Source organism: Notamacropus eugenii, chromosome 5 (genome assembly GCF_028372415.1).
Source record: "Notamacropus eugenii isolate mMacEug1 chromosome 5, mMacEug1.pri_v2, whole genome shotgun sequence".
Classification (NCBI taxonomy): Eukaryota; Metazoa; Chordata; class Mammalia; order Diprotodontia; family Macropodidae; genus Notamacropus; species Notamacropus eugenii.
The window spans coordinates 452380145-452524323 of NC_092876.1; the positions used below are offsets into that span (position 1 = coordinate 452380145).

Below are 144179 nucleotides of genomic sequence, written 5' to 3' on the forward strand. Positions count from 1 at the left end.
AGGTAAGGTGGTAATAATATAATTACTCCTCTAGCTGAAAGCCCCCCAAATCACAGCTCTACATCACGCAGAAATTGCAAAGATAGGAGGTCTCCCCCTGACTGTGGGAGCACCCAGGGCTCCCGTCACCAAGAGATAATTTATCTTGGTAGATAACCAGGAAGGGAACAGAAGGGAACTGGTAAGAATACACGGGACTCGCCCCTTCATTCCTGTCCCTCAAATGGAACCCTATGTCTTCCAAGTCTAACAGTGCCTTGGTCCATCCAACTTCCTGCCAGTATGGGAAAAAATGGAGCTGACAACTGAAGGACCTTAAAGGGCTAGGGGCTCTTCCCAAAGAAAGAATGTCCTAAGAAAATCTGATCCTTAGGGAATAGGCATGTCTGGCACGTAAATGACCAGGCAAAATCCTGGCATGAAGGTTACCTGTGTCTTTCTGAGTTTCTAAGATGAAAACAAATGATTCAGGGTCATCAATCTGCACAAGTATCAAAAGCTGGCTGCAGAATACAACACTGTCTCTGGGCACCCACACTTACTGGCATCAATAGTATGACACAAGTAAGGAGGCAAAAAGCTAGTGAAAATCTCAGCTAGTCTTACCAGGCTGGCAACATTTTGGTGGGACACGGGATGTTCTGAATCAATTTTTGTGTATACCTTAACAGCAAAAATAAAGTCTTATCTCTGCCCACCCGCCCACCAAAAACCAGAAAAATAGAAGGAAATTCTATCCCTCAATGCCACATAAATATGAATAAACCGTCACAGAAAACGACCACAAGGTAACTAAATAAGCTTTTAAAAATAAAAAAAAAAAGGATATAAAAGACTTCTGTTTAGGGCCTTTAATAAACAAGGCTTTTGTCTCTGCTAAACACATTCAGTTCCCACAACATACTTTTAAAGATTAAAAGTACCTTAAGCATCACAACTGACAGAATGAGCCAGGACTACCTGGTGGATCTATCAACCTGTAATCTAGCTGTGGAAATTAATATGCATGTTACTGAAGAAAAATGAAGGTCTTGTAGGCAAAACTTAATGCCTAACGTTTGTAACACATTCAGGGTCTTTAAATGTTCAAATATCATCTCCGGTTTACACCTCGACCTACTTCTCCACAGCACCTTATCCCTAAAGTCATGGTGCCAGCCGAAATCTAACGCTGATGGCATGAGCTGCTTGTCACTTTTCTGGACTTAGGTGTTATCCTTTCCTTTATAAGAAATGGCACGATCCAACCACTTCCAGTCTTACAAACTCTTATGTCATCAATAATTATTCAGTGTAAGAAGACAAAGGAGCAAAGAGCGACAGACAGAGGAAGTATGAGCTCAGGCAGCACGATGACATCCAAGAAAATAAGGATCCATGTGAAGAAATAAAACACAAAGAAACAACTGACAAAGAGGCACACATCCTCGTGAAATTGTTTGTGAGACTTGGATTTATCACAGGGCCACAATGGAGGACCAGCAGGGCCCGCAGGGCCCGAGGTCAGGTTTCCCACCCTGGTACAGGATCTTAAGTCCAGTTACAGAGCCCAAGTAATTTCCATCTCAAAAACTGTCAGTGACAAATTCCTCATTTGTCCCTGAAAAGGAAATAAAGGGCATCAAAATAAAATGACAGGAATGATATTATATTCTAAACTGTGAAATACAATGAAGGGCAGGATTTCAAAGCATCTCTCCCAGGGCACCAACTTCTCCAAAGCTTCCAGAAAGAATGACACTCTTTTGCAACTGTTAGGTGCCTCAGAGGAGCCTGCCGCCTGCCTCAGAAGAATCCAAATGCACACAGCACTGGTTTAGTTAGGTTCCCATTCCCCAGCAGGCTAAATTTCCTTTTATAAAGCTGCCCATGGGCATTACTTCACCAACAGTCTCTGAAACCACCAAAAGGCTCAGTGAAAATCCAAGGACAACTTGTGGAATACCTTTAATCAACAGAATGGCAGTGTACAAATTAAATAGAAAATCAATTGCATGTACGGGTGAGATTCCTTTCTAACATGAAAGTCCTAGCACCTGACAAGGTGACAGAGAACACAGAGGGAGGGAAGTATCTGAGTCACTTGGGGAGCAGGTAGTTGTAGAATGAGAGAGGAAAGATCAAGGCTTTGGGAAAAGAATCCCCCACTGATGAGGCCCCAGCAGACGACTTCACTGCTCAGTATCTCTGGGTCCTAGTCAGCAGTCTGAGAAAAGCCTGGAATCCAGTTGCAAACACAAAACACCACAGCACTCTGGGCTTAGGGCAAAAGTGGAAGCTCTTGTGGGTAGGGAGTATAGGCAGTGGATTCTAGAGTCATGAGAGTGGAGGGCAGAAAGCCAGGGGAGCTATATAAGGCATCGTGCTCCCCTGTGCCAGGCTCTCCTCAACCTTCTCACCCCCAGAACAACTAACCACACCAAGGTGTTGTGAAAAGCGCTCAGGCTATTTAGTGGAAGAGCTGGAGCAGCTAGAGGGCAGGGTCCATGGAAAGGCTCCAGCTAGTTCAGTGAAAATACATGTTCAAGCCCTGGAACAGCTCGGGTGCCCCCCCCAGATGTGGTGGTAAGGAGCGCTCTCTGGCCAACTTGCAGAAGACACAGTCTTCAGAGAACAGCACAAACGCAGCCACTTCTTTAGAAAGTTCGATTTGTCTTGATTTTGTCACTGCGAAAAAAGGAAAAATGATTGACGGTTGCGTGCAGACAACAATCTCTACTGAAACGGTTTGATCAAAAACTGTTTTCTTTGTTTTAGGCATCATCTACTACTATCAGAGAGGAAGAACTACAAGTTCTCTATTTTTTAACTTGCTCCCATTCTTATTTCTAAAACTTACATGAGATATGAACACACAAAACCTGGGTGAAATCGACATAATTATTTTACAATTACAATTTAAGATAAAATTTTAGGTTTAATCTAATATACAGCTTTAAAACAGTCATCTGGTAAATGGAAAAATTATATCTAACAGAAATGGTTCATTTTAGAGATGGCTAACAGGATTACAGTTTCAGAAATGTTAGCTAAAGCTCTTCTGAACCTTGTCACTTAAAATGTTAAATCACAACAAAGCACTTTCTATTCATGAAAAATGTGATTTTGTTAGGTTACTTTTGTGTGAATAAAGCTATCTAGATGCCCCACTACGCACTGTCACTGTCTGAGACTTTGCTTCATTACCAACTGGAAGGAAACTAATGAGAACTGACTAGGCTGGGTCTAGGAAGGAAAAATCAAAACCTGATCATTTTGAGTTGAATGACGGCGTGGCGCATTTTAACATACGACTCTACTTGAGGAGCAGAACTTCCTTTTTGGAAATTCAAAGATTTCGGTACTGTGCAGAAATATACTGAACGGATTTGGGTCCAAATTCTTTACTACTTCTGGCAAATATATAAAGCTAAGACTATCCAGAAAAGAAAAGCCATTCTGAGAACTCAAGATGTGTAAAATGGTATATTTCTTCTTTCTTGTATTCCTTTGTGATCAAGTAGCTCACCTTTACTATTCTGTGGGGTCAACTCCTACGTAGGAGTTAGGTCTAAGTAGAAATCGGACAGCATAAATTGTCTTTTCATCTTCAAATTTATTATTTTTCCCCACACAAAAATCTGTTTTCTCTCCTTCCCACCTTTCCTCCTCACCGAGAAAAGAAAAAGAAAGCCCTTGGAGCAAATACACAGAGTCAAGCATACAATATTTTCTCCTTGGCGAGGCCCTAGAACAGGTTTTATTTATCCTGTATCTATCACGTCTCTGTCACAGAGAAAGGAAGCATAAATTTTAACTATCCTATGGGACTTTGGCGGTGGTATTTTCTGTTCATGAAACAATTTTAAAATCTACTATACTAGTAAAAAATGGAAAGTGAAGAAGTGTCTTACATGACAATGGCTTACTCGCAATCTTAAATAATTCCAGTCTACAGAGACAGGAACCAGATCTGGGATTTTACTTGTATAAGGAACCTTCAGATGAGAAACCTCCCTTTCCCAACACAGGCCAGCACCTTCTTTGCAATATAGTCTCAGTGACTCTAGGCACTTTAGGCAAGGAAAAGTGGGTGACGTGCTCAGGGTCAGACAGCCAGTATATGCCAGAAATGGGACTTGAACCAAGCTCTTCCTGACTCTGAAACTACCTACAGCCAGGGGTGGTGAATCTGCAGCCTTGAGGCCACATGTGGCCCTTAAAGTCCTAGGACCAGGTCCAAACTTCACAGCACAAACTGTTCACTCAAAGGGCTGCCCTTGAGGACCCAGAAGGCCACAGGTCCCCCATATCTCAGATTGTGCTCCCTCTCAACGTCATAAATCTATATGCAAAGACCTGATAGTTCAGAGGTGTTTTATCTGTATACCTGAAAAGGAAACGTCTCCTTTTTTGGTCACACAATTGTTACTTTTTCCCATTTGTGGGGGGTGGGAGGAATTATATTCTAAGCTTCTGTGCACTCCCAACGATAGTCTAGTCTCAATAGTTTCAATAACCCCGCTGCAAACCTGCTTAGACTGAGAAGGACAAATTTTACATGTGCTATCACACAGTTTATGGAGAGACAGACAGAGGGACTTACAGTTTGGCCTTGTATTTTGAAGCATCCCTGGGTTCGCTGCTCGGGTTGCTCCAGTCATCGGCTTCCGGGGTTGTCTTGTAATGCCTCCATGCTGACCTGTTAAACACTGGAAGCCTCTCAAATGATTCACTTGAAAGAGCCTGCAGGGAGAAAAGAAGGTCTGTGAAAATCCATAGTTATATGGGTAACAATTAAAATGATATTTCAGCAATTCCTTACAGTCAGAACAGCCACACCAAAATACCTTGTGGTGAAATATTAGGAAGTGCTCTTTTTCTCTCCTACACATCAAAAAAACTCATACTCAGCACCACAGCTAGGACCTCCAACAAACAGGAGAGGGTTATGCACAAAGGAACCTTCAGACAACTGTTCTCACTTAATCGTGCTTACAGAGAAGCCTCCTGAACACGGCGACACGAGCCAAGAGACAGACCGTTCATTCGACTGATGAACGCTCAGCCAAACTGCGTCATACTGCTCAAGAGGAAACAAACTGACGTACGCCAATCGTACAAGCACATGTCTATAGTGCTAACTACACGGTGTCGAGGAGAGTCAGGCCCTTACAGCTTTCGGGGTGTACTTATATTTAAAAAAAACAAAAAAAAAAAGAAAACACCAACCTACGTATGAAACAGCTTAAGAAAAAAAGGTCACTCTCTAGAGAACTGCTTTTTTAAACATTAATTTTGGAAAAGTATTTTAAAAAGCAAGTACAATAATACCATGAATATTTGTTTTATCTCCAAGAGCTTGAAATCCAGATGCACATCAATCGATAAACACGATTAAGCACTTACTACATGTCATATGTTGGGAATAGAAAAGGCAAAAGCCGTCCCTTCTCTCAAGGCGTTTAGGACAACATGTCCATACAGGGCTATGTAAGACGCACTACAGAGCAGACACCGGGTAACCGTGGTGGAAAGGCAGGAGCAGGTAGGCGATCCTGCCTCCAGCAGGAGACGGGCTTTGGGATGAGCCTTGAAGGAAGCCATGCCTTTTAAGGGGTAGAGGTGAGGAGGGAGAGCATTCATGTAAGCTCACAGAGAAAGGAGATGAAATACTGAGGAACCTCAAGGAGGCCAACACGGGTGGACCAGAAAGAACGGGAAGAAGTCACGTGGAAGAAGACTGGAAGCATATGAAGGGCCCAGTGGTAGAGCTTCAAACACAAAACCTTTTCACTTGCTCTTGCAGCTACAGAGAGCCACTGGGATGGGTGGAGCGGATGTAACTTGAAGCAGGAAGATTATGTAATTATGTCAGGGAAAATAAGTTTTCGTACAAAACGGAAATATGCGTGAGTGACAATGAGGAATACTGCCACGATACTCCTGATAACTAAGGAAGGAAGGAGGGGATAAGCACTTATTAAGCACGTTCTGCGTACCAGGCGAACTACCTTTACAAGTATCTCATCTGATCCTCACAAAAGCCCCGTGAAGCAGGCGCTACTATGAGTCTCATCTTGCAGCTGAGGAAGGTGAGGCAGACGATGGCTAAGTAGCCTGCCCAGCGCTCTGTCCACTACGTCACTAGAACCTGCACAGCTTGTGATAAACCGTAAAAGCAGGCTAGAACGTTAAAGCATTTTAAAAACCATTTAAATGAAATACCTTCAGATAAATCACAGCGTCGGTACCCACGCCTTCCATTGAATAGAGCTTCAGGTCTCCTTGAAAGTACCGGGCATAAAGGCGCGAAATGGGCAGTCCGTAGCCAAAGCCAGCCTGCAGAGAGACAGGCCAGCACGGTGAGAGAGGGGCAGGCATGGTCCCAGAGAAGAGAAAAGAGGTACGTTTAACAATGCACTTCATAATAAAACCAAGCATCCTTTTAACAGACACATTAAACACTACAAATGTTCATTTGCCAAAAACTTTTCTGCATGTTCAGCTTCCATAATGTATTTCAGAAACATCTATAATACTGACGTCACAAAAGGTCCCCAGGAATGGCTAGTTCCGACTAACCAATAAGGTCTGACAGTGCTAAGAAGATAAAATCATACCTTTCAAGGCTTTCCCGGCACATTTCCTTGTCCTTTTATGCTTTGGAAACTACAGTTAAATTAAGAGTAAAAGCTTAGCCACTCACTAGTAACAAGGCCTCAGTAATAGATAAAGAACAATTCCCAGAACTATGATGTACTGGGGCTCTGAGAGTGCTCCAATATCCTCTTTTCTTTGTTCTGGGGTCTTCATAAAAGTTTACCGCCTAGAATTTTTATTCATAGCTGTCTCTTCACTTGATACAAATAAGGAAATTCCACTGACCTCAAAAAGTTCTGGGTTAGGAACCTGCAGCCCTTTGACTGAATCCAAACTTTACAGAAGAAATCTCCTTAATAAAAGGATTTGTTCTATAAAACTCGGACTCAATCTAAAGGCCGCACCCAAGGACCTAGAAGGCCACATGTGGCCTTGAGGCGGTAGGTCCCTCACCCCTGTGGCTAGAGTATAAACTGATAGCCAACACCTGTCAGTCAATATATATTAGGTGCCAACTCTATGCCAGGCCTCTGTGCCAGGTTAAACAAAAAAAGGAGAAAAGAGTATCAATGAAACATTTAAAAATACACACAGGAGAAAAGAAGTTCAGAAGGGCACGAAGACAGTACAGCGAGAGTAAATTTAGTATGTTAAAAACCACGTTGTGTTAATATATTTAGTGTTAAGAACAACTCTATTTTCCTGGCCTTCTTTGAATATAAAATTGTTTGCGTTTATTGATTTCAGATCCTTAATACATTTACAAAATGACCATGCTCACCAAAGCGCCATAACTCAGATGCCAATTTTGCCGCACATGTAATTTAGACACAATTTCCTTAATTCAAGAACTTCTAATGTAGAGCAGGGACATCAATACAGCTTCAATTTAAAAGATGCATCATGCTTTTTTTAATGGGAGGGTATAAAACAAATTCCTTCTCAGCTGCCCCTGGTAGCTATCCAGAGGTTCTCATGCTGGCAATACACAATGCCAGGAAAAGGGAGGGACAGGGGCTCGAAGACACCCACACAGATACCACGGCCCAAATGTGAGAATCCAAGCTCTCCCTTCAGATGCATCTATAAAGCCCACATGCAGTGCCCACGCTTGCACTGGAGTCATGATGTTACAGATGACTCCGGATTAAAAATAAAATCTCTCCATTTTTACTTCTGTCTTATTCCCAGCTTTCTGACTCTCTGAAACCTCCTTAACACCACGATTTTACATCTCTTTAATTATGGGACCCAGGCTACCGGCTGCCAAACAACAAAGGGACCAGATATTCCTTTATTTCATGACTTTCCTCCAGACGTTATCTGCTGTTAAGAGTCACTGATGCCCCCGACAGTATAAAGCCAAAAGAACACATCCACCTTGGTTCTGATATAACAGTGAAGGGAGGAAACGCTCACAATAGCCATGATGAAGACGCACGCATGCTTGTAAGGAACGTATGTGTCACAAACGCAAAGTGGACATGGAAAGCTCCACATGTTGAAAGAAAAACTTTAAGGGTCTAAGCATGGCAATCTTAAGGACACAAGGGGCCTTGAAGTTTCATGGACTTCAGCTCATTACGCCTAAATCAACCCAGAGAGATGAGAATGGATTTACTAGGAATCCTGTGAAAGGAGTTTAATCCTGAACTAACGACACATTCCAATGCCTACCTCCTCTCCAGGTTTCCCAACACTAGAAAATTTTCACAGGAATCGCCGATTATAAAAAAATCTTTTCTTTCCAGACACTGCGCTAAGCACTAGAGGCGGAAAGAAGAAAAAACCTAATTCTGTTCTCAAGGGGAACACATTTTATTAGAGAAAGAATGCATGCATACAAAAGTATATACAGAACAGATACAAATAAATATGCCAGTTCAAGAGGGTGGAGCACGTTCAAAACATGGAAGTGGGGGACGGCATGCCAGCCAAGAACACCAAGGCTGGTTCAGCTGGACTGCAGACTACGAAGGAGCGTGATGCATCAAGTGGGGCCAGGCAGGAGAGGGATCTGAAAAGCCAACAGCGACTCTGTTTTATAAAACTCCACAGGAAAGACTGAGGCCATGTGCTGACAGTTCTTTCTTCATCTCATCTAACTCAGACGCCTTCCTCTATGATCTTTACCCACGTCGTGCCAAGGCAAACCTCCTGACACACAAGCCCCTTCTGTCCCATGTTCTCCAGCAGACTGCCCCTTCTGTCTTCTCCACTCTAGACCTTAATGTTCCCCCATCTCCTGGCCGCCTCTCACAATCCTACAAACATGTCCCTGGTCTCCCCAATCCCTAACACACTCTCACCTGATCCAACAACCCCCCGCCCCCCCGGCTAGTCATCACACCATAAATCCTCCCTTTCCAAGTCCTCTGGATGCCAAGCGCCTCTACTCATTCAATTCTAAACCTTCTGCAGTATCATTTCTGCCTCCATAATCAGCTGAAGCTGTGGTCTCTAAAATTCTCAATAACCTTTTCATGGCCACATTGAATGGCTTTCTCAGCACCCATCCTTCCTGACCCTCTTCCTGGGCACTTCACTCCGCTCTCTCTGGGTGCTTTCCGACCTCATTGCTCCTTCTCAGTCTCCTCTGCAGGATCTTCACCTAGGCATGCTCACTGCCTCCCACCCCACCCCACAGGAAGGTGGTGGCCTGTTTTCTCACCCCTATATAATATCTGGCTTGGAGGATGGCATTAGTTATCATCTCTAAGCGGAGGAGAGGATTCCCAGACCTAATTCCAACTTCTCTCCTGAGCTCTGGCCTCACATCACCAGTTGCCTCTTGGACATCTTGGGCTTGTCCTGCAAATATCTCAACCCCAGCAAGTTTTCTCTGAACTCTCCCCCATTCTCCTTGACTTCTCTATTGCTACCATCATGGCTCCCAACCTTAGTGTCATCCTTCATCACTCTCTACTTGTGCCCACCCCACACACCCAATTTGGTGTCAAAGTCCTCTCACTTCTACCTTCAAAATATCTCTCTTGTGTCCACTTCTGTCCACTGACCGTACTGTTTCAAGCCCTCACCATTTCATGCCTGGACTACTACAATACTTAAAGAAGATTTCAAAGTTTTTTAAGTGAAAACAAAAAGGAAAGGTTTTTTTGTTGCTGTTGGGTGTTTTTATTTTTAAAAAGAAAGAATTAAGTCAATGATTTACATTAAGATTTTTGTTTAGTTAAGAATGTGGAATCTTACCAAAGGTGCTGCTCTTGTTGGCTCGAGGCTGGGTCTGGGAGCAGTTGAATACATATAGTTAAACAGACGATCTATTTTTCGCAGTGGAACACCACCACCTTGGTCACTTATCTACAACACATAAAAATTAGAATCTTCTCAAAAGTGGCATATGACAAATATTACATTAACTACAGAAAACAGTTACCAGAAATATTCTAAAGTTATACATAGACTTTGAGTAATATAAATCCTAGTAAAATGCTAACTTTATGAACATTGTGAAATTTCTACCTTAAAGTTAATGTGATTTCTTGTTATGAAGCTTAAAATAACTTAAAAGAGAAAACTGGACTGAAGTCTGGCAGAATTTGGGTTTAGACCAACATTTCACACCACACATCAAGATTAAACTCCAAATGGATAAACCACAAATAAAATAGATAGATAAATCAGAGGAGCAAGGAAGAAATTACCTTCCAGCTTTATGGACAGGGGAAAGGAATGCTTCATATGTAATGAGGAAAATGCAAACTGAAGCCACTCTGAAGTTCTACCTCATACCCACTTGTTGGCAGAGTTTAAATGGTAGGGGGCTGTGGGAGAACAGATACACTGAGAAAATGCCAGTCAAGCTATGAACTGGTGCAGCCATTCTGAAAAGTCATTTGGAAACAGAAGCTACTAAGTGGTATGTGCCTTGTAACCCAGGGACATCACCATTCATACTTCAAAGAGAACAAGGAACAAGGAAGGAGTCCTATACGTACAAAGACCTGTGTATTTTCTCTCTATGTTGTGGCAAAAAAGAAACCTCTAGAAACCAAGGGGGTGCCCATCTGAGGAAATGGTGGGACACAAATGTAACGGAACGTACGATGCTGTAAGAAATGAGGAAGGACACAGTTCCAGAAAAGCCTGGGAAACCTGGCATGAACAACACAGAGAGACGCAAACACATGGACATAACGTGTGTCATCATAACAACACTGAGCACGCAGATACTCCTGGAAGACTTAACTCTGACCGTACAATAACTGGACCATGACTAGAGAATCAGCGGTCTCCCAACACTATCTCCCAACAGTGACAAACATCACACGCCTCTTGTCAAGGATCTGATTTGTTCCTTGGGACAAGAGGTCGTGCGCACTAAGATGGGGCCAAAAGGAGAATTTTGTTTCTTGCATGACTTCGTATCAAATACAAGGGTTTTCTTTTCTCTTGGGGAGGCTTGAAGAGGGGAGGGAAAGATGGGAGATAAAAACGAATGCTAATTAATTAATAAAGAATAAAATTTAATTTTTAAAATTCCAAATGACAAGAAAGTAAAAACATCAATAAATACCTTGATGGATAAGTCTTCTTTGCCCAACGTCACTAGAGTCTTAATAGAGGGGTAGCCTTCTTTTTTGTCTTCATAAAGTTCTACTGTCGCTCTCATTGAGTTCTAAAGTTTAAGAGAAAAGAGAAAAGCTTTTGGTGTTTCCCCCATAAATCTACCTTATATAACTACCTTTCCTCTCTTGGTTAATATAATCTGCACATATTACTTCTTAGGTGAGTATCTGATGAGGAGTTCTCCACAAAGACAGACAGGCAGAGCAGGTAAAGAACCCGTCAGTTGGGGCTTCGCCAGGCAGACTTCTATCGCCGTCACACTGAGTGTGTAACGCTGAACTTTGCTTCAATTCCCACAACTCTAACATGGAGGTAGTAACGGTGCCCCACTCTCCAGGACTGTATTTGTGAAGTGCTCAGCACACATCTGGCCACATACAGGCGCATTCCCCTTCCTTCCCCCTCCCACTTGGACACTCAGTATCCTAGGCAACTTGCTAACAGCTTTGTGGAACAACTGCTGATCTGCTAAGCTCCTTCGGTAAAGACGACTCCAGGCTCGGTGCTCTCTCTACTGTGGGCAGTGACACCCAGCTGCCCCTTAGGACAGTCATCTACTGAAAGATAAAAGGGGCTGTAGTTTTACTGTTGGAAGTAGTACCCAAAGTGATGAAATCAAGTATTCCTTAGGTACTGAAATATATCCCTATGATCCATGGAAGAAGAAATGGCTTGGGGTCAGAAGCCCTGACTCTGCACTTACTACCTTTGTAACTTTGAATAAGTCACTTCACTTTTCTGAAACAACTTCTATAAAATGAAGTGGTTGTATCAAACCAAACTAGATTGTATCTAAGGATCCCTGGGGACCACACTGACTCAGAAAATGACACACACAGTATCTACGTTTTATTATGTTTTTACTTGTTTTGTTAAATATTTCCCAATGACATTTTAATCCGGTTTCAGCCACACTTGGCAGTGTCATGGTTCTGTGTTTGACATCTCTGACTAAAGGACACATAAGATTCCTTCTGAGTCTCTGTATATGATTCCGAGATCTAAGTATTTTCTTTCTGATACTTCTTAAAATCTTTACTCTTTAGAACAGGTCTTTCCAGAGGCTCTGGAGGACTGTGGTCTTACCCCATGGAGGCTGTGGAGTGACTCCCAAAGTTGTGTGGTCAACCAATGGAAGGACAGGAAGACAGGTCACCTCCCACACTGAGACACAGACTAGAACCTTTCAACAACACTGTCACACTTATCTTGAACTTTCCAAACTCCCTTGCACTCTGTCTAACTCCTCTTCTGTGCAAGCTCCCAACTTCTCTCCTTCTGAGCCTAGGGAAGAGACCTCAGGGCTTTGAGGTACCCACAACTGCATCTGTACAAATACCAGGTGGAAATTCTGCCTCCACACCCCATTTCCTGGCTATGGCAGGTGTCCTTGGAAGGTGGGCTCTGTGCCTCATGAGAAGCACCTCTCTCTTTTCATTATGGGTGGAACAGGGTCATGAAAGGACAAGGAGACATGGAAAGACTGTAGTCTACACTGCAAAAAAAAATCATTTCATTATCTTTCTTCCCCAAACCACTGCTCTTCCACAACTATCCAGTTATCACAATCTTCTATCAACTTTGACTCCTCACTTTCCCTCACCTCACATATCCACTCAGTTCCTAAATCTTTTTTTCCTACCTCCACATCTCTCAAATCCATCCCTTTTCTGCTCACAGAGTCATCATCCAAATTCAGGCTTTCCTCATCTTTTACCTAGACTACAGTTAATGGCCTTTCAGTTGGTCTCCTTCAAGTCTCTCCCCTCTCCCATCTCTCTTTCACATGGCTGCTAAAGTAATTTTCCTAAAACAAGGGTATGACCATGTCCTCCATTCCTACACTCCTTCCTACTGGCTCCCTATTGACTCTTGTCAATATTATTTTATATCTATATCATACCTTTATCTTCTAATTTCAGTGCAAGCTGTATAATGTATATAATTTCTAATAACTAAATATTCAGATACTGGGGTACAAACGCAAAAAAAATTTTTTTTTACTGACAGAGGAGGATGAGATCAAATAGGCAGAGGGATTTGTCTACATGGATTGAAATGTTTGTGTGAACTGAACCTGCTAAAGCTGATACTTTCACATAAAATCACATTTATCATTGTATATAGAATACCTTTCCTCTAGAGAGCCTGACAGGGAAGAAAAGATTCGTGTTTTCCATAAAAAATAATTATATTGCTATGAAAAAGTAAAAGAAACATCAGATAAAAAAGCAAACCTAAGAAAGCCATGACTGCAGGAGAAAGTTCATAACTCAACGCCTACGTCTCTACCTTAAAAAGTTGTATCAGCTAACACCAAGATTTTTTGTAAGCAAATCAGCACAAGTGTGATCTCTCAGGTGCATGATTAAAGTTTTATAAATGTAAACAGACAAGACTGTGAAAATGTAGATCAGAATGCCTCTGCGATCCCAAGGACGACATTTTTAACTGTAACTTTACGCACTTACTACTAGAAGTGAGACCAAAAGAGATGGGTCACAACCCAGCCAACAGCAGCAGCGCCTTCATCAAGTACTCAAGAGTCTTTTCTTTCCCCTCCATCTCCTACCATTTTCTCCATGCCTCAGCTGTGTGAAAATCAATTTGATTGACTTAGGTACGTAGGAAGCTGAGAGTACATCATGGGAATATAAGGTATTCACAAATATATTTGTCATCTGTGCATCGTCCACTCAAGACTGTTCCAGGAACTCGTATGTCCAAAGCACCCACCATTTCACATGATTAACAACGTCCAATATGAACATAACTTAAAATTTGCTAGTGAAATTGTTTCCAGATCAGTGTGTACCAATATTCACAAAAAAATGCTATACATCGCAACTTTGAACTGTGCCATGTGAAATACGCGGCAAACCCACAAGGCATCAAAACAGGACTTTTTAAATGGCTCCTTTTCCTTATGCTAATCTAATGACTGTGTTACAGACCAATCAGAGTAATTTAAAATGAAGACATTTCAATATCCGCAGGTATCACTCACCTTGAACAATTCAAACAGCATGTGAAACAGATGTGAGGGCACGTAAACCACCTGGATAGGCTTGTCCGGAGCTTTGGCTGAAAACAAACCAGAACACAACCTTCACTGAAGGACAAAAGTGGGAAAAGATGCAGGAACCTTGGTGCTGCACGTGTGATGCATGCTGAAGAGGTGAAGAGAAAGCCTAACAGTCAAAAAGATTCCCTACTGAACGATCATGTGATCCTGGCAAAATCACTTCCTCCGACAGCGTCCTAAGTTTCGACCATTTCTGATGACCTCCAGACTGGTTTTTCTGGTCTCTCCTCACTGGTCTGTACTACTCTTGCTAAAGTGACTTTCCTTAAGGGCGGATCTGACCCTGTCACTCCTCTATCACCTCGAGGATAAAATACCAAGTCCTCTGTTTAGTTTTTAAAGACCTTTCTAGCCTGGCCCCAACCTATCTTTCCAGCCTCAGGGGACATCACTACAGCTCCCATACTCCACAATCCTGCCTAACATCGGCTTCACATGCAACCCTGCTTTGCCCATCTGAGTGTCTTGGCCCTGGCTATCCCAAGGCTGGGTTATCGCATATTAGAGAATCCTTCTTTTCCTTCAAGATAGAGTTCAAGTACCATCATTAAGCCTTTCCTGATCCTCTCAACCTTCTTTAGGTTGTATTTTAACTAACTTCTATTTCTTCTTTTTACTCTGGATAAACTTACACGCACTTCTTCTCTCCACTGTTAGAATGTGATCTCTTTAAGAGTAAGGACTGTTTCGTTCTTGTACTTTTATCTCCAGCACAATGCTTGGCAAAAGTGAATGTTTACTAAATGCTTACTGATTTATTTAAATCTGTATATGCAGAGGGATTTCTATAATGGAAGTTCCAAGCATCAATGAAATCCCAAGTATGGATTCTTGTTCCTATCCCCATATAAGAAACAAAAAAAGGTTGAAGCCACATAACCGAGGATTTGTATCAGAACTTCAGAGTTCTACACTCCCACTAATAGGGAGTCACCTAATAGGGACTCTATGAGAAAACTAACCACAGATTACAGCAATACAAACCCCCCCACCCAGACTACAGCCAACTCAACCCAACAAACATAATTAATGATGATTAGCTGGGTCTGGCATTTTAGAAATTCAAAATCACGGAGAATTCAAACTCTACTACACTACTGGCATACGATTATGGATAACCTACCTTGGGTCTCAGTTCTTGAAATCGCTGAAACACGCACAGGTAGATTACCAAGATACAAAAGGGACTGCTCAGGTGGGAACAAATGAGGCCCCTCACAACTACACAGAAAATCTTCCTTTGACTGACCAGAACACAATGATCTAAGATCCCACCGTCGTTCAAGATATTTTACTCTCCAGTCAGTCCACAAAAAAATGCAAATTTTTTCTGAGGCTACACTCTTTATTTTCTCTGAGCCTGTTTCCTTTCTTATAAAGAAGAGGCAATGATCCCTTTTTACAGGTAATAATATAAAATTACTGCTTCCATTCTGTTGAAAGAAAAAAAATGAAAAATGATTCCTTAATTAGCACTAAAAAGGGCCTACCTAGGAACTTGCTTCTCCATAAATTTTTATGCTCGAGAACCCAAGGCTGCCGGGGTGAAAACCGTCTTCTGCCTTTTCCTCGCCCCCAACCCCTCTCACTCCTCAGGCCCGCTCTGCTGTACCCAGTGGTGTGCTGGTAAGTGTTGAACAGGGAGACATATTTTTAAGTTTAATGCGTATGTATTATGAACATTATCTTCATCACTTTCTTCAGTCCAGACAATAAACACAATCTAAATCTAGCTCTGATATAGCCTGTGTAGATGCTCAGACTGAGAAAAGTGAAAATCCTGAGAGACAGAGTTTGTGGATAATTAATAATCAATTTGTTAATTAGGCTATGATAGGCAGTGATTTCTCTCAGTAGCCAAAATGCCTTCAGTCCTTTGTTACCTATCACAATAGCCTTCTACCTGCTTGCCCTGCTTCCAGGCTCGGTCTTCTCCAGCCCATTCTCCACACAGCTGCACAACTGACATTCCTGAAGGGTCTGAATAGGAACACTTTTCTGTTTTAGGAGCTTCAGAGATTGCCTACACTTCTACGAAATGTAACTTGAAATGCTGATTCAAAATCTTGTTCCTGGGTATCTTTTTATATTTATTTCACATTATTTCTACTCAGTCACTCTCCATTCGGCCAAAGTAACCTACTTGTCATTCCCTAGACACAACCTTCCATGCTCTGACTGAGCCTTCCTACTGGTTATTGCTCCTCATGCCTAGAAATGGTCCCCCTTGTCAACACCACCTTTTGGACTTCCAGCTCAGCTCAGCGCCACCTTCTACCTGAGGCTCTCCTTAATACCCCCTCTGCTGTCAGTGCTCTCACCAATGAAATTATCTGGCCTATACTGACATCGAGTTATCCACATGTATCTTATGCCCCAGAAGAATTCTAAGTTCCTTAAGGCCAAAGCCTGTTTAACGGACAAAACTTTGTCTATCCAGCGCCTAGCACGTCTTCTACGCAGCAGTTGCTGAATAAATTTTTGTTGAATGATCTTGAATTGGTAAGAGATAAGGAAGCCCTAACAAGGAACTGTTAGGAGAAACTGAGAAGATCAAGCCTCAAAGCAAATAAGCATTTGAGGAGGAACTGAATAAAGAAATCTCGGAGAAACGGAAGGGTAGAAGCCTTTACGTAACACCTGTCCTGTGCCACGCACTGCACCAAGTACTTTTTTACCAATATGATCTCAGTTGATCCTCATGACAACTCTGTAAAGCAGGTGCAATTACTCTCATTTTACAACAGAGTCACACACCTTGCAAGAGTCTGAGGCTGGGTCTGAATTCAGGTCTTCCTGACTCGAGGCCCAGTGCCCTATCCACTGTGCCACCAGCTACCTCCGAAGAGGCATACAACAAAAGATAACACTCCACAAGCTGGAATGCCCTGGCAGGTAGATTTTACTGACACGTCAACAGCTGCCTTTTGGAAGAAAAGCAAATGAACACAGTGATGGGCAGGTACGATTCCAAGAAAACAGAGGTAAAGACCAAGACGCAGCAGGAGCGTAGATGGAGAACTGGCCCCACAGCCAGAAAGATTCAAGTTCCCCGTCTGACATGCTGGTGCGTCACTCAACGTCCAGTGCGCAGACAACTCCCTAACACTCTAAGTGTCAAAGAAGGTGCCTACCTGGATGATGAAAAATGCTATCCCCTTCCAGAGAAAGAACGGCTGGCATCTCAGGGCAGAGTGAAGCTTACTTTTAAAAACTTTTTCTTGTTTGATTTGGGGGGGGGGTGTGTGTGTGTGTGTCTGTTTTCCTTCACAACATGACTAATTTGGAAATATGTTTTACATGACTGCATGTATATAACATATCAAGCTGTTTGCTACCTCAGGAAGTGAGGAAAGGAAGAGGGGAGATAATTTGGAATTCAAAAATTTTTTAAATGTCAAAAATCATCTTAACATGTAATTGGGGGAAAATAAAATATTAATAAATATTAAAATATAAAATCTATGCCATACAGATAAAAGAAGGTGTCTACCTACAGTGACAGAGGGAATTTCTTCATCTGTAAGTTCCTTATACCAATTAAATCATGGGTTTTGAGGCCCAATCTCTTTTGCTAGAAGTCCACCATCTTAAAACAGACAATTCTCAAGTTTCTGTTACAATTATAATCTCAACATTCTCAACACTGATTAAAAACTAAAAAAACACATATGCAGTGTCTACGAGGCACAAGACACAGTGCTAGGCACTGGGGGTGCAAAGGCAAGTAATGAAACAAGTCCTACTCACAAGGAGCTTGCAGAGACAAAAGTAACAGCCCCCTAAAGGACCTTATGTTGTACTGTGGGGATGCAGCATCCAAGTAGACTAGAAAATCCAAGATAACTTGAGGAGGGAGAGAACACGACCTGGTGAGATCAGAAAATTCTCCTTCTAGGAGGGGCCACCTGAGGTGAGTGGGCGGTAAGAGCGTTAATCAATAAATCAACAAGGATGTATTAACTGCCTCTGCACCAAGCACCATTCTGATCAATCAATGTTCACTGGATGCATAAGGTGTACAAAGCACCAAACTAGGTGCTAGAGGGAGATACAAAGACGAGTCCTGAGGGCACATACAGCATGCCTGCAGGGGAGGGTCTATGGGGAGGGAGGGGGCAATAGCTGTAATGAGAGGACAGATGGTGAAGGAAATGAGTGACAGGATACAGGACTTGGACTTTATCCAGAATGTAGCAGCAGCCCATTGAAGATCCCTGAGCAAAGGAAATTTTAAATTTTAAATAATTCAATTGTAACCAAAATAGCATGTTTTTTCTACGTATAAGGCACAACGTTAATGGGATGCAACAGGTACACAGATAAGGAAACACAATGGCAAGTTAAGAGGTAGAAAGCACTACCAGCTGGGAGGTCAGTAAAGGCCTCGTTTTCCAGATGGTCCTGGGAGTGGTATCTTGAAGGGAGCAGGAATTCTTTAAAAAAAAAAGATTAATGCTTTCTACTTTTATATCCTGAGCATTTCTGGACATTCTCATCTTGTATACTGAAATGAACCCTCAGGATATGGATTCTAAGAGGTAACGTGAAAAGGAAATGCAGCGCAGAAATGGGAGATCATTTGCACAAAGGCAAGGAGGCAGGAAATGGCAAAGCTAGGAGGGGCCTGAGTAGAAGAGAAAGTGCAGTAACTATAACTGAGGAGCCAGACTGTGGAGGGCCATCTATTTCAAGCTGACAATTTTTTACTTTGCCTGAACTGCTGAAGATTTCCCAGTAGGCGAGTAACTGGCCAAAGCTATGTTTTAGGAAAATCAATCTGACAGCTGCTGGAAGATGACTGAAGAGACAGCCACTCTACGTGGAGAGGCCAATCACTAAGTGACTGAAACAGGACTGGCGAGGGGTGACGTGGGCCTGAGCAAGGGCTCAGAAGGGGACCCAGGTGATGTGGCGATGACTGGATAAGAGGAGTATGGGAGGAGAATCGAAGGTGATTCTGATACTGCCTCTCCTACTGATGACACCAGGTAATCCAAAGCAACAGAACCTCAACAGAAACAGAAGTCTGAAGAAGGAAAAGGACTGAGTTTTATTTTAGAGAGAGTGAATGAGGTGCCATGTGACAGGCATCGCAAACTCAACTGAAGGCGTGAAGACATCCAGCACACAGCTATAACGTTTGTATATAGAGGACTGTAAGACACTGAGATAGAGAAGAAAGCAGAGTCATTTCTGAATCAGCAAATCAGAGCCAATACTAAACTGGAAGGAATAAAAACAAGAAGACATTGAGACCGCTGACAAACTGCTGATAATGAAAAAATGGGAGGCAAAGGCATAGAGATCCACAAAGACAACCACCATTGCTCTGGAAACATGTTTAACCAGTATAAATCAGCCGCCACAAAGAAGCCATCAAACGAGCCCAGGAACTTTGTTAGATGACAAATAAACTGGTCTCCTTGCCAAGCAGCCAGAAATAAGAAGAGTTTGGAAAAGTGGTCTTTAAGCTTTGTTGGTAGTGCAGCCTATCAGCAAAAATATGTGAGCATGAATCGAATGTTTATATTGATATAATTTTCACAAAAACAAAAGCATGATATAAGACAAAACAATATATGATCCTAGTGTTTACTAAGAAGGGGAGTGATATACAATCAGATCTGTGCTCTAGAAAAATGCCTCTGGCGGCTGTGTGGTGAGTGGACTAGAAGGGGGAGAGGATTTAAGGACGGAGATCAATAAAAAGGCTACTGCCATAGTGTGGGTGAGAGATGACAGGGGCCTGAACCTGAGGGACGGTTGTGTGGATAAAGAGAAGGGCAGGATGGAAAAGAGGAGGGAGAAGCAAGAAGGCTGGACGACTGAGTAGGATATACTCCATCACAAACAAAGAACTTTGCAGGAGGAGCATCAATAAATGTATGGTCAGAAAAAAGACCGGGCTGATTATGGAGAAGAGATAACAGATAACCAACCAAGGGGTTCCAATAGATCACATACATTGTCAGTGTTGCACAAAATGGGTTATGATAATGTGTATCACTGATGAGAAAACATACACTGGTGAGATGGTAAGTTCAGTAAAGTGTTGAAGTAAAGGGAGGTCTCCTCTACTATCTATCACTATGGCTGCAGGTGACAGTTAACTTCTTAGACTATGTAAGTGGAGCACAAACTCTGAAAAGTCCTCTTCTAAGCTAGAAAGGATCTAAGTACCAGCCTAGCAAAAGACAGTACGTTGTCCAAGGGTCAACCATGCTGGGTGGAGACACTGAACACCTGAAGAGTGGCTACCAGGTAATGAATGTTTTCAGCCACAATAACTCATGAGCTATTCACTAAGGTATGGAACATCTTATTGTGCATTAGTAGAATGTGTACCCATACTAATAAAATCATAAATCCTTAAAATATTTATCTAACAGAGAAGTGTGCACATTTGCAGTGACAAAAAGAAAGGGAGAAATTCAGGATGTTGGAGAGTGAGGACATGAGGGGGACATGGCATATGTTTCACTAACACAGAATCTCAGAATTGAAAAAGACTTCAGAGGACACTTAATCTAATCCATACCTGAACCAAAATGCCCTCTGCAACATACCTGACAAACGTCCAACCTTTCTGAAAATCCTAATCTAGCAAGAAGGAACACATTACCTCTCAAGGCAGCCCACTGTACTTTTGGACAGCTCTAATTTTTAGGAAGTTTTTCCTTACATCCAACATAAAGATCTACCTCTCTGCCACTTCTACTTGTGGTGCCTATTTCTGCATTCTGAGACAAAACACAGCAAGTTTAATTTCTCTTTCATGTTAGGGCCCTTTAAATATTTAAAGAGAGTTAATGTGTTCTCCCTTGATCCTTACCATATCTTCCTTTCTCTAATCCAAATACTTCTGGTTCCTTCAAACCTTATATGGCATGATCTGGAGACCCAGCACCCTCCCAGTGGCCTCTGTAAGAAGCAGCCCAACTTCTAAGTGTCTTTTCTAAAACATGGCACCTAGAATCTAGCATAAAACTCCAGGTGTGACCTGATGAACCAGGGTTCACACGAACATTATGTCTTCCAGTGTAGACTAACATGATGCTGGCTGTTCTGGTTACTACATCACACCATAGAACGACCTTGGGTTTATAACCCACTAACCCCCATCCCAACCTCTCTGTTCAACTTTAAGAAAAACTAGTGTCTGAGCACGATTTCTCTATTTTATATTTTTTGAACTAAAGCATAGTATTTTAAATTATCCCTACTAAATTTCATTTTAGCCCCAAATTCTGTATTGTGGAAATCTTAACTGAGCCATCTAGCATGCCAGCTCTTCTTTCCAATTTAGTGTCTTCTAAAAATTGACTAAGCGTGCTATCTACGTCTTCAAGTCACTGATAAAAAACGTTTAACGTTAAGAGGACCAAGCCCAGATCCTTGGGTGCCTCTACTGAAGATCTCTAAGTACAAACAGACATTAATGGCTATTCTATAGGTCCTGTTACAATTTACCTAATTATATATACTACGTTCTAGCCCCTCTGCTTCTTGCCCACAAGAACAATATTGACTGTCACAACCTTTGCTAAAACCCAGATAAAGAAAACCTGCAGAATTCCTTTCTGACACTAATTTTATTGCATTATAGGTATAAATCCATTTAGAATGGAAGCATTTAGAGAGAGCTCTAAATGCAACTCTACTGAACACTACAATTTTTAGGAGATATCCAACACCAATTTCCCATTTCCTTTTATACAGAGAAAACTTACTTGTCACATGTGAGGAATATTTTTTAAAGCTATTCCCAAAGTAATATATGTCTATACTACATGAGGCAGTAGCAAACTAATACTATCTTATGGTAAATTTATTTATTAGAAAAGAGGGCTCCAAAAATTACCAACGAGGTACTACCAAAAATAGCGTGGTTGTTGTTTTTTAAATCCTATCACACCGGTGCCCAATTTGCCCAGTATGACAGTCTTGGCCAGTAATGAAGGTGCTGACACAGCTGGCTGGCACCTTGGAATCAATAAGAACAGACTTGCTGCTGTGGATTTCAGAGGAAGTAACTCTGCCATTCACTCAAAACAGAAATTTGTTACTGCCTGCGAATTTAGGTTCTATTAGTTCGACAAATGTCAATCTGGACAGTGCAGTCAAAGCCTGCCCGACCAGCAGGAGAGGCCACGGCGGGACTGCACTCAGAGGTTCCTAATCAGGGCACACAAACCAAGTCCACTTAACTGGAGGAGCAAGTTTGTGCAGAACAGCCAGGCACTCTTCCTAGAGTATTTATCCCATTCCCAACAACACACTCAGAGAACCAGGAAATGCATTCACACTGTCACTTCTCTCATATTAGGCTGGGCTGTCTGACTGCTCTCCAGCAGGGGATTAGCTGTTCCTTTTACAGTAATGCAGAGAGCTCTGGTGAGGACCCAGCCTCTCCAGGAGAGGGAATCTATTACACTGCAGAAAGGTAGTGTAGCACAGTGGGTAAAGAGTCAGACCCAAGTCAGGAAGACTTGGCTTCCATTCCCATTTCTGACACACTAAGCCGTGTTACCTGAGCAAATACTAAACCTCAGCGCTCCAAGCAACAATTTAAAAATGAAACGTGGCAGAGCACTTATGCTCTGTATTTATGAAGATTTCCTTTACCAGAAATTCTCTACGAAAATGAAGTCACAGTTCTAACTGAAAAAAATCTAATATGCGCTAGAGAAAATGCTGCTCCTCTAAACTAATTAATTGTTCTTGTAGGTTAGACGTGACCCCTAAAAGTCTGTAGCGACCTCCCAATGTTGTTCAACATTTTAGTTGAATAGGATGAAAAACTACTGTGGGTTTAAAGGTGCTTTAGCCAGGAGGACCCGAAAACATTAGGCTCAAATCCAATTAAGGTTTGCTATTTCTAATGCTAAAGGATGCTTCAATTAAATGAAGTTTTAATAAGTGCATTGTCATTCATTTATCCATCCAAACCATCCCACATATAAGTGACTTCTATTTACAGAACACTGCATTACACCTACGGGTTAAAAAAACCAAAAAGATTAAGTAAGATAGCCCCCAAGTTCACACACAGGTTTAGCAGAAATAATGAGCAAGTCACTTCACCTCTGCGGGCCTCAACTAACTCATCCGGAAGTGAGGAAGCTGGACTAGTGTTCTCAAAGGTCCCTTTCAGCTAGAAATTGTCTTAATTGTATGCACTAGATGCCATGAGGAATGCAAACCCCCAAATCCATAAGAGGGAAGTTTTTAGAACTAAGTTACAGGGATGGAACTGACAAAGTGTTATAAGAATATGATGAACGTGAAAATGTAGAAAGCGTGAGAGCTGCATGAACTCAGAAAAGGCAAATATAAAGGTGGGCCCAATGAATCAGGTCAGGACAATGTCATCGGGGAGGTGGGACCTAAGCTCAGACTTGAAGAAGGTGAACAGGAGGAAGGAAAATGATATGAGTAAAGATGTGGCATAAATAAAGACGTGAGGTTCCTAGAACAGCCAGAGCAGGCAGCCACATGAGCTCTGCTTGCGTCCTTAGGATCTGATAGAATATCTGTTACACTGCAGAACTTAACGAAGTCTTGTGGAATGAATGAATGAATGAATGAAATATGTCAGATTTTTGAGAGCCCTGAAAGCCAGGCAGAAGAATTCATCCTTGAGGTGGTAGGGAAATGGGAGCTCTTTAACATTTTTGGACTGGAGAGGGACATGACAAAAGATTTTTTCATAAAGATGAGTTGTTTTTTTTCACAGACATGGCAAACATGAGGATTTGTTATGCCCAATTATTCATATTTGTTACAAAGGTCTTGCCTTTCTCTGTCATTCTTTTTTAGAGGCAGGTGGGTGGAAGAGCAGGGTTAGTGATAGAAACAAAAGAGAGAAAAAAGGATTATTGAAATATTTTTAATAAGTAGAAAAGAAAGAAAACCACAGGGGAATGCACAAAGTAGGGCAGCTTGGAAAGTTAATGATCAATTTATTATACACTCGGAAAGAAAATCAAGTGGTATGTGCTGCAAGTTTACAGTGTCATGCATACACATCCTTTTGGGGGGTTCCACTTTCATACAGAGATGTTTATTTTATTAGGTGTTTAGCTTCAGGATTTAAAAATAAGTTATTAAAAGAAACTGGTCTGGCAGCAGGGTGCAGGATGGGTCGGAAGGGAGACACCAGAGGGGAGCGGGAGAGGATGATGATGATGACAACGATGATAAACGCCAACAGCAACCACGGCGCCTCGCTGCTTTTCCTCAAACAAGACATACCACCTCCTGACAGGGCATCTTCGCTGGCTGCCCTCCATGCCTCCTGGTTTCCCTGGCTACTCTCAAGTCCCCACCAAAATCTAACAAGGAACGTTTCTAGATTCCCCTCCATTCTAGTGCTTTCCCTCTGCTGAATATCTCCGACTTGTTCTCCATGTAGTTTGTACATAGTTGTTTCAATGGTGTCTTCCCCACAGACTCTGAGCCCCTTGTGAGAATACGAACTGTCTTTTGCCTTTCTTCGTACCCCCAGAACTTAACCCAGTGCTTGGCACACAGCAGGGGCTTAATAAATGTTTACTGACTGACATCTAATAGTCTAAACTGATTTTGCCACCACTGATTTTACACATGTATTTTCACTTAATCCTTACAACAGCACTGTTGGTATATACCAACTAATACTTAAGTATTGGTGTCTGTTACAAAAATAAGGAAACAGAGGCCCAGGAAGGTTCGAGGGTCTGACCCGAGGTCACACACGTAGCCATTCACACAGTAAATGTTAGCTCATGTCAACAGCAATTAAATCATCTTCTACACGTAAGAACAAAATGAATTTTTATTTTTACCGTTGAATTCTTCAATTTCCAGTTCTGGGGCTACCATGTAATACTGTTCACAAAGCATCTTGGCTGTTTCGTACGCATCTGCAAGAGAAAGGTTTTTTTTTAAAAAGTTGTATTGTTTTCTGGAATAACAGACAAAAATGCATAAATATTTTAAGGACGTAATTTTTATGAACTTTTCCTTATACTTTGAAACAAAAAGGGCAAAAAAGGGACCTTTTACCATAGATATGTTTAAGAATGACCCTACATCCTTCATTCAACACACATGAATCTCTGCAGGGACTAGAGCTCTCTGCTGGGTGGAGAGAACTACAAGTATAAGAAACGATCTCGTCTCTCACGGAATTTAAAGTTCAGTCAGAAAGTCGAAACATTCACACAAACAAATTAACCAAAGTTAGTGTGTGATACACGAATAGTTTATAAGTCCTGTAAGATTTCAGAAGTAAAAGCTAACTTGTAGCTACAGGGATCAAAGTTTTCATGGAAACTTCTCAGCCTGGTAAAGTCAATGAAGCCCATCTCCTAATCATGTTTTAAAATGCATAAAATGAAATACACAGGATTGCAGAGAAAACCCATTATACTGAGACTTCTCAACTGAAGTTCAAATATACCATGTTAAGAACCTCTAGGACAGACTAGGTCTGGAAATAGGACTCTCTGCATCGTCTTCAGGAAGTCAACTAATCTCTACAAGCTCAGGTTAAAATTCAAGGATTTTCATTTTTTTTATCAGACTTTAGATTCTTGCCAGAAGTTTACCTTTCCCATTTGGTGAAGAACATGTGACACACACAGTATTACAATCAACTGGGGGAAGAGACATAGGCATTAGCACTTGCTATATACCAGGCAGGATGCGAAGTGCTTTACAAATAACATCCCCTTTGATTTTTACAACAACCCTGGGACGCAGACAGTAGTATTATCCTCATTTTACAGCTGGGGAAACTGAGGCAAGCAATGGTTAATGACTTGCCCAGGGTCACAGAGCTGGTAAGTACCTGAGGTATCAGTTCTTCCTGACTCCAGGTAGTCCTCTATCCACTGTGCCACCTAACTGTTCTTTATACAAAACAAAATGTCAACTTAAAAAGCCATTTGCAAATAATTTGCCTCACGGATGTCAAAATTGTGTAAGATTCTAAGACAGACTTGTCTACAAAGACTATTCTGACAATCTGTTGCAAGCTAATATGGGAAGTCTGAAACAGGGAGATGCAAGTTTGCCAGTGACACGGAAGAAAGCCATCACCAAGTCAAAACCAAAGACGAATTCTACAGATGGTGATCGGCTCCAAAATTCACCGTGTTGAGTTCTAAAATGCTACAAAGCCCCCTCAGTGAACTTTACAACATTCCAGAAGACAGCAGGTTAACCAGTCACATTGGTGAAAACAAGTATATGAAAACCTCCAGTGCCCAGACTGTGCCATGGAGCTGGAGGGACGGTTCAGTGAGTGAGACCACAGATACATGCATCTTGAGTATTGCAGATGGACAACGGGCTGGTTCCAAACTGAATGGTGGCCAGGGATGCATAGGAAACATTAGAGAGCTTCCAACGATCCAGAAATGGGCACTGCTACAAAAGCTTCTCTCTTCCCAAGAGACGCCACCTGGCTGTGACTCACAGAATATAACAGCCAGAAAAATTCAAATTACAAACAACTGAAAGGGCAAGAGAAAGCTCCCCTGCAGGTGGAAGCATGCCGGGGACTTCCAATAAGAATTAAAAAGGTGTCACTGAGTACATGTATGACAAGAAGGCCTAGACAGTGAGACCGAGAAAACCAGCAGGCAGCCTGAAGGAGACCTTCAAGACGCTGGGGACACACAAAGAGAACAAGGGGAAAGGCCCCTAGCCTCGTTTCTCTGCAGAAGGAGGAGGCCTAGGAGTGTGAAATACTACACACACTGTTGGACTTTTTTGATATGTGGATTAATTTTGCTGCATTTTCCCCCTTTTTATTCTTCGTCATAAGACGCGGCTCTCCGGAGGAGTTGGGGATGAATACGACAGGAAATATAGGTGATATAAAAACAAAGGAGATAAATAATTTTAAAATCATACACAAACAAGATAACGTAAAATATTTTGTATAAAATATACAAACAAAGATATAGACAATTTAAAACAAAACAAGGAAAGCTGCCAAAATGCTGGAGAGCTTTTCTGTGGAAGTTTTATGGTACAACAGGAGTCACATAATATGTGAATGAATGGACTGCTTTCAATCTGATTCAACAAAGGGAGATTGTGAAACAATCCAAGCATCCAAGTAAAGTGTGTGTGTACCTTACGGCTCCTAAGCTAGGTTGAGATGTCTTCAAGGATCTATCTTATATTTCTTGTCTCATCCTTGACAGTAATTAATACGCATAAAGAAAATAGGGAAGGCACAAGGGAAAGAATGAGACAGTATTCATTGCAGCATTACAGAGAATATCTGGAGCTTATGTTGAACATTCAGTCAAGGTAAACTTCTGTTTCGCTTTGAACTGCCACTGGAGTCAAGAAGACTCAGGATCAAGCTGTGCCCTGATACCAACTGGCAGATGACTTAGCCTCTTAGGGCCTCCTCCATCATTTACAGGTAACCTGCCAGCTGGTACCAGCAGAATGCATTTCCACACAGGTACTTCCTTACATCAGCCAAGTCATAGGTCTAGTCCAAAGTGGCAGGTGAAATCCAAGAACTGTATAAGTTACAAATTCTGTGGGGAAGAGAACAGAGAACTCTAAGGGATCTGTTCCCCATCACACAGCCCTGGTCTCCTATCTCACTTCAGTCACGGACGCAGGAAAGGACAAAGATCCCAGTGGTTTTGCAGTTAGATCTCTATCTGCAGAGGAATTGGGGTAATATGCTTCGATTCCCCCAATATTAGGCACTCTTTTCAGGTGACAGAAAATTGAGTCTAGTTGCCAAGATTTAGAAACTTGACTTTTGGGCCAAATTTGTATGACATCTCATTATAACTCCTACCTACTCTGTGATGTGCTCTGTGTTCTGCTGGTAACCGCATCAGACATGACCAAGCATTGCATGGAGACTCCCAACATTATTCTGCCAAGGGTTAGGAAATAGGGACACATGAAACAAATTAAGAGGGTAGTAAGAGGGAACCATAATCCACCCCAGGCAACCCTCTGAAAACTTCCTAAAGCTTTATCTAACTGTTACCTGCTAGAGTTTTCACACTCTGCCCCATTACACTCAAAAAAGATGAGACATTTTGACAACTGCAAACCATCTCTGACTGCAGCAAGAGCATACTTGTTCGTATAGATTAAATTGTTCCTGTTCCCTTGCCCAGGGGTGCATGGAGCCTCTGAAACTCATCCCCAGTATGTGACTCGGCTTTGTTACCACGGATCCGCATCCAATTCTAAGGAGGAGGTCTGTGTTTTCCTCCTCTTGCAGTATCAGCAGCAGGGGCAGTTGCCATAGGCTTCAACACCAGTGAAGCTTAAACTGTGTCTAAGGTACTACAAGTATAGTTATAGATTTCTCTTGGGCTTTATACAAGCCAGATCTGGCTGGGGCTGGGAGATGGGGGGGTGAAGACGTGCAGCCTAAAGCTGGTACACTACAGTATGTATTAGTTTAATTTAAAACTCTAAAAGGACTCTAAAAAAACCTTAGAATTATGCTAAATGCCCAATTTTTAAATCTATTATAGTGTACTGGAAGCATGTAAAAGTCTGAAAAGCAAAACCACAAATTCAAGATTCACCTGCTTGTTGTATCACCAAGCTATGCCGCATCTCCATCTAGTGACAGACTTTAAGCACAGAGTAGGAGACAGCCTTCAAAACCACATCCTCCAAACTCACAATTTTTAGTGCTAACATCGAAACTTCTTTTTGGCAGTTGAAAAGGGGGCAGGAATATTTTATGTCTTTTTGTTTATTTATTTTTAGTTTTCAGCATTCATTTCCACAAACTTTTGAGTTCCAAATTTTCTCCCCATCTCTCCCCTCCCACCACCCCATAATGCCTTGCATTCTGATTACCCCTTCCCTCAATGTGCCCTCCCTTCTATCACACCTCTCCCTTCCCTTATCCCCATCTTCTCTCTTGTCCTGTAGGGCAAGGTAGATCTCTATACCCCATTACCTGTATTTCTTATTTCCCAGTTGTATGCAAGAACAATTCTCAACACTCATTCCTAAGACTTTGAGTTCCAACTTCTCTCCCTTCCTCCCTCCCCACCCATCCCCACTGACAAGGCAAGCAATTCAATATAGGCTGTATATGTGTAGTTTTGCAGATGACTTCCGTAACAGTCATGTTGTGTAAGACTAACTATATTTCCCTCCATTCTATCCTGCCCATTTTTCTATTCTCTCTTTTGACCTTGTCCCTCCCCAAGACAGTTTACCTCTAATTGTTCCCTCCTCCCCTTGCCCTCCCTTCTATCATCCGCCCACCCCCCTTCTCCCCTACTTTCCTTTAGTGTAAGATAGTTTTTCATACCAAATTGAGTGTGCATGTTATTCCCTCCTTGAGTCAAATGTGAAGAGAGTGAGCTTCACTTTTTCCCTCTCACTTCCCCCCTTTCTCCCTCCATTGGGAAAGCTTTTTCTTGCCTTTTTTATGAGAGATAATTTGCCCCATTCCTTTTCTCCCTTTCTCCTCCAATATATTCCTCTTTCACCCCTTAATTTTATCTTTTTTAGATATGATTCTTTGTTATTCAATTCACCCTGTGCTGTCTCTCTCTATATATACGTGTGTGTGTGTGTGTGTGTAATCCCTCCAACTACTCAAGTACTGAGAAAAGTCTCCAGAGTTACAAATACTATCTTTCCATGTAGGAATGTAAACAGCTCAACTTTAGTAAGTCCCTTATGACTTCTCTTTCCTATTTACCTTTTCATGCATCTCTTGATTCTTCAGTTTGAAAGCCATATTTTCTATCCAGCTCTGGTCTTTTCATCAAGAATGCTTGAAAGTCCTCTATTTCATTGAATGACCATTTTTTCCTCTGAAGTATTATACTCAGTTTTGCTGGGTAGGTGATTCTTGGTTTTAATCCTAGCTCCTTTGACTTCTGGAATATCCTATTCCACGCCCTTCAATCCCTTAATGTAGAAGCTGCTAGATCTTGTGTTATCCTGATTGTATTTCCACAATACTTGAGTTGTTTCTTTCTGGCTGCTTGCAATATTTTCTCCTTGACCTGGAAACTCTGGAATTATGCTACAATATTCTTAGGAGTTTTTCTTTTTGGCTCTTTTGGGAAGTGATCAGTGGATTCTTTCAATATGTATTTTGCCCTCTGATTCTGGAATATCAGCAGGGGAGTTTTCCTTGATAATTTCATGAAAGATGGTGTCTAGGCTCTTTTTGTGATCATGGATTTCAGGTAGTCCCATAATTTTTAAATTGTCTCTCCTGGATCTATTTTCCAGGTCAGTTGTTTTTCCAATGAGATATTTCACAGAGTCTTCTGTTTTTTCATTCTTTTGGTTTTGTTTTGTGATTTCTTGGTTTCTCATAAAGTCATTGGCCTCCATCTGCTCCATTCTAATTTTTAAAGAACTATTTTGTTCAGTGAGCTTTTGAACCTCCTTTTCCATGTGGCTAACTCTGCTTTTTAAAGCCTTCTTCTCCTCACTGGCTCTTTGGGCTTCATTTGCCAGTTGAGCTAGCCTCTTTTTAAAGGTGTTATTTTCTTCAGCATTTTTTGAGTCTCCTTTAGCAAGCTGCTGACTCTCTTTTCATGATTTTCTTGGATCGCTCTCATTTCTCTTCCCAATTTTTTCCTCTACTTCTCTTACTTAGTTTTCAAAATCCTTTTTGAGCTCTTCTATGGCCTGAGCCCATGGAATATTTATTTTGGAGGTTTTGGATGCAGAAGTCTTGACTTCCTCTGATGCATTATTCTTCCTCATCTGAAAGGATGGAAGAAAATACCTGTTCACCAAGGAAGTAACCTTCTATAGTCATATTTTTTTTTTCCCTTTTTGGGCATTTTCCCAGTCAGGTACTTGACTTTTGAGTCCTTTGTCAAGAGAAGGGTATACTCTGGGGACCTGTAAATTCTCAGTTCTTCCAAGGTGGCACAATCAAGGGCTCCTCTCCTGGCCTGTGCACTGGTCTGGGAGCAACCAAAAACTTTTCTGCCCAGGATCTGTGAGTAGAATTCCCTCTCCACAATCACCTCCAGCTCCACCACAACAGCACTCCTCCTCACCCCAGGGCCGCACCTCAGGGCTGAGATTCATATCAGCAGCTCAATTCCCCCAGGGGCTTTAGGCAGAGGGCTCCAAAAATGGGTGGTCCAGATCATGTTCCCTTCTCCTGGGTGAAGGAGCTTTCTCACTGACCTTTGAAGCTGTCTTTGGTGTTTGTGGGTTAAGCAATCTGGGAACTGCTGCTGCCGGTGGCTCCCTGAAGCCTGTTTCGGGACTTGTCCCTGCCGTGCTGTGCAGCCCATGCTGGGCTGTGCTCCCCTCCGCGCGATAGACCTTTCCTGTTGGCCTTCCAGCCGTCCTGGGCTGGAAATCTCTTTCACTACGTCGTTTTGTGGCTTCTGCTGCTCTAGAATTTGTTCAGTCATTTTTTACAGGGATTTTATGGGCTACGTGGGGGAGCTTCTACAGGTTTGTCTTTCTATTCCGCCATCTTGGCTCCATCCCCAGAAACATTTTTTTTTACAAGCAATGTACATTTTAAAAAATTAGTAACAACTGCCACGATTAATGATACAGCTAATATCATTAAAAAGTAGGATCCTATCCTTCAGAAGACCTCGTATACTGTGAGATATATAAAGACAGCGCTCTAGGGAACAACCAAAAACTATTTTCATAGCAATGACAGTGAAATCTTCACCAGTACACTCACAAAATCAAAGAATTTGGAAGATCATCTTTGCACTCCCCTCGAGCACATAGTACAATATTTTCACACAGAATTAATCAATGATTTGGAAAACTGTATCATGCGTAAGAGAAAACTGAATCACAACTGAAGCTCTTTTCAATGACTTGTGTAGGCTAAGGAGTATCAAATGAAGTTTTAAAAAATCTGAAAAATAATTATTATAATATATTGTAAGTCTTCTTTATGAAATAACATTCCCACTTATACACTTACAGGTTTGTTTATAGATCATTAAATGAATAACTTAATAGGGAAACAGAGATACACAGATAAAACAAACACCAGCCACTGCTGCCAACAAAAACACAACAAGGGCTCCCAGATACCTACAGGACAAAATACCAACACCTTAGCCTGCCTTTTAAGGCCCTCCACCATCTGGTTCCTTTCTGCCTCCCTTAGCAGTCTTATGTCATGCCATGTGACTCCAGCAAGACTATGTTTCAATTAAACTAGTCTAGACATTTTATCTCCCATGTCCACACCCCACCTTCCTCATCTTCGCCTCTTAGAATCCTTGTCTTCCTTTGAGATGAGGTGGAGAAAGAGATACAGCACTGGGCCTGGAGGGAGGAAGAACTGAACTCCAATCTGATCTCAGACTTACTAGCTGCGTGACCTTGGGTAAGTCACTTAACCTCTGCCTCCCAGAGCTGCTGTGAGAACCAAACGAGTTAATAACAGCCAAGTATTTAATGCGCTGCCTGGAACAAAGTAAGTTGTAGAAATGTTAGCTATTATCACCGTAATTATGACCAAACTCAAGTGCCATCCTCTCCCATTCGCATCACTCCAGTTGAGTTTTCTCCTTTCTACTCTTGGAAAAAAAGGACTGTCTTCGTATTACGTGTGCCAAAAACTGTGCTTTGTACACAGCAGGTACTTCATGTGTACTAACCGGACAGAACTGAAATGCCTTGAATGAAGTTAAATCAGAAGTTCCCCATCTGTAAGCCATGGACCTCTGGGACCTTGAAGGTATCTTTGTGAGAACATAAAACTTTAATTTTCATACTCACAGAGTTGGAAGATCTGATGCACAGATCCCCTCTGATACCTCTTTCCAAGACATAAATTCCCACTATAGTATCTGGCAAGTCATCTACTGCCAATATTCCGCCTGAAGACCTCCAATGAGAAGGAGCCCATTATGCCCTGAGATAACTCTAATTTTTAAAATGCTCTAATAATTAAATGTTATTTTTTCTGATCAGATGAAAATCTGTCTTGCCAGACCATTAGATCTCCTGCAAATCTTTTCTTCTCTAGACTACATATCTCCAACTCCTTCAACTGATGCTTCTTACATGACAATGCTTCAAGTTCCCTTTCCATTCCAGGCAGCCTCTTCTGGATATCTTCTAGCTTGTTGAAGGTGCCTTCTAAAATGAGGTAACCCCCTGCCTCGGGTGGTCTGAACCAGAACAAAGTGCTGGTTCTGGACTTTCGATCCCATGATATTCTCATGACCAAATCTAAAGTCTTCTTCACCGTCCTCATCCTTCTTGACTTCTCTGAAGCACTTGATACAACTGGATCATGATCTCCTCTGGGATATTTTCTCCCTGTTTTGGTGACTTCACTCTCTCCAAGTTCTCTTCCTAACCATCTGTTCACTTGTCATAAGTGTCTTTTGCTAGACATCCACGCTACACTAACTGTGGGTATACCTAAGGTTCTATCTTGAACCTGGTTTTCTTTTCTCCCAATGCTCTCTCACTGGGTTAGCTCCCATTAGTTCAATTATCATCTCTGTGCAGATGATTCTCATGTCCATATATCTGGTCCTAGTATCTCTTTTGAGATTCGGTATCACATTACTTGCTGACTACTGCGCATTTCAAAATGAATATCCCACAGGCACCTCAAACTCAGTATTTCTAGTATTCGTATCTTTGTATGTCAAACTCTCTCATGTTCCATACTTGTCTATTACTGCAGAAGGCACAACCAGCCTTCTAGTCACCCAGGTTTAAGACTGCAATAATATCCTCACTTTCAAGAAAACTGCTTGTCCTATGAATTCCTAAATCTTTTCCTCCTCTTCACTCACTAATTGTAATTACTTAATCTCCTTACCTCAAGTTTTCTCAGCTACCCAAATGATAGTCCTAAACTGCCTGACCTGTTCCTCAGTCACTCCATTTAAAGATCCACAAAATTTGGCCCCTCTTCCTATCTTTCAAGTTAAAAATGAGTGCCCTTCCATCTATTCTATGGTCCCACCATTCTGGTTTACTTGCTATTACACACACAACACCCCCTCTTTCCCATCTCCATACCTTCTCCACTGGCCAACATTCAGGCCTAGAAGGCACTTTTGCACCTCTCTGCATCTTGGAATACTTGGCTTCCTTCAAGACTCCTTCTCAAATACCACCTTCTGCGTACAATCCTTTCCTGTGTTCACTGTGTAGAATATTTACACACAGATACTATCCCTCGACTAGAATTCCATGTTCTTAGGAAGAGACTGTTTGCCTTTGTCTCTGTGTTTAGCATGGTGTTTGGCACAAGGCAGTCACTGAGTAATTGCTTCCTGATGACTAGAGATAAGAATCAAGAGAAGCCCATTACATTTGGCAATAAAGAGATTACTGATTGGCTGTTGTCAGTTTGGCCTTCGAATAACACGGCCAACACATCAGGGTTGCTCTCTCTGCAGCAGTCTGAATGGCTGGTAGTTCAGCTCAAGAAAGGAAAAAAAAAAAAAAAAAAAGAAAGGGCCTCAGTGTCCAGTACCTGATCCTGCCAGGTTGGTCTTCGGAATCTACATAAGACAACTCAAATGGAAGTGATTCTGTTTCCTAGAATGGTGCTGGCATGCTATTAAGGTTTCACAGTATATGACAATGAGGTCAGCACAATAAACCTTCAGTTTGGTAGGCAGCCCAATACCTCTTCTCTCCCAGTTGGAGCCTCCCAAAGACTGTTCTAGTTCTGGCAACGTGTGCCTCAACTTCATCTTCTACATGGACATCAGTGGAAAGTATACTGCCAAGGTAAGTTAACTTATCCACAGGATTCTGTATTTCTCCATTTGCTGTAATCGATGGTTCCACGTAAGGATGATGTGGAGAATCAATCCATATTCTACTGCATCTCAGCATCAGAGGCTGCACTGAGTGCACAATCATCTGCGAACAAAAAGCTGGGCACCAACTGTCCCTCCATGTTAGTCTTGGCTTGTAGCCTTTTCACGTGAAATAATTTACCGTTAGTGTGGTGGCTGACCTTGATGCCATTTCTGTCACCATTAAAAGGAATCTGACATCATCCTGAAAACATCATGCCAAAAAGCATGGGAACAAGCACATAGCCCTGCTTGACTCCACTGATGACTGGCAGAGATCAAGAGCATTGTCCATCATCCAAAACCTGTGCAAGCATGCCATCAAGGAACTAATGTACAATATGAATGAACTTCCCTGAGCTACTACATTTTGCTGTGACCTTCCATAAGCCCTCATGACTGACAGAATCAAAGGCCTTGGTCAGAGTGACAAACACCATGTACAGACCTGTTTTGTTCTTGGCATTTCTCCTGGAGTTGTCAGGCAGCAAACACCTTACTGACTGTTCTTCAGCCCTTTCTGAAGCCAAACTGGCTCTTGGGTAGATGGTCATCTTCCAGGTGAAAGACCAGCCTATTAAGAAACTTGCCAGCAATGACTAAGAGAGAGACCCCTACTGTGACTGTCACAGGACAACCTATTTCCATTTTCAAGATATTAGTGATGACTTTGAAAAAGGCCATTTCAGTTGAGTAATAAGGTTGGAAGACAGAATGTGTCAATGAATTTTTGCCTTCCACTGTTTTCTCCTCTTTCACCCCACCTCACATGAAGAGATGGTTCTTCTCCCTTGCCAAAGGAAGCCTCTCTACGTGTACAAGTTACCCAATCCCATATCATATTTTCCAGAAGACTGACCACTTCAGGGGTGAGGAACCTGCAGCCTTGAGGCCACATATGGCCTTCTAGGTCCCTGGGTGCAGCCTTTTGAATGAATCCAAGTTTTACAGAAAGTATCCTTTTATCAAGGAGATTTGTTCTGTGAAGTCTGGATTCAGTCAAAGGGGCACGCTTGAGGACCTAGAGGGCCACATGTGGCCTTGAGGCCGCAGGTTCCCCACCCCTTGTCCACTAACATCCCTACTCTCCTATAAATCTTCCATTTCTTCCTGTCTATTATCCTCTTCCCCATTATTGTCTACAAACAAATCTATGATTCCACCAGACTCAAAAACCCCTCACTTGATCTATCCATCTCTCCTAGCTACATTCCTATATCTCATCTCGCTTTTGTAGCTAAACTCCTTTAGAAGGCCATCTACAATTGATACCTTCATTTCCCTTTCCTCTCACTCTCTTCTGACCTTATCATTCAAGAGTAACTTCTCTGGATTTCTTTCTTTCTTTTTTTTTTTTTTTAACTTTTAACATTCATTTTCACAGAATTTTGGGCTCCAAATTTTCTCCCCCCTTGTCCCCTCCCCCCACCCCAAAACACCGAGCATTCCAATTGCCCCCATCACCAATCTGCTCTCTCCTCCATCATTTCTCTCTGCCCTTGTCTCCATCCTCTCCTCTGTCCCGTTGGGCCAAATAACTTTCTATACCCCTTTACCTGTATTTCTTATTTCCTAGCGGCAAGAACAGTACTCGACAGTTGTTCCTAAAACTTTGAGTTCCAACTTCTTTTCCTCCCTCCCTCCCCATCCCCTCCCTTTGGAAGGCAAGCAATTCAATATAGGCCACATCTGTATAGTTTTGCAAATGACTTCCATAATAATCATGTTGTATAAGACTAACTATATTTCCCTCCATCCTATCCTGCCCCCAATTACTTCTATCTTCTCTTTTGATCCTGTGCCTCCCCGTGAGTGTCGACCTCGAATTGCACCCTCCTCCCCATGCCCTCCCTTCCATCGTTCCCCCCACCCTGTTTATCCCCTTATCCCCCACTTTCCTGTATTGTAAGATAGGTTTTCATACCAAAATGAGTGTGCATTTTATTCCTTCCTTTAGTGGAATGTGATGAGAGTAAACTTCATGTTTTTGTCTCACCTCCCCTTTTTTTCCCCAAACTAAAAAAGTCTTTTGCTTGCCTCTTTTATGAGAGATATTTTGCCCCATTCCATTTCTCCCTTTCTCCTCCCAGTATATTTCTCTCTCACTGCTTGATTTCATTTTTTTTTTAAGATATGATCCCATCCTATTCAATTCACTCTGCGCACTCTGTCTCTATGTGTGTGTGCGTGTGCATGTGTGTGTGTGTAATCCCACCCAGTACCCAGATAGTGAATAGTTTCAAGAGTTACTAATATTGTCTTTCCATGTAGGAATGTAAACAGTTCAACTTTTATAAGTCCCATATGACTTCCCTTTGCTGTTTACCTTTTCATGCTTCTCTTCATTCTTGTGTTTGAAAGTCAAATTTTCTTTTTAGCTCTGGTCTTTTCATCAAGAATGCTTGAAAATCCTCTATTTCATTGAAAGACCAATTTTTCCCCTGAAGTATTATGCTCAGTTTTGCTGGGTAGGTGATTCTTGGTTTTAGTCCTAGTTCCTTTGACTTCAGGAATATCCTATTCCACGCCCTTCGATACCTTAATGTAGAAGCTGCTAGATCTTGTGTTATCCTGATTGTATTTCCACAATACTTGAATTTCTCATAAAGTCATTAGCTTCCATCTGCTCCATTCTTATTTTTACAGAACTATTTTCTTCAGTGAGCTTTTGAATCTCCTTTTCCATTTGGCTAATTCTGCTTTTGAAAGCGTTCTTCTCCTCATTGGCTTCTTGAACCTCCTCTGCCAATTGAGTTAGCCTATTTTTCAGGGTGTTATTTTCTTCAGCATTTTTTCGGGTCTCCTTTAGCAGGGTGCTGATCTGCTGATCATACCTTGCTTGCATGTCTTTCATTGCTCTTCCCAGTTTTTCCTCCATCTCTCTAATATAATTTTCAAAATTTTCTGAGCTCTTTTTGAACTTTTCCATGGTCTGAGCCCATTGAGTGGGCTGGGATGCAGGAGCCCTGACTTCCGTGTCTTTCCCTGATGGTGAGCACCGCTCTTCCTCATCAGAAAGGAGGGGAGGAGAAACCTGTTCACCAAGAAAGTAACCCTCTATAGTCTTGGTTTTTTTCCCTTTTCTGGGCATTTTCCCAGCCAGTGACTTGACCTCTGAATATTCTCCTCACACCCACCTTGCCTCTGGATCCTCCCAGCCAGTACTTGGGGTCTGAGACTCAAATGCTGCTTCCCAGCCTCAGGGCTTTGGGCAGGGGCAGGGCTGCTATTCAGTGTGAGATTAAGTTCAGGTGCTGAGGTGGGGGCAGGGCTGCCACAAGGGGTTCAGTTCCCTCAGGGGGTTTATGCAGAGACCTTCAACAATGGATCTGGGCTCCTGCCTGCTTGGGGAGCCCTGGTCTGCTCCCACCTCCGCTGGTGCCTCCTGAGGGGGCCTGAGTCATGGGGGCTCCCCACTTCCCTCTCAACACGCTGAAGAGACCCTCTCACCGACCCTTGTCACCTGTGGGTGGAGGGCCCCACACGGCCTCTGGAGATCCCGTCCCTGAAGCCTGCTCAGATGTGCTCCTCTCAGTGCCGCAGCCGCGGCAGGGCTGTGCTCGGCTCCCAGTCCACGGAGCGAAGGACCTTTTGCGAGAGGTTTGCAGGTCCCTCTGGAACAGAAATCTCCTTCGCTCCACTGTTCTGTGGCCTCTGCTGCTCCAGAATTCGCCATGAGTTTCTTTTTACAGATGTTCTATGGGTTGTGGGTTCGGAGCTATGTGTATGTGCATCTTTCTACTCCGCCATCTTGGCTCCGCCCCCTGGATTTCTTAATCAATGACTTCTTAACTGCAAAATCGAACGGTCTTTTCTCAATCCTCATCCTTCTTGAAATGATGAAGGGGATGGTTTCAGAAAAAGCCGGGAAGACTCATACAAATCAATGTGAAGTCAGCAGAACCAGGAGGACAATGTACACAGTAATGGCAATACTGCAATGATTTTAACGACTGCAGAAGACTCAGCACCTGATCATACAGTGATCCATGACAATGTTCCCCACCTCCAGAGAGAGAACGGAAGGATCCTGACTGAAGCACAATGTTTTCTCTTTCTTCTCCCTCCCCACCCCTGCCCTGGAACATGGCTAATATGGGAACGTTTTGCATGACTCATATATACTTCTTGCCTTCTCACTGAGTGTGGGAGAGAGACAACTTGGAACTCAAAATTTTTTTCAACTAAAAAAAAAAAAATCCTCATTTTCTCAATCTCTCTGTAGCCTCTGACACTATTTTTTGCCTTCTCCTTGTTATTCCTTTCCCTCAAGGCTGATGCCACTGCACAGTCCTGGACTCTCCTCTTGCTCAGCAGACGATTCTTCCTCAGATTCCTTTGCCAAATCTTCATCCAAGTCACACCATTTACCATTGGAGGCCCTCAAGGCTCGGTCCTGGGCACTCTGCTCTCTGCTATTTTGCATGATAATCTTATATACTCCCACGGACTGAACAAGCATCTCCATGCAGACGATTCTCATATTTATTGGATCAGCCGTACCCTCTCCTGAACTCTAGGTTGGCGTCTCCAACTATCTCCTCTTAAAATCAACATGTCTAAAACTGAACTCATTATCTCCTCCCTCCCCAAATTCTTTCTTCTTTATAACTTCCCTATTACTCTCACTTGCATTTGAAACCAAGGTGTCTCCACAGACTCCTTCCTCTCTCTCTCATTCCCCATATCCAACCAGTTCCAATTCCTGTTTACTCTCCCTTCATGATATCCCTCATCTAGACCTTCTTTTCTCCTGTCACTGCCAAAACCCTGGAGTCAGCCAGCCTCTCTGCCTTTCCCCTTACAGTCCATCTTCCAGTCAGCCATCAAAGTGATCTTCCCAAGCACAAACCTGACCACGTTACCCTTTTATACAGTAAACTTCAGTGTCTCCCTCTTGCGTTCAGAATCAAATACAAATAAATATAAAATCCTATGTTTGGTGTACAAAACCTTCAACAACCTAGCCCATTCAATCTTTCCAGTCTATACACACACAGCATATATATATAGTATAAATGTAAAATATAGTGAGAAGACTCAACAGAGGGAAGGCATTAAGGGGAAATTGGGAGAAAGTTTTTTATAGAAAGTAAGACTTCAGCTGAGTCTCAAAAGAAGCCAGGGAAAAATAGGAGTTAGAGGCAAATGCTTCCGGAGGCCAATTCAAAATGCTATTTGGCATTGAAAAGCCTTTGTAACCTACACCTTTCTGGTCTTCTTATAACCTACTCATAGCCAGCCCCTCCTCAGCCTCCAACATACACTCTTCAATCCAGAGACACTAGCTTCCTGATTGTTATAAAGCACTCCATGGCCTGGCTTGGCTCTGAGCATTTTCTTTAGTTATCTCCTATGCCTGGAATGCTCTCCCTCCTCCACTCCAAGTAATGACTTTCCTGGTCTCCTTTAAGTCCCAACTAAAATTCCACCTTCAGCAAAAAGCTTTTCCCAATCCCTCTTAATTTCAGTGCCTTCCCTCTATTATTTCTTGTTTATGCTGCATATACTTTGCCTTGTATATTTCTGTTTGCATTTTGTAGAGCTAGAAAGACCATCTAATCTAATCCTTTCTTTTGAGAGAGGAAGAAAATCAAAGCCTAGAAAAGAGAAATTAAAGAATTTCATCTTCTGAACCCAGGCTTTTTGATTTCTTTGAACACAAACCTAAACTATTTAAAAATGCCATGCTATTCAGCAAAAGTAAAGTTGACAGTTTGTTAATTTCAGTAAATACATACTTATTGAGCACCTGTTTTGTGGGATTGCCCCCAGTCCCTTGTACATAAGTAGGATAATCTCATTTTACAAAAGGGAAAATGATCAGGGATTAAATGCTTTGTTTCCCAGGTATCCTGATAACCAGGCAGAACTTGCATTTAACTATATATCTGGGATGAAGTCTGAAGTTCAGAAATCCACGATATCTTAAGTAAAAGAACAAACTCCATTATACCTTTCAGACAAGAATACTTAGTCTCCTTACCTTTCACTACCTCAGCTACATTACAGGTGGGATCAATACTCCCAATGTGTTTAGGATGGGCAGGATTAGGGTCATCACCAAACAGAAGTGCTTAAAGGGAAAGAAGTAAAAGATTAGTAAATATGCTTCTATAATGAATGGCTCAAACAGAGAAGTGTAAGATAGTAAATTTCTTAAAGGATTCTCCTTTTTGTAAGAGTCAATATAGGCAAAAATGAGAGTATTTACCAGCAAACTCAAAGCTGAAGCTTACAAGAGAGTAGACCAATGCTAACAGATAGTGTCACTAATGGCAAGGCACTTAAAAATCAGTGAAATTAGTCTGATGCAAATGTCTTGTCTAAAAAAATAAATCCAGAACCTCTATTCCCCCAATACGAATTAAAACGGTAGAACTTAAAAGGTACTTTTTTCTTATTCACAGACACATCCTAGCCCAGAGTTTCAGTGAAATACTTGGAACATATTAGATAGAATTTTGAAAACTCATCGTCCAGGATGGCAGATGCAGAGTATACAGACAGTTTTCTTTTTTGACATGGCCACTGTGGTTTGTGAAAGAGACTTTGTCTTTCTTTCTCAACAGACTCCTTCCGTGGAAGGATGGAGAGGAGCGGGAAGGAAGATTTTTGTGGACTGAAAAAAAAGTGTAATTAAAAAATCACTCCATAGGGCTAAACGTAGTTTTCAGCTTTAGTGCATGAGCGTCATCTGGCAATGCATAACACAAATCCCAAAGCCAGCCATCTCACTAGGTCCTTTAACTTCCCTCCAATCAATACTTTGCCAAACACCTCACGTGAAAGAAAAATAAAACAGCCACACTTGTCTTACTGATGATAGATGAGAAGTGGGAACAATGAGGGAGGGAAAATGTTTACAAGAAATACACAGTTTTTACACAGTTGTAACAACATCAAATAAGAAAGAGCAGAGAAGAATACGGAGTGGTACAGTGTTTCCACCTCCTGTAAATCAACTCATGTTTTAAATTATTTTTAAAAGGCATCATGAACTCAGAAGATTCATATTCATTCTACTTACATAGAATAATTTTGTCAAAAATATGACATGTAATATAAGAATTTTTTGCATATTTTACGATGGTTATTTAGAGGAAGATGTCTTAGTCAAAGCCTTCATTTTTTGGAGAATCATCTGCTTCTACAGAATGAACTAAATGCTATAAATATTCCCCTCTACTTCCTTTCTCTAAAAGGTATTTTTTCTAGAAATATAGTTTTTTTCCCCTGTAATCATTTATTTGACTAACTATACAGTTTGAAAAATATTCACTCCTCTCAATCACACAATGCCCATTCATTATAACATAAAATAAATAATTAGCTATCCCACTATCAAAATGTCCCAGTTAAAACAAAAATATATGAACACTGTGAAATTATAATGACCAAGTCTGATACTGAAGAAGAAATAGGGGTATGCCTTTGTCCCTTTTTTCTGGAGATGGGGGCACTATGGATGGATGTAGTACCCAGTGTATATGGTCAGACAAATGGAACATTGGCTAACTTTACTGAATCTCTATTTTTTTCCTGGTTACACAGGATAGCTCTCTGGGTGGGAGAACAACAAAATGAGAACTGAAGACTTGTATTTCAATCCTGTCTCAGACAATTACTACGTGATCCTGGGAAAGTCATTTTAGCCTTTAAGAGCCTTGGTTTTCTCATTCGCAAAATGAGGGAGTTGGACTGAATGGTCTCTAAAAGTCCCTTCCAACTCTAAATCTGTAATCTTATACACTGATGTTTTAAAAAAAAATCCAAAATGCCTACACTTCTTAAAATGGAAAAGTTAAAAACAACCACCCTGTAACTGGCCATTTTAAGAAAAATACAGGAAGAAAATATGGATAAAACTAAAGGGCCCAATTACTGTGAGAATGAGGATATTTAATATCATTGGTGGTGCTCAGTTGTTTCGGTCATAGCCAACTCTTTGTGACCCCACTTGGGGTTTTCATGGCAAAGACACTGGAGTCATTTGCCATTTTCTTCTCCAGCTCATTTTTACACAGGAGGAAACAGTGCAATGGGTTCACCCTGACTTACCCAGGGTCACACGGCTTGCAGTGTCTGAGGCTGGATTTGAACTCAGGAAGATGAGCCATCCTGACCCCAGGTGGCTGCCTTATTTAACATTATATTTGCAAAATGACTCATCAAGTCCTGTCCTTCATTATGAAAAAAGTGGCTGGCTGATCATCAGAAGATGTTTGCTCTGGGTTTTTTTTCCCAGCAGTGATGACTAGCAGTTTGAACTGAGTTATTCAGTACTTTATAAAACCTTCTGTCCCCGGTGTCAGGAATCAACATTTTACTTCCAAACTGCCTGGGAGAGAACAGCCTCTTTTTAGGGAAAGCCTATTAGCTCCTGTTAGGACAGAGTCTTGGTTGTGGGCTAGCACAACAACGCTGACTTGTCAGAAGAAGTGACCTGTGACCCCAAATAAAAAGATGAATCTTACATATCCTCTAAATTTCAAGGCCCCTCATGATGTACTTATACTTTGAAAGAATTTATGGCATGTGAAAGGCACCGTGGAGAAGGGAGGAAAAACGAATTAAAGTAAGCTCAGCACCCTCTACTGAAGGAGCAGGGATAGAAAAGGGTGGGGTTAACTCCCTAAATAAGAGTACATCAGTGAAAGAGGTTAAGAACTAACTGAGCTAGTTATATTCCAATGAAGATTAGGGCTATCTACTACTGTAATCTTTTTCAGTATAATTTTATAACTTTCCCTTTTCACATTATTTTAAGTTATTTCCCTAACAGTGAAAAGTCTCAAGTGAAAGTCCCTTGAAGGGCTTTGTATTTGCTTGAGAAATAACATGCTTAAGAAGTGAAGGACCTCAGTTCTGTTTTGCAATAAAAATTAGATAAGTATAATGAACCCAGAAAGTAGCAATAAAAGATATTATGAAGGATAATTCTCCATCTCCCATTAAAAGAATGGAAAAAAGTGGAATCATAAGCTGCTTTGGGATCAAGAAGATTCCTCAGCAAATTCACATGGAGAGTAGCGCCCCCTCTTCCCTGTCAGACTCAGATTAGAATCCCATAACACCAGAAGTTATCACACAGGAATTCAGATACAATACTCTAAAGTCACTTCTGCCAGAGACAAAACAATTGCACACAGTAAAAAGTCACAGGTGACCCGGATAGCCTGCATAGCAGGTGCTAATCCCATCTCCTAGTATCTGCATCATGAAGTGCATTTAACATATTATCTTGAGATATAATAAACAGCAGCAGCTATACGCAGTTTTCTAACACGTACTTGGACTGCAACAATATCATTCGTAACTGAGTAACTCAGTTGGAAAATTTTCCATTACCATTCCTATCAACAAAAATTCAAGATGGCAAAAAGGAAAGTCACGTTACGCAAAAAAAAAAGAAAAAGAGAAAAATCTCTTCTGATAATTCATAAAAAATACCAAACCCTACAACAAAAAACGAAGACTGGTGGGCAGAGATAGGGTAACTGAGCACTTGTTAATGCCTTTAAACTAGTTTGTGACTCCTCTTTCCACATATTAAAATGGAAAAAATGATTAGCCTTCGTTTGAGGCACCAATGAGAGCTCTGGCTTAGACTTAACATTGTAAAATGCACAGCTTCTATTTTCTGGCAGGTGGCTCAGATTAATAATTACGAATCATATCAAATGTTAGTCTAGCTACAACCTTTCACAATATGCCTTCTGCCTTCTTTTCCTGTCTTGGAATGTGAGAGTTAGTTATCAGTGAGGAAAGGGAACTTCACATCAACGCAGCATCTTGGCAGGGCAGAAAAACAAAACCCCTACTTACTGTGCTGATTAATAAGCATGCGGAAAGAAATGCGGTTGGTATAAAACCGATCCAGAAAATACTGGATGTTACTGCTAATGAAAGGGTCAAAACCGTACTTCTCCTTGTATTCAATCACCCCTTGGGCCATCGTAGGAACCACATCATTGTGTCTGTTTCTGACTTTAACCATGACTTGTAAAAATCTGTGGGGGAGGTAAAAATAAAGAGAGAGAAACGGGTTAGTATATGCAAATGCCGAAGTCTTCATGTCTTACAGGACTAAGGTTTGGGGACTTCTCCTTATCCAGAGTACTACGCATTTACTTACCTCTTCCGAAGTTAGAGATAACGAGTATCTCCTGAAATAGATGAGACAGTCTTGCTTGCTCACACAAACTACATGGAGCTTTTTTTAGTATTTCTCCCTTCAGAAACACTTTTCCCAAATACGCACAGAGAAAAATAAAAACTTAAAGTTTATCACCACCTACTCAGTATTTACCTTCCATGCTCTGATCCATACAAGTGGTTTCCCCCCATTAGAACGTACACACCTTAAGGGCAGGGACCGTTTGTTTCTTTTTGCTTTTTCTCGGTATCTCCCACATTTGGCACAATTGCTGGCACACTGTACACTTACTTGTACATTCAGTATATGCGCTTGTTCACTAACTGAAAATAAATTTCAGCAACCCGTGTCCTAGTGTTTAGCATTATTACTACTGATGAGACTATCATGTAACATGAATACGGTGTATTATGAAACTGTGTGAGGACCATCCTCAAAGAAATAATCCCTTTGTTTTATCTTAAAACAAAGACTAGCTGATGGAGTCTTAAAAGTCAAAAGTCGTTCTTTAGATATTTCTTCCAATATTTCTTTTAATATTAATAAAACTAAAAATATCTTATTATAAACTTTTAAGCCCCCCAGAGACAAAATGGAAAGGAAGAGGGCATGCGGGGGTTGAACCAAAAGACACTAATAACTTAATAATTCTGCATTTTTTCCTTTCCAGATGGTTGCAGATTTACCTTCTCATCCACCCACCCCTTAAAAATATAATTTTAAAAATCTACAACAACCGGGAGAAGAAAAAACGTAAGGAAAACTAAACATTGGTGAATAGTATTGCCCAAGAAAAGAAAGAAGGCCCTGAAAATGCTGTCAAAAGACAAAGACTGGGCATTTGCTAGAGCTGGGCACAGCACCGAATGTGTACTCAGAATCCAAATCATGCCTCAGGTACTTAATAGCCAAGTCACTTACCCTGTTTGCTCCCAGGTAAAGATGGGGATCATGAAAGCAGCTCCCTCACAGAATGAGGAGGGTGAAATAAGATGTTTGCAGTGTTTCTGTAAGCCTTAAAACAGTATATAATGCTAGCTAGCCAGCTTCTGTGTTCTCTGGGCATGCATGGCTCAGCACACACTGTCCCCAGGAGACAGACAGACAGACAGACAGACAGACAGACACACACACACACACACACACACACACACACACACACACACACACACTCTCTGGAACATGAACACAGATTGATAAATGGGAAGAAAAACCACGTAGGAACGTGACACTCCTAAAGCTGCATTTGTCCACAGCAAAGAGACTTTCCTGGATCCTCCCTGGTCCTTTTGCCCATTTCCCTACCTCTCGTTCAAGGGCAAACAGTTCTGCCACAGCAGCCTAACGGGACAGCCTATAAACAACCTTCAGCAGAGAAGATCTTTACGTACTGACTACAAGCAGCTGTGGAGCAGGAAAAAGGCTGGAGGCTTCCTCAAAGCCAGTGCCTTCCCAATTCCACACCTCAACTGCTCTGACTTCCTCATTATGGTGAGTATAGTATTACAGAAAACAAAGAGTAACAAACCTGACTAGAGCTAGTGATACACCTGTGAATACGGTAAGAAACTGAACTCCATGATTACTATGTATCAACAGGGTTTTTGTCAGTGGTCCAACTTATTACCTTTTCAATATTTCACACTAAACTGGCAACTGACTGTAACAAGAGAAGTTTCTCAGATTTTACATCATATCATGTCTCAAGACAAAAAATTTGTTCCAAATAGTCCAACGCTACCAACCTAGAAAGCATTTTTCAGGATCTTTCAATTTACAATGTGTTTTCATAAAGAAGCTATGGAACGCATTCCATATGATAACCTTTTGAAAAATATAAATCTGCTTTTGAAATACCAAATATCTCAAATAACGCCTGACTTTCCAAATTTACCCTAAGAGTACAAAAGAAAAAAGTTTACAAATGCCAAAGCTATAACTAACTATGAAAAACCTCTGATAATCTTTGTTCTTAAATGAAGTATATTAATTGATCTGGAACATCCATCGGTTACCTACCAAAATCCTGGAATCAATACAGGACAAACAGCTGTACTTATGCAATCAATAAATCATCAGACATCAGCACTCTTGTACCTTTTGTTTGAATTTACTTTCTTTCATACATAGTCGTGTACATTTATTGCTTAAAATTAATTTTATGTTGAAACATCAATATGAGGTATAATAATAACTTGAAAACAAAGTTCTACAGCTTACAAAGCTATTTTCACATACATATGCTTTGCAATTCTTTAGGCTGCTCCAATTTCAGTAACATTACTTCAGTACTAAATTGACTTCCAGAAATTTCCTTTGGCAGAGCCATGGCAGAAATCTTCCATATCACTATTTATCAACACCGTGTTGCCCCTTGCCAAAATCATCAAGCTAATCTTCTGTATTTTCCACAACAACAAAGCCTATATCTGCAAGTGAATTCTGAAATCTGTTGCACAGTTTGGAATAGGATAACTAAAAAAGAAATATCAGAAAGTATTAGAACTTTCTAATCCTATGTTCTAGAAATACAGACCCACATCCTAAAAATATGGAATTACTGAATTCCTTTTTGGCCTTTGATAAGTAAGTTTTTCTTCGATTTTGTGAGACAAAGTTCCAGGTTTCAGTTCAATTTTCACCAAAAATTCAAAGAAGAGTTTGAAAAGGCAGTTCTATCAATGGTACTCTGGTCTAATTCTTATTTTCAACTAAACAAGATTGGATTAGAGACTTATCAGAAAAAAAACAGCTGTTAGGAGGGCTGCAAAGAACCTCAACATGATGTTATACGTCAATCTATAACTGTGTCTAAGCAAATCAGTCAGCCCTGAAGTCAACCATTTAATTCCCAAGAAGTCATAAAACCAAACAAATCAAAGGTTAGGAGGAGGAAGCTGCCACCTGAGAACTAAATATCGGGTTCAGAGATACTTAAGGACTGTGAGGACAGATACAAATTAAATACACTGTCCAATACTTTATGAGAACATTACGCGGAAAGATCCTTAATTATTTTTGTATTTGAATGGAGAGCAAGGTCAAAGGACCCAGCAAAATTTAATAAATGAATCAGAAAATAACTAACAGTCAGCTCTCTGACAGAATTTGACAATTAAATCAGTGCTGTATACTGGAAGAAGGAATGCACTGGACCTGAATTCTGACCCAACAACTTTCATTAACTAACTCCCTACAATGAAAAGAGCGAGGAGTCTGGAGAGCCTGCTTTTAGTCCTGACTCTTCACTTACTACGTCGTGTCAGATAAGTCACTGAATAGCTTTGGGTTTCCATTCCTCATCTGCTAAATGAGAGAGTTTGGCTAGGTGAGCTCTAAGGGTCTTTTCAAGTATAAGGATTCTAAGCTCCTAAGATTCTACCAATCTTTACCGGACTTTCCTAAACCACAAGGCCACTAAATTCACATTATATCACTACGCAAAACAAGCTTATGCTTCAAAAGTAAAACAATTACCTTGATAAAAGATGAAAAACATACATAACTACGTACAAGTAGGAACCATGAAGAAGCGTATGGCAAAGTACTTGAGCTAGAAGGGAAGTCAGAGATAACCAAGTCAAGTCTGGTCCCCTTGTTTTATATTACAGCCAAGGAAACTTAAGCCCCCAAAAGTGAAGCCACTAGGTAGGTGAGAGTGGCAAAGCCAGTTACTAACAGAGAAAGAACTAAACCTGAATCAGGCTAATTTCAAACGTAGCGCTCTTTCCAACGCACTGAACCCTAACAGAGGAAACTGAACAAACAGGCAGCTTTTCCTTGAAAAAGTCCACCATACGCACTTCTGGAACCAAGATGAGTACTGATGAGCTTCTCTCACCCACATGCAAGCGCACTCGAACAGAACAGACTTTAAAATCCAACGTGGAAATTAAGCTCTGGGAAGTAAAGTCCTTTCACAGTACACACAGAACACTTCCTTGTTAGAACCACCACTAGGTGGCACCGGAATTCAAAGCAGACAAAAATTTCTGTTGGCTATTTTCTTTTATCATTATATACCAAATACTAATTCTACTCTGAAGCGTAAGATGAGTTGCTCTAACTATTCTTTAGTACTGGTTAAATTTTCAAACTCAAATGAAGAAATCTCCATGCTGAATATCTATAAAAAAATGAGTTTTCCTTTCAGTTACATAGGACTTGCTTACTAAAGACACAGATTCCGTGAGCTCACTCCTTTGCTTCCACATCGTTACCTTCAGGTTATTACAATGCCATACTTACTCATCCAAAACTTGAGGGTCCTCGGGGCTCTTATTTTCATATTCTAGAAGTTCAAGAAAGCTTTGCATGTACCTAGAAAATGAAATGGAGATGACAGTGGTAACTGAAGTTATAGCTGCACTATAAAAGCAAACCTCTCTGGAAGGCCAACCTTCTTCTACTGGGACAGTCCTCTCCTTTCTTCTAAATGAAGAACGTGCTGTACGGCATAATCATCATTGGGTGAGTATGTCGTAAAGGGGAATTTCTGTTCAGGAATGGACTGTCCAAGATCCAATACTGAAGTTCTGTGGGAGTCAAATGAGCTGTGTTCGATATGTGCAGCATTCCTGATCTCAAATCAGCAGGTTAGACTGGTAATACATGCAAAGATGTTTGCATAAAAAGGAGACATAACCCCAAAGACAATCTGTAATTTAGCCCTCTTCACTGCTCCTACTTTATTTAAGTCCAGTTCCCTCCGTAAATGGAGAGCAAAGGTGTCCAACAGAGAAGGATGGGGGAGCACTGAGATGAGAGGGCCGACCCCCACCCCTCAGTCTGAGATCAAAGTTTTGGAGCCAAACGCATGAGCGGATGTTTCTGAAATCACAGTAATGCACAGCAAAAACGTCCTGAAGATTAAAACCAGTCCCTCGTCACTGAGGGTGAAAGAAGCAAACGTACTTCCAATCTAAAGGAAGCATTCATTAACTGGGGAAGGAAAAAGGACAAAGACAAAAAGGAGGAGGGTCAAAGCCCTCCGAACCTGGGGAAGCAGCAGCTGGAAGGTCTGACCATGGAGAGAGAATGAGACAGTCACCCCGGGCACTGACTAAGTCACGGGGTAATCAAAAGCTATTGTGCCAACTTTAAGAACCACAGCAACAGAGAAATGGAAATGAAAACAACACTAAGACAGGACTAAAACCCATCAAATCAGAATGGATATATGAAGTGGGAATAACGAATACTGGAGCTGTACAAAGCTGTTAATATTCGTATACCGCTGTTGGTAGAACGTGAATTAAGCCCATCATTCTGGAAAACTTTGGAATTATGCAAAAAAAGTGAAACTTATTTGAGTATTTTTGGTCACATTTTAAGCTCCAAATTGCCTCCCTCCCTCCGCACGCTGCACTAGTGACCACCATGGGGGTGTGTGTGTGTGTGGGGGTGAGCGGGGGTGGGTGCGTGGGGGTGGATGTGTTGTTATATATGTCTATATACATGTGTACACACACACACACACACACACACACACACACACACACACACACACACATCAGAACAGATAGGTTCTTTTCCTTTCTCCCCGATCACCTTGGGCAACAGACCTAACAGGGGTACTGCAGCTTTATAACTTTGGGGGCATAATTCCAGATTGCTCCTCAAAATGCTTGGATCCCAGTTCTACCAACAGTGTAATTAGTATCCCAATTTTTCCACATCCTCTCCGAAATGTGTCATTTTCTCCTTCTAACATTTTAGTCAATCTGATAAATGTAAGATATTTCAAAATTGTTTTAATTTCTGTCAATAATAATCTAGAGCATTTTTCATATAACTATCTATGATTTTGATTTCTTCATTCAAAAACTGTCTTTCTATCCTTTGACCATTTATTAATTGGAGAATAAGTCATGGTCTTATAAATCTGAAAAAGTTGTCTGTATATATTTGGGATATGAGACCTTTATCTGAGAAACAGTCTATAAAACTCTCCTCTCCCTCCAATTTCCTGCTTTCCTTCTAATCTTGACTATGCTGGTTTTATCTGTATAAAAAAATATTCATTTAATGTAATCAAAATTATCCATTTTACTCCTCACAATGCCCTCTACCTCTTTTTATTAGTAAATTCTTCTATTCATAAAGTCCAATAGGTAATATATTCCATGTTCTTCTATTTTCTTATATCTCCTTTTATATTTATACGTAGGTCATATATGCACTTAGACTTTATCGAGGCAAGCGGTGCAAGATAACGGTCTATAACCAATTTCTGCAAGACTGCTTTCCAGTTTTTCCAAAAAACTTTTGCCAAATTGTGAATTCTTACTTCTAAACACTTGTCAAACACAAGATTACTCTCATTACTGTGTACTATATGTCTACTCTGTGTCACTGATCCATCTCTGTTTCTCAGCCAGTGTCAGACAGTTCTGATAATTACTGCCTTAAAATACAGCTTAAGGTCCGGTCCTGCTAAGCCTTCTTTCATGTTTTTCTCATCAATTCCTTTGATATTCTTGACCTTTTATCTTCCAAATGAATCTTATTATTTTTTCTAGCTCAATAAATTAATTTTTGGTAATTTGCTGTGATGGCATTAAATAAGTAGAAGAGTTTAAATAGTCATTTTTATTATACTGGCTCTGTCCACCAATAATTATTATTTCCCTGATTATTTAAATCTGACTTTATGTGTGTAAAAATGTTTTCTCATTATGTTCCTGTACTCCCTGGGTTTGTCTTGGCAGGTATATCCCAAGAATTCTGTACTGTCTACAGTTACTTTAAATGGGGCATCACCTACTACCTCTTCTTATAGGGTTCTGTTGGTGCCATTTAGAAAAGCTAAGGATTTATGCGGATTTATTTTATATCCTGCTGCTGTGCTAAAAACTCTTCATTATTTCAACTGTTTTAGTTGAATCATGAGGATTTTCCAAGTATATCACTGTCACGTGCTAGGAGACAGAGTTGTGCTACCTCACCGCCCATTCTAATTCTGTTTCTTCTCTTATTGATATTGCTGGTATTTTTAATAAAATACTGAATCATGCTGGAGGTGACAGGCATCCTTGTTTTACTCCTGATTGTAGTGGGAAGGCTTCTAGATTATCTTCACTACAACAACGTGTACCGATGATCTTAGGTGGGTGCTTCTCAGCATTTTAAGGAAGAATCTGTGGATGCCTACGCTTCCAAGTGTTTGAACAGGACTAAGCGGTGCATTTTGTGAAAAGCTTTATAATCATCCTTCTTGTGACTGACATTGTTACGTTGATTATATTCAGTTTTCTTCATGTTAAGCCAATCCTGCATTCCTGGTATAAATCCAACCTGGTCCACAATGAATGATCTTTGTGACTGATACATTGTTGCAGTCCCCTAGTCAGTGTTTTATTTAGAATGTCTGCATCCATATTCATTAACGAAAGTATTCTATTATTTTCTCTGCTTTTGCTCTCCCAGGTTTAGGTATCAGAAAGGACCATATTTATTTCATAAAAGGAGTTTGGTAGGATTCCTTCTTTGACTATTAATACAAACAATTTATTTAATATTGGAATGATCTTTAAATGTCTAACTGAATTCATCTGCAAATCCTTTTGGTCCTGAGGCTTTTTTCTTAGGAAGGTTATTTTTGGCTTGTTCAATTTCTTTTCCTAAAATAGGTTTATTTAGATATTCTACTTCCTCTTCTGTTAATCTAGGAAGTTTATCTGCCATTTCATTTAAATTGTTAATTTCTGGGCATATAATTGAGCAAAATAACTTGTGTTTTTATTTCTTCTTCATTAGTGGTATAGTCACCCTTTTCGTTTTTGATACCAGTGATCTGGTTTTCTTCTCCCTTTTTTAAAAATCATATTAACCAATGGTTTATCTAATTTTTTTCATAAAAATCAACTCCTAGTCTTATTTGTTAATTCAATTGTTTTCTTACATTCAATTTTATTAATTTCACCTTTAGTTTTTAGGATTTTCAATTTGGTGTCTAACTGGGGCTTTTGAGTTTGTTCTTTTTCTGGTTTTTAAGAGCTGCTTGCGCAACTCAATGGTCTGCTCGTTCTCTATGTTACTGACGTAAGCATTTAGAGATAAAAAAATTTCCTGATTGCTGCTTGTGCTGCATCCCGTAGGTTTTGGCATGTTGTCTCATTATTGTCATTCACTTGAATGCAATTATTTATTATTTCTATGACTTGTTCTCTAAATCCGGTCATCCTTTAAGATGAGGTTGTTTAATCTCCAATTTTTATTCTATGTCCATGGTCCCTTACCAAACATACTTTTTATTGCCTTGGGATTGAAGATGCAGTCAATGTCTCTGCTCTTCTGCATTTAACTAGAAAGTTTTTATGTTCTAATACATGTTTAATTTTGGTAAAGGTGCTACGCACCACTGAGAAACTCCTTTCTCTTCCCATTCAGTTCTCCCCAGATAGCTATCACAACTGCATATCTAAGACTCAGCTCACCTCCCGGACTTCTTCCTTATCTATATTTTGGTAATTAGCTTTATCGAGCTCTGAGGGAGGAAGGCTCAAGTCCCCACTATTACAGTTCTGCTGCTTCCACCTATAATTCAGTTAGCTTTTCTTCAAAAATCTGAATGCTGTCTCATTTGGGGCATAGTTTCCCTATTTATCTTTTAATTAAGTCTATTTTAGCTCTAACTTTGTCTGAGATCATGATTCCTAACCCACCTTTATTCTTACTTTACGTGCATCTCTCATCTTTAAATGTGTTTCTTGTACACAACCTATTGTCAGGTTCTGTTCTTTAATCCATTCTGACACCTGAATGTTGCATTTTGTCAAAAGCCTTTTCTGCATCTGCTGACGGAATCATTTACTGTTATCACTGATGCAGTCATATTAATCACAGTAAGACTTTCAGGGGCCAGTTCACCTCATTCCCATTCAAAGTTGTAATCACTGCTTGTGCATTTCCCTCCACTCCATTTTTCCTCTTTACCCGTCTTTCCCTTTTTTTTACCCTATTCCCCCTCCAAAGTCTAATTTACTTCTGATCACTGACAGGCCTCCTAGGAGCTCCTCCCTTACCCTTTCATCTTCCTCTCTTTCTAAAACTCCTTCCCTTATCCTGTGTCCCTACCTTCCTATGTCCTGATCTATAAACCTAAGACTCCTTCTCTCATTCCCCTCTCCTTCCTGTTTCTCTCCAAGTTAAGAAGTCTTCTATAATCTTCTAGACGCTGTTATTCCCGTTTTAACCCAATTCTGATGAGAATAAGATTCTCACACTAGCAGCCCTCCACTGCCCCCTGGATCCACTGTGAGCTCTTCCATTTACACTCTATGTATGTATGTACGTGTACATATATGTGTATGTAAATAAAATAAAATAAAATAACTGTTCCATAATACCTCCCCCTACCCAATTTTGGGTTTAGGATCATATATTCAAGCTCAACACCAAGCTTTCTACCTACACATTCTCTTTCAAGCTACCCAAGTAATGAGAACATTTTTAAGAGCTACTGATAACTTTTTCCTATATAAGAAGTAAACCACTGGATCTTATTAAACACCTTCTAGTTGGTCTTTAATGTTTACTGTCTTATGCATCTCCTGATCCTTTTAAGTCAAATTTTCTATTTGGTTTTGGTCTTTCCTTACAACTACCTCAAAGTCCTTTAATTCATTAAATATCCATTTTTATCCCATGCAGGATTACACTCAGCTTTTCTGGTAACATTTTCTTGGTCGCAAACCCAGCTTCTTTGTTCTTTGAAATATAACGTTCCATGCCTTTTAATGTAGAAACTGCTAAATTTTGTGTTATCCTAGCTGCAGCTCCACAGTATTTAAAATTTTTTCATACTTGTTGGCAATATTTTTTCCTTGACCCGGGAGCTTCAAAACTTAGCTGTAACGTTCCTGTGAGTTTTCATCTTGGCCTCTCAAGTGATGGTGAGTGTGTTTTTTCGATTTTTATTTTACCTCTAATTCTAAAACTTAGGGCAATTCTGCTTAATAATTTCTTGACTCTTGAAATCTAGACTCTTTTTTTAATCATAACTTTCAGGTAGTACAAGGGCTCTTACACTGTGTCTCCTTGATCTGTTCTCCAAGTCAGTTGTTTTTCCAATGAGATGTTTCACACTGTCTTCTTTTTGTTTCATTATTTTGATTTTATTTTATTATTTCTTGGTGTCTTGTGACATCATTAGCTTCGTCTTGCCCAATTTTTAAGTTTTAAGGAGTTATTTTTCTTCCATAAATTTTGCATCTCTTTTTTTCAAATGGTTGACTTTCATTTCTTTTTTAAAAATTCCTCAAGTTCTCTTTTTCAATTTTTAAAGACCTTGGAAGCTCTTCCAAGAACTGTTTTTGGACTTGTGACTATTTGACATTTTTCTTTGAAGCAAAATTACCTCTTTTAACTTTACTATCTTCTTCTGAGTTTGAACCCGGATTTCTCTATTGCCACAGTAGTTACATATGACTGGGACATGTCTGCTTTCTCATCTTTTATTTTCTTTTAAGCAGCTTATTTCTTGGCTGTTTACTTTGTATTCGGTTCCAGTCCTGAGGCGTGAGGGATAAGGTCTCAGACTTCAGGTATTTCATGCTGTTGCCTGACCTAAGGCACACTTCTCAAACCCCTGAGCCAGAATCAGGCTCCCTAGCAATGCTGTGTCATCACAAATGCTCTTACTTCCTGTGGCCACTCCTATGGCTGCAAGCTTCAGCTCACCCCTCTGCCCTGGAACCAAAACCAGAGACTCTGCTCTCCTGTGAGTTCCCACCATCAGCAGGGTCCCTCAAGCCTTTCTCCTCACCCACAGCCACAGCCTAGTCAGCTTACCTGAGTTCCATGTCCAGTGCCAGCTGAGGGCCCTTCAATCTTCCCTGGATCATACCTCTGACCCCTCCACTGCCTGTGGGTGAAAGTTCCTTCACCTGAGGGTGCCACCCTACACTGCTGCCTCAGGGTCTGTCTGCTGTTTGTGCTATGTGCCTGGAGGCATCTGTACTTCAATCAAGCTAGATGATCACCCCAAGAGGTCCTCCTGAACAACTGCTTTACCCCAACTTTTAATTATTTCTGCCACTCAAAATTCATGTTCAGGCATTGTTTTAAATTGTTTGGGGAGGCCAGGTAATTTCGTTCCTTATTCTGCCATCCCAGAATATTTTTGTTCAAACTCTACGTTACTCTATGAACAACAGTCCCACTGCTGGGTTTACAGGAGGTGAGAGACAAAACAAAGATCCCCTGCGTACTCAAAGATTCAAAGAAGCATCACTCGTATTAACAAAAAGTGTGTGCTCATCCAATGAGAAACGGCTGAACAACGGCGGTCTGCCTAGGTCATGGAGACGTGCTAGGCAGAGGCGTCAAGAATGAAAAGCAGAAACAAAATCAGTTAGTTTTGTTGAGGTTCAGTTGTTTCAGCCACATCTGGCTCTTCATGACCCCACTTGAGGCTCTCGTGGCAAAGATGCTGGAGTGGTAACTTCTCCTGTGTGTTCTAGAGATGAGGAGACTGAGGAAAAGAAGATGAAGTGACTCACCCAGGGCCACCCAGGCAATGCTAAAGAGGCGTCTGAAATCGTGAGACCAGTCTTCCTGACTTCAGGCCCAGCACTCTATCCACTGTGCCACCGAGCTGCCCCACATGAAGATTACAATGACACAAATTAACGAAACAGTAAAAGAAAACAGGATTTAAGACAAATACGAAGGCCAGTGTTGTTCCAGATGAATGATATTAAAGTATGATACCCTTCTGAATGAGTGGAATGTTACACATAATGCCAATAATTTTGCTTGATGTTTTTAACAGAAAATTACTTTTGGGAAGCAATAAATGCATCTCATTTTAATAGGACCAATGTCCTTTTTATTTAAAAATTTTAAACAAAGCAAACAGCAGAGAAGATATCGATGTCAAAAGCCAGTAGTACCATGCAAACGCTCCTGCAAAGTTCTAAAAATGCACTAGAACAAAGTGTAACAAGGAAAACTACAGAAAAGGCCATAAACTCCTCCATTCCATTGAGGACAGCACAAAGAGGCTGCCAGGAGCCTGCAGGTGATCCAAGTGTAGACAAGGTACAAGAGGAAGAAGATTGTGGTAGCAGGATTTTGGCCCTGGCCAATTAAACCAGCAAAAGACGGAGCCAGGCCCCTATCTCCCCTGCACAAAAAGACAGGTAATTGTGCTTGCCTGGGGCTTTTCTAGAGGCTTGAAGCTAGTACCATGATAGCAGACAATGAAGCAAACAGCATATGGAGCCAGTGACATACCCAAGTGTACCAGTAATAGAAGGGCACAGGGCCAGCACACTGGGCAGACAGCCCACTCCGGGGATAAAGCGAGATGGGTCTAGCATGCAGTCCATGCCTTGCACTCTATGGACAAAGCAGGGAGCCCTGCAAAGACCTATAATTAGCACGATCTTCCACAATTAATTGGGGGTTGTTAGGGCCACAACAGGAGACATGATGAACTGATAGTTGGGGTCTGTGAAAGGACTAGAGGGCAGACATGGGCTGAGGCTAAAACCAACACTGGGCAAAAAGTTCCAGAAGCCAGGAGTTCTGCAGAACATAGTCCTAGCCACCCCAGACTACAGAAGGAACAAGACACCCAGCAGGTCCTGACTATTCATTCCAAGAACATGTGATGAAGAAGAGTCTGGTCGTAGCACCGAATCCTAATGAAATACTAGGGGTAAAGAGAAACTCATGAAAAATCCTCGAAAAGTAATGACACAAGTCTAAGTAAAGACTCAGAAAAAAGAATGGCCCAACAAGTCCCTTCATGAACCTGACCCTTATCTGAACACAGGCAAAGGATTGCTGAATACACGAAGAGCTTGGTGTAGAAATTCATTAGATTCAACAGGAGAGCATGTATGGACAGGAGAGGAAAGGAAAGGTGCGATAAGAAGGGCGTAACATCAGAGGGTGGGTCACAAATGCAGGCACAAAAAAGAAAAATACAAAGGATAAAATGAGGATCTGAGTGAAGTGAAGAGGGGGCAAAGAAAACATGGTTAGACGACTGACTCCACTGACTCCAGAGCTCCGGCTCGGACCACCTTCCTTTGAACTACCTTCTAAGTAAATGGGGGAGAGGAGTAACGAAGACAAAAAATACAAGAGGACATGGTGGAAGGAAATACATGATCAAAATAATGTGAATGAAACTAACTCACCTACCAGACACAGGAAGGTAGCACAGAGAAAGCAGAATCCCGCCATCTGCCATTTACATGGAAGCGTATTTGAAACATAAAGATTCCTGCACAAGTTTGAAATGAAGGGCTAGATAAAGGTTCGTTAGGCGTCAAGCAAAATTTAAAAAAAACAAGGATAAGCAATCACAGTCTCAGGGTAACAGCAAAAACAGGTACAAAAAAGCAAGAAAACAACATTATTCTTAAAGGCTCAATAGATTAATAAAATATTATCAATACTTATCTACCATCTGTCAAAATATCTAGGTATTTAAAGAAAAGTTAATTGTATTCCAGGGAGAAATAGCAAAACGAATAGCTGGAACCTCAATACGCCCACAATTCAGAATCAGACAAATCCAGCGAAAAGAAATTAGAAAGAAGTTAAGGACCTGAGCCATAGGAAGTGATATACATATTTATCAGCTGCGCGTGGCACCTTTATAAAAACTGATCATTTGCTAGAGCGTAAAACCAGATGGACTAAAGAAAAATCCTTTACTGACTGTAACAAAATGAAAGTCATTATTGACAAAGGACCGTTGAAGAAAAGATTCAATACCAAATGGAGACTAAATAAATATACTTAAAGACCGAAGAGGTGGACAGCAGAGTGGATTACAAACCTCCAGTATGCTGTTTACAAGAGACCCGTCTGAAGCAGAGACACACAGGGCAAAGACAGGAGGCGGCAGGAGCTGAAGTAAATAAAAGCAGGGATCGCAACCCTGTGCTCCGAGCAAAAACAGAAACAGACCTCATAAAAGAGCTAAGAAAGGAAACCGTATCTTGCCGAACAGTGCCACAGACCACGAAGTCCTATCAGTATTAACATATTAGATACGTGTGCACGTATGTATGAGCGTGTAGACTCACACATTATACCGTCTAAATTTTCGAAGCGTTACAGGAGGAAATACATAACAAAACTAGACCAGTGAGGGCCTTCAATTTTTCCCTCTCAGAGCTAGATAAATAACCAAAAGTCAACAAGAAGGAAGAAGTTAAGGAGGTGAATGAAATTCTGGAAAAGCTGGATATGACCGATCTCTGGAGAAGAGCAAATGGAACCTACATAAGATTGCACGCTGTCTTGGGGAGGGAGTGGGAAGAGAGCGGGGAAAATCTAAGATATATGGAAGTGACTGTCAAATGCTGAAACAATTAAAATAATTTTTAAAAAAGGAAAGCAAATGGGAATAGAAAGGAATATACATTTTTCTCAGGGGTACATGGCACCTACACAAAAATTGACTACGTATTAGGACATAAAAACCTTCCAAATGTAGAAAAGCAGAAATAGTAAACACATCCTCTTCAGATCATAATGCAATAAAAATTGCATTCAATAAAAGGCAATGAAAAAGAGATTAAAAACCAACTGGAAATTAAATAATCTAGTCCTAAAAAATAAGTGAGTCAAAGAACAAACCGTACAAACAATGGATAACTTCATTAAAGAAAGTTACAACCACGAGACACCATAACAGAACTTGGAGATGTAGCCAAAGTGATGCTTAGAAGAAATGTTATTTCTCTAAGCGGCTACATCAATAAAATAAAGAAAAAATAGGTCAATGGATTGGCACGCAACTAAAAAAAACCAGGAGAAGAACAAATTAAAAATCAAGTTGGAAATCCTGAAAATCAAAGGAGAGGGTAGTACAACTGAAGGTGAGAAAACCATTGAACTAATAAATAAAATCAGAAGCTGGTTTTCTGAAGAAAACAAAACCAGTAAAATAGACAAAGCATTGGTTACTTTGATTAAAACAAGAAGAAAATCAAATTGCTAGTGTCAAAAATGAAAGGTGTGAATTCACCAACAATAAAGAGGAAATGAAGACAACCGTTAGGAGTTATTTTGCCAATTATATGCCAATAAATTTGACAATCTAAATGAAATGAATTCATATCTACAAAAAGATAACCCAGATTAACAGGAGAAGTTAAATATTTAAATAACTCAACTTTAGGAAAAGAACTGGAACAAGCCATCAACAAACTTCCTAAGAAAAAATTCCCAAGACCAGATAGATTCACAAGCAAATTCTACCAGACATTTAAAGAACTAATTCTAATACCATATAAACTATCTGGAAAAATGGGCAAAGAAAGAATCCTACCAAATTCCTTTTACGACACATGCATGGTGCTAATACCTGGGCCAGAAGAGTCAAAACAGAAAGAAAAACATAGACCAGTTTTCCTCGTGACTATTGGAGCACAAATTTTAAATGTATCACCAGGATCACACATTACGACCAAGTGGGACTGACACCAGGAGTGGTTCAGTATTGGGAAACCGTCAGCATAACTGCTATATCAGTAACAGAAACAGCAGAAATCATGGGAGTCTCTCCAGCACGCATTCTCTGTCATGGGGACAAGCCAGAGCCTTCCCAGCACAGTCGGGGTGCAGCGAGGATGCCCATATCACCCGTTATTTAATATTGTATTACAGATGTTAGCGATAGCCACAAGGGAAGGAAAAGAAACGAAAGGAATGAGAATGGGCCAGGAGGAGACAAAACCATCACTCTTTGAAGATGACATTCCTGGAGAATCCACTAAAAAACTACTCGAAAGGTGCAGCATACAAAATCAAGCCTTTCTCCATGCTGCCGACAAAACCCAGCAGCCAGAGCTAGAGAGAAGCTCCACCTGAAACAACTGCAGACAGCACAGAATTCTTGGGAGTCGGGAGCTGTGCAAACAAACTAGAGAATGCTTTTCACACCAATAAAGTCAGATCGACACAATCAGAAAACATTAACTGCCCATGGGCAGGCTCAAACGACAATTCTACCTGAATTAATCCACTTACTGCGTCAAACCAATCAAACTATCAACAAATCATTTTATAGAGCTAGAAAAAAATAATAAAATTCCCCTGGAGAACAAAGGCACAGGCAGATCTCCAACCGCATCCCACCCCGGCGACTATCCAGGCAACCCGTGCTGGCTAAGAAACATTGGGGGGTCAGTGGAGCACACTGGGGCCACAGCAGCCAAGCAAATGACACTGAATCAGCTTTCGGGGTCACCGCCACTCGTGAAACCACATCTGTTTCTAGCTCCCCTTTAGTGTGGTCTCCCCCACTAGACTGTAAGCTCCTCTAAGGGCAGGCACACCTTTCTTTTTGCTGTATTTGTACTGCCTCTGCTTAGCACAGTGCCTAGCACATAATGAGAGTTTAATAAAATATTTTATGTATCCATTTATTTCTGCTGTTGAACTTTTTTTTTGACTGTACCAAGGACTTTGCTGGGAGTATTTTTTTCTCTTTTACGTCTTCAATAGCCGTGACTCCTGGAAAGGGCAGAGGCTGCAGCATCTCCAGAGGCAGCTGATCCCTTGAATGACAGGTGAAGGGAGGCAGGGTGGTGGCAAGGTCAGAGCACTAGGCCACACTGCTTTTGCCAGGGCTTACTTGCCTATCAGCGGCTGTCGGTTGGAACAGTAAGCTCCCTCTTGTTCAATGAAGGTGGTTTCCCTTAACGACGGTTGCAGGGACCAGGCTCTAAGTAGCACTGGTGATCTGGGACCTGTCTCGGGGCTCCTGGCTTTAGGGTCCTGCGCTGTCTCCACTAGGAGATAAGAAGAAATGGTGAGTCTCATCTCACTTACTTGGCACCGGGAGGACATGTGCAAGCAGCACAATGACCAAATACAAAACGGCATCTCTGCGGGGATGGAGATGCTGGAGAATTAAGCAGCATGTGGTGAGTGACTGTGCACACCTGACGCGAAAAATGCCCATGAAGGAGAAATACAGGCGGCCTGTTCACTCAGTAACCCCCAAGCTGCTCCCAGGAAGAGAACGGTGTGACTGCAAAAGCTGAACGTGCTGGAGTTGGAACCCTAAATCCTACCGTAGCATCAGACAGGAGGCCTGAAGTCACTCACTCTCTACAGGGCATAAACAACATCTCCTCTGTGCTTCTGTTTCCTAGTTTGGGTGTAAGGATAATATTGCTAACTCACAGGAATGTGGTGAGCAACAAGGTAATTAGGGAAATGATAAAAAAGGATGTATGTCATCTGTGCTTATTATACAAGCATGGTGTGCACAACTGGTACAGCAACATCCGTATTTTATAGGTAAGGACGCTTTTTCAGAGCTATCGAGGTGGCCCTTGGGTTTGGTACTTCTGTAATCCTGATACCGCTGGATTTTTATTTACACCGAAAAACCTAGTAAGTGGGGCAGGGTAAGATAAGGGGAACCAAAACCACAGCCTAATAGATCTTACTGACTTTATGCATAGCTTTTACAACGTTTTTTGTTTACCTAGAAATAAGAAATAATGTCCAGATTCACAAGGTGCCAGTCATTCATGCAGCTCTAGTCTTAAACGTCTGGTGGAATCATGGCATGCATAAAAACAGCTTTAGACTGGACTGACAGTTGTGCCTAGTGCGGACACTGGGCAACTGACTCCAACTCTTCCGTAGTGTGCAAGGTATGGCAATTGTTGAGCTGCGGGAAGAACAGGGAGAAGGAGCTCTTAATCAGCTCTAAATGTCATTTGTAAAAGGAGAACTGGATGATTTGTAAATTCTTTCTTTCCAGAATAACATTCTCTGTTTTGCCTTCATTTCAAATTATCAACAACAACACTGAGAGCTAACATTTCTATAGTGCATGCTATGTGCCAAGCACTTTACAATTATAATCTCATTTGATCCTTAAAACCACTCTGGGTTCTATTACCCTCATTTTTAAATTGAGAGAACTGAGGCAGAGAGATGAAAGTACTTGCCCAGGATCACACAGTTAGTAAGTGTCGAGACTCTTTTTTTCAATTTGCAAAGTAATTTCCAATTCTGGAATGAACTGATCCAAAAGAAGAATTGATAGCTAACGCTGTCAGAAACTGCATTATGACTTCAGCAGTCTCCGATCATCTAGACAGTGAGTGATTTCTGCCACGTCACTGGCGTGACTTTCTCTGCAACCTAGAAATCAAGCATGTTCGTTCATGAATGATTCATTCTGAGTCCTAAGAATTCATTACTGAAGCATGACTATTGGACGGATGCCCCATGTTTTTCACTAACGTCAGTCTACTCCCCACCAACGTCTCCTGGCACAAGTTTAAAACAACTGCCTATTTTTACTTCTCCCTGCATCTAAAAGTCTCCCATTCTCAATGATTTTGCCCATATGCATTCTCACTGTTTCACACGCATTACTTTCTCTCACTCTGCTATCAACACCACCTAAGGTTAGGGCAGGACAGACAGGTCAGGTGCTGGGCTTGCAATTTCAAAGCACTGTTTTCTCCTCACAGGGATGCAGCCATGCTTGGTATCATGGGATCTGTGAAGGGCAAGCTTGTCAGCTCTTAAATCCCTATTATGCACTCTTCTCTTTCTTTTCTGGGGGCGTGGGGGGAAGACTGAATGTCTTTATTGGACAGTAGGAGCGTGCTGGTAAATAAATGTTCAACACTGACTGGGGAGGGGAGGATGAACTCAACACACTTTTAACCTTCATCTGAACTATCTACATTTTCTCAAGTCTAGACAATTAACAAAACAATAAGTCGTGATTCGTAGCTTTTTGAGCTGCACATACACTAAAAATTTATTTAACTATCAACTCTCAGTAGGAGCCGCCCCAGCATACCCTGATAAATACCAGATAAATACATAGGAAAAGTTAAGTACAGTAGGTAAACAAATAACTGAGAAAAATCTGCAGGAACTTTCCCTAACAAAAGCCTGATATACAAGACACACTTTGGTGTCGTTGCTCAGCATCTCAGTTGTGTCACGGCCCATTTGGGTTTTCTTGGCAAAGACACTAGAGTGGTTTGCCATTTCCTTCTCCAGTTCATTTTACGGATGAGGAAATTGAAGCTAACAGAGGTAAGTGACTTGCCCAGGGTCACACAGCTAGGAAGTGTCTGAGGCCAGAGTTCTTGACTCCAGGCCTGGTACTCTATCCATGCTACCCATTCAAATACATATAGGGAACATATTTTTTCTTATTATTAGGGGTGTGGAAGATTTTTCATTTGTTTGAATTATTGTTATTACTGTTTTAAGATCAAGTCTCCCTACTTTTCCTAGGCTAGAAATGCAGACCACTCAGAGGCCGATCCCGCTATTGAACAACACAGGAGTTGGACCTGCTCCATTTCTGACATGGGCTGGTACACCCGGAGAGACCCCTGCTCCTGGAGATCCATCACGCTGCTGCCAGATTTGGTGGAGACACCTTGTCAGCACAGCCTTCCTGAAGTCCAGAACTCCCAAGTTCAAGCAATCCACCAGAGTTACAAGCATGGGCCACCACGCCTGGTTAGTACATGCTTTAAAGGATTTTTAAAAAATACATTTTATTCAGTCTTTATATCACCATTATTCCAACCTCACTTCTATCAGACTCAACCCTTCTCTTGTGATAAAGTGATACAATCACACAAAAACACTACATCTGACAATGCAGACATTATGCATGCCCTCGGGGTTCCTGCTTTCCCGACTTTATCCCCCATTCCCTCCTCCTTTTCTAGGTCTGTCAATAACTATTTATTAAGCACCTACTATGTGCCAGCCAGGCACTAGGCTAAACACTGGACCTATGGAGAAAGGCAAGGGCCAAGGAGCTCGTAGCCTACCGAGAAAGAGAAATGAAAGCCCTATGTACAAACAAGCCACATACAGGACAAACCAGAAGAACCAACGGAAGGAAGGCACTAGGATTAAGGGGGAATCAGAAAAGGCTTCCAGTAGAAGGTGAGACTTTAGCCAGGAATTAAAGGACGCAGAGATAAGGACAAGCACTCCAGGCAGGGGGGACCAATGCTGAAAAATGCCTCAGTCAGGAGAGGGCAGTCCCTAGTTAAAGGAACAGCAAGGAGACCGAATTAGAGCAAATGGTGGAGGAAAGGAGGCTGTGAGGTGTAAGAAGACTACGGTGGTATGGGGAGAGGGGGGGAGGAAAGGACAGATTGTGAAGAGCTGTCATCACCAAACGGGATTTTATATTTGATCCTGGAAGTGAGAGGAAGACACTGGAGTTGACTGACCTTCTGGCATGATCAGACCCACACTTTAGGAAGTACTTCGACAGCTGAGAGGAGGACAGACTGGAGTGGGAAGAGGTGAGGCTGGGGTGCCAAACAGAAGGCACTGCAGTAGTGTAGGGGTGAGGGTATGAGTGCCTGAGCCAGGATGAGGACAGGGAGGTGACGATCCCATCTTCTACCACCTAGCCTTGGACGCTTCCTCTCCACAATCTTCAATCTCTCCCTATCAGCTTATTCCCACCTTATCTGACCTTTCTGTACTCTAGAATTAGGGATTTATCCTCCCTTTCACAACACAAATCTTGGAAAAAACTGCCTACATTCACTGCCTCAGACTTCCAACAGGATTGGTTAACCCAAACTGATCTCTCCAGTTATTGATCTTGTATATCCCAAATCCAGCAGCCCCTTCTCGACCTTTCAGCACCACCCTACCCTGTCTCCCAGGTGCTCTCTCGCTTCTCCCCCAACCTGCCTGACGGCTCCTTCCTCAGACAGGACGGATCATCATCCATGTCACACACTCTAACTCCGAGGATGCAGCCCTAAACTCTGTGCTGGGTCCCTTCCTGGGTCTCCCCTCTGTTCTCCGTAATTCTCTTGGTAACTTCACACGATGGCACATCTAATTATTCAGCAACCGAATTCCTGGGCATTTCAAACTGCACGCCCCTTAGTTACCTTAAACTCATTATGTCTAAAACACAAGTCATAATAGGATGCTCTGAAAGTGCTCTGACTAAATCCCTGACAGAAGCTAATTTCTTGACATTCTTTTTCCTAAAAGCCAAGGACTCTATACGCATACATTTTCTACTTTACTTGAAGGTTCTGCTTAATAAAGGCTTAAAGTCTTCATCATTTATCACGAAGTCTTGTAACATGCTATTTCATTATGGCTGTACTTTAGAAAAAAATCATTCAAATGTTATAAGCAAATCTAAATAACAGCTAAATGAACTGGATATAAGAACGAATGCTTGGTGAATCTCTTAATTATAAATAATTGCCATTAGTAGAGGATTAAAGAATTTCAAAGTAACCTCTAATAAGCTTCAAAATTCACATGTAACTGCTCTCTGCCATGAAAAAATCCATTTTAATCCTTGCGAACCTTACTACAGAAGTTACAAACTCAACTTTGCAGCCAACTCTTAGATACATTCAGTCTAAAACTACAGATAAGATAATAATTTCTTTTCTGTCAAATTTGTCCACAAAGAATTTTCATAAAACAAAAAAATCAAAACATGATGAGTGACATTTTTCTAAGTCAGCATCACCCTAAATCAGGAAAATTCTTAACCCTTTTTGTGCCACGGACCCAGTCTGTGAACCCCTTCTCAGAACGTTTTTAAACTCATAAAACAAAACATATAGAATTGCAAAGCAAACCAATTATGCTACAATAAGCTTATCAAAATACTTGTAAAAATTCCATAGACCTTCGTTAAGAGCCCTGGGGTTTAAGATGTTCAAGTATCCTTTTTTTGGAGTAAGTCACTAAAAGAGAAACAAAAGAATAAAAGAATAGGGGGGAAAAGGAAAAAAATAGATCTACTCGTATGGTTCCCAGAATGACAATTCATTCCGGGAAAGCACTGTTATTAGGTAAATAACTCAGGGGCCAAAAATAGCCACGAATTTCACAGTATCAGATAATGAAGGTTTTGGACCTCTATACCAAGAGAATGAATGCTGCCTGTCATACAAGTTCAGGGTAGTAAAACAAACAAACAAAAAACCCCTTACCTCATTAGTCCCATTAAAGTGGCAACTACTGTCTCCATTTCACAGAGCTCAGGTACTTTTCAAGTGAGATACTACATACTCTTAGTACAACAATTCCTGGCAAGGGTTTGTGTGGCCACAAAAATCCCCGGGACTTCTTACTACTTTGGGAAGACAGCAAACTAACTGGAGGAACTTTCAAGGAAAAAGAAAAGAGAGGGCAGGGCAGCTGGCAGTTGTTCCACAGCAGCAGGTTAGCAGGGGCAACAGCAGCCAGTTCCCTTAGTATCGTGAGAGATGATTTCCCTGTAAATGGGCAAACCAGAAGACGTGTGCGACTGCTTACACTGCACTTCAGGCCCTCACCGGAGAGGAACAAGCTAGTCAGGCCAGATTTAATAATGTTTCTGTGGTCAACACTGTCCTTCCATCCTGGTGCCCCTGTTTGGGGCATGAGGCCACAATGACTTTCTCCGAGGAAGGAGAGGGATTTTTTCCAGTGTCGGGCTGGAAACTCAACCTCCAGGCCACCGTCAGGAGCTGTGCTCTCTAACTTGGGGAATAAGCACGAGCCATTCATAATTACTCTTCTCCGTGGTTTAGTGCAAAGAATTCAGTCCCTGTTTTGTAAATCTACTCACAGACGTGGGCCAAGGTTACACAAGAATATGACTTCATTTATGCCTTAAGGAACCTTAAACTATGCCTTCACAAAAAAAAAAAAAAAATTAAGTCATTAAAGAAAATGTTTAATTCTTCAAAAAAAAGTTCTGATACTTTTGTTTCTATGTGAGCCTTCCTTTCCAAATACATCCCTACCCTCTCCCATACGGAAATATCAATCTCTCTGGGTGGGCAACAAGGAATGCAAGAACAACCAACAAATCCACAAAGTATGGCAGAATATTCCGCATCCAAATCCACCCCCCCCAGCCTCCACAGAGAGGAAGGAGCACCCTTGCTTCTCTCGTCTTTGCGGTCAAGCTTGATGACTGTAATTACACAGCTTTCGGTTTTTCTGGTCAGTGGCATCATTTCCATTAGACTGCTGCAGACCCTGTATGTATTGTCTTCCTGTTTCCGTACTTTGTGCCGGTTTCTATACATCCATCTCTATAATCTTCGTCTTCGTTGTATTTTATGGCACAGTAATACTCCATTACACGCATGCATACCATCAGTCATTCCTCCCCAAACAGGAATCTTTGTTTTAAGTGCTTTGCTACTACGAGAAGTCTTGCTCTGGACATATTTCATGATGAGATTTATCTTTCCATTTCTGACATAACTGGCAATACACGGCCCGCAGGGGGACATCTGGTTCAAACGCCATGGCCATTTTAGCGGCTTTTATCATCCTAATCTGAAACTGGTTTCCAGGAAAACCCGCCAATGCACAGCTCCATCCACGTTGTATCAGTGTTCCTGTCTTTCCGTACAATCATATAACACTAACTATTCCCATACCTTTTGTCATCTCAGCCAGTGTGCTAGATAGGAAGTAAAACCTCAGAGTTCTTGTGATTTGCAGTTCACTGATTAATGTGATTTTAGAACAATCCTTTATAGGTTTGCAATTCTCTTCATAACTGTTCCTATCTGCCGACTTATCTATTGGGTAACTGTTCTTAGTGCTGTTTGTTTTATGATATACTTTTACATGTTCCTTAGACATCCTGCATGTCAGGGTCTTATATGAGATATCTGACATAAGAATTTTTCCTAAGCAGCAGCTTCTCTTTTTATCATAGTTGCAGTGATTTTGTCTATGCAAACGCTTTTCAATTTCATGCAATCAAAATTACCTATTTTATCTTCCGTAATCACGTCTAGCCCTACTTTGGTTAAGAAGTCTGTAGAAATCAATTTCCAGGAGCCAAGACAGCAAAACAAGCAATAAACCAGTGCAACTCTCCTCCTTTTTCACCTCTGAACAACCATAAAACAAAAGTGCCCTGAAGCAAACTGTAGAACAGCAGAACCAGGACAAGATCATTATGAAAGATCCCTCTCACTCGGGTGACAGGGGAGAGGGCAGCCCAGGAAGGGAAGCATCTGAGGAAGCCAGCAGCAAGCTCCATACCAGCAGAGCAGCAGGAGATCCTGAGCCCCAGTGTAACGGAGCAGGCAGGCACCAACACCAGGACTCCTAATGTGCCTTAGCACAGCCAGAGGAACCAGTAGACTCCAGCTCCAAGAACTGCCACATGCTTTAGTGTGGAGCTCAGCAAACAGGTAGCCTCCAGTGGCCAGGACTCCATTTCACATGCTTCAGCAAAGCCCTGGGCTAAAGGATAGATGCCTATCCTGCAGGTGCCTAAGCAAACAGGCAGCTGCCAGCAAGCACCCACCCAGCCACACTTCAGTGTAACCACAGGCAAACAGGAAGCCTCATAAGGCCTGACCAAATGTATTTCAGTGCAGCCCCCAAGAAAGTGGAAACAACCTATCAGGCCTCCACACACACCAGATACTACCAGCTCAGCAGCAGGCAAGCTGCTAGACCCCTACAAACTCCAGCAGCACCAGCCAACCCCCATCTCATGCCCACAGTACAGCACTAGTCTCGAGGGTCCCCCATGGGCCTCAGGACAACGTCAGTGCAGCACCAGGTAAACAGCCAGGGTCTGCAGCCATGAGCACAAGAAGCCTGAGTCAGTGTCCTTTTTACTCTGAGACCAGAGCTCCAATTTAAAAGAAAGAACTGAGGACAAAAAAAGAGAGAGAAAAAAGGGATAAGCAGAAAACAACAAAAAAACCAATCTGACCATAAAAAGTTATTATGGTGACAGGAAAGGTCAAGACACAAAATCAGAAGAGGACAGCAATGCCAGAACACCTCTGGGAAAAACCCTAAAGAAACATGGGAAGTGATGAGTCCAGGAAGAACTTGTGGATGAGCTCAAAAAGGAGCTTAAAAATCACATAAGAGGTAGAAGAAAAATGGGGGGGAGGGGGGGATGAGAGCAATGAAAGAGAAAACTACTTACAAAGTAGAACTTGCTAGATGAGAAGGAGACCAAAAGCCATGGAAGAAAGCCACTTCTTAAAACGTACAACTGGCCAAATGGAAAAGAAAGTACAAAAGCTAACTGAGGAAAACAACACCTTAACAGTTAGAATTGGGCAAGTGGAAACTAATGAATCTATGCGACATCACAAACCAATCAAATAAATTCAAAAGAATGAAAAAAATAGAAGAAAACGTAAAATACCTCACAGGAAATAAATACAGCACAGACAATATCAGAACCGCTGGATGACCTGGAGGTCATAATCCAAAGGAGGATCTGGACAGCCTCTTTCAAGAAATTATCAAGGAAAACTGCTCAGCTGTCCTGGAACCAGAAGGCAAACTAGGTATTGAAAGAATCCACTGATCACCTCCTGAAAGAGATTCCCGACCCCCAAAAAATCCCCAAGGAACATTATAGCCAAATTTCACAACTATCAGGTGAAAGAGAAAATGCTACAAGTGGCAAGAAAGAAACAATTCAAATGCTTAGGAGTCACACTCAGGATCACACAGGACCTGACAGAGGCCACACTAAAAGATCAGAGGTCATGGAATGCGATATTCCAGAGGATAAAGGGGCTAGGATACAACCAAGAATCACTTGTCCAAGAGAAAAAAAATGGTCATTGAATGAAATAGAAAGATTTCAAACTTTCATAAGGAGACAACCAGAACTAAACCAAAAATCTGACCTTCTCATATCAAAATCTAAGAGAAATGATAAAAAGGGGAAAGAAAACATAAGGGATTCAGTAGAGCTAAACCGTGGGAAGATGATACTTGTAATTCTTAAAAAGTGCATCACTAACAGTACAGATAGGACTATACCCAGACAGAGGGCACAAGTATAAGGTGAATTGGAGGAAAAGACATAAAAAAATGAAGGGATGAGAAAGAGGAGTACAAAGGGTACAGAAAGAAAGGAAAGGCAGAATGGGATAAACCAATTCACATGAAGAGCTGAGAAGACCTTTTATAATGGAGGAGATGAGGGGGAGTGATGGGCATTCCTTGAACCTTCTTCTCATCAGTATTGGCTCAAAGAGGAAATAACATACACACTCAGTTTACCCAACAGGAAAGTAGGAGATGAGGAGACTAAGAAAGGGGGGCAGAGGTGGGGACTGAAAGAAGGGAAGTCAGATCAGGGGAGGTGGTAGACAGAAGCAAAACACTGGTGAGGTGGGAAAGGGTGAAAGGAGAGAGGACACCCAGGAGCAAGGCTAGGATGGAGGGAAATAGACAGGTAACAGTCATAACTGTGAATGTAAATGCGATGAACTCTCCCATAAAATGGAAGTGGATAGTGAAGTACATCAAAACCCAGAATCCTACAATATGCTGCTTACAAGAAACTTACCTGAAGCAGAGAGATACACACAGAGCAAAGGTAAGGGGCTGGAGCAGAATCTACTATGCTTTAGCTGAAGTAAAAAAAGCAGAGCTAGCAATCCTGATCTTAGACAAAGTAAAGGCAAAAACAGACCTCATTAAAAAAGATAAGGAAGAAAACTACATCTGGCTAAAAGGTACCACAGATAATGAAGAAATCAAATCACAAGATCAAGGAATAGTCTACCTGTCAGATCTACAGGGAAGGGAAGAATTCTGGACCAAATAAGAGAGAGATCTCTACGAAATGCAGATTGACAATTTTCATCATATTAAATTGAAAAACTTTTGTACAGGCAAAACTTACACGACCAAAATTAAAAGGAAAGCAGAAATCTGGGAAACAATCTTTACTGAAAATGTCTGATAAAGGCCTTGTTTCTCAAATATACAGAGAAATGAGTCAAATTTATGAGGATACAAGCCATTCCCCAACTGATAAATGGTCAAAGAATATGAACAGGCAGTTTTCAGAGGAAGATATTAAAGACATCTACAGGTACATAAAAGAAAGCTCTAAGTAACTTTTGATTAGAGAAATAAAACAACTCTGAGGCACCACCTCACACCAATCAGATTGGCTAATATGACAAAAAAGGAAAATGATAAACATTGGACGAGATTCAGGAAAACGGGGACCCTAATGCACTGCTGATGGAGTTGAGAACTGATCCAACCATTCTGGAGAGCAATGTGGAACCACGTCCCCAAATCAACCAAACTGTGCATACCCTAGCAACACCACTACTAGGTCTGCAGCCCAAAGAGATCCCAGGAAAGAGAAAAGGACCTAGATGTGCAAAAATATTTAGAGCAGCCTTCTTCATGGTGGCAAAATGTTGGAAATGAGGGGATGGTCATCAATTAGAGAGTGGCTGAACAAGCCATGGTATATGAATGCAACGGAATACTATTGTGCAACAAGAAATAATGAACAGGCAGATTTCAGAAAAACCTGAAAAGCCTTGTACGAACTGGTGCAAAGTGAAATGAGCAGAACCAGGAAAACAGCTACATAGTATCAGCAACACCCGTGGAACGATCAACGGGGAATGACTCGGCACTGCTCTGCAACTCAATGATCCAAGACAAATACAAGGGATTCATGAAGGAAAATGCCCTCCGTATTCAGATAAAGAACTGATGAACTCGGAATGCAGCTTGAAGCATATTTTTTTCACTTACTTTAATCTTTCTCACGCTTTTTTTTTGCCTTCTGATCTGTTTCTCCCTCTAAAGCATATCAAAAATGCCTGCCATTTCTGGAAGAGGGGAGGGAAGGAGGGAGAAAAATTTGGAACTCAAAATCTTGTAAAAAATGAATGCTAAAAATTTTCTTGATATGTAATTGTGGGGAAAAAAGAAAATACTATTTAACCCCTCCTCTTAGTCTCATTTTTCTCATCAGCAACATGAGAGAGTTGGACTGCATGGCCTCTCAGGTCCCTTCCAGGTCTAAATATAAGATCGCTGAAGTATACGGGGAAGAAAAAATTAATGGATTATCTGCCAAGAGAACTTTGGGGTTGGCTCTATTGTTAACTAACTATTCATCTGAGTTTACTTTAACAAGCAACAACCTCAATGGACCTCAGTTATTGTGGAACTTCCTCACCTATAAAAATAAAAAATAAGGGTACTAAACTAGATCATTTCTAAGATACCTTTCAACCATAAAACGCATACATGTAAAGTCAGTATCTGTTCGTACTCAACAGATTGTCTTTTTGATTTCCTCTATTCTCTAAAATGCTTGGAACATTATTACTCAGTGGACCACCAAACATTTAACTGGAAGTAAACAGAAAATGTAAGCCTGAACAATTTCCTACTGCCTAAGGAACCGGATTCCCTAATTCTAAGCACTGATTTCATTTTGTCTAGAAAACATCCCAAATCACAGCATTTCTGCTCTCTCTCAAGCCCAGATTCATTTTCCCTGTGAAGTCCTCTCCCTGACCGTTAAGTCACTGTGGCAATGTCTGGTCTATTCTCCATACATATTCCAAGTTAGGACTTAACCACCTTTCAGTCTTCATTGTCCTTCATTTCCTATACCAATACAGAACTAAATCCTGCAGCTTCCTTTATGGGTTTCATTTCTGTTCGTTCTTCTCCATTCCCACAGTAAAATCCACAGTCCAGTTTCTAGGTCTCTGTATCTACTCAACTGATGCCTCCTCATTATTAGGCACAACGCTGGCTGTTCTACAACCCCTGAAAGCTTCAATTAACAAAAGTCACCCTTTTCACTAAAGTCATTCATGTCTTCAGAAAAACAAGGTTTCTTTTTCACACTGAGGATTAAAACCAAATTTCTCACCTTGATTAAGTGACAATCCACCAAGATGGCCAGAGTGAAATCAAGTATCTCACTTCTTTAGTTCCAGACTAGGGGGACTGTGTTCTGCACACATCTTCATTTTTTCGTTTGCTCTATTTCATTCCTGCCTTTGGACATGCTGACCCTAGGGCTCCAGTGTCAGGATGCTTCTAATGTGATACTGACAACCAGGAGAGTTGGATAAGTATAGTGTTTACGTAATTTAACTACGTATACGTACATGAAGATAGAGGAAAAGTGGACAAGCGGGCTATCGCTGTATGACTCGGGCAAGTGGGCTATCAACCTATGACCCAGGGACGGCTCTTCTCCCAAGTCCAACATAGTTAAAGCAAAACTATCAGCAAAGGTATCATGGCAGTTTCACTAACCTTTCACCAGCTGCTACCCCAACCTCTCAATACTAAGTCAGAACATAAGGGTATCATAAGCCTATCAATTCCACCGGTATTCATGATCACCTTTCTCTCCCCGCTACTTCTTCTCTCCCTCACTAAACATTCCAATTGTCCTTTAATTTTACAAGTTCTCTTATGTTTAATGTTCTACCTTCAACAACTGGTAATGATTCATCATACTCTCTAACACTATTAGAGACCTCCCTCCCTCTATGAAGCCTAGTTCTGACTAAGCAGCCTTAAAATAGTCATCTAATAATTCTTTCCCAACTAATGACCTAATCACACCTTTCAGTTAGGAAAGAAAATATTACCTCCTGCCCCATTCAACCCTTTTTACAACTATCGAGAAACAAACATTTATTCTCTCCTGTTTTCACCTGATAAAATTCACGTTTCACTCCCCAATACACATCTCTCCATTTGGTTATGGTACAAAGACTTACACATACACATTTACACTGACAGATATACACATGTATGTTTTATGCTGGTATGCACATCTCTGTTGATGTGGTATATTTTAAAATATATGGTATCAACAACAAATATGAAGAATTCACAAAGAAATTTTGCTACCACTCAGTGGTAGCAAAATTCAGATCAAACATAATGGACAAAGTTGGTTCCATATTATTAAAGTACACATTCTCTCTTTCTGTTAATAAGTAGTAAACCACAAAAATGGATATTAACATATTACAGCAACCACTGCATTCAAGCAGTTATGCTTGCCTTTCTACAGGAAAATACTATGGGAATTGTTCTTTGGGGGGGGAGTGAATATGTCAAAACAAAATGTAACAATAAAAACCAAAAAGAAAATACCAGAATAGGTTGTCTTACTTAAGGGGCAGCATATCTGCTTAACTTACTTGTAATAGAGGCAATTGGCTTGTGTGGGTGTTTTATAACTGCTTTTAGATAATGAAAAATAAGATAATGCAAGATATTCTGAGTACTAAACACCCACTACAAACAACTTTAAATGGAGTTAACTAAAAATTACTTTAGTTTCTTAATGGAGGCATTAGTCATAATTCATCAATACACAAGGATTCAATGCCTATTTGACCATTTTTCCCTTCCTACTCAAAAAATTACTCAAAAGGTAGGAATATTTTCAGTTACCAGCAAGCAGTAAAAAAGAAATTTATTCAAAAATCCAACATTTTAATTGACAACTAAGGAAAAAGGAAAATTATTTAAATTCATCAAACTTCCAGAATACAGTAAATTCCTAGGTATGAAAAGATCAGCTTTCTAGCATTAGCAGTCAGACACACAAATGCAGTCACCAAGCACCCAGAAATGAACACAAGGAAGAACAACTGAAGATCTAAAGATTTCATCCTTCCTTGATCACTGGTCAGTTCAGAATGTGGGAAGGACTATTTGCAGGTGATGTTTATAAAAGGCTGAAGATTTCAAGCAAAAGCCAGAAATCCAGAACAAAGAAATGAAGAAAAATAGAAAAAAAAAACAAACTATAGGGATCAGTAGCTATGGAAGCAATGAGAGACACTGCTGGGTCACCGGGCAGCAAACATTCTTATATCAGAAAGGAAAAAAAAGATCAATTCTTCGAGATCTCAATACTGTTGCTCTTGATATAAAACATCTCTTATGTTGGAGATAGTGGGAAGGACACAGGACCAATAGCTCTTAAATGCATCAGCATACCATCACTAAAGGCATGCCAGCCCAGCTCAGCAGTATGGAAGGGGATATCTGTCTTCTTAAATCAAGATACTAACCCTATCCCTAACCGCCTATACAGACAAGCAAGGAAGCAACACGTTGTGCTAGGCCAACGAAAAAACAAAACAGTTCTGATGGGACCCAGATCCTGCCCTCAAGAAGGTCAATCTTATGGACTGTCAAAGCAGCACCACCAAGGTAAGTGTACTGTTAGAAGTCACCCTCAGAAATAGATTCTGAACTTTCTCAAGAAAAGGCAAATCTTGGAGAACATGCACAGTCAGGGAAGGTCCTATGGATAAGCTGGCAAAGGAGACTGAGAAGGAACATTCAGATGAGAGAAAAACTAAGGGAAGGAAGAGTCAGAAAACAGAGAGGAAGAAGTATATAGGAAGAAAGGTTGGTCAACAGGGCCAAACGTTACACAGAAGTCAGGAAGAAGAGGTACTAAGGAAAAACCATCAGCTACCTATGCAACTTTCAGAGATCACGGCAACTCTGAATAAAGTAGTTTCTACCAAGCTATGAGACTGGAAGGCAGACTGCAAAGGACTCAGGAGTGAGAAGAGGAAAGCAGAGTCCAAGTGAGAGTCTGGCTGAGAAAGGGAAGTGAGGTATGGGATGATAACCTGAGGCAACGGCAGGGCTGAAGGAAGGACTTTTTAAGGAGGAGGCAGAATATCTGAAGCAATGCAGAAAGAACTTGTAAATAGAAAAAGGCTAAAGACGTGAAGAGGGAGGGAGAAGGAGGGGACTATTCCTGAAAAAGACGTGCCAACTTCTCCATGGCCCCACTCTGCATTCCTGTGAACTTCCGTGACTTACGCCAGCACTTGCACAGTAGCAGACCCATCCTAAGTACTTCATGAATGCTTTTTTCTTTTATTTATTCAATTTCCCCAACAGAGTTTTAAAACAAACATCCCAAAGCTCTGCCCCACACTGTCTGTACACATCCATCAGGTCACCTAAGTCTGCACCATACAGCTCACGGGTCCACAATTTCGTCACTAGAAGCTGCTTCCTTCACAGACTCAGATCACGGACGCCTTAGTGGGCATCCTTCTGGGGTGGATACGATGGAAAAAATAAATCATCTGAGGTCATTTTTCTGGTGAGGAGGTTCTCTGAACTTGTAAGGCTGGATCTTGGATGCATAATAAATAATCCACTTCAAGGGAAGAGTTACAATAAAATCCACTGTCCTGGAGATCTTTTCAAGCAGAGCCTTTTGGAGCTTGTGCTCTATTGTTCTAGCCTTTTATCTCCAAATCTTGATAAGACGCTCAAACAGGACTTTAATGGAAGTCAGGTAGGAGGAAAATTCATCATCCAGAATGACTCATTTCTCATGAAAAATCAAGATTTTCCTCTGCATCATTTTTTTCAAATGAATTACTTTATTGCTTAAAAGGCAGAAAATTAATAATCATTTCCTAACCTTGAAACTACTGTTATTAAAAATAAATAAAATTATTTTGAATAAAAAAAAGATCGAATCTTTGTTTCCTCAGTCATTTGCCACAAGTGACTGCTTCCTTTATTTATTTGTATCCCAATACAGTGTCTGGTATAAAGCAGGCATTTAAGAAGCCCTTGACCGAGACTCTCACCACACCTTGCTGCCATTCCCCTTCTCCATGTAACCAGACCATATGACAAGGCCACAACTGAGTTTCTGCACAAAAACAATCATAACAGCAGGCTTTGGGGCAGCAAAGAACTGGAAAAAACCTGAATTCTCACCAGCAAACAACACTAAAAAGTAGGAATAACACTGTCATTTATATATGACAGGACAAATATGAGGAATTCTGAGAATGGGAAGATACGCATTAACTGACACAATCTAAAATAAGCAGACCCCACAAAACGTAATAAAAAGAACTACAAAAATAGAATTAAAAACGAAAAAGATGTTGAACTACGAGTAACTGAAAAAAAGCTGGACATATTACTTATCAGACTTACAGAGAGGTGAACGTTTATGAATAAATGGGATAAATAGCAAAGTCAAGTATAAAATGGATAACTTCAATTACATTAAATTTAAAAGATTTTGTATAAATAACACAAATACAGCCAAGATGAGGAGGAAAGCAGCAAACTGGAGAAACATTTTTATAGACAGTTTATCAGATAAAAGTCTCATATCTAAAATATTTAAAGAACTTTGTCAAATCTACAAGGACATGAATCATTCCTCAACTGATAAATGGTCAAAGGATATAAATAGGGCATTTTCCAATGAAGAGGTATGCCTACCAAAAGAAGTGAACAACATATTCATGATAATGTGATTGCCACTTGCAGGACCACGCCATGCCACCGTTATCAGTGCCTATGCTCCCACCATGATGAACCCTGGTGAGGTAAGACCTGGAGACTCTTATCATCAAGTTTCTAGTTCTGGCTGACTTGAACGCCAGAGCAGGTTCCGACTACCAGACATGGCAGGGAGTCCCTGGGAGGAACGGAGCTGAAAACAGCAACAGCAGTGATCACGCGCCACTGAGGACTTGTGCATCTCATGACCTTCTCATCACCAACACTGTCTTCCCTTTACCTAAAGACAATAAAACTTCATGGATGCGCCATCGCAGCAAACACTGGCATTTAATAGACCATGTGATTGTAAGGAGACAGACAGAATGTGAGAGTGAAGAAGGCAATGTGTGGTGCAGAGTGCCGGACTGATCATAGACTTATTGTCTCCAGATTAAATAATCACATTCAAGAACGATGTCAACTGACTCTTCTTTGAGCAGGCACAGGGAGCTGCTGACTTGCAGTGTTGGCAACAGCGGAGCAGGCAAGGAGCGGGCAGCTTCTAGAGATCTGGTGCACATCACTGCATTTACTCATCTGGGTCAGAATAAACACAAACAACATGACTGATCCGGCGAAAATGATGGGAAAATTCTGAAGCTGGGAGATGAAAAACGAGAAGCCCATTGGCAGGTCTCCTTTTCCTTCCGGTATCCACTTCCTGCTGATGATTTTTTGGACTCTCATTCCTAGTTCCAAGCTCATCATTCCTCAATGAGAAAACAAAACCCAAGAAAGATTGAACTTGTGTAGCTTTCTCACAGGTATCCTTTGTTATCACCGTCATTCCATCAACCTTGAAACAGGGTCTTTAACAGTCTCTGATCTTGCCTCCAGCCTAGATTTTTAAAATCTTTCTGTAACACTTATCACCAGAATATTTTCTTACAGCCTTTGGTGTCTCCCTACTACTCTTTTTGTAAAATACTGCTCCATTTTTTATTCATTATTATTCATCATTAGTTATGCTTCAACCGGCTATTAAAAGTTACAGCTTAATCTCAAATGCAAGCAGATCTAGTCTTCTTTTCTTTGTAATTCGCTGCCTCTTAACTCTCCAGTTTAATTCACTTTCACACAGCATTTACCCAAAAAAGCAGACAGGAATGAAGATCTTGAGCATTAAACCCTTAATATACATTGTCAAAAATGTATGACTTACCAGGGTAAAAGGAAGGAGGAACGCCCATATGAAAAGGGAATTCTTGTCATCCTTCCTCCTCTAGACTAAGGAAGGAAGGCCACCCTTAACAAAAATCTATTTTCTAGCACTCCCACTTCCCCCTTCACATTGAGGGGGGGGAAGACAGGCAAAATATTTGCTACCACAATTCGTAAGACAATCAAAACCAACTCCCACACCGGCCACGTCTAAAATATGAGAAAAGCTGAGCGCCAAAGAATGGATGCTTTTGAATTGTACTGCTGGAGAATATTTTAAGAGTGGCTTGGAAAGCAAAAAAGGTCAAATCTGTCACCACTGAAAGAAATTCAAATATGAGTCAATCACATAAATGTCAGAAGTTGAGTAGCACATTTCATCATCAATTCTCTGTAAAAAAAAGGGTTGGTCCCTGTGCTGATCAGAGCTTTTAAATCTTTCAAAGCCGCCTTTACAGTATTGTCACTGAACACATTTTTCTCCTGTTTTGCTGACTTCGTTCTGCAGTGATTCATAACAAGTCTTCCTTGGGTTCTATGAAAAAGTTCCTTTCCCAATTTCTTATGTTACAATATTTTTCTATCACTTCTGTATACCTTAACATGTTCAGTCACTCCACAAATAATGGAAATCTCAGTTTCCAATTCTTTGCCACCAAAAAAAGAGCTGCCAGCAATGTTTCTGTACATATGGGTCATTTCCTCTTTACACCTAGTAGTAATATTGCTGGGCCAAAGAGCACGTGCACAGTTTAGTAATTTTCTCAGCATTCTTCTAAATTGCTTTCAAGAAGGACTGGTCCAAATGGCAGCTCCATCGACATCAGGGGTCACCTCCAATCTTCCTGATTTCTATCTTGCCCATGGTTCAAATGGCTCCTTTTAGGGTCTGGCTGTCAGCACTGGAGCCATTCCCTCTTCCTCAAGGCTCTCCCCAATTGGGGCAGGGCAGAGGCCACAGAAGGTAGAGCTTGTCACATCTGAGTTCAGAACGGAGGAGGGAAAGCCACCACCAGGAAGCATGGAAGAGGTGGACAGGACACCTTCTACATTCATTTTTTAAAAAAACAGTTCCAATACCTAAATACTCAAGGAACCCGGAACTATGCCTCTAAAATGTCCAGGACAATCCCAGGACAATTATGCCCTTGAAAACATATTTACTTACCAACTCTGCACTAGCCCTACTGAAGGTCGGCTAAGCAAGTTATCAGGCAACAGATTGACTTCCCTCATCGTGTTAGCCAGGCGCACTGGCAGCTCTTTTCGTAAGAACATGTATGATGTCTTCTCACACGCATTGTCACGTCCTGTTAAGAAAAGGAAAAAAATACCTGTTTTATGAACATTACAAATTAACATGAGCAACAACAGGATTTTCTAAGAAAGCAATTATAGGGCTGTGGTAAGAAAAATCAAAACATCACTCAATGTAGATTTTAAAACTAGCAAACAAGTAAATAAGAAGAGTATAGCTGGCTTAGAAGAGCCCTTCCTTTGTGTTAGGAGACGAGACTGGCAGAGCAGCCTAACAGCTCCTAATCAGATGTACGTACCCAGTGTCATCAGCACAAAAATGGAAACTGAATGTGGATGTGATCTAAAATGGATATATATATATATATATATATATATATATGTAATAACAGGAAAAATCATTTGCATAATACTCAAATATCAGAGTATTTCAATACCATATAATAGAAAGACAGTTGAATTCAAAGTGAGACGACCTAAGTTAAGATCTCAGCTCACAATATTTGTATATCTTGGGAAAGTCATTTACTCTTTCTCTAACTTAAGTTTCCTCGTCAACGAAATGAGAGGTGGGATTAGTTAACATCAGGTTCCTTACAGGTCTAAATGTATGATCCTATGATGTTAAACTATTCCTGTCTGGCAGGGTTCTTGGGGGACAATGTCAGTAAACACAAAAATGTTTTCCAAATGTTTCTACAAAAAGTACTCCTTTAGACACTATAGCTCTGCTGCTGCAGGGAGTATCTGTATATCGTAGTGGTCCAAGGAGTTATCATCAACAGTAAAACATCAGATATACCAGAAAAGATAGCTCAGACTTGGCCTTTGGGGTAAAGCCAGTGTATCCTGGGTCATCTCCAGTCACCCTGATGAATATCTGGTCACTGGATTCAGATGGCTCTGGAGGAGAAGTGAGGCTGGTGACCTGCACAGCCCTCCCTCACTCAAAACAAAGTCAAGTACAAGTCATGTCATCACTTCTCTGATGGCATGGTCTTCTTGGACAACCAAGGATGAACCCAACTAGCTTGCTTAGCAACTTCAGCAAGTCGGCCCTCTCTGCACCTTCTCTCTAATGCACTCGTGCTGAGTCATAGTGGACACAGGTCTCCTCCTACCTCACTCACACTGAACTTTCCAAGTATATTTGATGCTCCATACTCCATTGGGGCTTTTATTAACAAAGTTAAATTAATGAAAAAAAATCAAGAATAAGCCTAAGAGAGGAAAATAGTGCTTTCCTGGATGGACTTTTTCTTCCTAATTCTCCTAATACTACTGAACAGTTGAGGAAATTAAAGAAAACATTTTCATCACAATCCTAGCTAGAACAAGGATTCAACAGAAATGTGGAACAACAATTCATTCGTTTTTCCCACAAGAGTTAGACTCATCCTAAAGAAGCCGAGTCATAAAGATTAACCCTAATTCCTAGACTTTTATAAGGCTCTAGAATACAATTACTAAAGACTTCCATCCACAAAGCCCACACTACCCAACCAAATTCTTCTCAGCCCCTCTCCCTGTAAGTTACCCAAGGTAAAAGGAACTACACCAAGGGTTGAAGCACTTCTGTCCCCAATCAGTCCTGAATGAGAGCCTCAATTCGGTTTTCCTATCCCTGCCATTATTAACAGACGCAGTCGTAGCTGTAAAGAACTGAGATTTTAAAAGCTCTTCAAGGCCACTATGTGCTCAACAACCTCAGTGTCATCACCACCTAGGTAAAGAGCTGGGAAGTGCATGTGGAAGACACTGTCACCCAAGCTAAAGACACTAAGAGGTAGGCACTCAGCTAGTTCTTTCCATATACCGTCTACCATGTGTTAATATTTAATAAGTACTTTATTCTGATTATCACAACTTTTCTTTGTACTTTTATTAAAGGTATAGAATTAAATATCTAAATCTAAATCTCTAACCCACAAAGCACTGACTACAATGCAGGAGAACTCTCGATTCTCAAATATCAAATGAGAGAATGTATATAAAAAGCATTGCTTCGCAAACTCTGAAGTGCTGTATAAACGTCAGTTATCATTGCAGTCACTGGATGTGCTCTGTATTTATAAACTTCATTTAACAGTCAAATTTATACCACACATATGCTACAGCATTATCTTGGCTTACGCAGTAGAAATGCAGTATTTATTTCTAAGTTTTGTATATTAAATCATGTGAATCAACAAACATTTCTTAAGAATGTGCCAGGCCTGGCATCAGGAAGACTTTAAACTCCCTAAATTCAAATCTGGCCTCAGACACATAAAAGCTGTGTGACCCTGGGCAAGTCACTTAAACTTGTTTGCCTTGGTTTCCTTAACTATAAAATGAGCTGAAGAGGGAAATGGCGAACCACTCCAGTATCTTTGCCAAGAAAACCCCAAACGGGGTCACAACTGAACAACAATAATTGTACCAGACAACATACTAAGTGTGAAAGTATGAAAGTGTGAAAGGAGCTTACATTCTAGAGAAGGAGATTATGTGCGTGTACATGGACACACGCGCACACACACACACACATACACACACACAGGCATAACATATATAACATCGTTATAGGAAGCAGGAATGAGGAAAGGCTTCATGGAAAAGTGGCTCCCTGAGCTGAGTCTTGAAGGAAACCTGGGATTCCAAAAGGTTGAGAGGAGGCCACTATGGCTGGATTGCAGATTACAAGAGAGTGTAAAAAGGACCAGAAGAAAGCTGCGAGGAGCTTACTCATGGTTCGTCTGTTTTCAAAGGGAACGCCGTCATGGGTGATGTGCTGACTTGGGGGAACTTGAGGTAGAGCTGCACAATGTCATCGGCCTCACTTCTCTCCTCCTGGGTCACTCTGCCCAACCAAGCTCTCAATGCTCTAGAGCACCTGCTTCAGCCACCTTCGTGGGGGCAGGCAGGTCTTCACATTTCCCCGATGGGTGGAGGCCTGTCAGTTATCCTCAGCCTGGTCCATCTGGTCTGCTGAGCCAGTTGTACTGGCGTGTGGTCACTGTGCATGCTACAGCTTTTTGGAGTCACAGGTGAGCTGGGGGACAGGTGGATGAGCAGCCCTCACCCCAGAGATGCTGGTCCTCTCTGCATACCCCATAGGCCCACAATGGGTCACACAGTGGGTACGAGGCAGACGCCTCCTGCTTCGTGTGTTCTTTCCATCATGCGTTTTATACATCTCTCCATCTGACCAGGCCTAGAAATGAAGTCTGAAGCCTCCTCCTACTTTTCTATCCAATACTGCTAGTCAGTATAAGCAGGTGAGATGGTGTGGGGAAAATACCCCTCATATCTTCTGAAGAAGTGGGTCTGGGGAGTCAGCTCCACCACAACCTAGCTGAGGAACCTTGGGAAAGCCACTTAATTTCATTATATTCACTGAAGGGGCTTTGTGTATCTGGGGGCCCTGGGCAAGGCAATTAATGTCTCTAAGTCTCCTTTTCCTTATTCTGTAAACCTTAAAGCGTTATATGAAAATATTGTGTCATTTATTATTTTCACAGAAAACATCAGTAATGACTCTTTTCCAGGAAGAAAAAGATTTCCTCTGACTTCTGGGCAGGCGTCTGTCTCATTCAAACCTGTATCTCACATCAAGACAGAAAATCCTTACTGAATTTTGAGACTTTCATCAAGTAACAACCCTGCTTAAAAACCTTGAATGGCTCTTCGATATCAACCTCTACACAAGGCCTCTGCTCGTGCCAGACTTATGTCCTCACTACTCCCCAACATACCCCATACATTTTCCCAACTCCAGGTTTTTGCTTCACACTGTGCCTTGGAACATTCTGCTTTCTCCTCTCCGCCTCTCTGAATTTCACTTGTACTTCAAGGTCCTACCGCTCCTGTAACACCTCTTCTGTGGGGCTTGCCTGGAGTGAGGTCTCACCCTTCTGCACTCCCACAGTACTTCCTGACATTTGGCTCTTACATCTTTCTGGCCTGGATCTTATTTTTTCCTTTGTTTACAGGTGGGGGCTTTTTCGTGTGGAGTGGTAGTGGAAATGATTTGATCCTGGCAATAAAAAGGAGCCAGTGGAGTTTGCTGAATATGATCAGACCAATGCTTCACTCTCACCTCTCCATGGAGAGGTGATAACAGTTCATGGCTGCCTACATGGAAAGGAAGGGATGTACTTGAGAGATGCTGTGAACGTCCTGCACATGCGGGGTCAGCTACAGTAAGGAATGGAGTTTTTGAACCAGGGTGACTGGAAGGGTAACTGCACGCTCAACACTAACAGGGAAGTTTTAAGAGAGCTGGTTTTTGGAGAGAAAGAGAATGAGTTGAGGTGATTTTGCTGTTCCAAAAGAACACTAAAGAGAACCTTTTTAAGAAGAAGGATCATGCCTCTTATTTTAAAAAATGTAAATCTGAATCTTTCACATCCAGGCTTTACTTTAAGCAAGGGATACCTAAGAACTGGTTTTCTGCCACAACAACAATGAAAGCCTGTTCACAAATGCCATAAACCTGGCTGGCCGGCCGTCGTCCTTTGTCGTCAGAGGACCACAATGACATCGCTATGCTAGAGCCAAATCACAGTGTGTCCGACTGTGGTTGACCAGAACAGGGTGAGCTCAGAAGGTTCTACCCCAGGTTGGGCACAAACAGCATGTGAAGATCTGGGGCGGATTCTCTAAGTCTGCGAATCTCCCATTTCTTTGGAGCTACTTCGATTCTACTTTGCTCATAAAGCATAGCCCTTCCTCTGATGATGGCACAGCACGCTGACTGATCCTGTGCCAGGGTCTCCCACATCACACAATCAATTTCAAAATTCTTGTGAGAGACCTTGAGAGTGTCCTTGCACCACTTCTCCTGACCACCACAGGAACGCCTGCCCTGTGTGAGTTCTCCATAAAATAGTCTTCTGAGCAAGAATACGCTTCTCATTCGAACAATGTGGCCACCCATCTGGTGCACTCTCTGAAGTAGAGCCTGGCAGGTTAACTCGAGAAAGAACCTCCGTGCCTGGTATCTCATCCTGCCAAGTGATCTTCAGAATCTTCCCAAGAAAATTCAAATGGAAGCAATTCAGTTTCCTGGCATGGCAATGGTATACTGCCTAAGTTTTGCCATAAAATCTAGCAATATGTAAAAGATTTTTAAAAAGTCTATCAAAAACTAATTTCTATAACTATTATCACTTTATTCTACAAAACTATTAAAAACATCATATAGGAAAATCTTACTTTTCCCATTCAGACCCAAGTACTAAATGAGTCTTCCTATACAGAAGAAAGTTATTATAGGTTAATATTAGGCAGAGAAGTAATGCTCATGAATCTGAAATTAAAACCACAGTTTAAGTATCTGTCTAGAAATGAAGCTAGGCAAAGTTATATAGGCACTTGGAAGAATACAGTAATAGCAGACAGTCCTATGCTCATCTTTAGGACGGCAAATTGAAGGGCTGGTCAATTTGTCAGTCCCAATTCTTCCAGATCTACAAGTTTCTCAAAACTGTCTAGTTGTGCCTGAATATGAATCACTTAAGGCTTAATAGCCAATTTTTTTCAAGGATTCCTTAAATCCTATTAAATCTGTCACTTTAAGCAATCATTTTTGTTTCATTTTAATCTCTTAAAGAAGCGTAATCTTTTATCTCTTTAGAAAAGAAAGTAACAAAGAATGATGGTACAGATTAGCTGAGAATCATGTGGTGATATGCAATACCCACATCCATGAAATCACATAGCAATTAAAGTAATCTAACTAATGCTAACAACTTCCAAAATTCATAAACTAAATGTTTACATGAATAAATGAAAAAAATTTATAATAAGCATTTACTATATACGAAAACATTATGTTAAGTACTGGGAATACATATAGAAGAGCAACATCATCCATGATCTCAAGGAACTCGTATCACGATAGGAAACAACGCACATAGGAAAGGGTTCTGCTGCACTGGCAAATCCCAGTGGCCCTAGAGTATAGCAGCTTACGGTAATATATTGTCGTCAGCGTCATTTCCATTAATAAAACCAGTTTTGACACTGCACCATCTGACAGTGCCAAAGACCAAGGCATTGGTGGTGAGAACTTTTCCCCCAAGTTTTCAATGGCGATGGTTGCTGAGAAGATGGGGACTGCAACATGGGAAGAGAGAGCTGTCTGGCTATATCTCCATAAAGGAGAGGTATCTCCATTCTCTTAGATGATGACTAAAGGCTAAAATGGAAGCATAACCAGTGTCCTATGGACAACTTCTATTCCTTGTGTACAGGAATCCGATGCTTTAGCTTTGCTGGCTTGTCTTCCCATTGGTCAAGAGTTGGTGGTGGTGGCAGGTGGATGTGGCCATCTCCATAAGGGTTGATTCCCTAGAAAATGGCTGAAGAAATCAAAGTCAAAGCAGGAACCAAAGTCTTGAGGTGGTGGAAGTTGCTTCCAAGACTTGTAGATAACAATGTTGAAAATAATAGCAATAATTTGAACTTCCAAGAGCCAAGATGGCAGAGTGATCTGGGAATCCAGAAGACCATAGCACAGATGGGGTTCACCAAACGCTGAGTTTGCCTGTGTTCTAACGCAAGAGAGGAGATCTCCTGTGCCCAGACCACCCCTCCCCCACACCTCACAAAGCTAGCTCCAGGGTAACAGACTTCACCCAGCTCAGCACCAGAGAAGCTGCAGCATTCTAGCTTCTAGCTGAAAGACCCAGAGACCACAATACACAAAGCTTCAAGTTCTAAACACAAGAACTGTGGGACAGAGCCTCCTGCACCCCAGAAGCAGAGATCCACTCTAAAAGCCAGGAAAAAGGCAATCATTATGAGCAGAAAGCAAACTGGAAAAGAAAAGAACATAGCATCTTACTATGGGGATAAGGACCAAAACACAAATACCAGGAAGGTCAGCACTGAGACTGTACTCCCATCTGAAACCTCAGAAGGGTATATGAACAGGTCTCAAGACCAAAGAGCATTCTTGGAAGAGCTCAAGAAGGATTTTAAAAGCCAAATTAGAGAGGTAGAAGAAAAACTGACCAATGACTTTAAAAATATGAAAAAAGAATTCACGGAAGAATTTAAAAAGAAAATTAGACAAATGGATAAAGAGATGCAAAAGTTAACTGAAGAAAACAATCTATTAAAAATTAGAATTGGGCAAGTAGAAGCCAATGACTCTATGAGACATCAAGAATCAGTCAAACAGAATCTAAAGAATGAAAAAATAGAAGAAAATGTAAACTGTATCACTGAAAAAAGCAACTGACCTGGAAAACAGCTCCAGGAGAGAAAATCTAAGAATTATTGTCTACCAGAAAACCATGATGAAAAAAAGAGCCTGGACAATATCTTCCAAGAAGTCATCAGGAAAACTGCCCTGAAGTCCTAGATCCAGAGGGCCAAATAGCCATTAAAAGAATCCGCTGATCACCTCCTGAAAGAGATCCCAAACGGAAAACGCCAAGGAATAGTGTTGCCAGATTCCAGAACTGTCAAGTTCAAGAGAAAATACTGCAAGCAGCCAGAAAGAAACAATTCCAATATCGAAGAACTACTGTCAGGATCACACAGGGCCTTGCGGCTTCTACATTAAAAGATCAGAGGGACTGAAACTTGATATTTCGTAAGGCAAAGGAGCTTGGACTACAACGAAGGATCAATTACCCAGCAAAACCGAGCATAATATTTCAGGCAAGGGAATGGACATTCAATGAAATAAGGGATTTCCAAACCTTCCTGAAGAAAAGGCCAGAGCTCAACAGAAAATCTGATATTCAAATACAAGTCTCAAGAAGAGGCGTAAAAAGGAGAAAAAAACTTGTTATTCAATATGGGCAAACTATTTACATCCCTATAAGGGAAGATGATACTTCTTAATCTTGAAAATTGTATATTTATTAGGATATTTAAAAGGGATATGCATAAATGGAGGGAATGGATATAAATTAAATGATGTGATTAAAAAAACTGATTTAAGGAGGCAAAAGGATGGTAACAGGAGATGTGAAAAGGAGGTAGAAAAAGGTAAATTCCATCACGGGAAGAGACAAAAACATATTACAGCAGAAGGAAAGAGGGGCAAGAGAGGAGCACTGTTTGAGATTTACTCTCATCTGATCTGGTCCAAGGAGGGAGCAACAAACTCAGCTAAGTACAGAAATCTAACTTGCCCTACAAGCAGCAGGAGGGGAAAGGGGAAAGAAAAGGGAGGGAAGACTGAGGGAGGCAGTGGTCAAAAATTAAAACTACTGTGGAGGGGAAGGGAGAACTAAAAGCATAAACGGGGGGAAACAGGATGGCAGCGAAGACACAGATAGTAATCACAAGTGTAAATGGGAATGGGACGAACTCTCCTGTAAAACAGAGGTAGATAGCAGAATGGATTAAAAAATATACTCCAACAATATGTTGTTTATAAGAAACACATTTAAAACAGGGGGATACACACAGGGTAAAGATAAAAGGTTGGAGCAGAATATGTTGTGCTTCAGCTGATGTAAAAAAAGCAGGGGTAGCAATCCTAATCTCAGACAAAACAAAAGCAGAAATAGATCTAATCAAAAGAGATAAGGAAGGAAACTATATCCTGCTGAAAGGCACCACAGACAATGAAGCAGTATCATTACTAAGCACATATGCACCAAGTGGTACAGCATCCACACTCTTAGAGGAGAGGTTAAGGGAAGAAATAGGCAGCAGAACTATACTAGTGGGGGACCTCAACCTCCCCCTCTCAGAACTTGATAAATCTACCTCAAAATAAACAAGAAAGAAGTTAAGGAGGTGAGTAGAACTCTGGATAAGGTGGATATGATAGACTGCTGGAGAAAACTGAATTGGGATAGAAACGAATATACCTTTTTCTCTGCGGTACATGGCACACATACAAAAATTGACCACATACTAGGGCACAAAAACCTCATAATCCAGTGCAGAAAGGCAGAGCTAGACAATGCATTCTTCTCAGATCATAATGAAATAAAAATTATATGTAAAAATGTCCGTGGAAAAAGAGACCAAAAATTAATTGGAAACTAAATAATCTAATCCTCAAGAATGAGTGAATTAAACAACAAATCACAGAAACAATCAATAACTTCATTCAAGAGAATGACAATAATGAGACAACCTACCAAAATTTATGGGATGCTGCAAAAGTAGTTCTTAGGGGAAGTGTTATATCATTGAACACCTACCTGAATAAAACAGAGAAAGAGGAGATCAATGAATTGGGCATGCAGCTAAAAAAGCTAGAAAAAGAACATTTATAGAGCTAAAAAAGTTAAATTCCTCTTGAAGAACAAAAGGTCACAAATATCAAGGAAATTAAAGAAAAAAAGGGAGAGGAAGGAAGGTGGCCTTGATGTACCAGACCTAAAACTGTACTATAAAGTGGCAATCATCAAGGCTAAGTACTGGCTAAGAAACAGAGGGGTAGATCAGGCGAATAGGGTAGGTACACAAGACACAGGAGTCAATGACTCCAGACTCCTGCTTCTGGGACAAGAAGTCAGTATTTGACCAAAACTGCAGGGAAAACTGGAAAATAATATGGCAGAAACTAGGCATCGACTAACATCTCACAAAGTACACCAAATTAAGGTCAAAATAGGTCCATAATTTCAACATACAGGGTGATACCATAAGCAAATTAGGAGAGCTGTCAGATCTACGGGGAAGGGAAGAGTTCATGACAAAACAAAGAGCATGATGAAATGTAAAGTAGATGACTTTGCATTAAATTAAAAAGGTTTTGGACAAACAAAAGCAATGCAACCAAGATTAGGAGATAAGCGGAAAGCTGGGAAACAACTTTTACAGCCAAGTTTTCTGGTAAAGCTTGTCTCATAGAGAACTGAGTCAGATTTATGAGAATACAAGTGAAGGAATATTTCATATCCCTTGAATAAAGTAAGTTCACTCTGTCCTTTTGGTGACCTCTCAAGGAACATAACATGTGCGAGTTGGCCATGTATTAATGTTTTGGGAACTAGCCACTCCCGGAACACATAGATAATACTTGAAGGATCTGGCTAGTCCTCCCAGTATATGATTAATTAACTTATATCTTGTGGCCCCCGTATGATATGTCCTTGATGAACAAACACCTGCATTCCCATGGCCACGTGCCTGACCAGCTTGGAACAGTGTGTGGAGCCGTTGGCAAAAAGCCTTCTTTGTCTAGGTCCCTATAAACTCCCCTCACTTAGTGCAAGTCCTCAGAATCTCCCCCATGGAGAGGACGCTCTGCCTGGGACCTCTTTGCTCCCAATTCGGACCCCGAACGCTGTATCCCAGGATTCCCCAGCTGATGAAATTCAGGTGTTGGTGCTCCTTGAATTGGTGATGTTTTTCTATTTCCTCTTATATCTATATTAATATTGCTATAATTATATTAGTAGGCTATATTAATTATTTCTGCTGTAGCTCTAAACTGTTCATGCATTTGCCTTTTCTGTAAATCAATAAAATATCCAGCTTCTTCTTCTCAAATGGGTCTTATTGTAGGTGCGAATCTGAACCATAAATTTCCTTAATCATACATAATTGGATGAATCCGTACCCCTTTTGAAATCACAATACAACAAGTCATTACCCAATTGATAAATGGTAAAAGGATAGGAACAAGCAGTTTTCAGAAAAACACTCTAAATCACTATTGATTAGAGAAATGCAAATCAAAACAATTCTGAGGTACCACCTTAAACCTATCAGATTGGGTAATATGACAAAACAGGAACATTGGATATTGGAGAAGACGTGGGAAAACTGGAACACTGATTCATTGTTGGTAGAGTTGTGAATTAATCCAATCATTCTGGAGAATAACTGGGAACTCTTGTCCAAAGGACTATAAAACTGTGCATACCCTTTGATCCAGCAATACCACTACTAGGACTGTATCCTAAAGAGATCATAAAAAAGGGGAAAATACCTAAACGTAAAAAAATATTTATGGCACCTCTTTCTGGGACGGCAAAGAAATGGATATTGAGAGGATGCCCATCAATTGAGCGATAGCTGAACAAGCTGTGGTATATGAATGTAATGGAATACTATTGTGCTATAAAAAAAATGATCAGCAGGTGGATTTCAAAAAACACCTGGACTTTCACGAACTGAGCTAAGGGAAGTGAGCAGGAGTAGAACATTGTACACTATAACAGCAACGCTGCACAATCATCAGCTAGGACAGACTTGGCTCTTCTCAGCAATACGATGATCGAAGACAGATGCAAAACACTCACATGATGTAAAATGCTATCCACAGAGAAGGGAAGGAGGGAGAAAAATCTGGAACTCAAAATCTTACAAAAATGAATGCTGAGAACTATCTTTACAGGGAATTGGAAAACATAAAATACTATTACGTGTAAAAAATATAAAATGAGATAAAAATAAGAAGAATTAAACATTTTTAAAGTAGAACAAGTACAAGGTTTAGCCTCAGCAAATTTCATCAGAGACTAGAGCAGAGGAGGGAAGACGGAACGTTAAAAAAAGAAGGGCTCTGAGGTGTGAAGCGATGGAGAAGAGGGACCTCACGGCTCCACTTTGTCAGTAAAATGGAGGTGAAGGAACTCATGAAAGAGAAGCACAGCCCTGTGCAGGGCCTGCAGCATTGGCAGCAGCTATTCCCGGGGCTACCAGCCTACACACTGAATGTTGGAAAGTCACCTAGTTAAACTTCTCAGAGCCAAGATGGTGGAGCAAATATTAAGTTACTCTCACCTTTCCTTGTTAACCTTGAAAAGCCCAGAGAATATTGCCCCAGGAAAAATCCTGGAATAGTGAAGTCAGCAAAAAGACAGGTATGGTAGTCTTTTAGCTCTTAAAACTAGGGGGCTTAACAGAAAAGGTCTCTGAAAAGGACCAATACAAAATGGGAGGCACTCCAGCAAGCCAGCAGCAAGCCCCACCTTAGCGGAGCAGTGGGCAATCCTGAGCCCTAGCATAGCAAGAGCTGAAAAGTGCCAACACCAGGACCCCCGTGTGCCTTGGCACAGCCACGGGAATCGATACTAGCACAGACTGCTTCCACCAGCAGCTGAGCCTACCCATGCTCTAACACATCCCTATAGAAGGAGGAAGAGACCTCCAGGGGCACACCTTTCCCCACACCTCACACCACCTGCTTCAGTGTAACCCTGGGGAAACACAGAAAGACCTCACCTGGCCTCAGCTCACACCAGCCAGCTCCAGTTCAGTGCCAGGTAAGCTACAGCACTATATGGCTTCCAGTTGCCAGAATCAGAGGCCACAGCACACAAAACCAGTAACCAGATCCCTAACTCCCAGCACAAGAAGCAGAGAACTGAGTCCCCTGTGCCCCAGAAGCAGAGATCCACTTTAAAAACCAGGAAAAAGGCAATTACAATGAGCAAAAAGCAACTTAGAAAAGCAAAGACCATAGATTCTTACTATGGGTACAGGGAAAATCGAAATACAAATTTGCAATGGTAACAAATTTGAAGATCTTCCCTGCCCCTTAACAGGCCCATGTGACCTGCTTTGCCCAGCCCACAGACTGAGTCCCATGAAGGCCATGGTGGGAGGTGCTGGTGGAATGGGTAGAGCAGGAAAGGTGAAGCAGGAAGAGAAAGTGAGGTGGAGCTGAGAGAGAGGAGCTGAGTGAGAAAGGGTGGAATTTTGCCTCGGGGAGCTTGTGTGTGGGGAGGCCTAACAGAGGGAAGGCTTGGGGATGGCAGTGCTTCCTTTGCTGATAATGTGCATGGACTTCTTTGTTACTATGATGGATCTGGCTTTCTGGTGTTTGAATAAATGTCTTGGTTTTGTGTCTGAGGAAGAGAGTTTATATTTTGCAAATTTACTCTGGAAATGTGCACGCAAACCCACAGCAGCTGCTATGGGATCAAACTGGCCTTACAGCATTCAGAAGAGTAAAGCGGAGGGGGAGCTCCTCTGCCGAACAGAAAGATGTTTATGGATTTTCTTGGAGGGGCAACAAAAGGACTTGGTCAAGGGCAATAATTAACGTGTGACACTTCGATGGCTCATTATTGCAGTGCCCATAATAAGCCTTTGCAAAAACAGTCTATGCAGTAATGTGTTGTATCTGATAAGATACAGAAACTTTACGACGTCATCATAAAACAAGCTGGTAGAGGAGCATTCAAAAACGAGTTGGTCAAAGGGGGAACAAAGTCTTATGCCTCCGTATCCTGTTTACTTTTTCTAAGAAAAAAAGGAAGCACAGAACACAGCAGGCACCAAACAATACAAGAAAACGTGAAACTCACTACATTTTAACAGACAAGAAATGACTGCTTCTTTACTAACGTGAAAGCCAAATCAGTTTTCTGCGTACATCAGACCACTGATTTTTTAGCGCAGAGATCAAAATCAATACCAAACTAAAAGATTAAAAATAATGAAAAGATGCTGCACACAATTTAAATAAGTTCCACTTAGGCTATTTGAAGAAGAATTTACTCCAAAACAAAATGCAGCAAAGGCATAAAGGAACAGATTCCTTTCTAAGGAAGTCTGTTAGCTAAAACAATCAATATGATAAATCTACAAGAAAGCAGCAAGCTACTAAGCTCACAAACACTCTATCCCTTTAAGCTAAAGGACTCTGGCAGCAAAGAGCAGCACCAGTTTATATTCTATTTAAACTAGTTCACGAAACCTTAAAAGAGAAAGATGGCTGAAAATCTTAAGTTATAATACCTCACAGAAAAATGAGAAGCAACTAAAAAAAAAGTGCACATAAAACTTTTCATGAGATTCAAGAAAATTCTTCTGAGGGCACTTTAAGATGAAATTGGAAAGAGGAAGAGACCTTCCTCTCCCTTCCCCACCAAAACGAAAAAGATCTAAAAAGCTTAGTTATAATGCACTACCTTCTCACCAATCACAACAAAACCACAAGAGAAGCGTCTAATCTGAGCTACAAGAGAAGGAAAGTGGAAATGAAGAAAACAAAGAGTGACTGAGCAACACTGCACATACAACGGGGGTAAGGGGAAATGGGTGTCAGAGGCAATATAACTGTGAGGGCATGAAGGGCCCATGAATGCAGCCAACACAACACTCATGGCTCCGACCAGCACGTCCGGGTAACTCTGAATGGCAAAACAGAACCAATTAACACATTCGTTTCAACAGCACCAAGCCGAGTCCCAACACCAGAAAGCCAAAGCTAAAACAAAGATATCTCTACACAAAAACAATACAGGGGCACCGCCATCCCCAAGCCTTCCCCTGCTGGGCCCTCCCACAGATGCACACTCACAGCCCACTGCCTGCTCCCTCTCTCTCCCTCAGCTCTGCTCCACCTTTCCTGCTCCACCTGTTTGGCAAGCTCCTCCCAGTACAGACATGTGACTCAGGCTTCCCTGTGACTCAAGCAGGTCACAAGGGTCTATTAATGGGTGGAAAAGATCTTCCTATTATAAAAACACATAAACAATACAGTGTCAGAGGCAACATAATTCTGAGGGTGTTGAGGGGCCAGTTCTAATGATACATGAAAGGATATCAAAGGCTTCAGAAAAATATTGGACCATATTATTAATGAAAAATACGTAGGTGAGAGAATATCACTAAATACTTACTCCAAAACCTGCCTTCCTGTCCCTAAAAAATGTCTAAAAGAATAATCTATACATTCACAAAGTTTATCCCTCATGAAGGTATGAGAAGGAAAGGTCTCTGAAATCAATCAGAAAGCGTATGGGCAAGGTGCTAGGGATAGAGAGATGAAAGTGAATCAGTCTCTGCCTCATGGTGTCCACAATCTATAGGAGACAATGAGACTGTATACAGGTACACAAAAAAATGGGTGGGTGGGTAAGGAAGCACTAGCAGCCGTGTGGACCTGGAAAGTCTTCACAAAGAAGGTGACGTGAGGAGAGGTCTGAAGGACTCTACGGATTCCAAGAGGCAGAGGAGATGAGGAAAGAGGAAGACCAGTACAAAGGCACGGAGTTCAGAGATGGAATGCCTGCCTATGAGAAAACCAGTAAGAAGGCCAATCTGGCGGGGCTGGAGAGCACAAGGAGGGAAGTCATTTAAGAAAGGTAGACTTGAATCAAGTTGTAAAGGATTTCAAAGGCCAAATGAGTTTATAGTTGATGGGGGGCTAATGAGAAACCACTGGAGTTTACTGAAGGTGAAAATAAAGTTGATGTGACAGTCATGCTTCAGCAGAATCGCTGAGGCAGATGTTTGAAGGATGAACTAGAGTGTGGAGACACTCAAACCAGGAAGACTGGTCAGGAAAGTATTTCAACAGATTCAGTGCAGAAGTGATGAGGGGGTTCAGAATTACAGGGGTGGCTCTGGGAGTACAGAAAAGGAAACACATGAAAGAAATGTTACAGAGAATTAAAATGATGGGACTCAACATACAAGAGTATGGGGCAGAACAGAGTCAAGAAAATACTTAGATTTTGAAACTGGGAGAAAGGGGAAATAGTGGTGCCATTGGAAGAACTAGGGAATTCTGAAAGAGGGGTACTTTTGTAGGGGAGAGAATAAATTCTGTTTTAGATATCTTGAGTTTGATATATCCTCAGGACATCTAGCTTAAAATATCTACTTGGCAAATGGTGATGGGGAACCAGAGCTTAAGAGAAAGATTAAGGCTGAATATCAAGAACCAGTCCTCAGCAAGAGCAGAAGTGATAGTTATCACAGCAGTAACAGAAATGATATGGGTAGAAATTATAATTCAACCCATGGAAGCTGATGAGATCAAGTTTTTATGATACTGATGTTATGGCACAGAGTGTTTTCCTGGTCCTGCTTATCTCACTCTGGATCAGTTCATGTAAATATTTCCAAATCTTAAACTCCGCCACATTCAGGACACAACTCATTCAGTCATCCCAAAGCTGATGGCCACCCACTCTCCTACTGTCCAGGTTACTATACCTACTTCTGTACACCAAAGGCCTTTTCTCCTCTTATGTATTCTGGGTACAGGTACAGCAGTACAATGACAAAGGGCACTTGCAATTTATTTTTTTGTGTATAAATCCAAACTCCTTTCCATGATGGCTAAAACCATTCACACTCTTAGTGCATCAACCTCCCTGTTTTACCGAAGCCCCTCCAATAGTTACCATTTTCCTTTTTGCCATCTCTCATTCTGAAAGGTGCATTTCTCTAATAGGGAGTGATGTGGAACATTTTTTTTCACATGGCTACCAAGAGTCCGGGCTTCTGAGAAGTGCCTCTTCATGGCCTTGTACCGTTCATCAACTGGGGAATGGCTAGTTTCTTATAAACTTGAACCTGTTTCTTATACATCCTAGACATGAGACTTTTATCAGAGATGCTTGCTACAAAGATCTTTTCCCAAAAATTATTTGTTTTCCTTTTAACTTTAATTTTATTAAATATTTACACAAAAAATTTTAAAATGTTACGCAATCAAAATGATTCACTTCCTCTTCAGTGACCCTCTCCTTTGTTTCTTTATCCCCATATTTCTCTAATCTGTTTATCATGCGTCCTTTTATATCTAGGTTATGTAGCTATTTGGAGCTTATCTTTGTATAATGTGTGGTGTTGCTCTAAATCGAATTTCTTCCATGCTGCTGCCCAATTTTCTCAGTGCAGTCATTCCTTCCACTTTGTGACCTTCCCCACAGCAGTTCCAATACGTCATGGGTCGGCATAAGAAATTAAATGTCAATTTGGGGGGAGTTTTGGGGAAGCCACAGACAACATGCAAAGTCCTCAGACAACACAGGAAAAGTTTAGAAACTCAGAAATACGTAAAATATATGTACAGTATTGTATAACATCAACATGTTTTATCTTTTAGTACCATAACAATTCAGACTTTTCTGCTATAAAGGAGGGCTGAAACATTTTATGCGGATTTTCCAGGTCACAGGGGTGCTGCACCACTAACCCCTACAACGTGGATTGGATAACTGTAGTTTTGTCAGAATGAACCTTTTTTAAAGAAAAAGGAAAAAGACTTACACATACAAAAACGTTTATATTAGATTTTTTGTGTGTCTGTGGTGGCAAAGAATTGGAAATCGAGAAGATGCCCATCAACTGGGGAATGGCTGAATAACTTGTGGTACACGATTGTGATAATATACTACTGTGCTATAAGAAATAATGAGCAAGATGCTTTCCAAAAAACTCGGAAAGATTTATATGAACTGATGCAAGGTGAAACAAGCAGAACCAGAACACTGCACACAGCGACAGCAATGTTGTAAGGGTGAACTGTGAGTGACTAAACAGCTAAGGCAGTTCTGAAGGACTTAAGATTAAAAATGCCATCCATCTCCAGAGAAGGAAGCGACGGAGTCTGAATGCAAACCAAAGCATACTTTGTTTAAAATTTACTTTTCTTAAGGGAGTTTTTTTGGTCTGTGTTTTCTTTCACAGTATGACTAATATGGAAATGTTCTGCATGACTGTGCATGTATAACCTGTATCAAACTGCTTGCCTTCTCAATGCGGAGGGAGGGCAGAGAGGGAGGAAAAGAATTTGGAACTCAAAATCTTAAAAAAATGTTAAAAAAATATGCATGTAATGCAACCAAAATTTGGAGGGATGTAGTACATTGGGAAAGAATTTTTACAGCTAATCTCAGGGATAAAGGCCTCATTTCTAGAATAGATAGAGAACTGACTCAAATGTCCAACTATACAAGTCATTCCCCAATTGATAAATGGTCAAAGGATATGAACAGGCAGTTTTCAGAGGAAGAAATAAAAGCCATCTATAGTCATATGAAAAAATGCTCAATCACTTTTGATTAGAGAGATGCAAATCAGAACAACTCTGAGACACCACATCACACCTATCAGATTAGCTAACATGGAACAAGAAGATGATAAATGTTGGCGAGGACGTGGGAGAGTTGCAACACTCATTCATTGTTGGTGGAGCTATGAGCTGATCCAACCATTCTGGAGAGCGTTCTGAACTATGCACAAAGGGCTACAAATCTGCATACCCTTCGACGCCGCAATAGCGTTTCTAGGACTGTATCCCCAAGAGATCATAAAAATAGGAAAGTGCCCCACATGCACAAAAATATTTACAGCAGCTCTCTTTGTGGTGGCCAAGAACTGGAAATCAAGGGGACGCCCATCAATGGGGAATGGCCGAACGAGTTGTGGCATATGAATGTAATGGAGTACTATTGTGCCATAAGAAGTGATGAACAGGAAGACTTCGAAGAGGCCTGGAAGGATTTCTATGATCTGATGCTGAGTGAAAGGAGCAGAACCAGGAGAACTTTGTGCACAGCAGCGACCACCGTGTGCCAGTGTTTTCTGGTAGACTGGGAACTTTGTAACAACGCAAGAACTTAAAAAAAATTCCCAACGGTCTTCTAAGGCAAAATGCCTTCCACACTCAGAGAAAGAACTATGGAAGTCATTCGCAGAATGTAGCAGATCGTGTGTGTGTGTGCGTGTGTGTGTGTGTGTCTGTGTGTTATGTTATGATCTGTTATATGACTTCTTTCATTTATTTTAGTTTGTCTACACAGCATGACTATAGTGAAAACGTATTCAATAGGAAAGTATATGTAGATCCTACATAGAATTGTATGCCTTCTTGGGGAAGGAGGGGGGCGGTGTGGGGTAGGGGGAAAATATCTCAGTTTTATGGTAGTGATTGTAGAACATTAAAAAAACAAATAAAATAATCAAAAAGGAACTATACAACACATGCATGTAACTGTAAAGAAATGAAATTTAGAACAAAATGGTACGGCAGGGATGTCCAACACACAGATGCAGTCCAGACCAAGTCACAATGTTCACATGAAGATCAGATAACTAGTTATCACTCTTAACAACATCAAAATAGTCTATTTAATAGGAAAAAACCCTACAAATAATAGCTTTGAATTAATCGTCAAAAAGATCTTTTTCATGTAAGAGCTCTCTTCCTCTGTCACTGCATACTACACAGCACTGGAAAGGTATCTTTATTACTGACGATCAATTTTGGCCCATCTTCCCCTTTAATAACATTCTTTAACCAAGTATATTTATGAATCACTCAGGTTTTCAAGGTACCAACCCCACTTTGTGTTAGATTTGCAACTACTTTTTAATTTTTGCAGTTAGGTGAGTCTTCTGCTTCCAGCTCGAATCTATCTTCCCTAATAGATACCCAAAGACATTTATCAGAGGTTTTTTTTTGTGTTCATCCTTCATTTCTGAAAACAGCATTTAAACTCCCCTTTTGTTCCGTGCAGCCTTAAGTTGTAAGAAACACCCCACCACATCTGGTACAGATGTAAGTAATCACCTCGGCTGGAGAATCCAAACTCCATTACTTAAGAGCGCTATAAAGGATCGAATGAAACGTGGGCATTTCTGTCACTTGGATACCCACTGAGCCAATGATAAATCACTGGACCACTCAACCTACAAGTCAAGCATTTATTAAGCACCCACCACATGATACGTGCAGAAGACACAAGTACAAAAGGATGAGATTATCCCAGCTTCTAATGAGCTTAAACTTTATCTGATCTTTCCAGTGAAAGACATTTTATCGCGTGGCTCTCCACTAGGCTTCACTCTAAAGCCCTTACTCCTTCATCACCCAGGTAAATAAAACGGTACACCTTAACATCCATTTTTCATAACGTCAAAATTAATGCCTCCTGAAGTCATCTAACATACCACCCCTAGAAAGTCTTAATGAGAGGTTTTCCATTAAAAAGTCCAGTTTACTCTGGCTCTCAGTACAGCATCCTTTTGACTAGTTTTCCAGGGAAAGATTAAGGTTGTTTAATGAGCATTCTTAACACAACAAATTTTCTTACAAATCATTCGGAGCTTAGTAATCTCTTTGGCATTGCTGAATGGTTAATGCAGAGCTGCTTAAGAACTCTCTAATAACCTTTTTTAAAAATTTTTCTGAGTTCAGAAGTCACCTTGGAAAACAAGGAACATCTTCAAAAAGCTTGGAAGTAAAACAGCCCTGATCACCACAACACTGCTACTAAAGTACAACTGCTTCAGAACTGTTTTTCTAAATGACCATCCTTTCAGGTTAGAGACTGTCACACGGTCACACACCATGTTACACACACCCTAGCTTTCCATAAAGCAAAGCTGAACCACATTTCATCTGACCTATCTGTTGGTACTAACTTCACCAGGTGACAAGATTTCAAGGCTGCAGCATTAGAACTAAAGCCACTTTCTTTATTTCTGCTATTTGATGATTTTCATAATGGAAAACCCATTAGAAGTTTCCTGCCTAATTCTTACACGGAGGGAGAGAATAAATTAGAATTGATCACAAATACGCCACGTTCCAAACTTGAGTGCTGCTCATCCAAAAATCTGCCAACAAGCCAGTTTTCTAGGAGCTGGTCAAAGCAGAAAGTCCTTTTACTTTATCACTGCAAGGATGCAAAGTTCATTCTGATCAGCTTGAAGCCCTGGAACAAAAATTAAAATGCTAAGGACAGCCATATTTTCCAATATCACTAAAGATTCTCTGGATCAGGCCTGTACAACCTACAGCCCACCATCGCCCATTAAAAATGGAGAGGAAAACAGCTTCTCCGTTCTTCATGAGCTGCCTGAAATCCTTTGGCGTGCCCGTGGGTCCCAGGCTGTGCAGGCCTCTTCTATATCAACAGGAGTAATTGGAAGGTATCTTTTACATTTCAAAGACTACCACAATTTATGCACAGTTTCAGTAGGTCTGTCAGAAAAATAATTAGTGGAAATTTGTCTTACAAACAGTAAATATGAAAGGTCTACGGTAAGTTCCCAGCTGTCATCTGATTTTTTACTTGATATACAAAATTATTCGAAGAGAAATCTGTATAGTTCTAGCCACCCTCATCTCTATTACTAGGGAAGAAATATTTTTCACTCCACCCCTAACCAATTATTTAATGTCTACAAAGGAGTTAAAGGGGTGGCTAAGGGATTCCAAGGGCTTCTCCCATAAACTCACAGCAGCCATGCCCATGGCACCCTGTTCTACCCACCTCTACCTGAGAGCTCCTTCCCTCAGTGGTCTTTCCCCTAAAGGAAACTGGATTATCCCCATGGACTTGGTGCAGGCCCCCTAGCATGATAATAACTGTATTAAGTAGTTGCCTATGTGTTGGGTACCCCCTTCTTTGACTGAAGCATCCCACCTCTGGGCTCTCTACAATCCTACAGTGAGAACACCTCAAGCTTCACAGGAATGATGGCCCCTGACTAGAGGAACTCGTCCTAATAATCCCTCAAATGTTAATGGGAGTATTAGTGGTTCGGAAGAAACACGTGGGATGGGGGAGCAACTAAGTGTGCCAGGGACTTCTGACGAAGTCCTAAATTTAGGGGCACACGAACTCTTGATGGCTTAGTATTAAAACACAGGGAACAATTTTTTTAACATTCCAAAGAAGCAGACAATGAACAGCCACACCAGGTTACCTGTGTGTACCTAACCTCCTCCTAATGCCTCCTCCCACCCTCCTCAGGGCACATATTTGTGTGGACAGATCGATTCCCCCAGACAACTCACAGGGCTGCCCCAATCCTCCACCCAAGCCTTACTAGTTCATCTGCACATACAAGTATGTAGTATAACATAGGTGGTCCACCATTAAGGTGGGACTCTAAAAGGCTGGATGGAACTGGGAGCTGGGGGATGGGGGGAGACAGTCAGGCATGAAGTGATGGCATAAATCCAGCTCCTCACTAAACCCATCCCTTTTAAGTAATTTATTCTCTCCTTTACTGTTCCCTATCTACTTCATCAGCAGCAAAGGGAATTAATTTTGGTAAGACCAGATATGCAGAACTACCCATTTCAGTCATTTAAAAAAAAAAAAAAGGGTAGACCCTATCTGGGGCCTAACTGGTTCAGGTATTTTTGAAAAAAAAAATTCCTCTGTAAGCACTTTAAGCAGATTTGGCAACTATCAAAATCCAGAGGCGCCCATTGGACCACGTTCTCATTAGCCACTGTGCTACTGATTCCTTAGTTTGCAATTTAAACTTCTCCCACAACTTCCCAAAATCCTTCACCCTGACTCTTGTGGCTGAAATCTCAAGGACAGAAAGGGGATAAACTAAGGCTTGCTCACCATCTTCTCACAGGGCCTGATCCTTACCAGCCCTTGTCGCTGTAGGATTTAACACGTTCCACTGCTGTAGCCCACTGATCAAGGTTCTGTCCTTAAAGACCACTCACTTCCTCTATTTGTTTACCACTGCAAGGCAATTTATTCTGCTTTGATGAGCCAGCTTTTCTAAAGTTGCCAATAAGGGGAAAGAAATACTTGATTCTGCTATCTTTTCTACTTTCCCTGACAAGGTCCTTAAGTGTCCAACAAGTTGAACCCTACAGCTATGCCCTTACAATAAATAGTCCCAGAAAGTGGTGCTTTTCTTTATAAAACATTTTTATCATCCTTGACGCTGACTGCCATTATCCAATAGTAACATTTTTCTCTCTAGTTTGCTGTTTCTATTACATGCTTAGAAGCCAGATAATCTGACTTGATAAAAAAAAATAAAATATTTATGTGTATAAAATAAAAGTAAACAGACTGCGATTCAGTGCTTGAAGCATTCCCTCAAGAGCTGTTTAGAGGTCATTTTTGTTCACCTGTCACAGGATCACAAAATTAAAGTGTTAAAAGAGAAAGAAAATTATCTAGCACAATTTCCTCATTTTTAGAGTCAGGAAATTGAACCCCAGATATGGGTCAAGTGACCTGACTAAAAGTTTGTAGGCAGTATGCCAGAAATTCAAACCCAGGTCCTGACTCAAAAGAGAGTCTCTTTTCACCATATCATACTGCTTTGAATGAGGTGACGGTTTTTAGAAACAGGATAAGAATTCATTCCAAATTTGGGAATTTTTGCCAAATATCAGAAAAAGAGGCAACTTAAGATATGCACTTTATGACTCTATATTTTAAAACTTTGTACAGCTTTCAAAATGCTAAATTATTGAAGTTATATTTACATTACCAAAACCATTACAGGACACTCCGATATGAATAAACGAATACTCAGATAACCTCTGGGTACTCTTAAACTATAATTTCGGAAAAATCTAAAACATAAATCGTACTGCACAAAACCTTGGAACTACTATAGATATATTTTCTATCAGGTGTAAAATTGGATATAAATTTGAATTAGATTTAAAAATACCAACAAGTTTGCCATTAAAAAAGTTAGGCCGATATTCCTCGGAGGTGTTCTTATGCCGTAACAATGTCTTCCCTTGTAACAAAGTACAGTTAATCAAGCCAATCACCACAGGGCCTTTGTCTGGACAGCTCCCACAGTATTTCACATCTCTATTTCTTCACCTCTCTATAGATAGCAGAGAAGCATGCTTTCTCACCCGTTTTAACATTAGAATATTTTAGTTAGGAAAACAGATTTTTTAATATTTACAAATCCCTGTGTGCTGGAGGCCTTTCTTCCACTCCCTGGATATAACACGGTACCAGCATACGAGTTATTAATCTGTTATCCCTCGTCCTTGCCACATAACTAGCATACTGCCTTTCATGCTCACAGTTTCTTTGCTGATAGATACCAGTCTATTTATATTACCATCATGCACTTCTCCAATGGCCTCGGGTAAACCTCAGTTCATAAAGCTATACAGCACCATCCGAAAAATGTTGTTAAAAAGAGAGTCAAAGGTGAAAATGTGTTTAATAAGAACGTATGTGTAGCACCTATGTAAGATTGCACGCCTTCTCTGGGAATGGGGAGAGAGAATGGGGAAGATGGGGGAGGGAGGGGGAAAAATATAAGATGTGGAAGTGACTGTAGAAAACTGAAAATAAATTAATTAATTAAAAAAAAAAAAAAGACAAGTCAGTCCTCCCGTGTTTCAGGTAGAAGAGATAAGATCATTAGAAGGATGGTACAGGAGTCCAGCCCCTAATGGAGGATGTAGTGGGAGAGTCTTGCGTCAGGCCGACCTGCCAGCCAGCCAGAGGGAGGTGATAAGAGCCTGGGCGACAGCGGCGGAGTGTCGGAGGAGAGAACGGGCCTACGTGCAGTCACTGAGACTGACGTTTACATGGCACTTGAAGGCTTGCAAAGTACTTTGCATACATCAGTTTATTCAATTCTCACACACCAAGCAGTGAGCATTCATTAAACACCTACCCCATGACGGAGCTTGTCATGCAAAGATGAAAGGTAAACAATCCTTGTCCGCAAGCACATAGAAGGGAAAGTATAGAGGGAGACCAAAACACTTTGTAAATGTTTGCAGCATACAAAAAAACACAAGTTAATTTTGGGGAGAAGGGCACTGAGAGCTGGGGGAATTGGGAAAGGCTTCATGAAGAAAGCCCTGCTTGATCCAAGTCTTTGAGGTAAACCAGGGATTTGGGGAGGCAGATGTAGGGAAAAATCACAAATAGTATTACCACCAAAAATATCACTAACATCTCTATTTCTACCTTCTCTTCTCTATGAAATTTTCCTGTTGTTGTTCTGTTTGTCCTTCATTCTTGAAGAGGACCATGACGTCAGGGCGACGATGACAGGACCGGCAGCTGACTTGGATTTGAGGGAGGGCTGTGCAAGGTCACCAGCCTCACCTTCTCCTGAGCTGTCTCGGTCCAGTTGGACCAGATATTCATCAGGATGACTGGAGATGGCCCAGGATGGATGAAATTTTTATGGGGATTATATATTGTATTATGCTTTCATATTATATGTTGAGGGCACACAGGGGCAGGCTATCAAATATATGTGTGTGTGTGTGTGTGTGTGTGTGTGTGTGTGTGTGTGTATACACACACACTCTAGAGACAATCTCATATTCACACTATTTCACTGGAAAGTTTCAGAGTATAAATCTCACCCAAATATTTAACATATTCCCTTCTTTCAGGGATCTTTTTTCAAGAACAGACTTGTGAATTCCTCAGGATAGGGAACTCCCAATGAGGAACTCCTATCAATGCCGACTGGCATATGCTCTGTAACTTATGGTTAAAGTTGCCTGGACAGTTAAAAGTTAAATGACTTGATTTACCAGGATCACACTATTAGTTTGCCTCACAAATGAGACTTGAACTCGGGTCTTCTTAATTCAGCTCTATCTACTCCACCAAGCTGACCCCCCAAATCTTTTAAGATTCAATCCCTCGATACAATCAAAACTGTATCGTTTCTGCATATTATTGGTACGGTCTAGCTGTTCTTCCCATTTTCTTTTTCGTAATTTGGCCACCATCCTCCTCTATAAAATTTTACATATGTGTTCATATCCTAAACTGGTACTTTGCTGGCATCTTTCTCTGCTTGGCAAGAAGATCAAGTATTTGATAAGGCAGTTTCAGGGCACTTATTTTCATTATGTCAGGTGATTTACATATGTTAAACTCCCTTCCAAAACGAAGCTCCAAGATGTTTGTCCTATTTCCTACTTTTTTTCATCAACAGATCAGATCTATCTTTCCTCTTCTAATAAAATTAAAGAAGCCAATGTACTTTTATTAGGTGATTAGCATTATGATGGCCATATCATTTTTAGATGTGGAATATTAGATAGTATGATTTCATACCTACTAAAACTTATGAATTTGATTTTAAATAAAAAGGACAAATGACAAATACTATGTGCACTGTTCTCAACTCCACACAGATCATGCTAGAAAACTACACAGTTCTAAAAACTCCAAAAGAAAATGGTATCCCTGCCTTTCAAAGTAAGCTTTACAAATAAACAGCCACATTCTCACAGAGTCACTGAGGACATTCAAGTACTTAAAACTTATGGGAGACAGGACCCACAAAGTGGATGCCTGGATCACACACTTCACAGAAAAAGCTGAAATGTCCCCACAAAAAAATCTAGTCCTTAAAACCTAGTGTTTTTCACTCTTAGGCGAGGCTGAATCACAAGTCACAAGAATCGGAAAGTGGGATTACCTTAAAGTAACTGCTACGAAAGCAAGAATTACAGATGCTGACCATGAAGACATCCACTTGGAAGGAAAAACTGACAATGGAAAAACCACTGGATTTAAACGCCACCTCTGCTACTGACTACCTGTGAGGCCTTGAGCAAGTCGCAATTTCTTTTGGCTTTAGTTTCTCCACCCACAAAGAAGACACTGACCTATAGGACTTGTAATGCCATGACTACAAGGGACAGGCAGCTTTGCTATGACAACCAACATTTAAGATAGGGAACTCCCAGAGCTGCTTCTCCCCTCCTGGAGGAAAGTTATTTTACACTGGAAGCTCTGTGGCATGGAGATAATGGAACTTAGCCTGGGTAAGGAGGAGGAAAGCATGGTCCCTAAAAGCATCTCAAGTTTTCATTTAAACTTAACAAAGGAGTTTTACCAACATATATACATTATCTTCTTCACCAGTCAAAAAGGCATCAGCAAACTGTATATATTATATATACATACATACATAAACATCTGCCTCTCTAGGCCAGGCCTCACTCAGGTCGATCCAGTAACAGACAGGGAATTGTTATGAAACGAGACACTTATTAGTCATATAACATTTAATAAGTTCATTCAACAATAAAATGGTAATTCAAAAAGAGTATAACACTAATTCGGGAAAACTGAGGGGCTCCCCTCTGCTTCCACACCTATCTATCCAGATCACGGAGGGGTGAAGACAGTAGTAGGAATTGTCAAGCTTTGGGCCTTACCTCCTCATAGGCTGGCAAGAAGTCATACCAGCCAGTCAAGCCCTAGTACCCCCACCCAGCCACCATCAAATCCTGAGGTCTGTATCCTTGCCATTCAAAGAGAAACCAGACTCAGCCTCCATAAAACAAAATATCACTCCTACCACAGCTTCAACTGATGCTCATAAATGTTGGAGTTGGGATGCACATTGGACAAAGCAGTTGCTTGTTCCTCTTAGTATTAATTGAGTGAACTTCAAATTTTGTTACTAATAAAAACTGACTATGGTTGTACCACAGTAACTAAGAACACTGATCTGACAAAAAGAGCTATTTCTGACCTACTTAAAAGAACTCTCTAACTGGTTTCTCCACTCCTCCAAATCTTTTCTGACAAAAATTTTATTAGGCTCTTGGGATAATACCACTCTGGTAAACAGCTAATATAACAGAGAGTATCTAATATCTGTTCACCCAGTAAGCTCTTCTGGCTATCCAGTTTTGAGTAAAGTCCATTAAAATGAAGGCTCGAACGGTTGAAAAAGGCATGCTTAGTTAATCAACTAACCAACTTCTTGAAGGTTAATCAAATTCAAGGGCCATTTAAAAGCAGCAGTTTTTACCTAAGTGCAGCAAACTTTTATTAGGCACCTACTATGTGTAAGGTACTACATTGCAGGGAATCCGAAATGTCTTTGTGGGTGTAGAATGGGAAGATTCTATGAGGTAAAGTCTGTATAAAAGCACAGGGAAGGAAGCTGAAAACCGAATGCAGGAAACAGCTGGTAGGAAGGAAACTTTAATGAAAATGAAGAGTTTAAGTAAAGGTTGATAATTCATATTATCAAGTCTGAAAAGTTAGGAAGTCATACTGGAGAAAGTTTACCTGCCATGCCTGCAAAGTTTTATCCTAGAAGCAACTCAGAGGAGAGAGTAGAAGCACAGAGACCCAATGGATATAGTCTGACCTCCAAGTCAGGAGTGACCTCAGTGCAGACACCACTTGCACCTTCTCTCTGAGCAAGGCCAAGTCACTAAACTTCTGACAGTCTCAATTTTTTCTTCTGCAGAACCATAATGAACTATAACTAGAGAATTAAACTCAAAAAAGATACTTTGAGATCTAGATGATAACATATATGATATACTTTGCAAACCTTAAAGTCCTGAAGAAATGTTATTTACTATTTTTGTTACACTAATAGACCAATTGAGGAATTGTAGGACTGAATCGGAGCAGAATCTATCGGCCCAGTTTTGTCACTTTTTTCAACAATGCTCAGCAACTTGGAAGGAGGAGGAAGACAGACGGTGAAGGAGAGCTCACACTGAGTCTGGGCACTAACAGCAGAAGGACAGGCAGGTAAAAGTGTCCAACTCATGGTTAAATGGCTAACTAAAGAGCTAAGACTGGAAGCCTAGGGTTACATCTTGAATGGACCTTAGAGACCAAAGAGCCAAACCCTCTTATTTTACAGATGGGATAACTGAAGCAGAAAGGATATCAGCTAAATATGTGAAGCAAGATTTAAGGTCGAGTCAAGTGCCCTGAGGAAGTTTGGCCACAGCAGGAATGATGGACTGAATGAACAAGGTCACGATCAGAATGAAAAACAAATGTAGGAGAAATAGGGCAAAGTGGGAATTGGAAGAAAAAGAAATTACCATCAGATAAAATTTCGAAGTTCAAGGTCATGGAGGCAGACTGTGGGGATAGTGTGGTATAAAGTTGTGCTCACAATTTTAGGTAATGCAATGGTTAATGAACTGAGAGACCAGTGGGTCTGAGAGATAGCTGGAATGTTAGATGACAAGTCATGTCCTAAAAAATATTGGCAGGTTAGAATGATGAGCTCAGTCCAACAAAAAATTAATTTAACATAACTAAAGATGAAGTTGTGCATCTGAGATTTTTAAAAATGCGATTAAAAAATCAATTCCAAAAATAGAGGACAGGGTACGTTAGATGGGCAACAGTTCCTATGAAAAAGATCTCAGGTTTTCAATAGACTTCAAGCTAAAAATGGGGCAATAGTGTGACCTGTGAGCCAAAAATAAAATGCAATACTGGGCTAATGAGTTATAGTATCTAGAATAAGGGAAGTGACAGCCTGGCTACTCTCTGCCCCAGTCAACAACATTTGGATTAATTTGTATAAGTTGTGGGTGCACATCCAGAGAAGGGTAGCAAAGACGGTTTGGGGAGTAGAGGTCATGACACACAGGAACCAACTGAAGGAGCCTGAAGAGGAGCTAGGACAGCCACCTTAAGAGTATCTGAAGGGCTATTAGACCTACTCTGCTTGGACTCAGAGGGAAGAACTAGGAGCCATGGTGGTGACTTGGAGAGGCTGACTTTCAGCTCAGCCAGCTGAGAACTTCCTGACAGACTTGTGGCCAAAGTGAAATCGACTGCTTCCAGATGTAAAAGCCTGTCTCATTAATTTAAGAGGAGACTGGACGACTAGGGGAGATGGAGGAATTTTTTTTTTTTGGTCTCTGAGGTCTCTTCTAGATAGAAAATTCTTTGATTCTGTCTTACCAACTTTCCCACACCTGACCTAACATTTGTCAATCTGAAACGTGTGTGTGTATATATAAACACACACATATAGAAGTATATACACACACATACATACACCTGTGCATATTTGTGTAAGTTTATAAATACATATTTTTGTTTTCATTCTCAAATATGAGAACTACCACGACACCTAAAAACCACAGTGTTGTTCTATACGTATAACAAAGTGACGCTGTCTCAAAACTTTTAATGCAGTTACTTCCACTTTGAGAAAAAGAAAGGAAATGAGGACCTTCTCGGTTCCTTTTGCTCCCTTGTGTTGGCTGGCCCTAATAGAAGGTTGGTCCTTTCAGAATCTTCCCCCAAACCACAAATTAAAGATGGGAAAATGCTTACTTATGGTAACAACGACATTTCATCTCCTGAGCCTGGAACAAAGATCTTTCTCAAATCTCTAAAATTCCCACGGGTGGCTGAAGAAGGCACTGCAAAAATACTGTGAATTACTGGGGAGTAAAGTTGTGAAGAACTGTCTGTGGGTCAGCTGATCCAACTGATTACTTCCTCTGACAATTTAATTTCTGTAAATTAAAGATCCTGAGTTTTATTTTAACACTTTTCTCTCCTTACTCCAACAGAGCTTTATAAAAATCACCTATTTCCTCCCCAAAAGTTTTGATCTTGGTGATGCCAAATGGTAAGGCTTGTTTAAATAAATCCTATGTACAATCCCTGAAAGGCAGGTACAGCTCCCCACAGAGATTTTACCTTTTTCGGTAACACTCCTTTTCACTTCGTTAGCTCAGTTTAAAGTGAAACCTAGGAGCAAGCAGCACTGGATGGTCTGGGGTTTGCAGAAGAAAACAGACTAAAATTTGGAAGCTGGACCCAGAGCTTCTGCACCAGACTGAAATCAACACTGACTTGGAAAAATGTAACACTTTGCAGCAGGGCCAAGTCCCGCCGTCTAGTCTTTGCAAGGTGGGGGGGTGGGGACGCTTGTCAGCAAAAAGTAGCTGGGGGGAAGTAACAGGGCCCCCGGTCTCAGGACAGGCCTTTAAAGGTGGATATAAACAAGGCGCACAAATGTGTTACTTTGTTACCAACGTTAGCTTTCCGTGGCCCGGCCAGCGCAGCCCTTCTTCTGCCCTTAGTCCAGGTTTGAAACACTTGTGATTGGGGAGATGCATTTTTACACTGGAGGCAGTGCTCGGACCCGGGCAGCATCGCGGCATGCCCCCGTGAACCTGGGGCAGCTTGTCTACGAAGGGGAAGCGTCCGTGCCAGCCCCGGGAGGGAGGCGGCCGGGTGGCGCAGTGACCCTGGACAAGTCACTCGGCCCTGTTACGTGTGAGATGAAGGGCAAGCACGGCCACGGGGCACCGCCACAAGTGCGGGTCTGCCCCCTCCCCCCCAGCTTTGTTTTTTTCTCTTTTCTTTTTTTTTAAGCAGGCTGGCGGGAGGAAAGCCGAGCCAGGCCTGGTGGGCTGCCCTTGGCACCCGCCCCACCGGCAGGCACGGCCGGGGCAGGGGGCGCTGCCTTCTCCGGCGGCCCGGGCTCGGGGTCACGCATCCCGCGAGGTGGGGAGGGGGGTGTCTCCCGCCGTAGGATAAGGACAGGAAGGCCTCAGGTGAGCCGGGCCGCGCTCGGGGCTCCAAGAGGGGGGAGGGGCCCAGGCTGGGTTGTGGAGGATGCTGCGGGCCCCGGTCTGCGGGGAGGGGGGAGGGGGAGAAGGGGGCGCACAAACCCCCGCACCCCCCCCGCACGCGCGCGCAACCTCAGCACGGAAAACCAAATGCGCCAGCCCGCGTGCTCACCCAGGCCGTGCAGCCGAGCCGGCAGCGACGCGCTCGGGGACACCCGGGCTCGGACCCCGAGCCGGCCCCCTCCTCCCGGGCCCCCGGCGCTCGCTCACTCACCGAAGTCCAGGAACTGCTTGATGGAGAGCGGCGACGGAGAGAAGCGGGAGTAGCGCTCGATCTGCTTGGGGACCGGCTGCTTCAGCAGCCACCGGTACAGCCGCATCTTCCTCGGACCCGGGCCGAGCCCGCCGCGGGGCGGGGAACGGGGGGAAGGAGGAAGCTCGAAGACGGAAGACCCGAGCGGGGCGCCGGGAGGCGGCGGACGGAGCACGCCGCGCCGAGCCGGGCCCTCCGCACCCCAGCGGTGGCTCCTCGCGCCCGCTGCGCGCGCCCTGGCTCCGGGCTCCGGGGGACGTTCGCCGAGCGCGCGCCGCTCCCGCCTCAGCCCCGCCGCGGCCGCAACTGCGGCAGGCTCGCAACGGCTCCCGGCCCCGCGCTCGCTCTGCCCCCGCCCCCGCCCCGCCGGCCCAGGGGCGGCCGCCCGCGCCGCTCTCCCCGCCCTGCGAGGCGGAGCCCGGCCACCGGCTGCCCCTGGTCCCGCACGTACGCACCGAACACGCCCGGAGCCGGAGCGAGGCCGCTGCCCGCCCGCTCCTCATTGGCCCGGCCCGCGGCCCCCGAGCCCTGACGGGACCGGCGCGTGCGCCCCTGGGGCGGGCCCCGAGAGGGGGGAGCCGCCCTGCTCCTCACCTTCCGGGGACCCGCTGTGCCCCAGTGCGCCCGAGGGGCAGGCCTGGCCTCGCTCTGTGCCCGCCTCACCCGCAGGGCTGCATGGGCAGCGGGGCCGGCGCTGCCCGGGGAGGGCTTGACACGCAGGGCTGTACCCTGAGGACCTTTCCCGGCCCTGCCCCAGGCGGGTCATGGCCCCCGGGGTCGGGGAAGGTCGGCCCTAGGTTCAGCGGCCCCCGCGGGCTCCCAGGCTCGGCCCAGCGCCCTGGGGACCTGTGGAAACCCAAGAAAAGGAGGGACGTTCCCTGGGTTCCGGCCTCTCCTCGTGGTCTGCCTGGAATCCACCGTCCTTGGGGCGGGCGGGCCGCAGAGCCCTTGCTAGGAAGTTCTCCTCCTGTGCTAGCGCGTCGTGCAGCCTGCCCTGAAGTGCCCCTGCCCCTTTGAGTGTGTCTGTGTGTCTGTGTGGAGTGTGATGCGTGGTGTGTGCGTGTGATGTTGTGTCTGTGCATGTGTGGTGTGTGCGTGTGATGCATGGTGTGTGCGGTCAAGAAAGGATGTTACATGAAACAACTTTGTAAAATAGTATCTCTCACTGTTGTAAATTTCACATGATAACCACAAACGCCTCCTCTGCTCCCTCGCTTGCACGCTTCCCTCTGCCTTCTCTGCATGTCATGTGTCACTGACCTTTTTATCCCCACTCCTCCGCTCCGCTCTCCCGTCCCAAACACAAACACTCCTTGGTAAGCTCAGCCATGGTTGGCCGCCTCTGTTCTTTCCCGTCAGTTTTCTGGGGGCGTCCTTTGTCAGGGAATCGACGACCAGCGTTCCTAAGTCTTTAAAAGTTGTTTTCTTTTCATTCTTGTGGTCCTTGTGTGAATTGTTCTGGTTCCATCTGCTTCCCACATGGCAGCGTTGTGGCTGTACCTCAACCTTTCTCATTGCTTTTATCAGACTTCCACTTGCATTCAAATTTACTTTTCTTTTTAAGCTTCTTAAGAAACTGGTGTTGGTGCCCTATGTTCTTGTATCCCCTTTATGCAGCCCTCAGCACTTACCATGATAGATACTGTGAAGGGAGTCCTGTTAAAGTACTTAAAAACACGTTGAGTTATGTTGAAAAACTGTTCCCTTGACATTTCAATTCAACAGGTGTTTGTTGAACCGACTCCTCTGTGTGCAAGTCACAGTGCTAAGGGTAGGATATGTCTAAAGTCATCTAGATGTGGGTTTACATGCTCCTTTTTGTAGCTGTGGTGTAGACAGGAAGACCACAGATGGAAATGAATTTCTCTACTTCCAGATCTGGAAGAAGCTGCTTTAGGTGCCTGAGCAGACATTTCCAGGGGCTTCCCATAAAGGTGTCCTCCAGGAGATCACAGCAGAATATGGATGGAGGGTTACCAGGGCTGTCCTGTTGCCTGCTGCAGATGAAAGGTAGCAACTGTGCTGTGAGTGGGAAAAGAAAGATTTTGAGACATCGCTCGTAGTGCTTTAGGCTTACAAAAAGCCATCCTTACTGCAACCCTGGGTGTAAGTGGCAAATAAGGAAACTTTAAGTTCCTGGTGAAGTGCCTTGCTGTGGGTTACATAGCTTGTTAATTGGTGAACTCCCAATTTGAACTCAGGTGTTCAAGCAACTCATGTTGCTTACCTTCCTCAATGGGTGGAGGAGGGACAGGAGAAGGGAGAGAATTTTTTTTTTAAATCTTTGTATTTGTTTTCAATTTTCAACATTCACTTCTTTAAGATTTTGAGTTCTAAATTTTCTCCCCCTCCCTCCACTCCCACCCTCCCAAGGAGAGCATGCAATCAGATATAGGCTATACATATCCAATGATATTAAGCATATTTCCATGTTAGTCATGTTGTAAAAAAGAATTAGAATCAAAGGGAAAAACCAAGAGAAAGAAAAAAGAGAGAGAGAAGATAGTCTGCTTTGATCTGCATTCAGACTCCACAGTTCTTTCTCCGGATGTGGACAGCATTTTCCATCATGAATCTTTTGGAGTTGTCTTAGATCCTTGTATTGCTGAGAAGACTTGTCTATCAAAGTTGGTCATTGGACAGTGTAGCTGTTACCGCGTACAATGTTCTCCTGGTGCTTCTCACTTCACTCAGCATCAGCTCATATAAGTCTTTCCAGGTTTTTCCAAAGTCTGACTGTCCATCGTTTCTTATGGAACAGTAGTACTCATTACATTCATATACCACAACTTGTTCAGCCCTTCCCTAATGGATGGGCATCCCCTCAACTTCCAGCTCTTGGCCACCACAAGAAGAGCTGCTCTAAATATTTTTGTACATATGGGTCATTTTCCCGTTTTTATGATCTCTTTGGGATCCAGATCTGAAAATGATATTGCTGGGTCAAAGGGTATGCACAGTTTTATAGCCCTTTGAGTATAGGAACTCAACAATTTTAAAAATTAATGTTAAAAATAAAAATAAGAAAAAAACTAGAAGAGCAGAATTAATGTGAGAAATTACTGGCCATATCATTAGAGGGTTTTGCTTAATTGTTTCAGGGAATGTAGTTTGTAGAGATGTCTCTGGGTGTTGAGAAGTGTCTTATATAAAAGTAAAATTTAATTTTTATCTATGGTCCTTATCTGGAAAACACTGGCCACTAGGGTGGGAAAAAAGCACTGCGGAAAAATTAAGATCTTGGGTTTTCATGCATTGAAACGTACATCTCATTTTCCTTCTCAAATAAACTTTCCAAAGTTGGTTATATATCTCCATTTGGCATATTAGAATATTTCACATTTATACAGGACTTGAGAGCTTCACAAAGCTCTTTCCTCACCATTACCCCCAGGAGGCTGTTTTATACCAATGTTGGCCTCACTTTATAGATGAATCTATTTAGACTCAGAACAGTTACATGACTAGCTCATGGTCCCTGGTAAAGCCCAGAATCAAGATAGAACCCAGTTTTTTGTTAATTACTCAGAACCTTATCTTGTTCACTTTAATTAATATATCTCTCATTCCCATAGCAAGCTAGGTACTGGACAGCAGAATATTTTCAGTGGAATCTGGCATCTGTTAAGTTGCCTCCTAAGAAGAAATGCAGTATGATATAAGCAAATTACTGAAACATGGAAGAAATCACTTATTAGATAAATGGATAGGTAAAGAGTTCATGATGAAACACGAGGTAGAAAGATTCATGGGAGGGAAAGGGGATGATTTTGATTATATAATAATTTTTTTGCACAAACCCAATGCAGCTAAAATTAGAAAAAAAGCAATAAACTGGGGGGAAGAGGGCAGTCTTTATAAGTTTCTCTGCTAAATGTCCTCTTTCTAAAATATATAGGGAAGCAAGTCAGCTTTATAAGAAAAAAAAAAGAGCTGTTTCCTAACTGATAAGTAGTCAAGAAATATGAATAGGCAATTTTCCAAGGAAGAAATCCAGACTATCCATAGCTATATGAAAAATGGCCTAAAACACAGATAGAGGTACCACCTCATACCCATCAGATTGGTTAAGATGACAAAAACGGAAAATGACAAATATTGGAGGAGTGTGGGAAGACTGGTACTCTAATGCACTGGCTGTGAGCTAGTCCAAGCATTCTGGAGAACAGTTTGGAACTATGCCCAAAGAACTATAAAACTGTACATAGCTTTTGACCCAACAATACTGTTATGGGTCTGTACCCCAAAGGAAACACCCATATGTCCAAAAATATTTTAGCAGCTCTTTTTGTGGTGATATGGCATTAGAAATTAAAGGGATGGCCATCAATTGGAAAATGGCTAAACAAGTTATGATACATGAATGTGATAGAATACTAATGTGCTATAAGAAATGTTGGAATTTCAGAACTGAATTTTTTAAAAAATGCAGTATGATCCCAAGAACTTGGCATTCTTTAAGTCAGCAAGTCTGGAAAAGCATCTTCTAGGGGGTAAAAGAAAATCCATCAGATAGTATTGTCATGTTAGGGGAATTTTAAAACCAGCAGCTGTTTCAAAAGACGGCATCAATCTCTGATGCTCATAAGCACTGGACTTGTATTCTGCCTGCACCAAAATGTAGAGAAAGGGGGAGCAATTCACTGCTCTACTGATAGACCTTCAAAGTGGCTACCATCTTCTGTTACCCCTGAAGCCGAAAACCTGTCTCCACGTTTTCTGCTATATTCTAGGGGCTAAGGTAGCATAACTGGCAGTCTTCCTTTTGTTACTTTACTAAGTCAGCACTTTCAGTCATCTGTAGGCTTCAAGGAAATGAAAAATCAGTACCTTCAAGGAAAAATGTCAAGAATTCATATTCTACTTTGACCTATTTCCTCTTGCACCATCACTTGTTTTTGTTTGTTTGTGTTTTGAGAGGGCAGAATTAATTAAAGATACCCAGGGATGGGACAGTGTGTCATGCCCTCACAAAATGTGGGACCAAGCCCCTCCCACACTTTGAAAAATGTCATGGTATTAATTTTTGAAGGCACATTTCAAAATCTAAATATGAAAAGATGTTAATTAGGCCAACTCACAGAGGTCATGCAGTTTTCTGATACTTCAGAAAATTTTGCATGGAATAATTGTTCAAATCATTATTCATTTTTAAAATAATTTGTTTTCATCCCATTTGCAGGTTTTGAAGATGTAGACAGGACTAGGCAATATGTGCCAAAAGGACAAGAATAGGCCTGTTTTCTAATCACTGGGTGTGGTCTATATAAATTGCGCTGCACAGACAAGTATTATTTTAGAAAAACAAAGTTAAGCCCTTTTTATTATACATTATTATATACTTTTTCCAGAAAAGATGTTTAGTGAACTTCTACCTAGGGCTCCATTGTCTTGATAGATGAGTGTTGCACATTCCCCACAACATACAAGCAAGCTCCAGCCATGGTTTCCCTTAATCCCAGACCATCTTCCTTCCATGTCTTGCTGTACCCTCCTCACCCCCACCACCAATTGCATTCCAGTTGTGGAACCATAATCTAATTGTAGCCAATTCTTGCCGAGGAGGTTAATGGGAATTGTAGTTTTACTTCATTGGAAAAAGGGACTGAAGAATCATAGGAAGTAGAAACAAAATGGATTGGGAGAGACTTGGGAACTTTTGAGACCAGGAGAGGACAAAGGACTGGGGAGCTCGTGCGCACCTATCAGCACTAGCTCCCTGCTCATTTTGAAGGAAGGACAGTTACCCAGAAGTGAATATACTCATGATCTGAAGACTTGTCCACTAACCCACTTAAGGAGTGGCTACCTCACTGGGACCTGGTCTCACGTCCTCTTTCTCTGCTTTACTAATGCCTGTGAAACTGGCATGGCTTACCTTATATCTTGTTTATTTGCCTTCTGTACTTTCTAATGGATTTTGTTTACAGATAATGGTAAGCTGATTTGTATTGATTCTTATTGAGTGTTTGCTGCTAGCGAGTAGACCACACAGCATGGAGAAGACAACAGGAGACGCCTGGATAAAGAGCCCAGCATTTAACTGAAGTCCTTTACTAAAGTTCTCTTTTACTCTCTTGAGACAGAAAAAAAGAGCTTCCAAATCAATATTACTATTGCTTCTCAAAAGGGTGTGTTAAATCACCTTCCCTATAGCTTTCCAAATCATAATATCCCTACCAGAGCTGTCACTTCCTTACTTGTGTAGTCCCTCCCAATTAGAAGTTAGAGCAGTCTTTGCTTTTGTGTGTTTCCCAGAACTTAGCACTGTGTTTGGCACAAAAGTGCTTAATAAATGCTTTTTTCATTCATTTATTGCATTCCCTTTTTTCTCACCAAAGCATGAGATTTTGATCTAAAATTTCTCTAGGTTAAAATCTAGAAATAAAGGTTATAGTAGAAATCTGAAGGGATTAGAACTGGGTTCTGGTCCCAGCTCGGCCATTAGCTAACTGCGTATGTGACCTTGGGTCCCTTCTATGATTCTGGTTATCTGCATGTGCCAAGGGAGATATGAGGAGTGGAATTCTTTGTTCACAGTGTGTTTAATTTACAAATTAAACATAAATACGTAGCACAACACCGTGAGAGCTAAGCTTAATTCTTTGGCCAACAAGCTTTTAATAAATGCTGGTTGAACTGAATGTTATGTTCTAGTGCATTATGGGTATAATAAGCATATTTTCCAAACCAAAAATTAAGATGTGTTGCCTAACAAAGGATATTTTTTTTGCAATGCCTTGTTAGAAATTTTTCCCCTTTTGAAATTCACACCATTCTGGGAAATTTGAGATGTATGGTCGAAACAATGACGAAGAATTATAGAAACCCTACCCATGCTTCTAGCCTTACCTCAGATACCAGCTCCAGGAAGACTTTCTCTGATTCCCTCCACTGATCTTTCTCTCTCCTCTGAATTCACATTTTGCTTTCTTGGCATCTTTGTGACACATTTGAGCAGTTAGGTAGCACAGGGGATAGAGTGCCAGGTCTGAAGTCAGGAACAGTTATGTGAGTTCAGATCTGGCCTCAGACACTAGTAGTGTGACCCTGGGCAAGTCACTTAACCTGTTCGCCTCAGTTTACTCATCTGTAAAATGAACTGGAGAAGGAAATGGCAAACCACTCCAGTATCTTTGCCAAGAAAACCACCATGGGGTCACAAAGAGTGGAACACAACTGAACATATGACACATCACATACTATGTTGTGCTATTTGTATTTGCACCTGTCTTCCCACTTGTCTTCGTTATACTATAGTCTCCTTGAAGACAATGACTGTCTTATTCTTCTTTATATTCCTTGCAGGTCCTAGCACGAGGAATCATAAGGCCTCACTGCTGGCTGAAAAATATGGACTTGAAGAAACCCTAGCACCTACTCTGCCTTCTATCATCACAGATCCAAGAAGATAGGGGCTGAAGCCTCAGTCTCCTTCCTCTGTTCATAGGTCACCAGGCTGCCTTCTGTGAAGGCAGTAATTAATTTGTTCCCTATCCCCAAATGCTAAGAGTGCAAATGAGAAAACATTTGCCTGCAGATCATTATCAAGGGCTCAGGTAAGATGGATGCAGCTGACATGGTATGTTAAGGGCTCTGCTGGAGGTCTCATTCCATATGCGCCATGATTTACCCAACTCCCTTTACCATCAAACCTCTGGGCCCCTGTACCAGCCCAGCTCCACAGTATGAAATACAGAAAAGTATGCCTTCCCTAGCCACACACTGCCTGAAAATAGTGGCATCCTTTACCATGTGTGTTTTACCATAGAAGCCTAAGTCCCCTTTTTTAAGAAATAGAATACTCCAATCTGCTGATATTTCTCCTGTCTTAAAGGCAGCAAATTCTACCTCTGGATCCCTTCATCCCTGTGATTCAGAATTGGCCTTTCCTGAGGCAAACAAAAAAATCCCTTTTCTCTTTCACCTTACCCCTAACTTCTCCTTAGCCAACTTAGCCCTACTTCTGACTAGGCTCCACTTACTTTGCCTTTCTTCCTTCCATTGTGTTCTCTGGAACACTTCTCTATTATTAATATAGCCCCACCTTCCCCATATCTCATTCTGTCACACCCTTTCCATCTTGTGCTCATAGAAACCTGCTTTTCTCTAAGAAGAAGCAGCCAGCTTTTCTAATGCTGTTTTCTCTTTTTGTCAAGCCTCAAACACAGTGGGCAAGTGGACTATTTGGCAGACTCCTAAATCCCTACTGCCACTTCCAGACCAACTCTTCAGGAACATCATTTAGCAGCTTCTCCTTTGAGATTCATTCCATCCGTTTGTATCCCTTTCTCCAGTTCCTCCTTTTGCAGTTATCTGCACATCTACAGGGCATTCAACCTTCTCTTTCAAAAAGAGAATTCTAATTCTTGTTATTTCTATAATGTCATCTAATAGAGGGGCATAAGTTCTATGCCCTGAGTCAGAGGTGGGGAACCTGGGGCCTCAAGACCACATGTGGTCTTCTAGACCCTCATCTGTGGCCCTTTAAATGAATCCAAACTTCACAGAACAAATAAATCCCTTTAGTAAAACTTGGATTCATTCAAAAGACCACACCCAAGCACCTAGAAGGCCACATGTGACCTTGAGGCTGCAGGTTCCCTACAATGTGTAGGCTATCCTGTTAAGATCTTTTTGGATCCTGACTGTGTCAGTGGGTTAATGATCCCTCTCAGCTTTGATGCATGTGCCAAATATGACCTTATCCAAATCATTAACGAAAATGTTATATAATATAAGGATAACCACAGATTCCTGGGTTAGTCTGCTGGAGACCTGTCACATTAGCAACTCTTTGTAGAACTCTTCCTAGATCTTCCACTATTTAAGAAGGAAATTCACCTCATCATTTCCTACCTGGCTGCTATCCTAGATTTCATAATCCCCTGAGCTTAGCATTCTGCAAGATTAAATCAGCTCTGTAACTCATATTTCTCAGGTCATTTCCCATCTTGGTTACAGGAAATCATCATGGTCCACTGAACTCCCCCACCCCTCCTTACTTCTAACCTCTTTTTAATGTATTATGTTCAGTTGTTTTTCAGATGTGTCCAACTCTTCGTGGCCCCATTGGGAGTTTTCTTGGCAAAGATACTGGAGGGGTTCACCATTTCCTACTCCAGCTTGTTTTATGGATGAGGAAACTGAGGTACACAGAGATTAAGTGACTTGCCTGGGGTCACACAGTAAGTATCTGAGGCCAGATTTCAGCTCAGGAACATAAGTCTTCTTAACCTCAGGTCCTGCGTTCTATCCACTGTGCCACATGGCTGCTGTTTAATTTATTATCTTCCTTGATTAGATTGTGAACCCCTTGAGGGCAGGGGCTTATCTTATGCCTTTCTTTGTGTCCCCAACATTTAGCATGCTGCCTGGAGTGTGCTCGTAGTCCCTTAACATTGATTGACTCTGCTCTCTTTTTTGAGTCTGATTTATCCAATCAGTTCCGAATTAATATGATTGTGATTGAGTATTTCATATCTCTCTATCTTTTATACAAGGTTAGCATTACTTAGTCATAACATGGAAAGGATATTCACCAGGGAGATAGCATTTTTTGAGTTGTACAGAGCTTCCACTGATCCTTCACTGGCCATACCTGCAGCTCTGCTCAGAAGCAAGTGTGTGTTCGTTCATCCTTTGTTGCTGAAGAAGACCATACCATCAGACAAATAATGACATGATTTGCACTTGACTTTGTTCTGAGTTGAGAATGATTCCAAAACCTTTTAAGGAAATCCTAGCTGCTTCTTTATGAGAGGAGACATTAGTCCTGTGACAGGGGAATAACGAGGGACTGAGTTTAGATGGAATGTTTAGCTGTTTGACAGCAGGGACTATTTTTTGCCCTTCTTTCTATCCTCAGTGCTTAGCACAGTACCTGGAACTTAGTAGGCCCTTAATAAATGCTTGTTGATTTTCTGACTGTGTGAAGGCAAGTGGTTTAATAATAAATTTGGACAAATAATTGGAATCTGATTGTGGAGGGCCTTATTAAAACTGAGATGGAAGAGTTTATAATTCTTTATGAGGATAATAGGGAGCCTCCAAAGTGTTTTGGAGAAAAAAATAATCTGATGAGACCTATGCCTTAGGAAAATTATCTTGAGAGAGGAGACTGAAGGCAGGAATATCAGTTAGGAGTCTGTAACATGGACTTTTATTAGAGTGGTAGTAGTGTGAGGTGGGAAAAGGACAGCATAGTATCTTTTGAAAGAGAATCAAGAGAACTTGGCAACTAATTGGCCATAGTATTATTGATTTAGAGATGGAAGGACCTTCGAAGTCATGTGCTCTAACTCTCTCATTGTGCATAACAAGGAAATTGAGACCAAGAAAAGTTAATTTACTTAGCCATGATCCCACAAGTTGAAAATAGCAAAAGTAGAATTAGGACCTGCATCTTCTGACCTTAAATCTATTGTCTTTCCCTTTTACCACCAGGAAAGGAAGCATCAAGGATGCCTGAGAGGCCTCAGATTTGGAGGACTGGGAGGAGGCAGGAAAGTTTGAAGGAGGGGTAAATTTAGGAGGCCAGCTGTTCAGGTTCCATTTAGACATGCTGAGATATTGATTTTTAAATGTCAAAAGGACACAAAAGGAGAGGAACAGCAGCAATTGTTGTTAAGGAAACAGAATTCAGGAAAAACACTAGGACTGGATACAGAGATCAAAGTCATAACCATGACAACTGAACCCATGGGAGCTAATGAGAACGACTGTTTGTCCTTCATTCTCGAGGAGACCAGCAACATAGGAAGTGAATCGTAAATGAAATGGATTTAAGGGATGATCTCTTCTCCAGAGCTTTCTAGATCCAACAGTAGGACGAAGATCGGGATGACTGGAGATGGCCCCGGATGTAGTAGGGGACCTTGGCCTTTTTAAAAGAAAGTTTTCTATGTTTATGTATGTATGTATGTGTATCTGCATGCATGTGTATGTATATCTGTACTACCTGCTTTTCTTGGATATTTTCCTTTGCTTCAGTGACACTGATTTCTCTTGGTTTTCCAGTTTCTTATCTGACTAGTCTCCCTTGCTGGATCGTTTATCACCCCCTTAAGGCTCAGGCCTGAGTACTGTTCTTGTGTATGTATATATATATATATACATATAAACACATATACACAGATACACATATATGTATGTATATGGAGGCATGCGTGGATGCATGCATGCATGCATGATGTATGTATAACACGATACTCAGGACTGAGCCTTCAAGGGCTGGTAAATGATAAGGAGTGGTCAGATAAGAAAGAGTAATCAACGTCACTGAAGCAAAGAGAGAATATCCAAGAAAGGAAGGTAGTCTTGCATTTGGACATAAAAAATTAACTCCACAAACTTAAAATGAAGGGAGGCATGGATAGATAGTACCATGTCTGAAAAAGATCTGGAGATTTTAGTAGACTGCAAGCTCATTGAGTCAGCATTGCAATGTGATAGCCAAAAAAAAAAGAAAACTGAAGCAATCTTGGAATGTATTTTAAATGGGCAGAACTTCTAGGAGTAGGAGGACGACAGTCCCATTGTACTCTGCCTTCATCAGACTTCAGATGGAATATTATATTCTGTTCTGGGCACCATGTCTCCCAACATTGTTATTGGACAGTGTCTAAAGAAGGGCAACCAAAATAGTGAAGAGCCTTGAGTCCGTGACATGTGAGGATTGTTTGAAAGACCTGGGCATGTTAAGCCTTTAGAAGACTCAAGAAGAGTTAGGATAGTTGTTTTCTAGTATTTGACGGACTGCCACATGGAGGAGGTATTAGACCTGATCTGTTTGGCCACAGAGGACAGAACCAGGAACAGTGGATTAAAGTAGAAAGAGGTCAATTTAAGCCTCAAGCCAAGAAAAACTTCCCTAACAATTACAACTGTCCACAAGAGGTTATTGGTTTTTTCTCCTTAGAAGTCTTCAAGCAAAGTCTGGATGACCATTTGCCAGGCATGTTCTAGTGGACACTGTTCTGGCGTATGAGTTGGACTAGAGAGCCACTGAGGGCCCTTGGAACGCTCAGATTCTCTTATACAGTAACTTCTTTTTATGAACTCCTATATGGTGCTCAAGTTTCTTATTTCATTCCAGTCCCAACCACGAACCATCACGCTCACCTGATACGACCTTGGCCTACAATGTCTTCATTCTTGAAATTCTGTTTCCTATCTCTGTCCCTTTGCATAGGCCATCCCTCATAGCTGGAATGCACTCCTAATTCACTCTTCCAAATGCTTGGTTTTATGCTTGGCTTAGCTCAGGTGCCACATCCTGTGAGAAGCCCTCACTGATTCCCCATCAGAATTCTTGGTCATCAAGAATCCTGGAAGGTTATGGTAGAGACAAGAGAATTACACATAAGGTTGCAAATGTGAGTGCCGTATCATTAATTCACAGTACACTTAGCCGAGACTCATGATACACTAGCGTATGATGCTGTTAAATTGGAAGGCAAATGACCAAAGAGGCACCGAGGTTATGCAACTGCTGTTAACTCTGAAAATACAAAAGAGCTCACACAGGTTAGCACAATCACAGTTAATTCTACTTTTGAAAGCATTCTTCTCCTCATTGGCTTCTTGAACCTCCTTTGCCAATTGAGTTAGCCTATTTTTCAGGGTGTTATTTTCTTCAGCATTTTTTGGGTCTCCTTTAGCAGGGTGCTGATCTGTTGTTCATACTTTGCTTGCAAGTCTTTCTTTGCTCTTCCCAGTTTTTCCTCCACCTCTCTATCATGATTTTGAAAATTTTTTGAGCTCTTTATGAGCTTTTCCCAGGTCTGATCCCATTGAGTGGGCTGGGATGTAGAAGCACTGACTTCCGTGTCTTTCCCTGATGGTGAGCACCGCTCTTCCTCATCAGAAAGGAGGGGAGGAGAAACCTGCTCACCAAGAAAGTAACCCTCTATAGTCTTGGTTTTTTTCCCTTTTCTGGGCATTTTCCCAGCCAGTGACTTGACCTCTGAATATTCTCCTCACACCCACCTTGCCTCTGGATCCTCCCAGCCAGCACTTGGGGTCTGAGACTCAAATGCTGCTTCCCAGCCTCAGGGCTTTGGGCAGGGGCAGGGCTGCTATTCAGTATGAGATCAAGTTCAACTGCCTGGGTGGGGGTAGGGCCGCCTCACAGGCTCAGTTCCCTCAGGGGGTTTATGCAGAGACCTTCAACAATGGATCCAGGCTTCTGCCTGCTTGGGGAGCCCTGGTCTGCTCCCACCTCCACTGGTGCCTCCCGAGGGGGCCTGAGTCATGGGGGCTCCCCACTCCCCTCTCGACCCGCCGAAGAGACCCTCTCACCAACCCTTGTCACCTGTGGGTGGAGGGACCCGCGCAGCTGCTGGAGATTCTGTCCCTGAAGCCTGCTCGGATCTGCTCCTCTCGGCCCCGGGCGGCCGAGGCAGAGCTGTTCTCAGCTCCCAGTCCGCTGTGCGAAGAACCTTTTGTGAGAGGTTTTCAGCCTCTCTGGAACAGAAATCTTATCCGTTCCGCTGTTATGTGGCTTCTCCTGCTCCCGAATTTATTGGCAGTTCTTTACTACAGATATTTCATGGGCTGTGGGTTTGGAGCTAGCGTATTTGTGTGTTTCTACTCCGCCATCTTGGCTCCGCCCCTCAATCACAGTTAATTCTAGAGATAAAATAACCAAAGAGTTCACAGTGGTCATAAGCAAAAAGCTGGATGTCCTGCAGGCATCTCAAATTCAACATGTTGTAAAGGTAATTTGAGGTTAATGGTGGATGGGGGAAAGATTTATTCTTATTGAGGTATTGGGTCAGAGGGGCCTGCCCTCTGGCTCTAAAAATGTACAAATACCCTGAGGTGAGGTTTTGTTTTGGAGACTCTGGGCAGCCAGTAACGAGCCCCCCCCCCCCCCCCCCCCCCCCCCCAGCTTTGAAAACCACATGTTGGTGCTTCCCTTTCTGGTAACTCTGAATGTACGTGAGGGTCAGACAGCTGGATCTGTCCATTGATCTGTGATGTATGTATTGCTTATGGTCAGACTGTTGGAAGCCTTGGCTATTGATCTTTATTTCTTTGTATTTTCTCTGAAGTTCATGGTGCTGACTTTTTCCCCTGAACTAAGTGAATGATATATGTGCTGGATTAGAGTGATTGTTGACCCCTCAGAAGTTGCTTTCCTTTTAGAAAAGTAGATCTAAGAACCTGTACAGCAGGCCCTTCTGTGTATGCCGGGGTCCTTGCTGTTATTCATGTCCAAAACAGATTAATCTTTCCCCCCAAATCTTCTCCTGTTCTGCGTGCTCTCCCTTCTCACCCCCACCTCTTAGTTTCCCTGGTTTCCTTCAAGACTCAGATTAAATCCTCCCTTCTGGAGGATGTCTTTCCCAGGCCTCCTAGCTGATAGCGTCTTCCCTTCTCAGATTACCTTTAGTCTATTCTGTCTATATCTTGTACGTACCTCATTATTTACATGTTGCCTGCCCCATTAGGAGATGAGCTCCTTTGAAGGAAGGGATGACGTTTTTGCCTTTCTTTGTATCCCCATTACTCAGCACAGTGTCTGGTAATAAGTGCTTTGTAGTGCCTTATGAGAACTCTCGGAATAAAAAGCAGACCACATTCACCAAAGAGCACTGTGAACCATGACATGAAGGAGCTTCACCAAGGACTTTGCCCTTTAATGACACTGAGTCATGGGACCTGTCTAAGTCTTGAAGGAAGGTAGAGACCATAAGGGAAATTTGTTTGACCCTTTCCAGAAAAGGAGAGTTTTCCAGACTTTCATAAAGTCCTGTCTGCATTTTCTGTTAGGTTAAATAAAGCATGTTTTGTATCTGATGTCTTGTAGGGGAGCTGATTGCTTTAGGAGACAGCAAAATGAACCAGATACTGTTGTTCCCAGAGTTTCCCTGGGTGGGAAAAGAAGAGAGAGAGATTCTTAGAGAGGCAGTGCTAAAATTTTACCCGGGTCATCACGCAAAAAGAATGCTTCAACACCATGCTTATATTTTACAGGGCTTGACAACACAGAGCAAGACAGCTTAGAGTCAATCCTCATTATAAATAGTGTTGGAAGCCCCTCCCTTCACACACGAGAGAGTGGATTATTGTCAGGAAAGCCTCCAGATATGACAAAGCTGGTAAGTTCCCCCATTAGACTGTAACCTCCTTGAAGGTAGGGGCTGTCTTTTGCCTCTTTTTGTATCCCAAGCACTTAGCACAGTGCCTGCCACATACCAGGTGCTTAGTAAATGTTTATTGGTTGATTAAGAAGGGGTATGCAGCTTTCTAGGCTGCTACTACGCTGGGTGACCAAATTTAGAACTTAAAAAAAAAAACCACTCTCTGTAAATGTACATATTTTTACTGCCAGAAAATTCTTTGCTCCATGTAGTGGTTCTCAGTTTCCTCATTTGTAAAATGACCAGGGTTGGACCAGATAGCTTCAAAATTCCCTTCCAGCTCTAGATCAATGTCCTATTCTGTCAAAAATCAAGTCATGTGTATTATCAATGAAAGTTTAAAGCTTCCACTTATGGAATGCTACACGTTACAAAATAGGTTCTGCCCAATAGCCAAGTGAAATACGATTCTATATCCCATCGGTTTGCAAATCACCTTCCTCACAACAGCCTGATGGGTAGATTTTGTAAATATTATCCCATTTTACAAATGAGAACATTGAGACTAATGGAGGTTAAGTAGCTTGCCCAAAATCAAAGAACTGGTAGGCATTAGAGCTGAGATCCGGTTCTGAGCTTCTTGACTCCAAGTTCAGCCCTCTTTCCACTACTTCATTCATACTACATGTATTCACTCTCTCCGTTCTTCTAGATTTGCCAGTTTTTGACGTTAGAGCGTTTAGAGTGGCCAGCACAGTTATCCTTGGATACCACTAAACTTATTGGCTTCTGTTGTGGGTTCTCCATTAGAAGTTAGAAGTATTTCCCAGAAAGGATGAGAAAGAAAAAATTACATTTTACTTGGAGGAATCATTTCCAAATAAGGAAGAGAAGAAAAAATGACTCAGAAGCAGTCTTATACACTGAGGTTTTGCGTTTAAACCATCATTTCATTTTTTTCCTAGATTATCTCAACAATTTTTTCTCCTTTTTCATAAAAAATCACCTGAATCAGAGTCAGATTCTGTTTGCCCTGTCTTCTTTTTCCCCTTTTCCTCATCCTAGGTTCATTGTTAACCACACCCCAACCCATGCCCCACCATAGGATCATAGATACTGAGCTATGGGGGACTTCAACAAATTATGTAGTCCAACACTACGTCTCATTTCACAGACGGGGAAACCAAGGTCCAGAGGAGTTTAGTGATTTGTTTAAGGTTACTTAGATAGTAAGTGGCAGAGTTAGAATTAGAATCCAAGGCCCTGAATTCAACCCTTCTATCAGTTTATCCTCCTACCTCCACTAGTACCTTTGTGCATTTTTTCTTTTTGCAATGATTTCATTTTTATTTTTGTAAATTTACATGGATGATACTGAGAGAGAGGTAAAATTTAAATCTGATACTACTGGGATCTTGAAACTGATAGATGTTAGGGGTGATAAAGCACCAATACAGAGAGCAAAAGAGGAAGTAGACTCCAGAAAACTCTAGCTCTAGAGATCCTAAACATTTTCTCAGTTTTAGGGTAGGCTGTTTTGGGTACTAAATTCTATAAACCAAAGCCCTAGCCCTACCAGTACAGCATTGCTTACAAATCTTACAAGTCATAAATCTTATTTTTAATTTTTTAGCAATTAATTTTTTTTAAAGCACAGAAGCTTTTTAAAAAAATTTTTTATTCCAGTTCTGAATTCTCTAAGCCCCTCTTTCACCCAAAGAAAAGGCCAGAAAAACAAACTCTATTACAAATAAGTATAGTCAAGCAAAACAAATTTCCCTATTAGCCGTGATGAATCTTGTCTTAAAAAACCCACTGAATTAAAAAAGTTGGGCAAGCAACAAGAGAATATAAAGTAGGAGAATCATTTTCTGCCCCTACAGACAAATTTGTTTTCCTGTAACCTCAGTGTGGCATGGAAATACCCTGAGAAGTCCATACTAGCAGAGCACAAATGTGGCAGGTCCCCCCAAGCTAGAAAGGCTTCACTATAGGCTTAGGGACACACTGTGCATCTTGAGGATCAGCCTAGTTAACTTTAAAAAGCTCATTGCCAGATGAGGTTAAGGATGAAAGTTTTTTGGCTGCAGAAATAATTATTAAAGGCCATGTGTGTTAAAATATCCTTGTTCTGGTCGCTCTGACCACCTCAGCTTAGTACAAAGTAGGGTAGTTCGGTGGTTAGTGGATACAGTACCAGACCTGGAGTCTGGAAGATTCCTGAGTTTCAATTTGACCTCAGAGGACTACTTGCTGTATGATCCCGGGCAAGTCATTTAACCCTGTGTGCTCATCTAGAGAAGGAAATGGACCACCACAGCAGTATCTTTGCCAAGAAAACACCAGGAAGTGGGTCGCAAAGAGCCAGACACAACTGAAACAACGCAACGACAACCATCAAGTAACAATAGCCAGAAGTAAGACTGCAAAGGGAACCTTTGGGACCAAAGGGTCATCATTTACTAACTGTATCATACAATAACCAAAAATCACATCCTGGGAATAATACATGTTAAATCAGGGAAAACATCTAGTCTTTGCTGTCAGAGTCTTTTGCTCTATGATATGTCATCTCAGATGAGTTCTAGACATCCACAGTAAGACCAGTACAACACCAAATGTTACTGACAACTTTGAGATGACCCAAATATGTTAGCTTTAAAGTTTTACTGACAACTTTGAGATGTTTTGGATATGTTGATGAATTAACTCAGAGGTGGCACAGAGAAGAGTCTATCTCCCTCAAAAAATCCTATGAAAATGAGACCTCAAATTTCCTCCCCCTAGCACTCTTTGCCATTGCCCTCTGGGTCCATGATGTCGAGTGCTCCCAACTCCAATACATGGTTCTGTACCTTCCCACCTTCTTCCTTATCCTGTCTACCTTCTCCACCACCTCATCCCCATCTCCCAGTCATATGCCTCTGTATCTCCCCCCTCTTTTAGCCATTTGTCTCTGCTTTCTGGGCCTCTTGCCCCAATACCCTCAGGGCCCTGTTAAAGTGTGATTGCCATTTCACTTCCCACTGCCATCATTTTTCCCAGTAAGTAACCAAAGAACTAGGCATGCCTGCCTCATTTCATAATTTCATAAATTAACAATTCCCCATCTAATTGTAAATATCTTCATTTGTGGAAGAAGTACCCAAATCAAGGGAACCACAGATACTTAAAGAAATGAACAACTTATCTCACTCCACATGAGTGCACCTATCTGAAAAAGAATTCCTTCCTACATTCTGCATGCTGGAGAAAGATAGCATGCAGAATCATCAGCCTAGAGCTAGTTTCTGAGCTTATTCTCCTCTGATTCTATTTGCTAGTCTCTGTGGCCTGTGAAACTGTGGGTAAACTAGCACTCATGAAGACATTCAGGAGACTCAAGAGCTATTAAAGAGCTATCACTTGTTACCTGACCCCGAACTAAAAGGGACAAACACAACACAACAAAACTCCAATCCCAAGCTATAAAATAAAGTCAAAGGTGAGAAGAGGAGAAGGTAACCCTTCCCCCTACCAGTTCTGCTCATGGTCCCCATTGTGCAGGTGAGCTTCACTTTACCGTTTTTGGACTCTGAGCTGTGGGAAAGAGAGCACGACTGTCTTAGTCTCATAATTCGAGACTGTCAACCAGACAGAACCAGCCTCTTAACCTGTGAGTGGCTGGTGCTGAACAGAACAAACTAGAGACAGGAGAGTCAGGAACCAAACAGAAGTTTAACTGCAAAGTGGGGAAAGAGCTTGTAAGCAAGGAAGCAGATTGGACATATGTGCCGGGGCCCTGCCCCTAATGTGCAGACCCACGTTAGTATGGCCAGATCTCCATATTTATATCAATGACTATGAAGTGAGCTGTAGCCCTGACAATAAGGAATGACACCAGTGAGACAAGTTTGATCCGTAGCAGGGCTTCATGACCAGAACATGGATGCAGCAGGTGTTTGTCCAAGCTTAGAGAATACCTGGTGCTGGGTCCAAGCAAGACAATAATTGTATGATTTTGCCAGGGGATGAGATCTTCCACAGGACAAGAGCAAAGGATTGTTATTATGCCAAACTCAGGGCACAGCTTGCTTGTTGCTCTGCAACACAGGGTGTTTCCTAATATCCTGACAAGATGCAGTCTCTTCTAGTCATACAACCAATGGAAACTGGCAACTCCCACAGTCTTGGAGGGGAACCCAGAATGTCTTCTAGAAGTAGCATGTCTTAGGTGATGGCCTTCATTTTAAGTGGTCTGACTGGTCAAATGCAAAATAAAACCCTAATTACATACACATCTCCAACAGACTTATGTTAAAAAGAGAAGAGCTGGAATTTTTTTAGATGTGGAAAGGAAGACAGAGATGGGGTAGGAAGCAGGAAGCATGGAATAGAAAACGAATGCAAACAAAAGCTGTTTTGTTCATTGCTTTATAGCTGCAACAAACCAGAACATGGGATTCCTGTAAAACAATAACACAATAAAGGCCTGAAGTATGGAATTGTTCTTGTGTTTTCTGTCTCTAGCGTTTGGAATTTCAACCGCTGTCTTTTGAATGGATGATTGATAGCATACCCCAGAAGTGTCAAATTGGAGCCTGCAAAAGTTCCCAAGTGAGCCTGAATCAGATTAAAATGTAATTGGGAAATGTTTACCAAAGTGAGTAAAAATATGATACAACATAGATAACACTAATTTTTGGTTTTCTAAGTCAATATGCAGCCTGCAGGGGAGTTCTCATTTGAGTTTGACACTATTGTTACAATCCATACTTCTCCAAGACTTGAACAAAAAAATTGAAACTTGGCCCAGGTGGAAAGAGATGAAGTTTTTGTTTAGTCTCAGGTTTCAGATAATTGTTGATGTTCCTCTCCACATACAATGCCCGGTGGGGTTGTACTTTTTGTCATACTCGTTGATCAGGGCTGCTGTATCCTCCTCTGTGCTATGCTTCTCCTGAGCCTGGATAACACAGTCCACAGATCTTCTATGTTTACATTTTAAATTATGGCCTTGTGGATACAGTCAGTAAGTGTCCATATGGAGTAAAACTGGCTAGATATTCAGTTTTTTAAACTTGTTCCTCTGCTGAAATTTGGGAAGGAGATGAATCACCCCCAGAAGATACCTCTCTCCAGTGGTGTCAAACTGAAATGTATTTGTTTTGTTAAACATTTTCCAATTATATTTTAATCAGGTTCTGACAGGAGTTCTGGCTTCTCTTGGCCTTTGGGCAGAGTCTGACATCTTTGGCTAGACAAAGACCTTCTTTTTGATCCACACCTCCACCACCTCATTTTTCTGTAATAGGTCCAAACTTTGCCCCAGGCTCCCACTTTCTGGAGACCTGAATTTGGCTATAGCAAAGACTGCTTCCTGGCCTGGGAGAAGCCACCCCATACTGACCCCAGTCTACATGGATATCTCTTTCTACTATTTCAGAGAGTTCATAAATGCAGATTATTAATTTTTAAAAAGCATCATGATAAAATGCTCTTGCATATAACTCTGGAACCACCAGGTCAGAATCAGATACTGACTACCAGGTCTGCCAATGGTTAGTAACTGATCCCCTAATGAAATAGTTTCTCAAGTTGTTCTAAGAAGTACTTCCAACAACCAAAAAAAATATTGTGAACCCTCTGGGTAATTTCATATACTACTTATCACATTTTCTTAGATTTATTCATTAGGTGTTTATAATAATTACAACGTCCAAAATAGTTCTAGAATAAAATTTATATTACATAATTATAGTTGTAAAATTATTACTTTTATTCTACCTATAATTGTGAAAACTCTGAATGCAAAATTATAAAATAAAAACTTGTAACATCTTGATCATGCAATTATACAGCTATTGGAGTGTGATTACAATATAATAGAGGGGAACAAGACAGCTATTCTGGTTCAGTGTACAGAGCACAAATGAAGAGATGCACATGCACCTTACCATCCCTTGGGACTTGATTTGTGGTGTAATGTGGAAACCTTGTTGTGGTTTGGAAACAAGTTGATGACAGGTTGAGAAACTGTGAGAAAACTTAGTAAGAAGCAGTCAGAATTTCATGCAATTATTTAGTGCTTAAGGAAGTGGGCAGCCAGCTGGCACACTGGATAGGGCACTAGATTGGAGTCAGGAGGACCTGATTTCAAATCCAGCCCAAAGCTGTGTGACCCAAGTCAAGTTATTTGACCTCTGTCTGCCTCAGTTTTTTCATCTGTAAAATAAAGATAATAGGATCAAATGAGATAATATATATAAAATGCTTAACACAGTGCCTGGCATGTAGTAAAAACTATACAAATGTTAATTATTATTATTAAGGTCCCTTTAAAGAATTTTTAGCTTGAACTCTTTGGATCATCATCATGTGAAACACTAAATAGGTCTTCCCTAACCAATACTTTAGTTCTATGTATCTTGGCTAGTCACCATCTCTTCTTTTTCTAATACATTTTTCTTTTGGAAATTTTTGCCTTCAATGACAACAATCAGGAAAACACAGCCTGGACCTCTAGGGTCTTCAGTTCCTTCCCAAGACTTCATAGATTTTGGCGACACTTTATAGTTTTCTTCTGGCAATATCATATACACCCTGGGAATCACCAGAAGAGGGTAGTAGTCATATGTTTTGACTAGTCTTAATAATTTCTCTTCTGTGTCTTTAAATACATTTTCTGGAGAGACAATAGCCATCTCTCTTGTCATTAGGTTGACAAATAGTTGTCTCAGCACCCTTGAGCAGGGTGTCACCAAGCACCATACCACTACCCTTCTCTTCGTCCTCTGGCTCTTACTGGACAGCTTCTTATTTGGTATTTTCTGTGGTTCTACTTTATTCCTTAGCAAACAAAGAGTTGCTTCCTCTTTAGAGCATCCTGTTTACCCTTCACAAAAGCCTCAGATTTATTATTTAGGCTTAAGTTTACCATTGTCTTTTCCCCCTCTTCCTCCTCTACGTAATACACTTCTACTCTACAACATCTTGTCTAGGGTCAGCTTTCTCCCCTGTCACTTCTGATCCCTTCCTTCCTCTTCTTCCCCCAATTGAAGTTCTGTTTACATTTTTTAAAAAGAACATTTCAATATCTCTGATTAACTGCAATGCAGAAACCCTTCTTTTAGGAGGGAGGTTAGCCTACACTTAGAACACAGATAGTAGTCACTTGGCTGTGTCAGAAATACAAACGTTGCATACCCTATACAAAGGATATGGACAGAGATTGGTTCTGTGATTTCGCTGGTCTCTACCAATGGTACCTTCTCTGCCATTTACAATCTTAGAGAATTGCCAAGAGCACTGAGAGTTTAAATAGCTAGGACTTACCCAGTGTTATATAGTCAGCATGTGTCAAAGGTGGGACCTTGAATTCAGGTCTTTGTGTTTCCAAAGTCTGCTCTTCATCCACTGTGTCATGATGTCTCTCATTCAATAGAAGTCACTACAAAATTCTCTGTTCTCTCTACTGGTTGACATTTTCCATCTTGACTTGAACTACTAATGAGTGATTACACCTTACCGCACTAAAACCTTTACAGCCTTTTTACAAAAATTTAATAGCTTGATATCTATACCCAACTATTTCTTTTTCTCTAAAACAGTTTCACAGCCACGCTCAACCTTCTTCTATGAAACTCTTTGTTTCATTAACCAATTTTTTTGTTTAGTTTTTCTTACTTGATATCTTGCAAGCTTCTTGAAATCAAGAAGACATGAGATTAAATCTAACTTCAGACACTTCCTTATTATATGACCCTGGGCAATTCACTTAATTTCTGTTTGTCTCAGTTTCCTCAACTGTAAAATGGGGGTATTAATAGTACCTACCTCCTAGAACTGTTGTGAGAATCAAATGTTATAATATTTGTAAAGCGCTTAGCAAGTGCCTGGAACATAGTGGTACTATATAATTGCTAGCTATTACTGTTATCTTCATCCTCTTTCTCCTTCAAAATTCTCTCATAAAGGACAGAAGCTAAAAGTTAAACCTGAACCTAAAGATTATCCTTCTGCAGATTTGACTCTATTTCTCCCAAATTTCTTCTCCTAGGGGAGGAGCCAAGATGTCGGAGTAGAAAGACACACATATGCTAGCTCCGAACCCACAACCCATAAAATATCTGTAAAGAAGAACTCCTAACAAATTCTGGAGCAGCAGAAGCCACAGAACAATGGAGTGGATGAGATTTCTGTTCCAGAGAGACCTGAAAACCTGACGCAAAAGGTCCGTAGCGCACCGGACCCGGAGTGGAGCCCAGCCCTGCCTTGGCTGCGTGGCACCGAGAGGAGCAGATCCTAGCAGGCTTCAGGGACAGAATTTCCAGCAGCCACACAGGTCCCTCCACCCACAGGTGACAAGGGTCAGTGAGTCTTTTTGGGTGGCCGACAGGAGAGTGGGGTGTCCCTGTGGCTCGGGCCCCCTCAGGAGGCAGCAGTGGGGGCTCAGTGGACCAGGGCTCCCAGAGCAGGCAGGAGCTCGGATCCATTGTTGAAGGTGTCTGCATAAACCTCCTGAGGGAACTAAGCCCCGCCCCCCAGTGGCAGCCCTGCCCCCACCTGAGCACCTGAACTTAATCTCACACTGAATAGCAGCTCCACCCCCGCCCAAAGCCCTGAGGCTGGGAAGCAGCATTTGAGTCTCAGACCCCAAGTGCTGGCTGGGCGGATCTGGAGGCAAAGTGGGTGTGAAGAGAATACTCAGAAGTCAAGTCACTGGCTGGGAAAATGCCCAGAAAAGGGAAAAAAAATAAGACTATAGAAGGTTACTTTCTTGGTGAAAGATATTTCCTCCCTTCCTTTCTGATGAGGAAGGACAATGCTTACCATCAGGGAAAGACACAGAAGTCAAGGCTTCTGTATCCCACACATCCAAAATAAATATACCATGGGCTCAGGCCATGGAAGAGCTCAAAAAGGATTTTGAAAATCAAGTAAGAGAGGTGGAGGAAAAACTGGGAAGAGAAATGAGAGGGATGCAAGAAAAGCATGAAAAGCAGGTCAACACCTTGCTAAAGGAGACCCAAAAAAATGCTGAAGAAAATAACACCTTGAAAAATAGGCTAACCCAAATTTCTTTTCCTCAAACTTGATTTCCGTTCTTCCCAAGTCCAAACCCTTCCAAACCACTTTCATAATTTCATTCCCATCTTTGTCCTGCTTAGATACTTTCACCTTCTCTTGTTCTTTCCCTCCTCAGAAACAAGAAGTAAAATATAAATTATTTTGTTTGATAAAGGCATCTGTCATGAGCTTGGTTAGCATGATTCTATTTCTCAGACCCTGATTAACTCCTTGTAGAACTGATAAAATTGAGCTTCCAAACCTGTAATCTAAGAACTAGACCCTAGACTCCAGCAAAGTACAAATATGTTTTGCATGTTTGAAAAACCCGCCAGTGAGGTTTTCTGTCTCATTCATTCCATCCGATTGTCAGCAAAAACTATCTTAATATTGCTTTTTTGTTGATTAATTAACATTTATAATTACATATTGTGTATAATATGTAAATATATAATATGTAATTATATATAGTATATAATTAATTATGCATAATAATTAATTATTAATAATTAATTTATCAATAATTAAGTGCATATAAGAAACTTTCTTTTAGACATTTTAAACTAGATGTCCTATGGGCATCTCAAACTCAATATTTCCAAAACAATATGATGCGGTCCAGGAGTGCTAGGAACCCCTAAAGGCAAGAGTACAGGGCAGAGATCTGCCTCGAAAAAAGTCAACCACTCAAGCCTTCTTTCAGTCCACATAGCAAGTTTATTAAGACACTGGTTGGGTGGGCAAAATTCCTAGTGAGTTTGCCATATTTGTGACACCAATACAAATGGGCCAGATTTTAAGAATCTGCACATTTGATGAGGATAAAATCCATATTTTTATACAGAAAGATTGTGGGGAGATCTGGATGGGATTAAGGAGTGGCAAGTAGCCTGGAGTGAGCCAGCTGCCTTGGGCAGAGGCACCAGTAATCTGGGCTATTGAAATACATGGGAAAACTCAGGGACTGGGTTGCTTTCAAAGAGAAGGTCTTTTCCTTCGAGGGGTTCACATCCCCCCCCATGAATAACTCATTATCTTTCACCTCATTCTTATTCCAAGCTGCCTAATTATTGTTGAGGGTTATACCACTATTCTAGTCATACAGATGTGCGATCTTGGTGTCACCCTCCATGCCTGACTTCTTATTCACCCCAGCATATCCAGACAGCTGCCAAATCTTATTATTTCTATCTCTTTAACACCTCTCACATAAGTTATCTCCTTACTATTCGTATGTTGTTCAGTCATGTCTGATTCTTTGTTACTCCTTTTTTAAGGTTTTCTTGGCAAAGATAATGGAATGGTTTGCCATTTCTTCTCCAGCTCATTTTATAGATGAGGAAACTGAGACAAAAAAGGTTAAGTGACACACCCAGGGTCACATAACTACTAAGTCTCTGAAGATAGATTTGAACTCAGGAAGGCTCATTTTCCTCACTCCAGGAGTGGCACTCTACTACCACCCTGCTTAGCTGCCCCATCACTATATAGTCACCACCCGAGTTCACATGGTCATGTTCTCTTTTCTGGAAAAGTGCAGTAGCCGCCTATCTGGTTTCTATACCCTAGGTCTCTCCCTGCTGTAAAATTAAAAATTAATTTTAATCCTATTTCTAAGACTTTATCAAGCTGGCACAGGTTTAATACTTCTCCCACACCCTGTGGGTCGAAATGTCTTACCCTTTTAACTTCACCCTTCACCTACATTCTAGAGAAACTTGCCTGAAGGTCAACCTTTTGTCTTGTAATTACTTCTATCCTTTACTCTGGTAACCACCAGTCCTTTGAGTCTTTGAGATTCTTATTTTAATTTTTATCTCTACCCTGGTATTGTACACTTTTGTAACCTCATCCACCACCCACAACTCAAATTCAAGTTGATTTAATAAAAGCCATTATAGATGACACTCATGGGATTACTCCCATGTGTCAAAGACATAGTAATGAGGAGGAGTTGAGATAACTCCTAACCTACCTCTTCATTAAAATGTCTGTCTATTGGGATTGTCCTACCCTTGTCATTCTTTATCCTTTGCTTTCCGCAGAGGACCAGTGACAGCACAGGGTAATGTCTTAACTTGCTCTTGATTTGGATTCGAGGCAGTCACACAAAATCAACCTCACTTTCTCTTCCAGAATCACTGAACTGGGGAATGGCTGAACATCTTGTGGGATATGAATGGGATGGAATACTGTAAGAAATGACAAGCAGTCCGTTAAGGTTTCAGAAAAATCTGGACTTAAATGAACTGATACTAAGTCAAATAAGCAGAACCAAGAGAAGATTATACATAGTTATAGCAACTGGTCTGTGATGATCTGCTATGAATAACTTGACTCTTCTCAACCATACAATATTCCAAGACAATTCCAAAGAACTAATGATAGAAAATCCACATCCAGAGAAAGAACTGATGGAGTATTAATGCAGATCTAAACATACTATTTTAACTTTCTTTATGTTTTTTCATATTTTTTCCTCTCTTTTGGTCTATTTCTTTTTTCACAACATGACTAATATGGAAATGTTTTCATGATTTCACATATATAACCTATTTAAAATTCTTACTTTTTAGCAGGGGAAGAGGAGAAAAGGCAGGAAAAAAGTTAGAACTCAAAATTTTTGAAAACTTAATGTTGAAAATTGTCTTTACATGTAACTGGAAAAAATAAAATACTATTTAAAAAAAGAAAGGAATTTTTTAAAAAGTCATTGGAATCCACTGGTGAGACAAAAGTCAAGATGACTATTCTGGGATGCAGTGGATGATGTTGGTGTCTTGGATGCCTGACCAAGCTCTAAGCACTCCCCAGTGCCGTCTTCAGCTGCTTTCATGACTGTTGGAACAAATTGCTCTCATCTGTCCATTCCACCCAAGGGGGAAGTGTTCACTTGGTTGTGAAAGACATCCCCCTAAACTTACCAACGGGTATAAGGCCTCTTGGTTACCTTCAGCCTGCTTTAGTCCATCTGCTGAGATGCTTTCACTGGCATGTGACCCCTGTGCATGCTACAGCTTCTTAGAGTCACAGGTGAGGGCTGGCGGGCTGCATGGGCAACTTGTTAAGCCTTCTCACCAGAAGAGCTACTCCTCCCTTGATACCTTATATAACCTTTTGTCAGGGGAAGTCCAAATGATGTGTGGTCAAGCCAATCAGAAGGAAAACACACCTGGGTTAAGACCCTGTCAGCACTCACTCATGCTCTCACTTTGGTCATTGAGAAAGATCACTGACACAATTTATTGGTAATTACTAACCTAATAAATTGATTATGCACAGAATCTTGTCTCTCAGATTATTTTAATTTTCGATCATAGTGCTACTCTGACCTATTCTCCCCGCCACAGTTACCAAAGTAATTTTCATAGGGTAGATCTGACCACGAAGCTAGGTAATGGTAGTAGGTAAGAGCACTGGACTTTGAATGAGGAAGACCTGAGTTCCAGTTCCACCTCAGATACTAGCTATGTGATTTAGCATCTGCCTCAATTTCCTCATCTAAAAAATGGGGACCCTACTTCACAGGGTTTGGTAGGGCTCAAAGGAGATAACATATATTGCAGTTCTTTGTACACTTTGAAGTGTTCTATAAATACTGACTGGTAGTAGTTATAGCAGCAGTAGTGTCAGTAAGCTGGAGGAGGCAGCTAATACACTGAATGACATGGTTAAAATTCAAAAAGACCTCAGCAGGTGGAATGAGCTGAATGGATACTTGATAAAGGGTAAATGGATGACTCCATTAAGATCTAATTTAATAGGAATAAAAGTTGTCTTACCCTTTGATGTCCCTGTTGGACTACAAGCTCCTTGAGGGCATGGGTTGTCTTTTGCATCTGTTCTTAGCACTCTAGTACCTGGCACACAGTGAGTGGGTAAGTAATATTAATTGAATTAAATTGAATTGAACTTGAATGTTTGAATGGATCTGTTACCTCATTCACTTTACTGAATCACTGAAACAGATCTTAAGCATCTCTGCCTTCTCATCCTCTGAGGTTCTTGTCCACATCTTTAAATTTTTCAAATGAAATCTGTCTAATGCTATAGAAGCCTACTTCAGGTTACTGTAACTTTATGTGAATATTAGTGCAGGACGTGGGCTTTCTGTCATACCTTATTTTTGCTGCCTGAGTGGACTACCTCTGTTTCTTCTCATAAGATCATTAATGCCATTTCTCCATTTCTTACATATAAACCATCCTATGTAGTAATCAAATAAATAGGTGATCTCATCAACTTGCATGTACCCTCCAATGTTGCAGATTGCACCTCGTGCTTGCTTGTCCATCCTTTGCACATCCTTTTACAAGTTTGCCACAGAGAGTCCACCCAGCATCTGGGGGTTTTCCCTCACTTTATCCTCACATTTCATGGATAGCAATGGAGCATACACTAGTTATCTCTTGCTCTTTCTCTGTGATTAACCAATATTATTTTTTGATCGTACATTTATATATTGACATCCTTTACTCCGTTTCTTCTTCATATTCCCTTACCCACCATATATCTCTCCATTGCCTTCTTGGTGATACTCTTTTTAAAATTCACACAGATGGTAGTGTTCCATGATTCATAGTCATGTATGTGTGGCTATGTGTCTTAGTAATACCCTAATCATGTCTACCATGGTTTTTTTCCATTTCCCTTTGAATTACCTGAAATGTAAAATTTTGTGATCTCATGGTGCTCTCTGATTTGTAGTCATGTAGAATTACTAGGAGAATATAAGAAAACTTTAAGGATCTATGATTTTATAATTTGAATTCTCTCCTCTGTAGTGCACATTTCTCTATGCCTCTTTCAAATTGTTTCAGATATTTTCTTCTCTCCTCTTACCCCTGACAACTCCATGCCTTTGTTCAGGCTATTGACTGGGCACTAAATATCCCCTTATCCTCTCCCCTTATCTTCCCTCTTATGCTTGCTGAATTCCCACCCATTCTGTCCTTTAAAGCCAATTTATATGTTACTGCTTCCAGCAAAGCTCCATGATCTCCTTGTGAGTATAACTGCATTGCCATGAAAATGCTGTCCTGGAAACATCCATTCCAAAATGTCCCTGGCTGGTGGACTCTGGGGTAGAATATCCATGAAAACATAGGTTACAATCAACACTACTCTAGAGTTCACCACATAGTGATAATGATGATGGTGGTGATGGTGATGATGATAGATAGAGATCATTTTAAGGTTTGCAAAACCCTGTACAAATATCTAACTTGGTCTTTTTAGAATGGGCACTTCTAGGATGACATCTCCCTGGAAATATGGGTTACGTGAGTAATGGCTTTCCTCATAATACTTCCCATGTATTTTTAAAGATACTTATCTCTAATGTATTTATCATGCAATGTTTATATACTAGCTATCCTTTTTGGTTTTCTATCCCCCTTCTCTGCTACAAACTAATTGAAGGAAGGGACCATATCTTTCCTAAATTAAATCAAGCGTAAAAGTTTGATATTAGGGAAATATAGTTAGAGAACTATTCCTAAAAGGATAGTGAACTGCCAGACCCATGTGTCAGTAGTATGACATAGGAGGCCAAAATATTAATATGACCTCAGGTTGCATTACTAGAAGCACATTGCCCTAAAGGACAATTAAATGGCCAAGGGATAGAGTGCCAGGTCTGAAGTCAGGAAGACTTGAGTTCAAATCTGGCCTCAGACACTGTAACAGCAAGGACCCTGCCTACACAGGAGGTCTTGCTTTACAGGTTCTTAGATCTTTTCTAAAAGGCAAGCAACTTTTGAGGAGTCAACAATCTACTTTACTCAAGCATATATATCATTCACTTAGTTCAGGGGAAAAAGTCAGCATCCCAAACTTCACAGAAAATACAAACAGAAAAATATAGAGTAACAGGCAGGGCTTCCAACTATCTGACCAGGCATAACAGATCAACAGACAGATCCAACTGTCTGACCATTCCATACATACATAGTTACCATAGAGGGAAGCACCAACATCTGGGCTTTCAAAGGCAGGGGGCTCCTTAGCAGCTACCCAGAGTCTCATCTGGCCAAACAAGCACTTCCAATGAGTAAGCCCCAAGACAGAACCTCACCTCAGAGTACTTATACACTTTTCAGAGCCAGAGGGCATCACAACCCTTGAGAACCAGTGCCTGATCAGAAATTAACAAAAGGTGTGGGCTTTCCTACAAAACAAATCTCCCCTAATCAAATTTCCCTTAATGGGGCAGGCTCATTAATGGGTGAGGAAGAGCTTTAACTCTCATAATTACCATTACAGACACTTACTAGCTGAGTGCTCCTGGGCAAGTCACTCAATCCCATCTTTGCCAAGAAAACCCTAAATCGGGTCACAAAGAGTCAGACACAATTGAGATGACTGAACATCAATAACAACAAACCACAACACCCACCGTCCTAAAGGACACTGACAAGCTGGCATTCATTCAAAAAGCTGGAGGGCAAGAAGGATGACATGATTGGAAACCATATCATGTAAACATGCGTCAAAGAGCCCAGGTATGTTATTTCTACCAGTCAGAGTTGCCATCTACTGAGGTGAAAATCCCTTCCCCTTGCTATCTCTCCCCATGTTTATCAACTCAGCCCACATACCCACAGGCCATATCCTCCTCTGCCTTCCTGTTTCTTTACAGAACGTATCATCTATTTTTAGAAAAGGATCCATTGTCCACCTGTTTATCTCACACTGTTGTCTCAGCCAGATCCTTGATGTAGTCATCAACCAGATTCTGGGTCATTTTCTCTCATTTATCAAGGATGTTAGTGAATTTAAATGCCAAGTAAAATAAGCATTTCCATGTACAAATGAGAACAGAAAAGGAGGATGATAACACATCTATATACAACTGTAAATCTCCATTATATACAGCTTGATTTTTCTCTTCTTTTTAAATTTTATTTTTGGTCCCAAAATTCTCTCCATCTTTGCTTTTCTTTTTAAGTGTATAACACATTTTTTGTGGATCAACATTTGTACGGAACAAACTCAAGGCATTTTAGTTAATTTGGCACCCATGTAGACTGATGCAAAACTTAGCTGTGGGCCCTTTGGCAAGAAGTCTGGAAGAACTACTCTACAATTTGAATGAGAGGCTACTTATAACCAACTTGAAGGTTTCTCATCAACTGCTTTTACCTGGGTGTCACAAAATATACTTTTAATGTATTAATTTTTTTTTTTTTGTCTGAACCCTTTGACTAGATGCAAATAATAGCCCATTGTCCCAGATTATTTGGAACATCTACTTTGGAGACATGTCATGTGATAAAGAATCAATCAGAGAAGAATGTAGGATTATCATGCAGCACTGGCACCTCCAATAATATGAATCTACGTGAATCCAAAGATCAAGATTGTGTGACTTTCTTCAGCAAATTTCAGAACCATTGGGATTGAAGCAGAGAAGGCAGATGGTGGGGTCTACCAAGGAATGAGGGGAAGTAGTGACGAGGTTGAGGGGTGATGGGGACCCCAAAATACCAACAGTCTAGGTCGTGCTCGAATGAATTCGACTCAAGCCTTCTTAAAGCCAAAGAAAACAAAGTTTATTAAAGATTTGCAAAATTGGGTTGGCTCTTAAGGAACCTAAACATTTGTGACGCTTGTATTCACAAGCGGGTCAGACAGAATCTCAGCTAGAAAGAGTCTGAGCTGGATTGCATCTGAGTGCCTTCATGGAGGCAAGATGGAACTTAAATATAAAAAAGAGTATAGGAGGGATCTGGGGGGTGGTCTGGTAGTCCAGGATGATGGGAGGAGGGATTTAGGAAGGGTCTTGAGGAAAAGTCCAAGGAGGGAATCCAAGGAGGGTCAAAGGCTGGAGGCTATCAGGAGATAATCAGACAGTGGAGGGTTTGGGTGGGAAGCAGGTGGGGCAATCCAGAGATCTTGATAGGGGCAGTATGGGATGGTCGGCAGCCTGGGGAATGGGATTTTGATGGGATCAAGGGAGGGGCGGGGTGCAACAGAGACCTGAGCAGAATGATAATGAAAAGCCCATGGGCTTCCTGAGACTGCGGAACAAATGGGAAGATTAGATTTGAGTAAGAAAGGCCAGATTAAGTGGGAAGATTCAAGGGGAGCTCAAGGAGGCTCCCAGAGTCTGAACCCCATCAGTAGGACAAGGTAGTAAAGGATTCAAAGGTAGAAAAAACTCAAGATGTAACTTTCAAAGTTGTCCTGCTTATCTAC

The 144179-nt window shown here is 41.4% G+C and overlaps 1 protein-coding gene across 2 annotated transcripts; it reads right to left on the reverse strand.

The window, feature by feature from the left end:
* Positions 1–1930: 1930 nt before the first annotated feature.
* Positions 1931–112161, reverse strand: PDK3 (pyruvate dehydrogenase kinase 3). 2 transcript variants are annotated; one of them, XM_072615242.1, is made up of 12 exons: positions 111805–112161; positions 80679–80820; positions 49469–49540; positions 44890–45074; positions 41048–41137; positions 25087–25164; positions 14180–14256; positions 11120–11221; positions 9793–9903; positions 6208–6321; positions 4586–4725; positions 1931–2667 (listed from the first exon to the last, which is right to left on the reverse strand). In XM_072615242.1, exons 1-12 carry the CDS (start codon positions 111908–111910, stop codon positions 2637–2639), a joined length of 1248 nt encoding a protein of 415 aa, XP_072471343.1. In that variant the 5' UTR covers positions 111911–112161; the 3' UTR covers positions 1931–2636. The 2 variants fall into 2 exon arrangements, with proteins under 2 accessions (XP_072471343.1, XP_072471342.1); XM_072615241.1 differs by lacking the exon at positions 41048–41137 and having other exon boundaries at positions 111805–112066.
* Positions 112162–144179: the final 32018 nt, after the last annotated feature.

Excerpts from the sequence above, each read along its gene's own strand:
- PDK3 (XM_072615242.1), bottom strand. The coding sequence starts at position 111,910 with ATGCGGCTGTACCGGTGGCTGCTGAAGCAGCCGGTCCCCAAGCAGATC. Across the intron at positions 49,541-80,678 it reads GTAGGGCTAGTGCAGAGTTG|GTACATGCAAAGCTTTCTTG; the intron begins GTAAGTAAATAT and ends TTCATTTTCTAG. Across the intron at positions 14,257-25,086 it reads GGAAATTGAAGAATTCAACG|CCAAAGCTCCGGACAAGCCT; the intron begins GTAAAAATAAAA and ends GTTTGTTTTCAG.